The sequence below is a fragment of the Meles meles genome, chromosome 2, assembly GCF_922984935.1.
Source record: "Meles meles chromosome 2, mMelMel3.1 paternal haplotype, whole genome shotgun sequence".
NCBI classification, from domain to species: domain Eukaryota; kingdom Metazoa; phylum Chordata; class Mammalia; order Carnivora; family Mustelidae; genus Meles; species Meles meles.
Genome location: NC_060067.1, coordinates 114,732,270 through 114,876,448, shown reverse-complemented (window position 1 = coordinate 114,876,448; position 144,179 = coordinate 114,732,270). Strand labels below are relative to the sequence as shown.

At 36.2% G+C, this 144,179-nt stretch overlaps 2 protein-coding genes across 7 annotated transcripts; one reads left to right on the top strand and one right to left on the bottom strand.

Moving 5' to 3' along the window:
- Positions 1-34,551: 34,551 nt before the first annotated feature.
- SMARCAD1 (SWI/SNF-related, matrix-associated actin-dependent regulator of chromatin, subfamily a, containing DEAD/H box 1) lies at positions 34,552-108,630 on the top strand. 5 transcript variants are annotated; one of them, XM_045992629.1, is made up of 24 exons: positions 34,552-34,646; positions 35,262-35,500; positions 50,384-50,561; positions 57,051-57,222; positions 60,613-60,679; positions 66,168-66,271; positions 72,558-72,659; positions 73,712-73,793; positions 75,256-75,647; positions 83,990-84,189; positions 90,233-90,323; positions 92,732-92,831; positions 93,519-93,578; positions 93,678-93,753; positions 95,050-95,185; positions 95,681-95,818; positions 98,392-98,487; positions 98,583-98,700; positions 98,915-99,036; positions 100,678-100,866; positions 101,487-101,605; positions 102,749-102,931; positions 104,153-104,262; positions 108,169-108,630. In XM_045992629.1, exons 2-24 carry the CDS (start codon positions 35,311-35,313, stop codon positions 108,228-108,230), a joined length of 3,087 nt encoding a protein of 1,028 aa, XP_045848585.1. In that variant the 5' UTR covers positions 34,552-34,646; positions 35,262-35,310; the 3' UTR covers positions 108,231-108,630. The 5 variants fall into 5 exon arrangements, with proteins under 5 accessions (XP_045848585.1, XP_045848604.1, XP_045848596.1 ...); XM_045992648.1 differs by having other exon boundaries at positions 34,573-34,646; positions 35,292-35,500; XM_045992640.1 differs by lacking the exon at positions 34,552-34,646 and adding an exon at positions 34,806-34,983 and having other exon boundaries at positions 35,292-35,500.
- A 3,299-nt stretch (positions 108,631-111,929) lies between these two features.
- On the bottom strand, positions 111,930-141,897 carry HPGDS (hematopoietic prostaglandin D synthase). Of its 2 annotated transcripts, none has more exons than XM_045992667.1 (6): positions 141,674-141,894; positions 132,988-133,129; positions 124,758-124,850; positions 124,110-124,219; positions 117,558-117,656; positions 111,930-114,075 (listed from the first exon to the last, which is right to left on the bottom strand). In XM_045992667.1, the coding sequence occupies exons 2-6, from the start codon at positions 133,118-133,120 to the stop codon at positions 113,911-113,913; spliced, it is 600 nt and encodes a 199-aa protein (XP_045848623.1). In that variant the 5' UTR covers positions 133,121-133,129; positions 141,674-141,894; the 3' UTR covers positions 111,930-113,910. The 2 variants fall into 2 exon arrangements, with proteins under 2 accessions (XP_045848623.1, XP_045848632.1); XM_045992676.1 differs by having other exon boundaries at positions 113,960-114,075; positions 117,566-117,656; positions 141,674-141,897.
- Positions 141,898-144,179: the final 2,282 nt, after the last annotated feature.

The following is a 144,179-nucleotide window of genomic DNA, read 5'->3' as shown; positions in this document are numbered from 1 at the left end:
TAGACAGAGACAAAAAGATCATTTACAAATATTTTATTTGTTTTAAGAAGCATAAAATTGTTGAGTTATAAATAGCTTATGAGAAATAAGAAAGCAGTTCTGTAGATATGCAAAAAATAGAACACCAATATTCCCCCCCAAAAGCCACAATCATCTCTCATTAGTTCATTCAGTCCTATGTTATTATTCTTGTACTGCTCAGTCTTGGGTTAGTAGGCTCATGAACCCATCTGCTTTTTGACAGGAATTCTGGCAATCCGAACTCAGTCCACCAATATGCTCTCCAAGTTGTTTAAGTGATGTCCTCAGAAGCCTGCACCCAAAAATACCTGGCATCATCTTTTTCCCCAGAGCACTGAGACAGTCCTCTGTTGGAGATAAAGTATTCAAGGCTATCGTTGATTGTGAGAATTTTCAGGGAAGTATTAGAGAAAAATAAAATCTCTGTAGATGACAGATTTAAAATGACTATGGTCAAATTATTACTGATAGTTTTCCAAAGGGAAAGATCTGATGCGAGTTCTCAGCAAGAAGAGCACAACTGTGGGCGCCTGGGTGGCTCAGTGGGTTGAGCCTCTGCCTTCGGCTCAGGTCAGGATCTCAGGGTTCTGGGATCGAGCCCCGCATTGGGCTCTCTGCTCGGCGGGGAGCCTGCTTCCTCCTCTCTTTCTGCCTGCTTCTCTGCCTACTTGTGACCTCTGTCTGTCAAATAAATAAATAAAATCTTTAAAATAAAAAAAAAAGAAGAGCACAACTGACAAGGAAACTTATTTGCTTCCATTGTTTACAAGATAATCCAGTTAACAATAAAGAATTTTAGACAAAATATCTATAACCACAATAACTAATAGTTAACCTATTTTCAAAGAAGAATGAATGTTACATTTAATATATGACAATGACTAGCCATAATATTTACAGAGAAAAACTACAGATATAATATATGGTAATCATGAGACATGATATACCATGAATATACTAAGCATATAGTTAGAACGTAACAAGAATATATCAAGAATACCAAATAAAAGGATTCTATAAGTCTATATCATTTGTATGTTCATATAACACCATAAGTAAGTGATACGAATCCCCACTTGAAAACCACTTGCCTAGAAGGAGCTAGATTCGAATTAAAGAAGTAAAGTTCTGGCCAATATTTTTAAAAAATTACTGAAGTTATGATTGATAATACTGTGGTGTTATTGTCTATTACCAGGAAAAACAGCAGCCAAACTCTGATAAATAGAAATGTCTTGGACAGCAAAGGCATTGACAACTCTCTACACACATCCTATACAGCATAAAATTTCTAAAATATTTGTATTAATAACATTTTACTATACAAACATATACTATACAGATATAAATTTAATCTAAGGCAGATGAAACATTTCTTCTGATTTAGCAACTTCCCTTCCCCAGCCTCAAGTTCAATTCAACAACTAGGTGCCAGGAATAAATAAATTCTCTGGGGATTCAAAGATGAACAAGACACAGTCCCTGTCTCCAGATATCCTTGTTTTACAGTTAGTTCAGTGAGGAAAATATGCAGGTGAGAGTTACAGAAGCATAGACTAGCTGCTTTGTGTCCAGCTTGGGAGGAGTAAGGAGAGTGACAAAAGGGAGGGAGATGGAGGTGGGTTACCTGTGGCTTTTTGAGAAATGATGCCTAGACTCAGCGGTCTGAAGAGTAAACAGGACAAAAAGAAAGAGAATCTGTTTAGACTTCTTTTCAAAGAGCTTAATGGAGTGGATAGAAAAGTGATGAGAAGAGAAGGAACAAGATCTCTAAAAAGATAGAAATCAAGAGCAGCGATGAAGAAGACCAAAATGTAAGAGTATTCAAATTTAGATACAATGATAGGAAAATTCTTCCTTAATCAGTAAAATTTTCTCAATAGGGAAGTCCTCTTCTGAATATGATTCACTGTGATTCATACAAGAAGTAGAGCATTTGAAGATGGTTAAATATGTTTGAAATAGTTGCCAAAAACAGGAGGGAAAAACCGTCTAAAGACTATGCAAGGACTTTTCCATTGGCACTGCCTCCCCATACCTAATATTGAAGATAAAATATTTCTGTAGGTACCAAACAGCACAGCATGGGACCTTCTTTAAAAGGTCAAACAGTGGGCACCTGGGTGGCTCAGTGGATTAGAGCCTCTGCCTTCGGCTCAGGTCCTGATCCCCGGGTACTGGGATGGAACCCCACACTGGACTCTCTGCTCAGCAGGGAGCCTGCTTCCTCCTCTCTCTCTCTCTCTCTCTCTGCCTGCCTCTCTGCCTACTTGTAAACTCTGTCTGTCAAATAAATAAATAAAATCTTTAATAAATAAAGAAAGAAATAAAACAGCATTAGGTAAAGAAAGCAGATGGTGGCAGAGTATAGAAAGACATGAAATCTAGAGTGGACTCAAGGAACACAAAACTAGGTAGAAATAAAGGCAGTGGAGAACTCCGTGTGGTTAATAACAGGAGCTATGGGACAGACTGAAATAGCTGGAAGGATAGGACTACTCCAGCCCCTCATCTGAAACTAAACTATTATAAATAGGTGGTTGTATTCAGTTACTTAAATCTTCACATCAAGCTTGTAAGGTAAGGTGACATATTTTAGAAACCAAAGAATCCCAGATCTTGTAGAGAAAATATTCTTCCTAGAAAATTTAATTACCCAAACTCTTTTGAACCAACCCAGGATTCAACCAACCCAGAGGGTATTTTGGTAATCAATTGCTTTTATTTTATTCCCACAGTAAACTCCTTTAACCCTAAGGATTAGGGTAATTTACTCTAACACTTTAACAAGTTTAATCAATCCAGCAACTGATGGCTAAATAAAATGCAGTCTAAACAAACAGTAAGCATTATTTTGTGATAAAAAGGGATGAGTGTTGATACACTGCAGCGTGGATAAATGTTAAAAAACAAAACGAAACAAACAAACAAACAAAAAACAGTTTGCTAAATGAAAGAAGCCAGGCACAAAAAGCAATATATTGTATAGTTCCATTTACATGAAATATTCAGAATAGGTTATTTACACAAAATAAATTAGTGTTTGCCTTCAGGTGAAGGAAAGAGGGAGGGCAATATGAAATGATAGGTTACAGGGTGTCTTTTAGGGGAGAAGAAAATATTGTAAGATTAGATTGTGATAATGGTTACACAACCTTGTGAATATACTAAAAAATACTGAATTGCACACTTTAAATGTATAAATTATATGGCATGTGAATTTATATCAATAAAGCTTTTTAAAAATGTTATTCATTCAATGTTTAAGATCACTAAAATGTACTGATAATTCAAAAACATGATAGTTATTAACAACTTAATATATGCAATGAAATATTTCATAACCTATATCATCTATTAAAAATTATTATTATCATGCCATGAGGAAATAGTAAATCGATTACTTGCCTTATTGACTTAGGAAGATTACTTATTTAAAAAATAGTATGATACTTTGATATAATACAGGCTGTTTTTTTTTTCTTGAAAGCATGTTATCGCAGAGACTACCTTATAATTTTTATAGTACTCCTACTGCCATAATTTAAGTGATTTAAAACAAGTTGAACTAATTTTACTCTATACTAATATTTTAATGCTTTTGCCTCTGCTTGGGCCATAATTATAACATTTTGCAGCTATTGGTTATTTTAATTACAAAATACTGCTGAATGATTTCATCAAAGATTAACAAATATCTTCAACAAGGATTACTACACATTAATTTCAAGATGTCTCCTAGCCATTTAGACAGATCATCTCTTCATCTCCTCAGGGCTTTTTTTTTTTTTTTAAGATTTTATTTATTTATTTGACAGAGAGAGATCACAAGTAGGCAGAGAGGCAGGCAGAGAGAGAGAGAGAGAAGCAGACTCCCCGCTGAGCAGAGAGCCCGATGTGGGGCTCGATCCTGGAACCCTGGGATCATGACCTGAGCGGAAGGCAGAGGCTTTAACCCACTGAGCTACCCAGGTGCCCCCTCCCCAGGGCTTTTACCACCACACCCTGGGGCCAAAAATCAGGTTTCCAAATCAGCCTTACTTAATTCTTCTCAGCAACCTTTGTTTTTTATGTATTCATTCATTCAACAAATTTTTACTGAGCACCTCTTATGTACCAGGGCACCTCTTATGTACCAGGTATGGGAAATATGCAACAAATATGCTATCTCTAGAAGGTAAGAGTCTAGGAAAAATATATAATTTAATAAGTAACTGCAATAGTGTAGGCATTGTGGGAGCACAAAGCATTGAAACATCAACAGATATAGGTGTTAAACCAAGACATTCAAAGAAGGTGATGTCAATGTTGAGACTTGAAAAATGAACAGGAATTAGAAAAGCAACAATTAGAGTATTTCAAAGGAAAAAATATATTTGAAAAAATTGAGAAAAGAGTGACACCATGAAGCTTCCAAGGTAACTTTTCCACAGTTCGAATGGCTTAAGAATTGAGTGCAAAGGAGGAGATGTGGTTGGAGAGAACTGAACAGGTTTTGAAATGCTTAATGAGCTGTTCTATGGAATTTGGATCTTCTAAGGGCAGTGGAAGTCTTTGAAGAGTTTTAAGCTTTAAAACAACAAGATAAGACCTGTGTTTTTAGAAAGATAAGTAGGTACTTTTTCCCCTTTAAGGTACTTCTCAAAACGAGGCAACCTCCAAAATCCTTATAATCACGATTCCTATAAATTTCAGCAACTCATTTTAAATATTTGACCTTTTTTTCCACTTGAAAAAGAGCTATCACAGTGCAATAATCAGTCTCATCTGCTATCAAGCAATCAATATGCATGGGGACCTCTCTTGGCCAGCTTCTAGAAGCATTGGGACAAGGACCATGAGTAACAACAACTGATTCTAGAACTCTCTACCTTGTGGAATGTTCCCCTTTAAAGAAATAATGGTGGGGCACCTGGGTGGTTCAGTGGGTTAAAGCCTCTGCCTTCTGCTCAGGTCATGATCCCAGGGTCCTGGGATCAAGCCCTGCGTCAGGCTCTCTGCTCAGCTGGGAGCCTGCTTCCCCTCCTCTCTTTCTGCCTACCTCTCTGCCTACTTGTGATCTCTGTCTGTCAAATAAATAAATCTTAAAAAATAAAAAAGGCAAAAAAAAATAATGGGAATTTTATTTAAAAATAAAGTCTTAAAGAAATAATGGTGCATTTGCACCATGGAATATTATGCACTCATTAAAAATAACGAATGAGAGCTATTGACATGGGAAGGATTCCAGGAATAATTCTGGTAAGAAATGCAAAATGCAAAATCCATTTTTGTAAAACTATGACATCTCATCATATATGTATGTGTATATTAATATATGTATGTATATGTTTATATATGTTTGAGTATGATGACATGAGTCTTCATCACAGGATCTGAACTGAGTAAGTTCACTCCCACAAACAAATGAGTTGCCATTTCCTTTTGTTATATTTTTATGTAAGTACACATATGAATACACAAAACAAAGAGAATCAAGTAAAAAGAACCTCACCAAGCAACTCCCACCAGGAATCTCAGATTAGTCCTGATTTTTTTTAAAAAGATTTATTTATTTATTTTAGAGAGGGAGTGAGCATACAGGAGCCCATGGAGGAGCAGAGAGAGAAAGAGAGAGAGAGAGAGAGCACACTCCCCACTGAGCACAGAGCCCCATGCAGGTCTTGATCTCAAGACCCTGAGATAAGACCTGAATCAAAAATCAAGAGTCCAACGCTCAACTAACTGAGCCACCACCCAGGTGCCACAGGTTAGTCCTGATTTTTTAACAAATACGTGTATGTGCATTTATATATACGTGTATATCCCCTTAAATTATCAAATGACTCTAGTGCCTTATTTATTGCATTCTTTACAATTCTGGTCACCTAATTACTAAAAGTAAGGATCTAAGGTATTTCAGTTTGCCCATACATTCCAGAATTTTGACTTTTGTCAAAATCAAATGAATGTTTGTGATACATTTCCCTCCTTCTACAATTGCTATATATTTTAATATATTTTAATTATTTATGAGTTATTTTTGTTATACTTATAAATCCTGTTTATTAGAGAAAATGCCAATCATTTTTACATATATATCCATATATATGTATATAATGTTTTAGAAATGCCTTAATTGAATCATAAACTCACTTTTTCCCTTAATGTTTACTGCTTTATTTTTGTTTTTGTTGTCCTCACTACATCCCTCCTCCATTTTACGGCAGCAATCAAGGTTATAGAATAATAACTGCAAATAGAAAAATACATGCAAATAATAACTTACCATTATCAGAACTATTTAGAGTGCTTTATGCACATTACCTTATTTTACCTTTACAACAATCCCAGATGGTAGATCCTATTGTCCACAAGTAATAAATGAGGAAACTCAGGCACTGAAAGATAAAGCAATTTGGCCTAGGTCACATAGGTGGTAGGTGACAGGGACACTTTCAAACTCATAGTTCATACTCCTCAGGCCATGCTCTAACCACTATTCTAACCCCCCACCCTCAAATTAACACAGCCCATTTTTGTCTCCATGCTCATGTCATCATATGGAAACATATATAAACATGTACATACATATACTTACATACATACACATATATGAACAAGAAGGTATGGTTTTGCAAAAACGAGATTATGGAGACAGTTTCCTATATTTTTTATTTCTTGCATACAGTCATGTTACTTTTATTACTACAACATTCTTTTACAATGAGACCTTCATCCTGGCACTCTTTGTCCCCCTTAACTACTCTACTCTATTTTTTCCCATGAACTTATCACCTTCTAAGACATAATTTATTGTATTTATTATTATTGACCTTGACCACAATAATGTAAGCTCCATGAGGAAAGAGAACATTGCCTTATTTATTGAAGTATCCCCACTGCCTACAATGGTGTCTGCCACATGAAAGGCACTAAATAAATATGGGTTGAATAAACATACAAAAGTGAGAATCAATTATCTATCTAACTACTTACATATATCTAGTATAAAAATAATTAAAAAGCAAGCAATACAAATCCCTCTGGTCAAGAAATAAAGCATTACCAGCGCTCCTAAATATTCTTTATATGGCCACCCCAGTCACATTCTCCTCTGACATCATTCTTTACTTTTTTTCTTTCTTATCTTTTTTCCTTCAATGCATTCCTTTTTTTACGTAAAATTAATTTAATAATGTTTTCATCTTTTACATTAACTTTGGTTGATACACAACACTACATTAGTTTCAGGTATACAACACAGTGATTCCACAAGTTTATGCTATGCTATCCTCATCACAAGTATAGCTACCATCTGTCACCATAGAACAAATACTATTATATATCATTGACTAGGTTCCTTATGCTGTACCTTTTGTTCCCGTGACTTATTCATTTCATTACTGGAAAACTTCATCTCCTACTCCCCTTCACCCATTTTGCCCATCCCTTCACCCACCTGTCCTCTGGTAACCATCAGCTGGTTCTGTATTTATGAGTCTGTTCCTGGTTTTTGAGTTTGTTTATTGTGTCTTTTTAGGTTCTACATACAAGTGAAATCATATGGTATTTGTCTTTCTCTATTTTATTTCGCTTAGCATAATATCCTCTATATCCACCCCCTGTAACAAATGGCAAGATCTCATTCTATTTAGTAGCTGAGTAATATTCCATTGTATATATGTGCCATGTCTTTATCCATTCACCAATCAATGGAAACTCGAATTGCTCCCATATTTCGACCGTTGTAAATAATGCTGCAGTAAACCTCAGGGTGCCCGTAACTTTCAAATTAGTGTTTTCTTTTTCTTGGGTAAATACTCAGTAGTGGAATTTATAGATCACATGGTATTTCTATTTTTAATTTTTGCAGGGACATTCATACTGTTTTCCATAGTGACTGCACCAATTTATATTTCCACAACAGTGTAGAAGTAATCCTTTTCCCCAACATCCTTTCCAACACTTATTTCTAATCTTTTTGATTTTAGCCATTCTAACTAACGTGAAGTGATAGATATCTCATTGTGGTTTTCACTTACATTTCCCTGGTGATTAGTAATGTTGAGTATATTTTCATGTGTCTGTTGGCCAACTGTATGCCTTCTTTGGAAAAATGTCTATTCAAATTCTCTGCTCATTTTTAATCAGATTATTGTTTCTTTGGTGTTTAGTTGCATAATTTCTTTATATATTTTGGATTCTAGTCCTTTATCAGATATGTCATTTGCAAGCATCTTCTCCCATTCAGTAGGTTGTCCTTCAGTTTTATTGATTGTTTCTTTTGCTCTGCAGCTTTTTATTTTGATGTAGTTCCAATCGTTTATTTTTGCTTCTGTTTGCCTTGCTTTAGGAGACATATCCAGAAATATGTTGCCAATATCAAAGTTGTTACTGCTAGGAGTCTTCTTCCAGAAGTTTTATGGTTTCAGTTCTCACATTTTGGTCTTTAATCCATTCTGAGTTTATTTTTGTCTGTGGTGTAAGAAAGTGGTCCAGTTTTATTCCTTTGTACGTAGCTGTCCAGTTTTGCCAGCACCATTTATTGAAGAGACTGTCTTTTCCCCCATTGTATATCCTTGCTCCCAATATATTCTAATGCTTAAAAATTTTTAAATTAAAAAAAAAAAACTGGTGTATCCTATAAAGGTTAGATATAACACAGCTGTGAACTCACTTGACCTAGGTGACTTTTTTAATGCTGGAGTTTAAATCACCTTTCCAATCATTTTTCTGGTAATTGTTCTATTTCCGTGGTTCTCATACTTTAGCATGCTTGTATGTATTAATAAGCTCCATTCACAGAGTTTCTGATTTAGGGGGCCTGAGAATTTTACTTCTAACACGGTCCTGACGATGCTAATACTGCTGCTTGAGGGACCACATTTTAAGAAATATTTGTCTCCATAAATAAACTTTTTTTCCTAGGTGTTCAAATTTGTAGCCACGAAGTTTCACATAATGGTCTCATAATTCTTTTTCTACCTCTTAATCAGTGGTAATATCTCCTTGATCATGTCAGACCTTGTGTACCTTTGCTCTCTTCCATTTTCCCCTAGTCAGATTATAGTTGAATGCTTTATGAAAGAAAAGATTTTGGATTTTTTTTCCTCCTATCAAATATGTTTTGTTACTATTTCTTTAATTTCAGCCTTTTGTTTGTTTAATTTTTTTGTTTATTTCTTCAGAAGATTATAAAATCCCTTTATTTCTAATCTTTAGGACTATTTTTAAAACTTTTTTCAGGAGCCACGTGGGTGGCTCAGTTGGTTAAGGATCTGCCTTTGGCTTAGGTCATGATCCGAGAGTCCCAGGATCAAGTACCACATTGGGCTTCTTCCTCAGGTCTGCTTCTCCCTCTGCCTGCTGTTCCCCCTGCTTGTGCTTTCTCTCTCTCGCAAATTAAAAAAAAAAAAAAAAAAAGTTTTTTTCAGAAAATGTAATGCTGAGCATATCAGAGGTGTATTACAATCTTTCTATATAGGAAAGGCCAATTCAAAGATAGCCTCTTGGTAAAAACAGAAATATTTGCCTAAAAACACAAAAAATCATTTGGCATAAGGTCACATAAGTCAGATTTGAGTCTATGTCAGTATGTAGCTTGACTAGCAGTTAAATATACATCGTAGTAGCGAATGATCCAGGAGGGTCCCCAATGATCCCTACCTCTTGGTTTGCATATTCATGTATAGTTCTCTCCCACATTTTAACTAGGATTAGTTTGTGTGGCCAATGGAATACAGCAGAAGTGATGGCATGTCAGCAATGAGCTAAGATTATAAAAGATACTTCCATCACTCTCTTTTTAAGTCACTTAATCTGGAAGATGCTGGCTGTCATGGCCAGGCCCACTTGTGAGGAACCAAAGCCTGCGTATAACTACATGTGTGAATTTGGAAGTGGATTCATCAGCCCTACTTGAGTATTGAGAAAATTGTAGCCTCAGCTAAAAACTTGATTGCTATTTCGAGAGACCCTGAGCCAGAGTCACTGACCTAAGTCATTCCCAGATTCCTAATCCTCATAAATGGTGTGAAATAATAAATGTTTTGGAGGATTATTTGCTATGTAGCAATAGAAAACTAATACACATATTTTTAAAATTATTGTAGTATTTCTACAAAAGTTTCTGGGACTTAAGAAAGTATCATTTATACCAATCTAATTAGAAGAGAATGAAGAGTGGAAGGTTATTGGAATATTAGAACATTTAGGAATACTGTATGTTTTACTATGTTGGAATCTAGATGCTTATACAAGCAAAAGAATAATAAGATCGCTATAGAAACAATATTAATTATATATATTCTTTTTTTGTGTCCTCAACAAATATGGTTATGCTGGTTTAAACATTTCAGAACTTCTTTTCTTTCTTCTTTTATTTTTTCCAAATTAATATTCATGCAGAAACTCATCTGGTACTGACAGTCTGGATTCTAGTTTACAATTTATAGCAAGGCAGAACACTTACTTTTAATGATGCTGAATAATCTTTGGGGACAGGTCCTAACACATGTGCTGCAAATGTTTGTTTCCAAGACAATGATAACTATGTCAATTTCAAACAGGAATGTGTTAGAATGGGGCTGTGTGCCAGTATTTGTTGAAAAATTTAAAACAATCATGAATCAATGACCAAAAAAATAAGATTTAAAGAAAACTGGTCTGACAGAAAACTATTATCTTATATTATTACATATTTTTTCTTATATATGGTAGAATTTTGAGATTATGTTGTTTTATACAAATCAATATATTTAAAAAATTAATTTGTAATCCCCACATTATTAAAGTTAGACAACTTTGTAGATATCACAGGGAACATAAAAAGAAAAAATTCTTCAGCTACAAATAGAACTACAGTAACTTTATGAAACCTAAAGAACAAGGAGTTTACAAGAGAGCTCATTACCCTCAAAGTCCTAAAAGGGAACACATATCCTTTCAAGCACTAGGAATCATTCTACCTGATATTTTTATTTACAGATGTGAGCCCAAGTAATAATAATGGTAGATAGTATTTTACTGAAGGCTCATATATGTCAAACATATGCACCCACCAAATCACCCATCCCTACTTCTGATTTTCTCTATCTTATTATACCCTTTTCTTCCCAAAAGCAATTATCACTTTCTAATATACCACATAATTTACATATATATTAGACTAGTGTTAGGTTAAGTGATTTACCTACTTTCATACATCTTGAGCTGGGATTAGAATTTGGATTTTCTCATCTTCACTTGAGTCAATCCAGTAAACAAATATTTGAGAGCCTATCATGCATAATAGAAGCCATCCAACAGGTCAAATTGCTCCTTATTTTTTAGGAAATATACTTTTTTTTTAGAAAAGAAAAATGTTTTTAAAATGATTCTGAAAGTTCTTATTGCCTGAGAGCTTATCTAGAATATGAATGTATATTGTGAACTATTTTGTAACTTGAATACATCTTTTATTCTGACTCTCTTTCCTAAGTATACAGAAATGTGTGTAATGAAATGTCCCATACAGTATCAGTTCTTTTATCTTAAAATGTTGTCACATTTATAGTTTACTTTGTGATTAGGAACTGGAATTCAGGCACAGTAAAGACCTGTTTGGTTTGTGACTCATGGTGTATAGATTTTGGGTGGCTTGATGCCTCTGGCAGTTCAGACCTGTAATGACAAATCATTGCTAGAATAATGATTTTTTTCTCCTCATTTTGAAATCCTTCATCAAATGAATAAGTGTACTTAAATAGTTTAACTTAGGTAGGCTAAAACAGCAAAAATAGATTTGGGATTATGTTGTTAACACACCTTTCCCATAGTTTTTACTAAGAGCTCACGTTTAACCAACTACATTTTGATACTTATTTTTCCCTATAATTTAATCTTAAAATTCAACCCTAAATATCAAAGGTGTTTCTATGCCAAAGTGTTAAAGTACGTTTATATATTTCTTAATCATGTTTTATTTAATCCAGCTAAACTTGAGGAGTCTTAGTCTGAGCTCAAGTCATTGATTCCTTCATTCCCAAAATATTTATAGAGCACCTATTTAAAAAAGCACTTTAATAGGGGCACCTTGGTGGCTCAGTCGTTAAGTGCCTGCCTTTGGCTCAGGTCATGATCCCAGAGTCCTGGGATGGAGCCCAGCATCCGGCTCCCTGCTCAGTGGGAAGCCTTCTTCTCCCTTTCCTACTCCCCCAGCTTATGTTCCCTCTCTCACTGTCTCTCTCTCTGTCAAATAAATAAACAAATCTTAAAAAAAAACAAAAAGGCACTTCAATAGGCTCTGTCATGCAGCTTAGATTCCATGAGGGGTGACAGAGAATTATAAAAGCAATTATAATAAAATATGATAATGACATCTGGAAGGGAAGACCTGTATGATCTAAGAACACTGACAATAACTGAGGGAGAACATAGAAGACGGTCAGCTAAATGAAGTGGGTTAAGACATCACCAGAATGCAAGGAACAGTTTTTCAGGGCAAGAGAACAGTTTGTGTAAAGGCTAAGAAGGGAGAGAGAAAACAGTGCACTGGAGGAACCGAAAGTTCAGTGTGACTGAAGTAGGGTTACAAGAGACTGGAGAGGAACCCAGAGATCAAGGACCAGAACACCTAGAATTCTATGAACCAGGCTAAAGATTTTGTACCGAATCCTAGAGCTATAGAGAGTCACATAAGGGAGTAAAGTTGATGTGGTATCTTTACAGAATGGGTTAGAGATTTGCAGACCAGGTTGTGGAGGTTAAACCCAAAGAAAGAATTGAAGATATAAAGGGTATTATCCAATTTAGAGGAATAAGTGTGGCATTTGGAATGGTGTTGAAGACTCTAATGATTTTGCTAGGAAGAGATGGAAGTAGAAGAGATATTGCAGACAGAGAGAACATTTGGAATTTTTGAATTTAAGGCTAGTAGCCTTTACTTCCTTTACTAAATAGGAATCAAAATACTGTTGGGATAAATGGCAAAAACTGTTGATTGGCAACATAAGAGCATTCTTAATCCCCCTTTCTCTTTAGCACTTTCTGTAATAAATCCAGGAAAACCAGATTCTCATTTTCCTGGCCTCCCTTTGATCTCGGGGGTAGACACATGACCCAGTTCTAATGAACTGATAGCCCGAATCTTCTGCGTGGCTTTCTAATAAGGCATAAGGGGGATGGAAAAAGAGAGATCACTGCATTGCTCCTTCTCTCTCTTTGCCTTGAAGTGAATGTGATGTTTACAATTGTGCAGCCCTCTGTCAAACAATGTAAGACAAAAAATACGTGGATGAAAGGCCAAGGATACTGGAGAAGCTAAAAAATTCTGGATCCTTGATGACAGTCTGACCAATTCTGAGACCAACAACTGGTAGCCTTGTAAAGAAAACAAGATATGGCCTTATGGTTTAAACCACTGTTAGTTTTTCTGTTTCTTTCGGGAAAAGCATTTCTGAATAGGAAACCGAAACAGGAAATTAGTTGAGGGAAGAAAGACAGGAAGGAATAAACTGATACCAAATTAAGATTTCTGTGTCACACAGAAGTGGTCATAGGTGTGATTTCTGTAGAATGAAGAAATGGTCTCTAATTCCAGAACTATTTTCTCATCTATTTTTGATGCTTCAAGTTCAATTAACTTCCTTTTATTATGTAATTAAAGATCAAATTTAAGCTGCAAAGATATGTGGCAGAAATAGCCACTGAGAGACAGTGTTGCTGTATTATTTCATTAGTTCAGACACCCAGAAAATGATTCTTACAAGCCTGAGGTTGGGGAGCAAATGCATGAGGACTGGAATGTTGACCCTTTATTACATATACCTTGAACAGATAGATTTTATCCACACTTATCTTCACCCCCTGCTTTGCAGAAGACACAGAAACATTCATAACTTAGTGCCTATGTACAGGTATAGCTTTCAACCAGAAAGTCTTACCTCATCTCTTTGTCTTCTTTCAACTCTTCCTTTCAGGACTCAACTCAATAACCATAATCTTAAAGTGGGATATCTCCCAATATCCACAAAGCTAGTTGTATGTTTTCTGTGCCACCAAAGTATGTCACTTTTATCTTTGTAATAGCACTTACCCTGTGGTAATATTCTGTTGACAAGTTTGTCTCTACCATTTGATGATAAGATTTTTCTTTCCAGGGACTAGATTTTATTATCTCTGTGTCCCTAGCATCAAGCATTGCAACTAGCATATAAAACATAAAATGATTGGGACAGAAATCAAATCAGTGGATGGCAGGAACTGGGGAAGTGGGGGAAAAACTGGTACTAAAGAGATAAGATGGAACTTCCTAGGGTGATAAAAATGTTCTATATCTTAGTTGTGGTGTGTAAATAACCACATATGTTTGTCAAAAATCATCAAACTGTATATTATATTGTATATAAATTATATGTCAATATAAACATGTATTACAAAAGACTATGTAAGAATAAGGAAATAAACATGAATGAATGCAAAACACTGATATATTTACCTGAGATTTTTCTATGCTTAGTTTTTTTAAGCAACATCTAAAACCAAGGCAATGCTTAGCACAAATAAAACTTGAATGGTGGACATTTTAGATAAGCCAGTGAGATTTCTGAACAGAAGTACTTCTAGGAATTCTTAAATTAATTTTTCTATATAATTTGCTTAAGGAGAAAAGTGACCGGTCAATATGTATAGTTTAGAGACAACTTTAGTATTGATTCTAACATAGTACGAAGTAATCCTTTCTAGTACACTAACTCAAATGTAACTTTGCAGTCAGTCTTGGAAGTAGCTTATGTTGATATTAAGAGGAGAGAGCAAGTATACTATAGAAATTTCAAATGAAGCCAATCTCTGGACATGTAAAACTTACAAAATATTTAGTCTACACTGTATTTTATCACATTAGATTTCCTCTTCTCACATATGTTTTAAGATTATCCATGTGTCTAGAGAGTTACCCTTACACACTTTTAACATGAAGGTAATCTGACAACAAATTAAACTGATATTGAATTAGAGTTATGATAGATTACTAACCTACCGGGGGTACCTGGGTGGCTCAGTTGGTTAAGCATCTGCCTTGGGCTCAGGTCATGGTCTAGCTGTCCTAGGATGGAGCCATGCATAGGGCTCCCTGCTCAGTGGGAAGTCTGTTTCTTCCTTTCCCCCTACCCTCTTCCCCCAGCTTGTGCTTGTTCTCTCTCTCAAATAAATAAAATCTTTAAAAATTTTTTTTTAAAAATTACTGACCTACATTTCCTTTATAAAGACTTAAGCCTAGTTTCTCTTAGGACATAAATTTAAATGTTTACTACTTCTAATCACTGGAGAAAGGTGGTGTATGTCTATGCAGGTATGTATACACAGCACCCATCCCACCCCTCATGAATTTCAGTCTCTGCTCAGAAAAGGCATAATCCTAAAATTAAAAGTGAAACTTTAAACCTGTATAGAATGTTCCTGGAGCAATGTCTGAGATCACATAAAGTTCAGTTGTTTCATTACTTCTTGCTCAACTTTTTAAACTCTGCATTTTCTACAGCACCTGTGGGGTAGGTCTGGCCTATGTCTGTTTTCCAGTTCTGCTTCTTACCAGCTAAAACATGGGCTGAGTTATGACCATTTAATCTTTCCAAGAGTCCATCTCTTCATTTATAATATGTAAACATAACACCTTCATGACTATAATCAAGATTAAATGAAATGATATATGCCTTTTATAAACATCATATCTTCTACTATTTTTATCCTGGATTCCTATCTTAGGGCATGGACAAATCAATAACTTTGTTTTTTTATTAGTCGTAATACAAGCTTGTTTATTGTTGGACTGAAAAGTGAACATGGGGGCTGGAGTGGGGTGGTTCAGTTGGTTAAAATTCTGCCTTCTGCTTAGGTCATGATCCCAGGGTCCAGGGATCAAGTACTGCATTGGGCTCCTTCCTCAATGGGGAGTCTGCTTCTTCCTCTGTGTCTGCCTGCTGCTCCCCCTGCTCTGCAATCTGACAAATAAATTTTAAAAAACCTTAAAAAAATTAAGTAAACATGGGGAAATTTCAGAGATGTTGCATTTAATTCAACATATATTTATTAAGCACTCATTATATACATAGGTATTATAGTAGACACCTGGGACACAATACTTTCCTGAAGTTTATTATAATATGACTGAGTCTTTTGGGGGGGGGCATAAGTGAAGATTTGTGTATAGAAATGCAACAGATTTCTTCACATTGATTTTGTATCCTGCAGCCTTACTGAATTCATTTATGAGTTCCAGTAGTATCTTGGTGAAGTCTTTAGGGTTTTCTATATATAGCATGTCCTCTGAAATAGTATAAGTTTTACTTCTTTCTTACCAATTTGGATGCCTTTTATTCTGTTTACTTATCTGATTGCTGTTGCTAGAACTATGAGTACTATTTTGAATAAAAGTAGTGAGACTGGACATCTTTGTCTTTTCCTGACCTTATGGGGGAAAAAAAAGTTCACTTTTTCACCACTGAGTATGAGGTTAGCTGTGGGTTTTTCCACATATGGCTTTTTTCTTTTATTATGTTGAGGTAGTTCCCTCTAAACCTACCTTGTTGAGGGTTTTCATTATGAATGGATGTTGTACTCTATCAAATGTTTTTTCTGCATCTATTAAAATGATTATATTGTTTTTATCCTTTCTCTTATTGATGTGATATATTCCACTGATTGATTTGTGAATATTGAACCACCCTCGCATGCCAAGAATAAACCACTTGACAGTAGTGAATGATTTTTTTAATGTATTGTTGGGTTTCATCTGCTAATAGTTTTTTGAGGATTTGTATCTATTTTCATCAAAGATATCGGCCTGTAGTTTTCTTTTTTGTAGTGTCTTTATCTGGCTCTAGTATCAGGGTAATGCTGGCCTCAGAGAATGAATTTAGAGGTTTTCCTTCCTCTTCTACTTTTTGGGAATAGTTTGAGAAGAATAGGTATTATGTCTTCTTTAAATGTCTGGTGGATGGGGTGCTTGGGTGGCTCAGTTGGTTAAGTGTCTGCCCTTGGCTCAGATCATGCTCCCAGGGGCTTGGGATCAAGCCCACATCAGGCTCCCTGCTCAGTGGGGAGCCTGCTTCTCCCTCTGCCTGCCACTCCCCCTCTCTCTGGCAAATAAATAAATAAAATCTTTAAAATAAATAAATAAACAAATAAATAAGTAAATATCTGGTAGAATTCCCCTGTGAGGTCATCTGGTCTTGAACTTTTGTTTGTTGGCAGTCTTTTGACTACTAATTCAATTTCACTGATTCAATGACAATTAACCAACTGAGCACCCCAGGCACCCGATGGTCATGTAAGTTCTTTACTCTTCTCCCCCTGCTGGTAGCTGGTCTGCTCAAATTTTGTATCTCTTCCTGATTCAGTTTTGGTAAGTTAAAGAGGTCTAGGAATTTATCCCTTTTTTCTAGATTGTTAAATTTTCTGGCATAAAATTTTTCATAATATTCTCTGCCAATCTTTTGTATTTCTGTGCTATTGGTTGTTATTTCTCTTCTTTCGTTTCTGATTTTGTTTATTTGAGTCCTCCAGCTTCTGGTTTCATTGCTCTATTCTACTGTTTTTTAAATTTCTAAATCATTTATTTCTGCTATACTCTTTATTATTTCCTTCCCTCTACTGGTTTAGGGTCTTGTTTGCTCTTTTTCTAGCTCTTAAGCTGTAAGGTTAGGTTGTTTGCGATTTTTTCTTGCTTCTTGAGGTAGGCCTGTATAAACTTCTCTCTTAGATCCACTTTTGCTGCATCCAGAAGCTTTTGGACTGCTGTATTTTCATTTGCCTCCATGTATTTTCTTATTTATTTTTTTTGATTTCTTAGTTGCTTAGTAGCATTCATTGCTTAGTAGCATGTTGTTTAACCTCCATGGATTTGTGCTTTTTTCCAGATTTTTGCTTGTGGTTGATTTCTAGTTTCATAGCATTGCAGTCAGAAAAGATGCATGGTAGGACTTAGATCTTTTTGAATTTGTTGAGACTTGTTTTGTGGCCTAATATGTGAGCTATTCTGGAGAACATTCCATGTGTGCTTGAAAAGAATGTGTATTCTGCTGCTTTAGGATAGAATGTTCTGAATATATCTGTTAAATCCTTCTGGTCCACTCAAAGCAACTGTTTCCTTATTAATTTTCTGTTTGGATGATCTCTCCATTGATGTGAGTTGGGTGTTAAAGTCCTCTACTATTATATTACTATTCATTAGTTCCTTTATGTTTGTTATTAAGTGCTTTATATATTTGGCTACTCCCATGCTGGGTGCATAAATATTTATAATTATTTTATCTTCTTGTTAGATTATCCCCTTTATGATTATGTAGTGTCCTTCTTTGTTCCTCCTGACAGTCTTTATTTTAAAGTCTCTTTCACCTGGGGCTCCTGGGTAGCTCAGTCAGTTAAGTGTCTGACTCAGTTTCAGCTCAGGTCATGATCTTAGGGTTGTGAGATGGAGTCCTGCATAGGGCTCCGTGCTGGGCATGGAGCCTACTTAAGATTCTCTCTCTCCCTTTCTCTTTCCACACCCCCTCCAAAAAAATTTTTTTTAATTAAAAATTATAAAGTCTTTTTTGTCCAATACTGCTGACGTGGCTTTCTTTTTCATATCCATTTGCATGATAAATGCTTATCTACACCTTCACTTTCAAGGTGCGTGAATTTTAGGTCTGAAATGAGTCTCTTGTAGGTAGCACATAGAGGGCTCTTGCTTTTTTAAAAATCCATTCTGTCACCCTATGTTTTTTGATTGGAGTGTGTAGTCCATTTACATTCAAAGTATTGATAGATATATAGTCATTGCCAGTTACTTGTTTTATGGTTGTTGTTGTTATAATTCTTCTCTGTACCTTTCTTTCCTTGCTCTTTTCTCTCACAATTAGTTGGCTTTCTTTAGTGGTATACTTGTATTCCTTTCTCTGTATTTTTTGCATAGCTGTTATTGGTTTTTGATTTGTTATTGTTTGGTTTGTATATAACATCTTCTGCATACAGCAGTATATATTAAGTTGATGGTCATGTAAGTTTCTTTTTTTTTTTAAAGATTTTATTTATTTGTTTAACAGAGAGAGAGTGAGCAAGCAGGGGGAACAGCAGAGGGAGAGGGAGAAGCAGGCTCCCTGCTCAGCAGGGAGCCCTATATGGGACTTAATCCCAGGACCCCAGGGCCACTACCTGACTGAAGGCAGACACTTAACCAATTAAGCCACCCAGGTGCCCAATGGTCATGTAAGTTTCAACCCATTATGTAGATTCATCTTCCCCATGTCAGCTCCCTGGTGTGAGGTTCTGTTTCTCTCTCCTCACTACACCCTGGTGTCCCTCCCTCCAGCATACAGTCCAATTGTCTATTTAGTTCCCAACCATGTCTCTGCTCTTCCTATCCTCTTCAGTGTGACCTCTTCTCCACATTTAGTTGTAAAGTTTGTTCTGCCAGTTTTTGGATCATTTTCTAGGTTATTTACACCGACGTGAGTATTATTTAGTTGTATCCATAGGACAAGATGGGACTTGGGTTTTCCTACCCTGCCAAGGTTGGTTTCTTCTGCAGGCATCTTTCCTTGACTTGTATATGTCCATCTTTTTCCTGTCTTTTCATGGTCTTTCCTCTGAGTGAACCTGTGTGCTCATCTCCACTTCTTATAATAACAAGAGTTATATTAGATTAAGTTCACCCATGACTTCATTTTTTCTTTTTTTCCCATGTGACCTCATTTTATCTTGATTACTTCTTTAAAGATCCTATCTCCAAAACAGTCACATTCTGAGATACTGGGGGTTAGGATGTCAACATATGTATTTTGGAGAGATACAATCCAGCCCATAACAACTTCTTATTGCATGACATCAAGAGGCACATAAGGTCAAGTTCACAAGATCTTGCCATTCTAAGGATGCATATTTTGCTTTGTAATTAGTAAATCATCTGTGGGATGAAAACTTGAATATCCTATGATTATCCTGTTCCTTGCCATTTTTTCACCCATTCGTTTTACCATCATCCATTAATGATTCTTCTCTAAATTATTATTTGAAGAATGCATAGTAGTGATTTTCTAATTTCATTCCTCTGAATTAATTAGCTTGAAAGAAGCATTACTGAACCAAAGACATAGGCTTCAATAAAGAGTCATGGATGACATATTTATAGTTATCTATAAGGAGTACAATGAATTGGAGCACCTGGGTGGCTCAGTCCTTAAGAATCTGTCTTCAGCTCAGGTGGTTCAGTCCTTAAGCGTCTGTCTTTGGCTTAGGTCATGATCCCAGCGTCCTGGGATCAAGTCCCACATTGGGCTCCCTGCTCCGCGGGAAGCCTGCTTCTCCCTGTGTTGAAGAATAAATTCATTAAAATGAATTTATTACATTCTTTTGTAAAATAGACCTTTAGTCTTACTGTATGCCAATTCAGTGTTTATATAACAACAAAGTCTATAACTGCTTAAGAACCTTTAATCCTATCCTCTGCCATGAGGGTTAAGAACAAACTCCCTTACATGGCCTCCATAGGACTTCAGCCATTTCTATCCTTGTCCTAACTTTACCTCTCTGTTGGTTAATTTCTACTCCTTCCTTCAGAACTCAGCTGTCACTTTTTCCCTGGCTTCTTCCACCAAAATCATAAGAGCCCCTCTAACACCCTATACTTTCACTATTAAAGCACAATTTGTACTATTTGGTAATTTATGATTAAATGTCTCCCTGACAGAAATTAAGTCCTCTGAGGAAAGGAATCACATCAGCCTTGTTCATTCTTCTATCTCTCATCACATCTCATAGTCCTTGGCACAGCACAGGCACAGAATAATGATTAAGCACATTAACACAAGTTACATACGATACTAAATCTATTATGTACTCTGTAATTTATTATTGATTTACTGAATTTATGGGGGTAATTTTAATTAAAAGTAATTTTTCACATAATTTGCTTACTGGGAGTCTAACTCCTAAATGAGGTGAATTTCACTTTAAAAATCACAAATATTTACTTGCTATTAGTTCTATGCCAGGCCCTGCCCTAAATATGAATTATTTCAAATTTAATTCACAGAAGCCCTTTAGTATGGGTACTATTTTCCCTCCATTACAGATGAGGTAATTGAAAGAATATCACACCACTTGGGGCACCTAGGTGGCTCAGTGGGTTAAGCCTCTGCCTTCGGCTCAGGTCATGATCTCAGGGAGCCTGCTTCCCCCTCTCTCTCTGCCTGCCTCTCTGCCTACTTGTGATCTCTGTCTGTCAAATGAATAAATAAAATCTTAAAAAAAAAAAAAGAATATCACACCACTAATCAACAGAAGAGATGGGATAAGGTGTCTTTAATTTCAGAATGAGTTTCTAGTTTTTAAATTGCTTTCTTATGAAGAATTCATTGTACTCTTTTTTTAAAAAAAAGATTTTATTTATTTGACAGAGAGAGAGAGAGAGAAACAGTGAGAGAGGGAATACAAGCAGGGGGTAGCGCAGCGGGAGAAGCAGGCTTCCTGCGGAGCAGGGAGCCCAATTTGGGACTTGATCCCAGGGTGCTGGGATCATAACCTGAGCCAAAGACAGATACTTAATGACTGAGCCACCCAGGTGCCCCAATTCATTGTACTCTTTATAGATAACTATAAATGTCACCCATGACTCTTTATTGAAGCCTATGTCTTTGGTTCTGTAATGTTTCTACTTTCAAGAATACAGATATGAATAATGTAAAGCATTTATAATATTATCAAATAACTATGGAACAATCCACAAACAACATATATTGCACAAGAATGTAAAATGTAAAAATTGAATTTATCCCCCAAATTGTGTTTTAAGTCTAAATAGATATGGCAGTAAGAATGGCTGAAGGAAAAGAATAACTTATTTTACTTTGGAAAGTCTTGGTAAAGACCAATTCAAGAAGAAAAAATCTATATAAAGAACTGATTAGAATGATACAGTTTGAGTTAAATATATGGTGAAAAATGATATTTGCACAATGGCAGATATAAAAGGATAATTTCAAAGCAAGCATTACTACAAGAAAATGAGATGCCACAAGTACAGATGTGGAAAGTTTTGTTTTGATTTTTTTTTAGATTTTTATTTTTATTTTTTTGACAGAGATCACAAGTAGGCAGAGAGGCAGACAGAGAGAGGAGGAAGCAGGCTCCCTGCTGAGCAGAGAGCCCGATGCGGGGCTCGATCCCAGGACCCTGGGATCATGATCTGAGCTGAAGGCAGAGGCCTTAACCCACTGAGCCACCCAGGTGCCCCTAGATGTGGAAAGTTTTGACTGGATGTGTGAATTGAATGTTTCAAAGTATCAAGCACCATCTTGACATTGTGGGTGTAGAAAATGACAAAATGATGACCACACAGTATCATGAGGAAACTGTGTAAAGTCTTGTGTATTTGTGTGTGTGAACTCAAGTTTCTGGTTGAAAGTATCCTGACAATTTTAATACATAATTAACTAGAAAAAGAAAAAGAGAAAAAAATTAGGATGAAAAAAATCAAATAAGGAAAGATACAACATAAGATTTTTTTCTGTAATAGGAAGTTATTGAATATCAAGCATTATATATTTTTAATGAAATTAATTTTAAGATTTAATAAAATAAAACTCCATTCTAGATTTGAGAATAAAAATTTTCTGATTAAACTACTTTACTTCATGTTTGAATTTTATAGCATAGAATCTTTCTTTTAATTCCAAAAATTAATATTTGAAAGTTTTATCAGTTTTCCATAGGCCTTTCTTTTTTTTTTTTAATTTTACTTATTTACTTGACAGAGAGAGATCACAAGTAGATAGAGAAGCAGGCAGAGGGAGAGAGAGAGAGGGAAGCAGGCTCCCTGCCGTGCAGAGAGCCCAACGCCGGACTCGATCCCAGGACCCCGGGATCATGACCCAAGCCGAAGGCAGCGGCCTAACGCACTGAGCCACCCAGGCGCCCCAGGCCTTTCTTTTTTTCTTCCAAATTTTGTTTAAATTCTAGTTAGTTAACATGTAGTGTAATATTGGTTTCAGGAATAGACTTTAGTGATTTGTCACTTACATATAACACTCAGTGCTCATCATAACAAGTGCCCTCCTTAATAACTATCACCCATTTAGTCCATCCCCTACCCTCTCCTTCCATCAAACTTGAGTTTATTTTCTTTTTTTTTTTTTTTTTAAAGATTTTATTTATTTATTTGACAGAGAGAGATCACAAGTTGGCAGAGACGCAGGCAGAGAGAGAGGCAGAGAGAGAGGAGGAAGCAGGCTCCCCGCGGAGCAGAGAGCCCGATGCGGGGCTCGATCCCAGGACCCTGAGATCATGACCTGAGCCGAAGGCAGCGGCTTAATCCACTGAGCCACCCAGGCGCCCCATTGAGTTTATTTTCTATTATTGATTTCAATTTCAGTTCTCAAAAACTGAGAGCTTTTCTTCTACAGTCAGTAACAAGACAGGAATGTCCACTCTCACCATTGTTATTTTTTTTTTAAGATTTTATTTATTTATTTGACAGAGAGATCACAAGTAGGCAGAGAGGCAGGCAGAGAGAGAGAGGGGAAGGAAGCAGGATCCCTCTGAGCAGAGAGCCCCATATGGGGCTCGATCCCAGGACCCTGGGATCATGACCAGAGCCGAAGGCAGAGGCTTTAACCCACTGAGCCACCCAGGTGCCCCACACCATTTTTATTTAATATAGTACCAAAACTCCTAGGCACAGCAATCAGACAACAACAACAAAAGGCATCCAAACAGGCAAGAAAGAAATAAAACTTTTATTATTTGCAGATGACATGATATTTCATGTAGAAAACCTGAATGACTCCACCAAACAAACAAACAAACAAACAAACAAAACTGTTAGAACTGATAAACATATTCAGTAAAGTCGCAGGATACAAAATCAATATACAGAAGTTTGTTGTATTTCTATATACCAGTAATGAAGCAGCAGAGAAATTAAGGAATCAATCCCATTTACAATTACTCCCAAAACAATAAGATGTCCAGGAATAAACTAAACCAAAGAGATAAAAGACCTGTGCTCTGAAAACTACAAAATACTGATGAAAGAAATTGAAGATGACACAAAGAAACAGGAAAACATTCCGTGCTCTTGGATTGCAAGAACAAATATTGTTAAAATGTCTATACCCAAAGCAATCACACATTTAGTGTAATCCCCACAGCATTTTTTACAAAACTAAAACAAACAGTCCTAAAATTTGTATGGAACCACAAAACACCTGAATAGTCAAAGGAGCGTTGGTGGGGGTGGTGGGCGGGGTGGGGGTGGGGAGAAAGCAAAACTGGAAGCATCACAATTTCAGTCTTCAAGTTACATTACAAAGCTGTAGTGATCAAGACAGTATGGTACTGGCACAAGAAGAAACACGTAGATCAGTAGAACAGAATAGAAAACCCAGAAATGGATCCACAACTATATGGTCAATTAATCTTCAACAAAGATTAATTTCCAAAGCAGGAAAGAACACACAATGGGAAAAAGATAGTATCTTTAACTTGTGAAAACTGGACAGCAACATGCAAAAAAGAATGTAACTGGGCCACTTTCTTATACCATACACAAAAATAAATTCAAAATCAATTAAAGACCGAATTGGAGACATTTCTGAAACCATTTAAATCCTAGAGGAGAACACAGGCAGTAACCCCTTTGACATCAGCCACAGCAAATTCTTTCCAGATATGTCTCCTGAGGCAAGGGAAACAAAAGCAAAAATAAACTTACTGGAACCTCATCAAAATAAAAAACTTCCACACAGGAAGGAAACAATCAACAAAATGAAAAGGTGACTTTTGGAATGGGAGAAGATATTTGCGAATGACATATCTGATAAACGGTTAGTATCCAAAGTAAATAAAGAACTTATAAAACTCAACACCTAAAAAATGAATAATCCAATTAAGAAATGGACAAAAGATGTGAATAGACATGTTCCCAAAGAAGACATACAGATGGCCAACAGATATATGAAAAGATGCTCAACATCACTGATCATTAGGAAAATACAAATCAAAACTATAATGAGATATCACCTCACATCTGTCAGAATGGCTGAAATAAAAAATCTCAAACAACAAATGTTGGTGAGGATGTGGAGAAAAAGGAACCCTCTCGCACTGCTGGTGGAATTGCAAATGGGTACAGTCACTGTGGAAAACAGTATGAAGGTTCCTTAAAAAGTTAAAAATAGAACCACCTTATGATCCAGCAATTGCACTACTAAGTATTTACCCAAAGAATACAAAAGTACTAATTCAAACATACTATTTACAGCAGCATTATTTACAATAGCCAAATTATGGAAAGAGCCCAAGTGTCCATCAACTGATAAATGAATAAAGAAGAGGCACACACACACACACACACACACACACACGAATATTACTCAGCCATAAACAAGAATAAAATCTTGCCATTTGTAAAAATATGAATAGAGCTAGAGAATATTATACTAAATAAAATAAGTCAGAGAAAGACAAATACCATACGATTTCACTCATATGTGGAATTTATGGAACAAAACAAATGAGCAAAGGGAAAAGAGAGATAGAGACGCAAACCAAGAAATAGACTTTTAATTATTGAGAACCAGCTGATGGTTAACAGAGGGGAAGTGGGTGGGTGGATGGGTTAAATAGGTGATGGGGATTAAAGAGGGCACTTGTCAGGATGAGCATCAGATATTGTATGGCAGTGTTGAATCACTACATCGTTACACCTGAAACTAATATTACACTCTGTTAAATAACTGGAATTTAAATAAAAACTTAAAAAAAAAAAAAGGCGCCCATACAGGCATGGGATAATCATGAATTCCACCAGTTTTAAGGATTGAGGACCTCTTTGTCATAACTTCTCAATGTAAAAAAAAAAAAAAAATCCTCAAAGTGAATTTCACAGAGCACTAGGAGCTCCATGAACCTCCTGAAATTACGTATAGTCTATCACATTCATATGCAGGTTTTGGAAGGCATTCCATGGCTATTTATTTATTTATTTGTTTGTTTGAGAGACAGAGAGAAAGAGAGAGAGAGAGAAAGCATGTGTGCAAGCATGGAGGCGGCAGAAGGAGACAGACAATCTTAAACAGGCTCCCTGCCCAGCACAGAGCCCCATGCAGGGCTTGCTCTCAAGACTCTGAGATCACGCCCTGATCCGAAATCAAGAGTCAGATGCTTAACCAACTAAGCCACCCAGGTGCCCCTCCATGACTTTTTAAAGATCAGATTCTCAAGAGTTTCATGACCATCCCCTCTACCTCAAGAAATTAGGAATTACTACTCTGGGAAAGAAGTATTTGCTTACAAACTGGTAATATTTGTCTCAGTCTTGTTACTAAGGAAGGAAGATCTACTTAGTTTTATGACTTGGTATCTTGTCTTTTCCATTTTATATTTGTGTGTGGGAGGTAAGATTAGTATACACAAGTTTCCATTACCAACTAGGTGTGGTTCATATTTTTTATTTATTTAAAAAATTTTTTTTGTGGTTCATATTTTTTTTAATGATTTTTATTTATTTATTTGTCAGAGAGAGAGAGAGCAAGAGCGAGCACAGGCAGACAGAGTGGCAGGCAGAGATAGAGAGAGAAGCAGACTACCTGCCGAGCATAGAGCCCGATGTGGGACTCGATCCCAGGACGCTGGGATCACGACCCGAGCCGAAGGCAGCCACTCAACCAACTGAGCCACCCAGGCGTCCCTGTGGTTCATATTTTTAAGGTATCAAGTTAAGAAGGTATCCAGGTCTGCAAATCCCATTTTAATCTCTGTTGCTGTTTATTATTTTGTGTGGCTTTTTATTTAATTCAAATTGGAAGGATTTCCTTGAATTGGTTCATGATTTTATTTTGGTAAATATAAAGCAAAAAGAAATAAAAATAAAATTTCCACAAAGTCTTTCCTCCTATTTAATGAGGAAATTTGAGGCTTCTATAAAACATTTTCACTGGGGGGCACCTGGGTGGCTCAGTGGGTTAAGTCTCTGCCTTCAGCTCAGGTCATGATCTCAGGGTCCTGGGATCAAGCCCCACATCGGGCTCTCTGCTCAGTGGGGAGCCTGCTTCCTCCTCTCTCTCTGCCTGCCTCTCTGCTTACTCGTGATCTCTCTCTGTCAAAAAAATAAAATCTTAAAACAAAACATTTTCACTGGGCCTATTTCAAAGCTAACAAGTAATTAACAAGATTTTGGCAGCTGTATTAGTCAGGATCTATGGAGAAACAGAACTGGTAGGATATATGTAAGTATACAGAAAGAGATTTATTATGAGGAATTGACTTACTCAGCTTCAGAGGCTAAGAGTTCCCTCTACAAGCTGGAGATCCAGGGAAGCCGGTGGTGTACCTCCAGTCCAAGACCCAAATCTGAAGGCATGAGAACAAGCTCAAAGGCAAGAGAAGATGGATGTCCCAGGTCAAGCAGAGAGAGTGAATTTGCCCTTCTTCTACCTTTTTCTTCTATTCGAGCCTTAAAGAATGAGGTGATGTCCACCCACATTTGTGAGGGCAATCTTTAGTCAGTCTACCAATCCAAAGGCTCAACTCTTCCAAAAACACTCTCAGTGGACACATTTAGAAATGTGTTTTACCAGAAATCGATACATAAAACTAAAATCACAGCAACTGTACATAAATATTTATTTTAACTTAAAAGGTGAATTCTATCCCCATAGGGACGCTTGAAGCAATCATTTGTTTCTGAAATCTTAGTCACCACATTTGAGTAGTCCCACTGACAAAATTCTACTTTATAATCTGTTATTCTAGAAACTTTATCTTAATTACCACATTGAATCACCTTCTACAAATTAGAAATGATATGCTTTTTTGTGACCAAGTATATATTTCTAAAAAGAGGTGACTTTAATTTGTCCTACTGAGAAAGAGAAATTAGATACTATTGTGGGAAATAATTCTTTTGGCAAGGAAGACAGAAAGAAAGTATGAAGACACACTAAGTATTAAATGTTGATTTCTGGACTCAGCCACTCCAAACTTGAGGGGAACAGGAAATGAGCCTAAGATTTCCAGACAGTTTCTGAGTCTAGGTATTTGGAGACAGGAAAATAAGTAACATTTTACTTCTAACTGGAAGAATCAGTATACTTGAAACAAAAATATAGGAAAATATTTGTATATGTTCTAATTATTATCTATTACTGCACAACCAAATAACACCCAAATTTACTGGTGTAAAATAATAGCCACTTTATTGTATCTTAAGATTCTGTAGGTCAGAAAATTGGGCCACACTTGCTGGGTGATTCCAATTTTATCATTTCTTTCTTACTTACTAGTTGGGATACTTTTTTAAAATAATTTTTTAAAAGATTTTATTTATGTGACACAGAGAGAGAGATCACAAGTAGGCAGAGAGGCAGGAAGAGGGGGAGGGGAAAGCAGGCTCCCTGCTAAGCAGAGAGCCCCATGTAGAGCTGGATCCCAGGACCTGAGACCACAACAAGAGCCGAAGGCAGAGGCTCAACCCACTGAGCCACCCAGGTGCCCCTAGTTGGAATACTTTTATAAAGAAACATTTCCTTCATCTATTCTTTGATTACCTAGTAGAAAAATAAAGGCAATATAAAAGCTTGATTCTTTTCCCACACTTACCAGTTTTCATAATAATGAATTATCTTTTCCTTTCATTCTCCAAAAACAACCAGGCTTTTAAAAATACCATAAAAGAACTCATAAATTTAAACACATTTGATGGCTTTCAAATAACTGAAATTTTTAACCTTATTCAATTTCAAACTTCTCCATCAATGGCCAGTAGTAGGAGCCTCTTTGAGTTGACTCCTGAATCTTTTTGACATGATGTTAGTGGTCTTTGATAACTTTTTTGCTTTTGTATAGGAAGATATTCCAGGCTCATCCTGTACATTTCCTATCCTAGAATGGTGTCTATTCTTTTTCCGGGAAGGATGGGTGTGTGTGTGTGTGTGTGTGTGTGTGTGTGTGTGTGTGTGTGTATCAAACTTCATAGGTTCCTGCAGATATTTCCAATTCAAATGAAAGACCACTCTGCATTCTAGGATTTGTACTCTAACCTCTTTCTTTTTTAAAAAATTTTATTTACGTATCTGAGAGAGAGATTGAGTGAGAGAGAGCTCACGAGCAGGGGAAGAAGGTAGAGAGAGAAGCAGATTCCTCACTGAGCAGGGAGCCCAATGTGGGACACAATCCCAGGACTCGATCATGACCTGAGCTGAGGGCAGATGCTTAACTGATTGAGCCACCCAGATGGGGACACACTAACATCTTTCTATCACATCTGTACCTCCTTTATTCTACTTGAAAATCCTGGCTTCCAAAGAAATAGGATATAATGGAGTTATTTATTTGCTTTATTCAAAAATGTACACAGAAAAGTCTCAGAATAACAATACCAATATACTTATTCCAATACGATCACTGAAAAATTAAAAAAAATTTTCATATGTTCCTACCATTCACTTCCAATTTTAAAAGGTGTGCACTGACAGATCATATAATTAAACCTCTTACTGTCTTTGTTCTACAAATAACTATATAGCTAATATTCAATATCTGTCCTTTTGTGTCGTTAGTACAGATATTTTGGTTTTATGAAGTTCATTCTCTAATAAATTCTGTAGGAGTGCTCATGAGAATAATATCCACAGAGTTCTTGCATGATGTTGAGTTTGAAAAGCACTTTTGCTCAATATAAAATCCTTGTATCACATTTTATTTCTTTGAGCCTCCTATATACAATATTCCATTTTCTTTCAGCATAAAAGCTTGCTATTAAAACTATAATAATAATATAATTTTCTTTCTCTTATTTTTGTCTAAATGTTGAAGGAATTAAAAAAAAAAGTCTAAATTTTACTAGAACAGGGGTTGGTATTCGCCATCTTGGTTGATATTTTGGGGTAAATGATGTGCTCTTCCAATATATGGTTTCAAATCTTTGACATTTTCAGCGAATGGTTTTCGAATTATAATTTTTAGTTACTTCTTCCACATTTTTGCTCCTGTAATGATTCCTATTATAAATACGTTGGATCTTCTTTGCCTATCTTCAATATTTATTATTTTCTCTTGAAATCTATTTACCTTCCTTTTTTTATGCTTTTTTTTCCCCTTTTCACCCTTTCTCTTTAGGCATTATCTGTTATGTTTATTTAACCACATGTTACAACTTGTTTAATTTTCATCTCTGAAATATTTTTTTTCTTTCACTTTTCTTGCCTTCTTGAGTGGTATCATCTCTTTCCCGAGTTGTTTTGTTGTTGTTATTGTTAATTCTAATTCAAGGGGTGCCTGGATGACTTAGTTGGTGGAGCATGCAACTCTTGATCTTGTGATTTCAAGTCTGAGATTGGGTGTAGAGCTTACATAAAAAAACAACAAACAAAACATTTTAAAAACATTTTGGTTTACGTTATTCTTCCATGATGTAATATTTTGAAGATAATCAGCTTATTTTAAAATTTATTTGTGGTTATCTGTATGCTTAGGCATCTTATGTAGTTATTAATATCATCTATTCCATCAATACATATTTATTGAGCATGTATTATGTGCAGACAGGCATTGTAGCCCAAAGTTGAACCACCCTAGCTGATCAACATTATTGTTTTATACACCTAAAATTTTGTGGTTGTTATGCAATGAAATGTTGATGAATATACCATATTTATATTTATTAAGTCCTAATTTTATTGAGTTTCAACAGAATACTTCTATACCATGAATTCTGCATTCTTGACCCTGTCACCCAAATTTATGTTTTTTAGGAACAGTTTAACAAAGATGTATTTCAAGGAATTAAAAGTTTGCAATTTTTTTTAATCCATAAATGAATCATGTATACATAATCTAAAAAATGACTGAGTTACAATTTTTTCCCTCTAGATCTTTGTAGTTGTTTCATCATTACCTTCTGGTATTTAGTTTATTGAACAAGTTTTTTTTTTTTTTTAAGATTTTATTTATTTGACAGAAAGAGAATAAGCACAAGCAGGTTGAGCAGAAGAGGGAGAGGGAGAAGCAGGTGCCCTGCCAAGTAGGCAGCCCAACGTCGGGCTTGATCCTATGACCCTGGAATTGTGACCTGAGCTGAAGGCAGATGCTTAACCAACTGAGCCACACAGGCGTCCCTATTAAGCAACTTTTTTGACTGATTTTTTTTTTTTTTTGGTCTCTTTGTAGGCTGTTTTTTTCTGAAAAAAAAAATTACAATACATTTTTTAAATTCTTGAAATTAAAAAACATTCTTTAGGACATTTTTAGTGTCAACTTTTCCTTAATTGTTTTTGTCTTGAATATCATGAGCATTTTCAACTACAGACTAATGAGAGCTCAAGAAATTTTCCATTTTATATTTTAATTATTTATTCTGCTCATTTTGTGTGTATTCTGTTCTTTGATATTAATTCATCAAAGTTTGCTTCTCAGTCCTCTAAATCCTATATTTATCATCTCTTTAAATCTCATTGGTTCACCTCTTCATTCTAGGGGGAGAGGCGGTTTTCAAACTTCCTTCCTTTTATCAACAATTAAGTGTTTATAGTCACTTTAAAAAAATGTTAGGTTTATTGAGTTATAACTTACAAGCAGTAAGATTAAGCTTTTTAAGTCTAGAGTTGAGAATAAGATTTCACAAATATATTTAGTCACCACTATAATCAGTGCACTCTGGGCAAGAGGAGAATGAGATAAGCAGGACACCAAGGACTGAATTTTGGAAAATGATCATATTTATGGTCAAAGGGAAGAAAAATCAGAGGACTAGTTTTTAACCCCAATTCCTGCTATCATTCCAGAAGATTTTACATTCATATTGAGAATTCTTCCACCCTTTTGCCCCCCGTTATGTGCTGAATAGTGCTCCCCCAAATTCATATGCTGAAGTCCTAACCCCACCAGTATCTCAGAATGTGACTACACTTAGAAATAGGGCCTTCAGAAATGTAGTCAAATTAAAATGTAGTCTTTTAAATTGTGAAATTTATTCACAAGTACAGAGGGAAGATTACATAAAGACACAGAGAGAAGATGGCCAATGAGAGAGGCTTAAAGCAGATCCTTCCCTCATGGTCCTCAGAAACCAACCCTACCAAGACCTTGATATCAGACTTCCAGCCTTCAAAGCTATGAGAAAATTAAATTTCTCGTGGTTTTGTAAGCCATCCAATCTGCAGTACTTTGTAATGGCAGTCTGTGTACTTTGCTATACATTCTCTTAAACTTTTGATCCACAATCAAGCAAAATCCCAATCATGGAAAATTCTATTTCTCCCAGGTCAGTGAATGCTACAGACATCCCACCCTTAGAACTGGGCAAGAGCGGTGCCTGTACTTCACGCATTGCTTTACAGAACACAATTTGGCCCTTATCCTGCTATACCGAACCCTAAAGAGCAAGGAATCTGTGGGGCCAAAAAGATAGGTTCACTCAGAACCTATGTCTTCAATTTTAGACAATGCTTTTGAGTAGCCGCTCGTCTTTAAAATCTCTGCTCACACAGCTCCAAAAAGGCAAGGAGTGACCTTTCCCCAAGTCCTCCCAGCTAAGGGTCAACAGTGCTTCTAGTATCTAAATCCTTAGACCAAACGTGTAGTAAAAAACCCCCCAGGCCTAAGAGGTGCCTAAGTAGTGGTGTGGGAGTAGGCTTGCCAAGTAAAATACAGTATACCTGATTAAATTTGTATTTCAAATGGACAACAAGTAAGTTTTAGTACAAGCAAGTTCCAAATATTACATGGTACATACTGAAACTAAAAGGTATTGTTTATATAAAATCCAAATTTAATAAAATAGCCTTTTTTTTTTTTTTTAAGCAATATAGGAACCCTAGGTGGAGTCATAGTTCGGCATTTGAGCTGGGTGTCTGTATGCATGAGCACAATGCCCCTAAAGGTATCAAATGAGTAAGAGGACATGATACAGGGAAGGCAGGATACATGCACCAACCAATTCTCCTTCAATTATCCATTCGTCCAGCACAGGAATTCTAAATTGAACCTGGCTTTCCAGTCATTTTCAAAAATAGGACAACAAAACAAAATATATTTTTACATTTTGTTAATTGTATTTATGTTTAAATATTCAGACATATGATGTTTGGGTCTATATTTTCACTCTTGCTCCAACTGTACAAATGTCAAGGGGTTAATACTGTGTTGCAGAAAATTGCCTTAAGAGCTCAATGGTATCAAAAAAAAAAAAAAAGCTCAATGGTATCATCAACCACATTTAAAAGATGAGGAAGCTAAGGCTTAAAGACGTTAAATATAATTTACCCACAGTCATTGAGCTAGTGGAATCCATTTTCAATGTTAGATCTGTCTGAATATAAAGCAAATATTATTTTTTAAAATTACATGTAGTGAATGGTGACTACATTTAATACTGTATTGCATATTTGAAAGCTGCAACAAGTAGATCTGAGAGCAAATATTCTTTATCACCAACAATAATTTACTATGTATAAATTGACATACATTTTGATACCATCAATATACCTGGAGGCATAAAGCTGGTGAATTTCATGGGCTATCAAAAATAGGTATAACAAGGGGTGCCTGGGTGGCTCAGTGGGTTATAAGCTTCTGCCTTCGGCCCAGGTCATGATCCCAGGGTCCTGGGATGGAGTCCCACATCGGGCTCTCTGCTCAGCAGGGAGCCTGCTTCCCTTTCTCTCTCTCTGCCTGCCTCTCTGCCTACTTTTAATCTCTGCCTGTCAAATAAATAAATAAAATCTTTAAAAAAAAAAAAAGTAGCTATAATGAAATCACACTTGTTCAGGCTTTGATCCTGAATTTATGGGTCTAGACATTTAATTTTATAAGTGTACCCGCATTTGATAAAACTGGGTTCGTGTTATAATTATACAGTTCAAAACACTGATTTATAAAATAGAATGCCAATTTAAGTTACAATGACTAGCCTTTTTGGTAGAATAATGATTTGTAGTAGATTTCTCTTTAAGGGAAATGCCAACCAGAGAATCAAATTAAAACAGAAAACTGCCTGTTCAGCCTAATGTTAGAACAAAAAGGGTAAATATCCTTAAGATAGTATTTCCGTCAAGATAGGTGAATTGTCATATTCCACTCTAAGAATAATCCAGTCAACGGTGGAGAGGCAGTTCATAAGCTCTGAAGCTCAACACAACCCGGGTTTTTACTTCTTACTGTTTAACATTTGCAGGCCTCAGTTTTCTTATTATGTAAAAAAGGCTTCTTGTAAGGGTTGAGATTATTCATGTAAAACATCTAGCACACTATTGCCATCATACTATGTATACATTATACAAAATATTATATTGTTTCAAATGTCATGTTATTTATTATTATGTTATTGCTATTGTGCAATTTATCATTGTTCTATTTAACAACTCTTGCTAACCTGAAGAAACAGGCCAGAAGCGCGCTTCCCAGGCGTTGAGGCGGGTACGAGTTACCATGGCAACAGCGCGCGCCTAGACCTCTTCCGCTCGCGCGTCGCTGGAAAAGAAAAAAGCCTAAGCTGCGTGTTGCGTCATCACCGCGCGCTTGTTTGGGCTCTCCGTTTTGGAAGGTCCCGGCCCGGCTACCGTCGCCCCCCCGCCAGGAATTATTTTTTTCTTTCAACCTTTGTTACATCGCATCGAGCCTGCAGGACTGTAAGTACTATAGAAAGAAAGAGGGCGAGCGAGGGAGCATTAAAAAAGTGATGCCGCAGCACACTCCCCACCTCTGAACCCTCCCTATGTTTTCTTGATCCTATCAGCTTCCTCTCAGCTGGGATCGCGCCGCGTCAACTTCCGGGCGGGTGCCCGCCAGCACGGCCTCCGCCGCTCCCCTTCTTTGGCCCCTTTGTGTCCCCGCAGTATCGAGGCGCGGGCCCTGGCACGTCCTTTCTCGAGGCAGGGAGCACCGTAGTGCAGGGAGCCTCTCACTGTGGGCGGGCGCGCGGCCCGCAGGGGGGTTAGAGTGGGGAACGTGCCTGCGCGTGCTGGGGTAAGAGGAGGTTGCACGAGGGTCAGCGTGTGGTTCGAGGAAGGAGGGGCGGGACGGGGAGGGGGGAGACGAAGGGGAGTAGAAAGAGCAGTGGAAATTTTTAAAAAGATACTCTTGTCCACCTTCTGATTATTGTGGCCTAACAATGAGGCGCAGCCATAATAGTCATCCTGTGCCATGTTTTCGTGCTCTTAATTGCCTTGGGAATGAACTGCTAAGGCTTTGTATTTTATATTGTTTTCATGGCCTCTTTTTCTCTTTTTATTTTCTTCCTGCAGATAGTTCATTTAAAGCTCTTAATTCCACAGGGTGGTGGTTTCTGCCAATATGAATCTTTTCAACTTGGACCGTTTTCGCTTTGAGAAAAGGAGTAAGATTGAGGAAGTGCCCGAAGCAACCCCTCAACCCACCCAGCCTGGCCCTTCTTCACCAATTTCTCTTAGTGCTGAAGAGGAGAATGCTGAAGGGGAAGTTAGCAGGGCAGGCACACCTGATTCAGATATAACTGAAAAAACAGGTGAGTTACAATGTTGCAAAATGATGTAGCATCAAAAGGTATTTTTTGAGAGAAAGAAATTCTAATATTCTTGGTATAATACATATTAATACATTGTCCTCTACCTTGCCCTTTAAAATACCGCTTTGCTGCCAGAGGCACCATATACCTGCCATGAACTGAAAATCTGTGGCTTCTTCAGTTTTGTATGAAGTTCTTGGAATATGACCCAGTGATGGAAGTTGGTATCTGAATTTAGGTCATCCTTAGGTCAGAGTAGTTGCTTCTGGAAGAGAAACTAGGTGATTCAGACTAATGATGTAGACTTTGAGTCTGTTATTTGGCCAGGTATTTACATCTCAGTATTTTTCCAAGAAACACTGCTCACTTACTATGAACAAGACTTTAGACTCAGGGTGCTTGAAGACAACCTCTGGACAAATGAAGAGCAGATCTCATTCAGATTTTGCCAATATTTGACTTCCTGAAGATCCCCAGGGTGCGAATGAGTAATTTGTATTCTTCAAGGTGAAAGAACCATTTCTAACCTCTTCAGCAGATTGTCCCAGACAATGGGATTTGAGAGGAAGCCAAAAATTAGCATTGCCATCTTAGTCTGTGTTCTTTGAACAGTGAACAGGACATATTTGACCTCTTATGTTTTAGGCACTGTGCTATGTTTCATATTCTCTCATCTGATTTGTATGGCAGGCCTACAAGATGATACCCACATTTTGCAGAAATGAGACCCAGAGAGGTTAAGTTGTTAGGAATTTGATAAACCTGGAACTCAAATCCAGTCAGTCTAGTTCCTGAGCATAAACTTTTTAATTGTTTACACTGCAGTTTCTTATGAAGGGTGGAAGGAATATTAGAAGTTTTCTTTTAATGTTTATTTTAGTGATACCTTTTTTAATGCAAAACTCAATATTTCCCAAGTAGCTTTTATGCTGATGTGGCCCTGACAAGATTGGTAATAAGTATGCCATTATTGTTGGTGTTTTATTTTATTTGCTAGTCTTCTGTTTAATTGTACCAGTGATGGCAGACTCCCTACACATTATCATTTGAATGACATTTAAAAATCTTTGGGTGTAATTGGAACATGCTGGAATGATTTGGTGGGTTGAATTGTGTGGTAATGGGGAGTCCTAATTTTGAAAGGCTTTGTTGTATAAAGGGTTCTGAACTCATCCAGATTCTGTGGGGAACCACTGAAGCTTAGGAGTGCTGTCTCTTTGTTCATTCTTTCAATAGGTGTTTACTTTGCATAACATGCTGTAGTTAATGTGTAGATATCCAGGTACTTTAATATTCCAATAATAAATATGATTCTGTGTCTTAAGGAGTTAGAGAGGGCTGGGAAGGCCAGCATGTAGGCATGGATTTTGAATCCTTAGAAGTCTCTACTGCTTCATTTCAGTTAAATGGGATATTGGACAAATTAAAATCTGAGATTAACATTTTTTCATCTTTAGGATAAAAAGCACTTTGTAAACTGGAACACAGTGGGAATATTTTATTTATCATTATAAATAATGTGAAATTCTTAATTGTTTCTTCTAATCAGGAGATGCTGCTGTACTTTTTTTTTTCCCCCGTTTAAGGAGATTTCATTCATCTTTATTGTGATTTTTTTTTTCCTCATGTGTAAATTTCTCTTATAAACTGAGGTTACATTTAGGATTAGTCTTAATAACATTGGGAAATACGAAAATTAAGTTTGTTCTGGAAATGGTGAGAATTCATCCTACTATGAATAGAGAGCTCTAAGAAAAGATGATTGTAGTTGCTATTGTAAAATTGAGAGAATCTTAAAACCAAAGGCTAGGTTTTGGTTTTACATTGTAGGTACAAGAGATCCATTAAAGCCTTCACAGATAGAAGGGTAAAATGATGAAAGTTGTTTTGTTAAAAAAAAATCAGTCTAGCAGCCCTGAGTACCATACTTTGTTAGAAGGTAAGTTTTGAAGGGAGATAATTCATTTTGGAAGTAGAAATAACAGTAGGAGTGGAGAAAAAAGAGAGATGAGAGATTTCAAAGAAAGAAAGGGCAAAGTTTTAGAACCAAATCTATGGGAAGAATGAGATAAATAAGAATTTTAGTTCAGGGTCACCTGGGAGGCTCAGTCGGTTAAGGATCTGCCTTCTGCTCAGGTCATGATCCCAGGGTCCTGGAATCTATTCCCGTGTTGGGTTCCCTGCTCAGCAGGAAGCCTGCTTCTCCCTCACCTACTGCCCCTGCTTGTGTGTGTGTATGTGTGCTCTCGCTCTTTCCCTCTGTCAAATAAATAAAATCTTTAAAAAATCTAATTAAGAAAATGGTAGTTTTGTACATCAGAATAGGTGTAAAGTACCCATTCTGACCCATTGGGCATGCCTTTAAAAATTCAAATAAAAAATGTCCTGTCCCCAGTTTAGCATGTTGGACGAGACCTAAAGCAACTTAGCATAGAGGTGGGGAATTCTCAATTGAGTGTTGGAGCTTGAGCCTGTATAAAGGACAAAATACTGAAGCTGGTTTAGGCTCCTGACTAGAGATTAGGGAATCATTGGTGGGATATGGTTTTTGACCTTATTTCCTTTATCATCATATGCTAACTTCTTATTTTGCTGTTGTGTGTAATGCTATATTTGCTTATTTACAATAGAGTGTTAGGGTCTAAATCAGGTCTAAATCACCTATTTCTTAAATAGAGTGGAAATTGTAGAAATTACCTATCAACGACATTTTTAGCTAGCTCTTTTAATTTTACCAATATAAATTAAGATTTTATTTCCTACCACTCTCTCTCAGTTACTGTGCCACAGCCACACCTTTTCTTAAATATGCCAAGGATAGTGCAGTCTTTCCTTCTTCGTCTTCGCTCTTCTTCGTCCAAGACCCTGCCTGCTGATAAGTGCATATGACTCTGGGCTTAGTGATGAATTTACTGTCTTTAGAAGCCCTTCCCTTGATCACACTCTCTGAAATAGCAATACCTTCCCCGCCCTCAGCTTTACTCTTCTGTGTTTTTCTGGGTAGTATTTTATTTCTACCTAACATGATTCTATATATTTGTGTCTCCCTTCTTAGAATATAAGATGCATGTGAGCAGAGACTTTTTTCTGTTCACCATTGCTTAGAGCAGTGACTGGTGCATAGTAAGCTCTTAGTCAATATGTATTGAAGGAGGGAGTATTGGGTGATAAGTGGGCAATACTAGTACTTTGTACAAATTTTTAGAAGTATCCTTCCTCTTTATGATCTTGAAACAGCCCCTAGCCATCAGGCTTCTTCATCCATGCTAACTTGAAACTGCTTTTGACGCAGGATAGTCTTCCTTCACCTAGCCTTTGGATATGAGGGCATACACTTAACTTGTGGGCACCTCTCCCTCTCGTGTTTATTTTGCCCTCATGGTGTCACATTATTAATGGTTATTGCTTGCTTCCACATTTTTTTCTTTTGACCTTTTTGAGAGCACAGTGGGTTTCAAGGGAATAAAATAAAGGTACGTGAGTGAGAGAGGAGAGAACTTACTATGTTTTATGCATAAAGAGTAAAAATAAGAGCAAAGCTTGATCTCAAGGAACACCAGGAGGAAGGGACATATAAGTATATATAGTAAAATAGTACAGTGTAATAACTCGGGAAAATATTAAACAGTGTAGAATCACAATCTAACTCAGAAATGATTATCTTTTCCTGGAGAGGGTCAGGAAAAGTCACAGAGAGGTAACTTTGAGTGAACCCTAAACAATGAATCAGTGCTTTTTTCGTGAACAGGTAAAGAAAATATACATTGTTTAGGAGAGTGATACGTCTGTGAGAAGGGAGGTTATCTGTGGAAGAGGCAGTTTAGGTAGGTATAGATGAAACTGAGAAGATAGACGTGTAAACCGCTGGGTTGTAAGGGGCCTTTATATGCTATGCCAGGAAGGATGGACTTTTTTTGGTACACACCAGAGAGCATTTCAGCATGGAAGACTGTTGATGAAGCTGTTGAATTAATTGAAGCCTAAATGTAGGAAAATGATAGTAGGATAAAGGAGGCATTTTAGAGAAGTTTTATATTTCAGTATTTGATAGTATTTGGTGATCAGTTAAATGTAGAGGGTTTGAAGTAACTCATATTTCTTGCTTAGACAGCTGGGTGATGGGCACTATTAACTGAATTAGGCAGTGCATTTAGGAGAAAGATACTTAAACATGTTGAGTTCAGGTCACCTGTTTCAGAAATGAGGTCTAGTGGAGGATTGAACATTAGGTTTGTAGCTCGAAGATGGTTGGAACCTTCCAAATCAACTTTGGAAGGGTCATCATTGTGGCAGTTAACAAAAAATATCCCCAAGCAAGGCATATAGTGAAAAATTTCAACATGTAGTGGTGAACAAATGAAGACAGAACAATGAAGATAATAAAGGATGACTTGAATAGTCATAGAAAATGATAGTACTCCGAAAGCTAAAGAAAGACAAGTTTCCAGTTTTGTGTATAGTGAACACTATCAGATACTGTAGATAAGTCAACTTGGATGTGGACTGATGAGAGACCACTTTCCTTGGAAATTAAATGTTATTGTTGACCTTTAACAGACAGTTTCAGTAGAAAGGTGGGGAAGTGAAGGCTAGTCTTTAAAGAAGGAAAAGAGAAAAACAGCTTGACAGTACAGTGGTGTCAAAAGAAGATGTTTCAGGAGTATTGAAAGTTCAGCATATTTATTGGCCCAGGGGAAGAAGCCAATGGAGAGGGAAAGGATGAAGGGAGGGGAGGTATCTGAAGACAGGCATCTAGGGCATGGGAACAGATGCACAGCTAGACTATTTAATGTTGCAAAGAAATAGAGACACATTTTACCTGGAGAGAAAAAGTGATAAAAGTAAATGGGTTAATCAGTTATTTTGTGGTTGGAATGGAGGAAAGTTATAGTAAATTCTTGATTAATTTCTTTCCCTAGTGAAATACATTCAGTATTCTAAAATGATTACCATTTCAGTGTGGTGGTCATGTGGAAAGTAACAGTTGTTTAATAAGAAAAAAAATTTTTTTTAATATTTTATTTATTTGACAGAGAGAAATCACAACTAGGCAGAGAGGCAGGCAGAGAGAGAGGAGGAAGCAGGCTCCCCGCGGAGCAGAGAGCCCGATGTGGGGCTCGATCCCAGGACTCTGGGATCATGACCTGAGCTGAAGGCAGAGGCTTTAACCCACTGAGCCACCCAGGTGCCCCTTAATAAGAAAATTTTAAAATTATTCCAGTTAATCAAAAAGATTATTCCAGTTAATAAAAAAAAAAAGAAAGAAAGAAAGCTTTCCAGAGAGCACTGTTCTGTCATATAGGTTGTGTGATCTCAGGTAAGACATTAACATTTTTGGACTCAATTTCCTTTGCCTAGATGTTCTCTGAAGTCCCTGCAAGCAGTAAAACGGTTATGATCCTTTGAATAATGGAGCCAGATGTATCATTTTAGCATCATGATTCTGTAACCATTGGGTGATACTCAGGTTTTTTTTTTAAGTGTGTGTGACCAAAATGGGAATCATCCCTGTATCTTTGGATAGTTACTGTGGTTTCTTAATGTCTGCGAGTGTTAGTTGACAAGCAGTACTTGGTAGAAGGCTAAGTGCTAAATAATTCTAATAGAAGAAAGTACAATGAGTACTCACACTTAAGTAAAAATCTTAAGTACATTTGAAGTGTATACTTTTTTTTTTTTAAAGATTTTATTATTTGACAAACAGAAATCACAAGTAGGCAGAGAGGCAGGCAGAGAGAGAGAGGGAGAAGCAGGCTCCTTGCTGAGCAGAGAGCCCAAGGCGGGGTGGATCCCAGGACCCTGAGCTGATGACCTGAGCCAAAGGCAGAGGTTTAATCCACTGAGCCACCCAGGCACCTCTGAAGTGCATACTTTTATCTATGTTTTCCCTTCTCTACCTTTTTACTCTCCATGCTTAGCTATTTTCTTCAAAATAAAATGTTATATGTAAAATATGTGGTATTGTATAATGAAGAATATTCTATAGTCTTTATTTTCAGTGTTCATATTTGTATTTTTTTTCTGCCTGAATCTATACCAAGTTTTTGTTTTTATTTATATTATATATATAATATTTACTTATGCTTACCTCTTTTTTTTTTTTTAATGACTACAGTGTCTTATATAGATACAATTCGTGTAGTTTCCTTAATGTACATCTGTTGGTTGGGTTTTTTCTTCTTTTTTTTTTTAGCTTGTGTACAATCTGAAGAAAAATTCTTGGAAATGGAATTGTCAGATTAAAGTGAATATTAGTAATATTTTAATAAGTGCCAAGTTACCATACACAGTTTTACCACTTTGCGCCAGACTACAGCTTGGTGTTTAGATGTCTGCTTTTTCATACTAGGCTAAAATTTTACAAACCTTTCTTATATTTACCAGGGAATTTAATTGCTTTACTTTTATTCTTTAAGGTTAATTGTGTTTTCGTAAAGGTATTAGTCTTCTGGACTTTTTCTGTGTTCCGTTTTTTTTTTCTGATAAATGATTTGTAAGTTTTTTATTCTTTTTATTCCTTGTTTGTCACTAAGAAATTTTACATTTTCATGTGGTCAGTTTGTTCATTCATTTCTTTGATGGCTTCTAGGATTTAGGTCTTGATCAGACAGGCATTCCTTAATATCACATTATAAATATTTTCATGTGTATTTTGTTCTAGCACATCTATGTTAATTTTATTTTTAATTGTAAAATATACATAACATGAAATTTACCATCTTAACTATTAATTATACAAATCATGACAGTGTTAGGTACATTTACATTATTGTTTAGTTGATCTTCAGAACTCCTTTTATCTTGCAGAAATGAAACTGTACCCATTAAACACTTCCCTCCTATCCCCAGCCTGTAGTAACCATAACCACCCTTGTACTTTCTGTCTCTGAATTTGACTACTCTAGGTACATAAAAAAGTGGAGTCATGCAGGATTTGTCTTTCTTTAACGGGTTTCCCTTTGCATAAGGTCTTTAAGATTCATTCATGTTGTAGCATGTATCAGAATTTCCTTTTTAAGGCCAAAAGCATTCTATTGTATGTATATACTGCATTTTGTTTATCCATTCATCTGTGGATGGATACTTGGGTTGCTTCTACCTTTTGGTTATTATGTTTATTACTGCCATGAAATGTGTGTACAAATACCTCTTTGGACCTTGCTGTCGCTTCTTTAGGGTATATACCTGGAAATGGAATTGATAGATCATACAAGAAATCATCACATGTTTTCCATTAATACCTGAACCATTTTACTTTTCCACAAGCAGTGCACAAGGGTTCCAGTTTCTCCACATCCTTGCTAACACTTGTTACCTTCTTTTTTGTTTTTTTTGTTTATTTGTTTTGATAGCCAAACGAATGGATCTGAGTTAGGTTTTGTGTTGATTTTTATTTTACTCTTAAATCTCATCTAGAATTTATATTATAAAGACTAAAGAAAGGATGGTACAGACATCAATATAGTCTAAATTCTCATGTATATTTGCATCTTATAGGCCATTAATCTACTACTTCAGCTTAGTTTTTTTTTTAAAGATTTTATTTATTTATTTGACAGAGATTACAAGCAGGCAGAGAGGCAGGCCGGGGGGGGGGGGGGGAGCAGGCTCCCAGCTGAGGAGAGAGCCCAATGTGGGGCTTGATCCCAGAACCCTGAGACAAAGGCAGAGGCTTAACCACCTGAGCCACCCAGGCACCCCTACTTCTTTAGTTTAATATTTGTTTACCCATTACTTTAACTCTTGTAGTTTAAAGGTGTTGTTTTTTTTCTTCTTCTTTGACTTGAAAGTTCAAAGAAGTGGTTTCTATGGCTTTTTTTTTCTTAAATTTCCAAGTGGCTGAAATTTTGCTTCAGTGTTTTTATTAACATTTGCTCCTAATTATACTCTTTTACAACTGGAGAATGTGGTCTACAGTATTTCTGTTTTGGTTAGTTAATCTACTGAAATTTTCTTTGTGGCCTAATTTGCCATTAATTTTGCAAAAGTACTGAGACTACTTGAAAAGGTGACATAATCTAAGTATAGATTAATTATATACCAAATAACAGATGAATTTTATTTATATAATTTTATTCAAGCTGTAGATGACAAATATTGTGTCAGAGTCAATTTCTTGGATCTTGACTAATTACCTGTAGCTGTTTTTTAGTGGAGTAGAATAAATAGAAAATTATCAAATATCACCGATAGCCTCTGAAAGTTTTATTTCAGTTATATATGTTTAATAATCATGTTTTGGGTCACAATCTAAAATGGGTCTCTTACAGTGGGTCCCAATCAGAAATGTTTGGAAAGCATTATTGTAGGTTTTATTATTTTTGTGCAGTCTGTTAAGAGCTTGGAGAAGAGAGTTAAAGCCTTATATTTGTCTCTTGACTTTTTGCCTTATGTATCCTGTAGCGTTTACGTCTTTCATCATTAGTATGCAGTTAAGATATATGTTAGTTATGTTTTTTGTTGTAGATCTAAATTCTCTTATTAAAAAAAGTGTCTCTCAAGTTAGATGCTTTTGTCTGTCCAGTAACAATAGCATGGCTTTGTTTTTCTTTACATTTTTCCCATTTATCTTTTCTTTTGGCTTACGCCTGAGATGTTTCTTCTCTTATTTCATCTTAGAATGATGTCAGAAACTACTCTTCAGTCTTGTATTTATTATTGTATTTTGTCTTTTTTAGAGCTTGCATCAGAGAAATAGTTTGATTTATCTTTGAGGAGATGTTTATGGTATTTCTCTTCTATTATGACACTGAAATTAAGGCTGCTCAGATTTTACCATCTATTATTTTGGTTACATTTTAAAATGGTAAATCAGGAGCGCCTGGGTGGCTCAGTGGGTCAAAGCCTCTGCCTTCTGCTCAGGTCATGATCCCAGGGTCCTGGGATCGAGCCCCCGCATCAGGTTCTCTGCTCGAGAGGGAGCCTGCTTCCTCCTCTCTCTCTGCCTGCTTCTCTGCCTACTTGTACTCTCTGTCTGTCAAATAAATAAATAAAATCTTTAAAAAAAATAAATAAAAACAAATAATAAAATGGTAAATCGGTGATGTATTTTACTTGGTATTCAAAGGAATTGCCTTGAAAGCTAGTTGCCATATTAAAGAATTGAACCATGTAGAGCAACACAACTAGATGATCAGAAGTGGCACAGTTTTCTAAGTCTTCAGGACAGATATAAAGGTTTATGTATTTTTCATTCTACTTTGGAAGATAACTTCTATTTATGGGCTATCAAATTAATTTGGACTACTTTAGTGTGAACTCATAATCTCCTAGTAGTGATTTTTGTTTGTTTTTGAGTGGCCCTTGATCTTGGACCCTTTGGAAAGGTGAAACCAGAGTCAGACTTAAAGGCTTCTTTTGTTTTATGGTAGACTTAGATATGAGAATGGGTACAAGCGCACTGGAAAAATTTGGGGCGTAAGATTGCCTTCTCTTGAGCATACTGTTGGTGTGGAATTTAGTTTGGAAAAACTCCCTGGAACCTTGGAGTGTTCTTGCATATGCTAATGATGTAGGTTCCCATTACCTTTTGGTAATGAGAGAATAATCATCTTCTATCTCTAAAATACAATAGATTTCTTTATGATCTGTGTATGAAAGGATAGGCTGTTTTCACTCATGTTCCTGTAGCATTTTGTTTATTCCTTTCTCATGGCACAAATCATATTTCATAACAGTTACTTGAGTGCATGGCTACTTAGCTCTTACTTGTTTCATTAGGGCAAGTTAAACTTAATAATCCCTACCTCTTGGTACAGTGCCTTATGCGCAAAAGGCAGTCAGCAAATGTCAGAATTTAATAGTAGCTGATGCCTTCATGATTGTTTCAGTGTTTCACCATTCTTTCATATGTATTTTTCTGTTTTCTGTCTCTTGCGCTGCTGCTTCAAAGTGCTTGTTTGGCTTGGGTCAAAAACCATCACTGCATCGTTATGGCCATTGCCTCTTAGCTATTTTTGCTTTTGCTTACTTCCAGAAATAGTCCATATAAGCAAATCTAAGCATTAAGCATTATTTTAATTCTAAATTATTGACTATATTGGAAGGTTGCTATTTTTATATAAATAAACTCTTACTGTATCCCATCAGTTTTCAAAGTGTGGTATGTGAACCTTTAGGATCCCTAAAGATAAACTACTTTCATAATAATGCTAAGGTAGTACTTGCCTTTTTACTATGTTGATGGTACAAAGGCAGTGGTAGGTAAAATTGCTGGTGCCAGGCACCTGAGTGGCTCAGTCAGTTAAGCGGCTGCCTTCGGCTTAGGTCACTATCTGATTCCACCATCTTGGGATCAAGCTCCACATCAGGCTCCTTGCTCAGCAGGCAGCCTGCTTCGCTGCCTGCCATACCCCATGCTTGTGCTTGCGCACACGCTCTCTGTCTCTCTCTCACTCTCACTCACTCACTGTGTCGAATAAATAAATAAAATCTTAACAAACAAAAACAAGGGGCGCCTGGGTGGCTCAGGCTCAGTGGTTAAGCCTCTGCCTTTGGCTCTGGTCATGGTCTCGGGGTCCTGGGATCAAGCTCGGCAGGGAGCCTGCTTCCCCCTCTCTCTCTGCCTGCCTCTCTGCCTACGTGGGATCTCTCTCTCTCTCTGTCAAATAAATAAAAATGAATTCTTAAAAAAAAAAAACACAAAATACAAAAAAACTGCTAGTGTCTTAGCACAAATCATGGCCAAGACTCCAAACTGTTCTAGTAGTCATTGTCAGTTTCACTTAAGAATTTGTTTTTTAAAGATTTTATTTATTTACTTGACAGAGATCACAAGTGGACAGAGAGGCAGGCAGAGAGAGAGGAGGAAGCAGGCTCCCGGTTGAGTAGAGAGCCCAATGCGGGGCTCGATCCCAGGACCCTGCGATCATGACCTGAGCTGAAGGCAGAGGCTTTAACCCACTGAGCCACCCAGGCACCCCAAGAATGTTTTTGATAAGGCAATAAAAATTATTAATTTGGGTAAATCTCAACTAAGCAATAGATGTCTTTTTAATATTCTTGTGAAACAAAATGTGAACCAGCCTTTGTTGTATACTGAAGTGTGTACGGTGGTTGTTTCAAGGGAAAGCATTTGAACAGTTGGTTTCAGTTCTGATTTGAACTTGTCATTTTTTCATTTTTACTTAAAAGAATGACTGACAAACTATAGTTAGGCAGACTTAGGTGTGGACATTTTCTTAAAAATGGACAGTGATACCAAGGAAATAATTGGCAGCATTTACTCTGTTTTCAAAGGAAAGTTCGGATTTTGGACTGTGAGTTTGACAGTCTCAGATATTTCAAGATCAGTGGTGATACTAATAAGTCTGATTTTTTAAATAAAATACCATGAAATATGTCAGTATTTGGAAGATCTACATTAATCAGCAAGTGAACCAGTATTTTTCAAATGACCAGTGCACACCATGTTACAAAATAATTCATGGTTTAAAGGTCCATTAAAGTGCAAGATAGACCAGTGGGTTTAAATGTAATAGAACGCAAAAGTTTATTCATATGGTACCAGATTACACATTGCAACTAACCATTAAAAAAAACTACCACCTGTCAAATTTGGGTTTAGTATCAAAGAAGAATATCCATAGTATTGTAAAAAAAAGTTATGAAAATACTCTTCCTAACTGTATAACTGTGTGAGGCATGATTTTCTTTATAAACCTAAACAAAAACAGTATAATAGATGAATTGCAGAAGCAGGATAATTTAGCTGTCTTATCTTAAACCAAAGATTTTTACAAATATAAAACAGTGCCACTCTTCTCTTTAGTTTCAGAGGAGAGGGATGGAATGAGAGGATATAGTTTTCATAAAAATATTTGTTACTGTGTAAACAGTTTTATAAAGTTTCTCAGTTTCTGCTTTATAATATGATGATATCGTAGATATAACCAACATAAGCAACATAAGCAAAAGCTCTTTAGGGTGTTCAGCTTTTAAGAATGCAAAGGGTTCTGAGTTTGAGAAATGCTGTTGTACTGTAACCTTCCTTTATCCTCCATATTGTCAAACTACTTCCTCTGTTAGTCACTTACCATTTGGGCTATGGGGATGTCACTTGGCTCAGAGTTGTGTACATGTTTAAGGTATATTTTAGGTAGAGATATATAGGCATATATAATGTATATTACATATAGTATAAAATATAATATGTATAATATATAATACAAAACATAATATATAATATGCAAAATAATACATTAAATGCATACAGTATATATATGTAATGTATATCTTTTGATGGTGTGTATTATACTACCAGTAAAAGCTCTGAGTAATTGAGTACATGATGGAGAGTATGCCAAACTTCTTAATTTTTTTTCCTGTCTCATTAACTAAGCACATTAATTATGCGTTTTAAAAATTGGTATGCCTTCATTGTATATTTTGTATTATCTGTATAAAATAAGAGGAAAAATGAGAGAAAATCAAAGATGAATATGTAATCAAGTTCAAGAAACTCTAGTTCTAATGTTCATTAACACATCTTTTAGGACTCCTCCAGGCATTTAGGCGTTTAAGTAGCTAACTTTAAAAAGATTATCATTCAAAAATAAATAAAAATAAAAGTTTATTGTTCATTTTGAATAAAGAGACTTCAAAGAAAAGCAGACAGTCCAAATCATTTTGCCTTAGCCCTTTGAAAATATAAGAAAATAGGACACTACTTAACATGTTTAACTGATACACAGTAGCTTTAGGTGAGATTTTTGCTACAGTGAACATCTAGTTTTGAATTTTATGGATGCTTTGTGATGTATCAGGAACACTTTGTAAAAGCAAAAACCATATTACCCTCATACTTTATAGGAGTTGGACTGTAATCTTGTTATTCATATAACTATCCAGAATTTGTAAGTATCATCATGTTTATGGCAGTTAATAGAGCTGTGATTTGTTCCAATGCAGAGTTCTTCATCCAGGTTCTTCACTCAGCACTTACAGGATTTTCTGTTGGAAAAAATGTGGTTTTTTTTTGGTAGTGTTTAGGTTGTGTTGATAGGACTTGTTTGTAGGAAGAAATACAGTTTTAGTGCCCTCCAGGTGAATAGTAGTTATGTAGGCCATGGTTAATCTTAATTACAAATATGGCTTCAAGAGCTTCTTTATAGTGATTGCTATCATTTTGTGACAGGTATTGGGGATGGTCTAAGAGTTTTAGAGTATGAGGATTTAGACCTTTACACATGGATTTCAAATTTGTTACCCCCCATCCCACATGACTTTGGACAAGTTGCTTTCTCTAAACCTAGTTTATCTATAAACTGGCCATATAATGTGTACCCTCAGGATTATTGTGAGGATTAAAAATGTGTATCACTTGAGGACTTGATTCTGACTTAGAAAGTAGTTAATGGAAGTGATAATTTTTTACACTGACACCTTTGAACTAAAGATTCATTTGGTCATTGCTTTTTATTTATTTATTTTTAAGATTTTATTTATTTATTTGACAGATAGAGATCACAAGTAGGCAGAGAGGCAAGCAGAGAGAGAGAGGGGGAAGCAGGCTCCCTGCTGAGCAGAGAGCCCCATGTGGGGCTCGATCCCCAGACCCTGGGATCATGACCCAAGCCGAAGGCAGAGGCTTTAACCCACTGAGCCACCCAGATGCCCCTGGTCATTGCTCTTTAAAATACATTCATTAGGGTGCCTGGGTGGCTCAGTGGGTTAAGCCACTGCCTTAGGCTCAGGTCATGATCTCAGGGTCCTGGGATTGAGTCCCACATCGGGCTCTCTGCTCGGTGGGGAGCCTGCTTCCTCCTCTCTCTCTGCCTGCCTCTCTGCCTGCTTGCGATCTTTCTCTGTCAAATAAATAAATAAAATCTTAAAAAAAAAATACATTCATTAGACCAAGGCATTGACTACTTTAATATGAATTTCTTAAATGTGGTCTTTTCGTTCTCATGTGTGTAAGGGAGAATGGTGGTTTTGCTGGGATAATAATGTTGGAACTCCACTATTGAAGAGAAGAGACCTTGGTAAGATATCTTATTCACCTGTTTTGAATGAGCCAAAATTTTTAGCTTGTGAGGACTGCCATAACAAAATACAGTACTGGGTGGCTTAAACACACCTTTATTTTGTTAATGTCTGGAGGCTGGAAACCTAGGATTGATTGTTTCTGAGGACTTCCTCCATAGCTTGCAGATGGCCACGTTTTCACTGTGTCCTCACATGGCCTTCCCTTCATGTGCACATCTTTTGTCTCTCTTCTTATGATATCACTCATACTGGATTAGGACCTCCACCAAAGCAGTCTCCTCTTTGAAGACCTTATCTCTAAATATGTTAAATTCTAAGGTCCTGGGGGTTGAAACTCAAGAATTTTGGAGGGATATAATTCAGTCCACAACACTCACATTTGTGTAAGAGGTAATGTGTATTGAATATGGGCTATGTTCCAGTGTCTAACTAAATGCTTATATATGTCTTCTGATTTTATGTTCACATGAGCCCTGTGATTATTAACATCTCTATTTTACATGTGAGGACATTGAGGTTTAGAGTGATTATACAGGTTGGCTAAGAGACAGGATTGGAGTACAGGTCTTTTGGGCTGTAGTGTCCATGTTCTTTTAGGCCAGAATTGAGTAGTAGGAAATAATAGCACAGAGAGAAAAAGATGAAATATAAAGCACAACTTCTCTTTTACAGTTTCTGCTAGGGTCTTGAAAGTAAATTAACCTCTAAAGTGGAAGATCATTTAACATCAGCCCTGGTTTGACTATTAATTTTTTCTTTAAAAACTGGTGGGAATTTTTGGTTTTAGAATGGAAACAGTGATGAAATTAGAGATTTTTAGCATATGATTGCAATTATCAAAAACAGATTTATTTCCAAGTTGCTGAAAATGCCTTTCTCCTTCTTTTTCTTTTGCAGAAGATTCTAGTGTTCCAGAAACTACAGAAAATGAAAGAAAAGCTAGCATATCATATTTCAAGAATCAAAGAGGAATACAATATATTGATTTGTCTTCTGATAGTGAAGACATCGTTTCCCCAAATTGCTCCAGTACAGTTCAGGAAAAAAAATTCAACAAAGACACGGTGATTATAGTGTAAGCAGCTTAATAGATTTTATTCATTACATTTGCCTATGTAAGAGGTTTTTCAAGACAAAGTTACTTAATGTGAAAAATAGTTTGGTGACTTCTCTCTTTTTTTTTCTTTCTTTTCTGCCTTTTTCCTATTGCATCTTGGTTATTTTTTTCCCTTACAACTGTAGAGAGGTATTGTATGTGTGCATGTGTGCATTTCTGGGTAACACTGATTTTCAATAAAAAGTTAATGAGAACAGATAATTTAATTTTTTAACCCTCCATCAACACGGAAGCTGTTTTAACATGTACTTTTCTTTGATCACCTGTAATTGCTTTATGATCTATTCTTGAGTCCCAGAGTCAAATCATTTTAATATTTTTTTAGACACATTCTGTGAAGTGACACAGAGCTTGTATTATAGGTAGAAAGGCAGTAAACAAATAATGTAGTATGCCAAATAATAAATATTATGACCAAAAGGGAAGGAAAATAATGGAGTTCAGGGCCAGGTGTAGGGGGTGTGCTTTCTAACGAGTACAGTTGGAAAAAAGCTTCATTGAGAAAATGATGCTTGAATAGAGATCTGAAGGAGTAAGAAAGTGTGAACCATATGGATATGAGGGTGTGGGGCAGGAGTGGAGTATTCTGGTCATTGGAAATAACTTGTTCAGTGACCAGGAATAGTTATTATACCTGATGTTTCTAAGGAAAGTAGGGGGCAGATGAAATCAGAGAGAAACACCTAAGGTCACAAGGTAACCAGTGGGGTAGAAGAGGGATTTAATTATAAGCCCATAGGCTATTTGGCTTTTACTGTGAATGAGATAGGAAGTTAGTGAATGGAGTGTATTGAGCAGAGGAATAAATTATTTCACTCACATGTTAAAAAGTTTCTCAGCCCCTTTTGTTTGTTTGGTTTTTTTCCTAAAGATTTTATTTATTTATTTATTTGACAGACAGATCACAAATAGGCAGAGAGGCAGGCAGAGAGAGAGGAGGGGAAGCAGGCTCCCTGCTGAGCAGAGAGCCCCATGCAGGGCTCAATCCCAGGATCCTGAGATCACGACCTGAATCTCAGCTTCTTTTTGTTTCTCATATCATTGGCCTTTGAAGATTAAGAGGCCATTTTTAAAAATTTTTATTAACATATAATGAATTATTAGCTCCAGGGGTACAGGTCTGTGAATCGTCAGGTTTACACACTTCATAGCACTCACCATAGCACATACCCTCCCCAGTGTCCATAACCCAACCACCCTCGCTCTACCTCCCTCCTCACCCCCCAACCCTCAGTTTGTTTTGTGAGATTAAGAGTCTTATGGTTTGTCTCTGTCCCGATCCCATCTCGTTTCATTTTTTCCTTCCCTAACTCACAAACCCCCCACTTTGCCTCTCAGATTCTAAGAGGCCATTTTTTTTAAGGAGGTTTCTCAATTGTACTTAACTGATTTTCTTCATGAATAAATTTGGGTTAAGTGGTAGGAATGGTATATAAATGATTTTGTGTCCTCAGTGTGTCATGTTACAAGGCACACTGATAGCAATTTTTCTCTGTGAAGGGAACTTGGGTCACTCAGAAACCTGCCCGCTTTCTCCCATAGAGTTACTATTTTATACCCATTTGTAGTGATTAATCTATTGGCAGATACTTTGAGACCAAGTGATGATCTTATTCCTTAGCAGACTTTCACTCAGTAGTTTTAGTATTTATTGATGATTCTTACCTGAATCAGTTACCAAATGAAGGTTGTGAATTGCTGGTATTTTAACTAGCATTTCAGATCTTATACTTCAATTATTTGGTATTCTAATGTAAAGAAGGGTTTTCTATTTCTCCCCATTTATTTATATAGTATAAGTAAATATCAAAGTGGAATCTTAGATATTTATATTTTCAGTGGGTTGTAATTCATTTACTGTCATTATGCATTTTAGTGCTAAAATTGCTAAATTTTGACAGTTTAGGGCCCTTTTAGTCAGGCTCTGACTTTGAGAGGTTCCTATCGTTTTTTGAGCCTTTCCCTTCTGGCAAAAGATGGTCCAGACTTAACACTATTCCTGTCATAGGCCTGAATTTAGAATTAGCCATTTCTCCAAGAAACACTAGTTCCTTTTATATTTTTTCATTTTTTTATTTTTTATTTTTTGCACTGGTTCCTTTTAATAGAGAATGGTATTTGGAAATCTGGGGACTAGGAGTGTTCTTTCTTTGCTGTTGGGCGAGGTAGGGGTTATGTCATTGCCCTTTTCAGCTGTACAGACTAGGAAATATGAGGGGAATGTGTGTGTGTTGTTTTTTTTGTGCGTTTTTAAATCACGAGTTTTTAATGATAACTTTTAATTCTAATCTATCCCTATAGGGCTTTTCCTTGGCTCTTCTATATCTCCTTTTCTGACATTGAGAATTCTGGCTTCTTGCAACATTAGTTTCTTGTTCAGTTATCCAGTATTGATAAAATAGTTTCAGAATTGCTGTGATCATACCATTTGACCATTAAGCGTACTAAATAGAGTTCAGAATTTGTTTATAGGTTTGTTTTGTCTTTAGACTGAAGGTATTTGGTCAAAGTATTTGTATTATTTAATGTTTTCTCTGTTTGAAATATAGTTCAGTTCATTAATTTCTGTTTGTATTCCTTTTAAGGTTTTTTCCTTATCCCTCTTTTAAATTTTACTTTGGAATATTTAAAATATTAAGAAGATTTCAGAAATCAAAACTCTAAATAGAATGTGCTTAGAAAATTATTATATCTCTCCCTTTTCTTGTAATACCTACTGTCTTTCACCTCAGAACTAACCAGTTTACTTTTTCATCATATTTTTTCTTTCATGTATATTTTTCTTCTTTCTTTCTTACTTTCTTCCTTTCTTTCCTTCCTCTTCCCTTCCCTTCCCCTTCCTTTTTTTTTTAAGAGAGAGAGTGCACATCCATGTGGGGTAGAGGAGGGACAGAAGTAGAAAAGAGAATCTTAAGCAGGCTCCATGCTCAGTGCAGAGCCTGACTCGGGGCTCAATCTCATGACCCTGAGATCATGACCTGAGCTGAAATCAAGAGTCAGAGTGTTGGACACTTAACTGATTGAGCCACCCAGGTGCCCCTCTTTTTCTTGTTTCTTACACAAAAGATAGCACCCCACATAAATGCGTATATATGTATATACATATATATATATACACACACACATACACATACTCATTTGGTCTTTGTTTTATTCACTTAGGTATATATCCTAGAAATAGTATCAGTTTATAGAAACCTATATTCTTTTTCATACTCTGTAGTATTGCACTGTGTGAATGTTACATGGTTATAATCAGTACTCATGAACGGGCCATTTTGGTTATCATCATTTCTTAATCTTGAAGTTGACAGGGGCAGATAATTCTTTGACAAGCTTCTTTTCTGCACATTGCAGGATGTTTTGCAGAATCTCTGATCCCTACTCACTAGATGCTAGTAGTACCTCCTTAGAACAAGCAAAAATGTCTCCCGGCATTGCCAGGTGTTCTCTTGGGGCAAAATCACCCCCCCCTTTTGTCAATAATAGAAACTGGCAGTTGATGAAATCTTTTAAGAATTATTAATAGACAAGAAGGAGCTGAAGGTAGAATCCTAGGAAACACCAGCAATTCACAAATGTGAACAAGGAAGAAAAGCCTTCTTTAGACATTAAGGACAGGCAGGTGGAGAGGTAAAGGAAAATTTGAGGTACTAATGTTGCAAAACTCATGGGGTGAGGATAGGTGTGGAGCCAGATTTTCAGAGATTTGTAGCAGTGTATGGGACTACGGAAGAGTAGAAAACCAATGAAGGTTTTTATTATATTTGACATTTTAGAAGATATTATTGCCTGGGTAAGAACAATTTCACTGAAATGGATGTGGCAAAAGGTAATAAAACATTGAGAGGAGAACTGTATAGGAAATGAGCAAGTAGATAATTGGTTTTATAAAATTTGTGAAGGAGAGGAGGATTTGCTTATTTCAGTGCTTGTTTCCACAGTTCCTAGAGTTCCTGGCACATTGAACTTGTTAATGCAGTCTTGAGCCCATTGTAGGCTTGGAAAGAAAAGCTCAGGGAGAGAGAGGAGATTGGGGAGAGAACATAGTAGATAGTTGAAACAGGGTCCTGTAAGAACCAGAAAGGGCAGGAATCCCTTAGCAGTAAGAGGGGACTTTACCTTCAACAAAAAGGAAGAACTTTATCTGAGACCAGATAAAAAAACACAAAGTAGTCAACTTTTGTTTTTGTAGATTTTTTTCTTTTATTTTTAAATCTGTAGGCATACAAGAAAACAAGATAATAGACAATGAACATCCATTTATGTACCACCTAGACTTAACATTTGTTAATATTTTTCCTTGTTTGTTTCATTGTTTCATCTATTATTATTATTATTATTATTATTATTATTGGCCTGGAGTACTTTAAATTATGGACATTCCAACATTTCTACCGGTAATACTTGGTGATACGTCTTTCTCCTCCCCAGAACCCAGTACCACTCAATGAACAGTTCTCTAATATCATGTAATTCCCCTTTTATATTCATTTTTTTAAAATAGATTTTATTTATTAGAAAGAGAATGAACACAATTAGGGGAAGGAACATAGGGAGAGGGACATGCAGTCTTGGCCCTGAGTGTGGAGCCTGATGTGGGGCTTGATCCTATGACCTTGAGATCATGACCTGAGCCAAAACCAAGAGTTGGACGTTTAACTGACTAAGCCACCCACGTGCTACTGCATTCATGTGTTTTATGGCTGCTTTTTCAAACCAAGATCCAAACAAGAAGCATCCACTGCATTCACATGTTAAAGCTTCTAACTTCTTTTGATCTTAAAGAGTCCTCTCCTCTCCCTTTTTTTTAAGGACTTTAACTTACTAAAGAAGTAGAAGCTTTTCTTCATGAAAATAGTTTTTTCTTATTGTTTCCTCATGATGGTATTGAATTTATTCCTCTCTCACTTGTATTTCCTGCAGACTGGTCAGTATAAGTACTACAGCATGAGGCACATGAGTTTGTCCCACCAGATGGTCATGAATCTGATGGTTAGGTTAAGGTGATGGCTAGCAGAGTAAAGAACCTTTGGAAGTGGTTTTCTAGGGCAAAAATTGTGAGAAGATTCCAACCTGAATGCATTCATTTTCTCAGTGAACTTGGTACAAAATCAGGAATGTGACCAGAGTGAAGTAGAATAAGAATTCAGAGTTAAGGACATGAAGAATGAGAGACCTGGGTGTAATGGAAAGGAAGATGCATGTAATCACCTTCATATATTGAAGGACATTCCTTCTATAAAGGAAGCGATTTACCTCGTTATTTCAGAGCATTTTCTCAAAGCAGGGTTCAAGAAGTCAACCTAGAAGTCTGTTAAAATATATATTCCTGGGTGCCTGGGTGGCTCAGTGGGTTAAGCCGCTGCCTTCAGCTCAGGTCATGATCTCAGGGTCCTGGGATCGAGTCCCGCATCAGGCTCTCTGCTCAGCAGGGAGCCTGCTTCCCTCTCCCTCTCTCTGCCTGCCTCTCTGTCTACTTGTGATCTCTCTCTGTCAAATAAATAAAAATCTTTAAAAAAAAAATATATATATATATATATTCCTGGTCCTTGGGGATCTGTCTGCTTTTAAATATTTTGGGGGATTCTCAGGTAAAACTAATGCCCTGACCAGTACAACTGAACTAACATGAATAGATACAGTGAAGTTATTAAAATACAGATTCTGGATATGTTTCCCAAAATAGAATTAGCTGTATAGCAAAGTCCGCATGGAACGTACTTAATTAAATTCCCACCTTTCTTTCTCTGATCTTTGTAACTTCTATCCATTTGTTATACTTCTGTTTTCTGATCTCTAGAATGGCTACCACGGTTGAAAACCAAAATTTCAAAATGAGATTTTTGTTTGTTTGGGAGATGATTAAAATTTGGCCCCAAATGTCTTTTATAGGATTAACATATAAATTGAGATGGACTCATTAAAGTTGTAGGATAAAACCTCACATGGAATCAGAACTCTTTGCTGGAGAGTGTTTGTTTCTTGGCAGAGATTCTGGTACTCACTGGAACCATTCTGATTTTAACATTTAGATTCTGATCATCTAGGTAGACCATGAAAATTCTTTTATATTTGTATTAGTGTAGGCGTTACAATTTCTCAAGAGCAACCTGACATACTCATCTGATATATAGAGTATAGGTGAAAAGGGAAAAGGAGAGAGGAAGTGGGCATGCAGTATATGTGTGTATCTTAAAATAAATGCCAGGTATTTTATTGTTCTTCTCCATCCCAGCCCAGATAATGAGTTATTTTCGAAGTATGCTGCCTCTGGGAATGTAGATTTATATATATAACCATATTGAAGTGAAAAAAATTGTCTTAATCTTTGACAAAGATCCTGTTTTTATTGAAAAGTACTGCTATATTACATATGTATATTATTCTAATAAAATAACAGTAATACATAAAATATTGTTTTTTTTTCTCTGAAAATATTTTTAGTTCTGAGCCATCTGAAGATGAAGAGTCCCAGGGCCTTCCTACAATGGCAGGTAGAAATACTGATAATATTTCGGAATTGGAAGACCTTTCGGAATTGGAAGACCTTAAAGATGCTAAACTTCAGACCTTGAAGGAACTTTTCCCACAGAGAAGTGACAGTGATTTACTTAAGGTTATATACTTTTTTAGTAATTGGTTATTGTAGCTGTAATGATGTTTAAATTTTCCCTTGTATCTAGTACTGTATTTAGGGATAGTCATTTTTCTAAAGATACCTTGTGCTTTGAGGTAGCTGACTTATTTTACATAATAATACAAGTAAATGCCAGAGATTTACTTGTTGCGAGTCTTAACTTTTTAAATAGGTATGGTTATTAGCCTATAAATAATATAACAATATATAATATTTCCCTTAATAGCTCACATAGGTTGTGAAAAATTTTTTTGTGCTTAAATAGTTTGAAAATAGAGACTTTCTGGTTTCTCACTAGAAACTCAGAAATGTCACAAGGCTTTTTTTTTTCCCCTTTGGTCTTCATAATGACAAAGCATTGCTATTGATATTTAATGCCAAGGGGCCAGGGACTCTAAAAGCCCTGCAGTACTGGGGGTGGTCTTGCGTAACAAAGAATTATCCTGTCAATGGCACTCTTGCTGAGAACCATTGATTGAACTATGTAGAAACAAAATAAGTGACTGTATTTGGACTGTATTAGTTATCTTTATAAGAGCACATAAAAATGACCAGTTAAATTTCAGGTAGAGAATAAATCTCTGAAGATTACTAATAAATAGGTTATTTCTAGCTCTGTCACTTATTAGTTGAATGACTCTAGGAGGATCATTTAATTGCGGGTTTGTTTTTCACCTTTATATCTGTCATGACCACCACCATCTCCAATTTGAACCTTAGGAGGTACCATATCTATATGCGGTAGGCAGGTAACTTTGGAGTGATGGACACTGGCATATTGTAGAGTATATGTTCTTTCTGAAATGGGTAGCTGCTCCCTAGTGCCAGCAGGATATGGCCATGTCATATCAATGGTAGCCTGTTTTTATTAGGTTTGAATTTCCAAATAAAGTGAAAAGATGGCTATTTACTGTTGATCATTTAAGCTTCCTTACCTACTTGAAGTGTATAATTTAGTGGTTTTTAATATATTTACAGAGTTGTGCAATTATTCCCATAATCTAATTTTAGAACATTTTAATCTTTCCAAAAAGAAACTTAAAAAAAAAAAAAAGATGTTATTAATTTTGTTTGTCAGAGAGTAAGACAGTGCATGCACAAGCAGGGGGAGGGGCAGGCAGAGGGAGAAGCAGGCTCCCTGCTGAGCAAGGAGCCATGTGGGACTGGATCCAAGGATCCTAGGATCAATCATGACCTGAACCAAAGGCAGAGACTTAACTGACTGAGCTACCCAGGCATCCCCAGAAAGAAACTTTGTATTCATTAACAGTCATTTCTGCATTTCCGTCCTCTTGCTCTAGGCAGCCACCAATCTCTCTCTCTATAAATTTGCCTATTCACATTTTATATAAATGGTAGTATATAATATGTGGCCTTTTATGATCTGGCTTGTGAATTGGCGTCATTTAGCAAAAGGGTGTCAGGTTTGTCCATGTTAAATCAGTACCTCATTAACTTTTTATGATTAGCTAATTTTTTAAAGATTTTATTTGTTTGTGAGAGAACATGATAAGGGGATAGGGAGGCTGAGGGAAAAGCAGACACCCCACTGAAGAGAAGGGCCCAGTCCCAGGACTCTAGGATCATGACATGAGCCCAAGGCAGACACTTAAGCTTAGCCAGCTGAGCCACCCAGTTGCCCCTGTGGTAACTAAAGAAAGAAGTACTATTCAACCCCAATAGCTTGTCTGAACTGAAGATGGTCCTGGGCCTGCTCCTTTAAACTCTGTAGAATAAATTGTTACTATTCTCTATTACTTACAACATGTATCTTTTTTCTCCCAAATCATTTTGATACCTTCTTTTATTTATTTATTTATTTATTTTTAAATTTCTTTTCAGCGTAACAGTATTCATTGTTTTTGCACCACACCCAGTGCTCCATGTAATATGTGCCCTCCCTAATACCCACGCCTCCCACTCCCTGCCCCTTCAAAACCCTCAGGTTGTTTTCCAGAGTTCATAGTCTCTCATGGTTCACCTCCCCTTCCAATTTCCTTCAACTCCCTTCTTACTGTTAGCTAAGTGAAACTTCAGTGGATCTTGAGTCTGCACCCTACTAGCAGTGTTATTTTCCTCTGGATATAATTTTTTTCTAGAATAAGAAGACAATAAATGTAGCAACTAATAGCTACAGGGGCTGCTTACAGTGTTGGAAATAGCTTCCAACAGAATGAACATGATGGAGTATTAAATATTCAGAGGAATAAATCTCAGTTTAAAAATACTTTAGTCTGGGGCGCCTGGGTGGCTCAGTGGTTTAAGCCTCTGCCTTCGGCTCAGGTCATGATCTCAGGGTCCTGGGATCGAGCCCCGCATCGGGCTCTCTGCTCAGTGGGGAGCCTGTTTCTCCCTCTCTCTCTGCCTGCATCTCTGCCTACTTGTGACCCCTCTCTCTGTCAAATAAATAAATAAAATTAAAAAAAAAATACTTTAGTCTGATTGTTAATTGTTCACGTAGTTGAAGGGTATTTTTCTTCTGTAAGAATATTTATCTCTAATTTGTAATTACAGTGGCAAAATAGGATCGATACACAGAATTTGATGCATGTTTCGTTAGTCAGTATTTGAAATTTAGGGAATTTAGTGTTTCAGTCCAAAGCAGAGTCCCTATCATTTCAAGAGATTTGAAGGTTACATTTATAAGTACTCCGCAAAGGCTCTTACACCCATTTAACACCCATATAGAAGAATTCAAGAAGCTGTAAAATATAAATTTAGTCCTGGACTTGATAAGAATATGCTTTGATTATTTTGAAAATGAAGAGGGGCATACAAGGTATTAAAGGATGCAAGATTAGGAAAACTAGTAGAAGAGACCATTCTTACTATATAGCAAGGGAAAATTAGGGGATGTTTAGCTTCGTTTGAAATGCAGAATGTTATAGATCAGTATAAAAATTATATATTGAAGTTATTAATTATACAAATAGTATATGAATATGTTCTTGAATAAATTGAGGCAACTCAGAAATAGAGGGAAAATCAAAAAGAACTTTTTGTCCCACTCGTCTTAAGAAGTATTAGATTTAAGAATATGATTGCAGAATTGTGGTTTATTTTTTCATATTCTAAAAAGAATAGTACAAATGTCTACCAGTGTCCCCCCTCCTTCCTTCTCTATTTGTCTCTCTTTCTCACACACTGCCTGGACACGTAAGCACGTAAGTAGGGAGTTTTTAAGGCTTTAATGCAGAACTTTGTAATTAAAAAATTAAAATAAAACCTTGAATATACTGTATATATTTCACTACATAGGGATGATGAGTAAGTCTAGTAACATTTTAAGATGTGCTTATGTTGTGCAGACTTTGGTGAAATAATTCTTAAAGTGTTATTTTTTAAAACAATCTCTTCTCATTCTGTTAGTTGATTGAATCAACAAGCACTATGGATGGAGCAATTGCTGCCGCCTTGCTGATGTTTGGTGATGCAGGTAGGCCTGACTTCATTTCTAGCCATTTGATTATTAGTTTTATAATAATAAGTATCTTCACATTTTTAATAGTTGCTCTACAGATTACTAAGCACCTTCATGAATTCTTACAGGAACCTTATTAGTTATTAATGGCTTCAGTTTTTTTAAATGAAGAAACTGAATCTTAAGAAGGTTAAGTGACGTACCTGAGGTCATACAGCTATTTGGGAACCAAATTTTCTAGATTGATTTTCTTTTTTTCCCCCCTAGGGAGGGGGCAGGTTTTCATTGGTAATTTTGCTTGTTTTCTACAGGTCAAATCTCGTAACAGTGAAGTTTTGGAAGGTATATTTTCTTTCTTAAGTGTCCTTTCTAATTGCATTGTGGTTTTATTTACAGGTCTGCAAATCTGAGTCAGTAGGAACATAATGTCTTGTGGAAAGTCCTAGCTGGTAATCAGGATTCCTTCATTTAGTAAATATTTATGCTCTGTTCCAGGCTTGGGATACAAAAATAAATGCATTTGAAGGACCTTGCAATATAAAAGCTAAAAGCACCTCCAGTTTTTTTTTTCTTAGCAAATACTGTCTTGGTCTTTTTTTTCCCCCTAACTCGTATATACCAAACAAGTAAAAATAACCTATAATCCCACTACCAAAAAAGCATTTAAGGAATGAAAGCAAACTCACACTCCATTAACCACTCTTAACTTTGTTTTGTATCATTTTCAACTTTTCCTGTGCTCAAACCTACCATTACACAACACATGCACACACATTTAATTAGGAAATGCAATAATCATATTGGTTGCATTTAAAAAAAAAAATCACTTGATGATTTATGATAGATAACTCATCAGAACAATCAGATTTATCCAATTTTGAAATATTGCCTATAACATTCCTCTGTAACTACTGATATGGTTCATTTATTAACTATTTCTTTGTTAATTAGCCTTTTTATTTCCATTATTTTGTTATTACAGTACAAAAGTAAATAACCTTATAAGGAAAGCTTTATATTATTATCTCTGCAGGCTAAATTTCAAACTAGGATGCTGAATCAAAGGATATACATATTTAAAAGTTTAATATGTACTTCCATGTTACCTTTTTAAAGGTTGTACTGATTTATTTTTTCATCAACATTGTGTGAATTAATGCCCATTTCCCTAAGTGGATCTTTTTAGCTTTTAAAAATTTTTTGAAACGTTAAAATACGTATGGAAAAATAGAAGATAGTGTAGTATGTTCCCATGGGCCTATCATCCCTCTTCAACAAATACCTATCTCACTTGTACCTCCAAACAAGTAGATTCTAATGGAGTGCATTCCAAAGATGAAATTGTTTCATCCCTATGAAATACTTTGAATCTTTCATTTCTTCAGTTTGAGTCAGGGAATAGTATTGTGTTGCGTGGGTGCTACCTACACAGAATATTAAGCTTCTTTCTCTTCTTCCACTTACTAGCTGTGTGACCTTGGGCAGTGTTGCCTAACTCTTCCATGTCTCAGTTTCCTTAGCAGCAAAATAGTGTAATAATAGTATTGAACTCATAGATTGTTGTGAAGAAGTGATAAAGTTAATAAAAATTTCTTACTGTAGTGTGTGGTACATAATAAGTATGCTAACATAGTAAATGTTAGCAGTCATTTGTTCTCACAAGCTATCTGATGATAGAAATGCTGTAGGAGAAGGTTGACTTATATTTCCCTCATTACCATAGCCCTAGCACTTATTGTAAAAGTTCCTGAAAAATGGTAGACTCATTGAACATTTGTTGAGTTGCAAAATGGTTTGGGAAATTTTACATATATTTTCTTGTTCTTATAATATCTCAATATTCCATAATCTTTCCAGATTTCTAGAAAAAGTTTTATAATAGTGTATAATTTTTTTTTCTCTTGAGCAACTTAGATCATTCAGCTTATATATTAATTTAACAAATCTTTATTGTGCATCTACTACTAGGTGCCAGATGCTATTTTAGGCATTAAGGATGCATAAGGAAACAAAATGGACAAAACCTTTGCTTTCATGGAGTTCACAATCCTCAAAAAATTTGAACTTCATCTGAGTTTTTTTCTTCTTTTCATTCTTGCACTGTACACCGATACTATTTCTTATTAAAAAAAAAAGTGTTTTGGGGGCACCTGGGTAGCTCAGTCGGTTAAGTGTCGACTCTTGACCTCAGCTCAGTCTTGATCTCAGGGTTGTGAGTTCAAGCCCTCTATTAGGCTCCATGGCAGTATTAATAATGATAATAATAATAAATATTTTCAAGTGGAAAGTTATAAGGAAAGAAGAAATCAGGGTTTTCTTGTTGTTGTTGTTGTTTTTTTTAAAAGATTATTTATTTATTTATTTATTTGACAGAGAGAGAGATCACAAGTAGACAGAGAGGCAGGCAGAGAGAGAGAGAGGGAAGCAGGCCTGCCGCTGAGCAGAAAGCCCGATGCGGGACTCGATCCCAGGACCCCGAGATCATGACCTGAGCCGAAGGCAGCGGCTCAACCCACTGAGCCACCCAGGCGCCCAGGGTTTTCTTGTTTTTAAAGTAGACTTCTATGCTTCATCTTAGAATAAACTAGACCGTCGTATTAGTCATCTTCATCTTTAGTACATTACACTTCTGAGGTGATGTATAGAAGAATGACAGCTTTGCCTTACCAACATAGGATAGCTTTCAATATACAGTATCATTAGGGTAAGAAACTATTTTGGATATATTAGGATCGTTTTCCCAAAAAAGGCCTTTTAAAGTATCTGTAAGTTATTTTGGACAGTTCTACACATCATGATGTTGGATTGGTTTTAGCACAAATTGTAATCTCTTATAGATAATATTTCATATGTTAAACAATAGGATACCTTTTATGCATTGCTTTCTGAAAGTTTTTTCTTTTAAGAATACTAGGTTACAAAAACAAAAAATAATGTGTATGTGTCCGAAGTTTTTACCCTGTATTAAAAAGTCATAATACAAATTTACTAATGTTGTCAGGAGTCTCTAGCTATTTCTTCCACTTCTCTGTGTTTGTATAAAAATAAGCAAAGCATTTTTAGGTGATTGTGTCCCTTTTATGTTTCTCCTTTTCATTTATTATAGAGACATCTTTCCATGTACATCTTTAAAAGTCTACCCGATTCACAACAGTGGGATTTATGTGTGTATTCTAATTTGTTTAACATCTTGGGCATTTAGACAGAATTCTTGTATGTATACTTAAGCACAGATTTCCATCAGTTCTGTTGAATAAATTCTTAGAAAAGGAATTGTTGGACTAAAAGATGTCAAGAATTCCAAGATGTATTATTTACATTGCCTTCCAAAAAGGGTATAACAGTGCATAATGTTTAAAAGTGCCTTTTGCCTGTGGTCCGCTAGGACTGTCTATTTACTACTCTTTTTTAATGGACGAAAAATTGTTCTATTTTATTTTTTTATTTTACCTGTTTTTAATTACTAAGGAAGGTAAGCATCTTTTCATTTTTTTTTCCTGTTGAACTGCCTTTATGTGTTTTTTGTCTGTTTTCTTTTTACAGTTTCATGTTTTATTTATTTATTTTTTTGGTTAAATACTGAATTTAGATGAAATTTATTTTTATCTAGGGTATGAGGTAAAATTTTAACTTTTTTTCCTGAAATTGATGGATGCTTCCAATAAAAGGTGGACATTTATGAAACACAATTTGGAAGTTCTATTTAGTGTAAAATACTAATTTGTTTTCTTTGGATATATAAAAAAATTCTTTTATTGAAGTGTAGCTAACACAGTGTTTCATGAGTTTCAGGTGTACAACAGTGATTCAACAACTATGCCTTATGCTGCACTCATCACACATGAGCACATCTCACAGCACAGGGAATATAGTCAGTGATACTGTAATAGCATTGTATGGTGACAAACAGTAGCTACACTTGAGGTGAGCACAGCATAACATATAGATACTTACAGAATTTTTAATTAATTGTAAATAGAGTAGATTTAGATGTAGGCAACATTCTGTGTTGTTATGTAACCTTCTCATACTAAAATTTTAGATTTGCATTTTCTCTCCCATATTTTGCAAATTTTTTTGCCTGTAGCCACTTTAAATACATGTAAGTATTTGATGTCATAATATTAACAAAAAGGGAAGATGTTTAAACAGATAATTAAGGTTGAAGAATCCTTTATTGACAAAACAAAGTTCTTGTTCTTTTAGGAAAGAAACATGTTTAGGTCACATGGCATAAGTCATCAGATGTGAATTTTTTTTCAGACTTAGACTGTGGACTAACAGTGCTCACCCTACTCCAGTAAATATATGGGTAAAAATCCCTTTTTAAAGTGGATAATGGGAATTCATTGCTATCTGCAGAATGCACATCTACTTTGTGAAATAAATTAGAAGATACTAACCACACTTACATGAAATTATACTTTAAAACATTAATAACATTGACTTACTTTGTTAAAACTATATTACACAATTTATAGGCTTTCAACTTAAAAGCTGTCATGTTGATGTTTAGTTTGAATATTGTACTTCTACAAGTTTTTAATTTCTAACAGCATAGTCAGGGTACTGATTTAATTACTACTACTGCACTTTTGTAAGCTTTAGCAGATGGTTTCATATTAGCACAGCAGTATGTCTGAGTAATTTTTTCTCTGATATATAAGAAATAGATAAATGTATTCAAAGTACAAATATGTAATATAGCTTCCCTCTTTTGTTTTTTAAGATCTTATTTTTAAGTAACCTCTACACCCAAAATGGGGTTGAATTTACAACCCCGAGATTGAGTCATGTGGTCTGTCTACTGAGCCAGCTATGTACTCCTGTAATACAGCTTCTTAAGATCATGTAGATTGAGTTTTTCTTTCAGTTATGACAATATGTAAATTTTCTATCACTGTTAGAGCCTGTATGTTATATTCTCTTGGTTTTAGGTGTAGAGCATTAATTGCTTTAGCTATTAATTAAATAATTAATTATTTCACATGCTCCTTATTTGTTTAATGAGAGAGACTGTTAACTACTTTGTAAGTTTATTGTGGAAGGTAAATGAAACAAGAGTTAGTAAAAGCCCTTTGCACAGCCTGATACATAGTAAACAATTACTGTTATCAGTGATGGTATTCAAATAAGCTGCACTGGTAGCGCTCAACTTTTTTTCACTCTTCCTTCACAGGGAGAACCCTTTCCTTTCAGTATTGCTCTGTAGAATTACCTGTCAGTTTAGTGATATATGTTATTATTAAATAACATGATGGTTTACAAATAACATGATTACAGTGATTTCTAAAACTTTTGAAAGACTGGTAAGTGTTTCTGTTTTTCCTTTAATTCAGTTGACATTTACTGAGTATAAGTGATATGTAGAAAAAAATACATTGGGCCTGATGTCAAGAGAACTGTCTGCATAAGTATTCATTATAATAACATTTTGCCTTCATTTTGCATTAATGCTACTTATAATAACTGTGCAGACTTTGATTGTTCTTCTCTGTTTTAGAAGGTGGTGGACCCAGGAAAAGAAAATTATCTTCATCTTCAGAGCCATATGAGGAAGATGAATTTAATGATGATCAGTCTATAAAAAAGAAAAGACTGGATCATGTAAGTTACATTTGAATTGTAATATCAAAATCAGCTGTTAGGCATAGAATATCTTGAATCTGTGGATATTAGACCTACATGAATCACTCCTTTTTCACAGCCAAATCAGAATGTGTTTGCATTTCATTTATGACCTTTTGCTTTCTTTTTAATTTATCTGGTATTAATTGCTTATCTCTGAGTTATAAAATGAATTATTAAAAATATCCTAATGGCATGATAAAGTAACTTTGGGAAAATACACTTTTAATATATAGTTGAACACTTAGGAAAAACAGCTGTTATCACCACGAGCACCATTTCCTCCTCAGTGCAGCTATTTATAATCCTTCTAGATGACATCTTTGATATTTTACTGCTTATCTAAAAATAATTACGGTTATGCTTTTATTGGATTACTCTATAGTTTTCCATTAACTTTCACTTTATGCATGGAACTACTGAGAGGCCTCCCAGTGAAACCACACATAGTCCTCCCTGCCTGCATTCAAGACAACACATTTTCTTTTGGTAACCAAAACCAAAATCAGTTATCCCAACTAGTATAGTAACTTTTTTTTTTAATCCGTGGTTTGATGGTATAAGAAGTCCAGAGTAGCCAGGTGGCAATCTCTACCCTAACTTAATGAGATATTTGTTATGTCCCTATGTGGAAGCATTTTTTCCTTAAGAACTAATAGTGATGGGGCTCCTGGGTGGCTCAGTGGTTTAAGCCGCTGCCTTCGGCTCAGGTCATGATCTCAGATTCCTGGGATCGAGTCCCACATCGGGCTCTCTGCTCGGCAGGGAGCCTGCTTCCCTCTCACTCTCTCTGCCTGCCTCTCTGCCTACTTATGATCTCTCTCTGTCAAATAAATAAATAAAATCTTTAAAAAAAAAAAAGAACTAATAGTGATGGGAAGTAAAAATTGTGTGACTGGGTTTTTTAGGCATAAGGAGCAGTTGTAGTATAAGAGACTAGGCCCACATTTTAGTTCACAGATCTCTGTATAATGGCTGTGGGGAAAATAGCATCATATTGATTGCTGATTGAAAGCATTTACTTTCTTTGTACATCCTGTTGAATAACACATCAGACTTGGGTGTTCTCTTCAAGTTCATTTGCTGAATTTTCACTAAGTGGTACCACTGTTACATAAGCCTGCTGCTTCTAAGTGTTGAGGAACATGGTTTCACTAGTGGTTCTTTAGTGGTTTCAAACAGTGCTGCAAATTCCTATGCCCATCAACTGTCACACAAAGCGATGAGTGCAGATGTGAAAGCTGCAAAAGAATTTTCCAGGTATGTTACAGAAGTAAAGTAAAGGAAGCAACTGTACATTAAATTAAACTCTCAGTTTTGGTGAAACAGGTATCTGTTCCCAGCACCTGCCTTACAGGTCCCAAGTCTGAAAGACAGAAAACAGGAATTAGGGCTTTGAAGGACAGCATTACTGTGATGTTCAGCCCTAGTGCCAGGTAGAAACTTAGAGCTAAAACCATTAGTAATTGATTACTAACCAAACTGAGCTGAGCCTTTTAAAAGAAAGTCAGACTTAGAGTTCACTACAGGTATAGGAAAAATGGATGGATTGCTCAAATCTGCATTGATATTTTCCCTTAATTCTTGTCTGTTATAAGAGAATTATTATAAAAATAAAAACAAATGGAAAAACTTTAATTAAAAACTCTTAAAATGCATCAGCTTGCCTATTTACAAAAACTGAACTCAACCACATTTTTTCCCCTTCTTTTTGCTTCAGAAAGCCACCTTTCTGAGATAGCCCTGTGTTAAAAGCATTTATGGCTTACTGTTTAAAGTGAGCATTTAAGATACTAATTACTATTACTGAAAAAATGCGGATGTGATTATAGAATTTAGGAATAGACTTATCATCAGAATGTTCATTGCTACTAATGTAAAAGCTTGGAGTAATAAAAGAGTGTTTGCATTATGTGTGGTGGGAAACTCTCCTTGACTTAATTGTGATTATGGAAAATTTTGATTCTCTAGAGAAGTTTTTTCAATTTAGAACAAGCTGTGTTGATTTAGGAAAGCAGGTTGGATTTGAAGAATAGAAACTGGAGATGTTGAAGAGCTAGGGTCCCACTCTGATGATCTAACCACAGACCTCTTGCAGTAATTTGCTGCTGCTGGCCATGTGGATGCAGAAGGTGATGATAACAATGATGGTGAGGACTGGAAGGCTACACCATGACCGCTTAACACATCAAGTTAGCAGGTGTTCTAAGTGTTACTGAAACAGTTGTGCTGGTTGGAAAATAGTGGCTTTAATGCTGAATGTAGTATGAGTCACGCATAGATTCAGTTGAATTTAGAACCATACAGACAGGGACTCTTGGGTGGCTCAGTTAGATAAGCATCCAACTCTTAATTTCAGCTCAGATCATGATCTCAGGGTTGTGAGTTCAAGGCCCATGTTGGGCTCCGCACTTAGTGCAGAGTCTGCTTAAGATTCTCTGCCTCTCCCTCTGCTCCTTTATGGCTCGCAACCATGCTCTCTATATCTTGCTCAAATAAATAAGTTAAAAAAAATATATAGACAGCATTAGTATGAAAGGAGGGGCTAGCAAAGGAGCAGAAATATATATTTATTTATTTTATAATTTCTTATTTATATTTTCAGCCAGTACAGCAGCGATAACACAAGTACAGTGAGCCATGCCATCCCATAGCGATGTTAACAAATTTGTTCATTTTTAGATACCCCTTCTACTACTTCGCAGTAACTCATAAGCTACCATCCTTCTAGTGGTAACACTCACTCCCCAAGCAGACTTCAGTTCATATTTTTTATAGTATTTATGTATTTCTTAACCATTTAATTTACGTGAAATTGTGCTACCCTATTTTGAGAATCCTTTCTCTTTTTTTTAATGTGTCACTGATGGAGTTTTTGAAAGTTGTGCCTCTAAAATGGTTTTTCTTAAATACTGTTACAGTTATTTTCATGATTTTGCACAGTGCAGTAATTTTGGAAGTGCATATATCATGTTGTAGTAGAACAGATTGTAGTTTTCTGCAGAAGGACACCAGACCTTGCTTCAAAAGCTTATGGGTCTCTGCTGTGATTTTTCCTATTAGGGCTTCCTAGAGATACCATATAGAGCATCCCTGTTAGCAACAGATTCTTTGAGAACATTGCTTCTGCTTTTTGGTTATGAAGCCCAAGTAGCAGAGCACCTTGTACCGTATCCTGGACCTGCTACAGAGCCTTCTCTTAATGTGGGCACATTTATAATTGTGACAGTGTTAAGAGTTAGTTTGTAAACAAATTAAGTAGCACCCACCACTTTGCATCTAGTATCAAAGAAGGCGACTAAATGTTGTGCTTCTTTCGTAGAATTAAATGATATGCACCCTTTTTCTCCCCCCCCCTTTTTTTTTGGAATGGCATTTGCAACATGCCCAGATTGGATCCCCCATAAAATTTATGAAAGTCGTGGCCCCCAGAAGTTGGGGGGTTATTTCCCACTCTTTGGCATGCATGTATCTTACTGACATAAGGTATTGCTTCCTGCCTACCAAGTTCAGTCAGTGTGATTCTTCAGAGTAGATGATTAAAGTGAATTCTGTGGACTGTGCAAAACTATCAGTCATAGACTACTACATGAAGAAAGAGTGGGAGAATTACCATAGCCTTAAAGACAGCGAAGGTGTATCTATCACTGACCCTGCCCATATGAAAACAAATTGCTTTGACTTGTCCTTTCTAATTGGCATGGAGGCAATGGGGGAAGAAGCATTTGACAGATTGATAACTGCATAGTTTTATTGATTTGCTCTAGTAAAAATAACCATATCTGATATAGTAGTTAAAATTGGGGTCATCACCTGTTTGTTTATGATAACCTGAAATAATCCCCCAAAACCCCTCATCCAGCTTTTGTATAGGCCAAGGAGTCCCCATTTAATTGGGATGGGATGATGATATCAGTTCCTTCAAGAATATGGTATTGCTACTGCTGCTTCTGCTTGTACTTCTCCTCTTCCCCTTCCTCCCCCCTTTCCTCTGTCCCCTCCTCAGTTTTAGGAACTTGGATTTGTTGTTTTTTTTTTTTTTCTCTAATAATGGTCCTTACTTCATGGGCCAAGGAGCTAATATGGGATTGCTGCCAGTCCTAAATATGTCTGGTCCAGCTCTGCATTCTGGAATGGGAAAAATAACCACAAGATTAATTCATAACCTTATAGCCCACTGAGACAGATCTAGGCCTGAACTCTGTATCTCCTGTCTTCTGTAAAGCTCTAGTGTAACCACCGGATTGCATAGGTATTTTAAGTCACCCGGGATTAGCAGAGCTGGCAGAAGTATTAAATCTGAGAGCAGACAGCAAATGAGAGGTATACTCTCTACTGAATGTTTAATTAGTGCTATCATATATTTGATTCCCAAAAGATATTTTACTGCTTTCCAAATGTCAAACTTTCTTTATTAAGGTAAAATTCACATAGCATAAAATTAACCATTTTAGAATGAACCGTTCATTGCCAGTCTACCACCCCTGTCTAGTTTCAAAATCTTTTTATCATCCCGTAATAGCATGCCATCCCATTTAAATCATTTCTCTCCATTCTCTACTTCTCCCAGCCCTGGGGCAGCCACCAGTCTTCTTTCTGTCTGTGGATGTGTACCTATTCTGGATATTTCATGTAAATAGAAGTAATACAGTATGTTACCTTTTGTGTCTAGCTTTCACTTAGCATAATGTTTTTGGAGGTTCATCCACATTGTAGCCAGTATCAGCACTTCTTTTTTAAGACTGAATAATACATCATTTTGTGTATATGCTACAGTTTGTTTACTCATTTATTCTTTGATGGACATTTAATATATTTAAAACCAGGAATGTGCTACCTGAATTACTAGGGTTTAGCAAACATTTACATAGTAGAAAAACACCAGTGTATAGTTAGATACCTAAGTTTCTCTTCCTGCCTCAGATAATTATTATCTATGACCTCTAAAAGGTTTGTTCTTGGAGTTTCAGTGTCTTCAGCTGTTAAAGGAGGGGTGGCAGTATGAATTTCTGAGGGCTTTGAAATGCTTTCTTCACATATTAGTGTTTTATTCCCCAGCTCAAAATCCTTTGCTTTCTTAATAAAGGCTGACCTCAATTTAACACTCCAGGCCAAATGCAGTATTAGCTCTTGATACAGTTTTTCAGCCTTGAAGCTTACCCATGGTCTCTGTGCTTCAACCCATATGGGCCATTCACTGTTATAAAAACACATGCAGTTTTCTTCTTCCTACTCCAAACTTCCATAGTATTTTATTTACATCTGTTTTGTGGAACACCATTTTATACCTTTGTGCAGCAGAGATTTCACTCGATTTAGTATTGCTACTTTGGTAGGGAAAGAAAAATAACATGTTGGATAAGAAAGGAGGTAGAAAAGAAAACATGAGGCTGTATTTTTCTATATCTTGATTATATGGCACGTGGTATAGTTTCTAAGCAGAGTTAAATAAATGTTTTTTGATCTAAATGCAAAAATTTTTCTTATGCATGAACCCAAGAATTTTTTTAAAGATATATTCATTTATTTTGAGAGGGAGAAGGAGAATCTCAAGCAGACTCCCCACTGAGCCTGTCACGAAGCATGATCCCATGACCCTGGGATCGTGACCTAAACAGTAACCAAAGTTGGGCGCTTAACTGACTGAGCCACCCAGATGCCCCTGAAATATGGAATTTTAATCAGTTTCTTTAAATCAAGTGACAAAGAAGGAGGAGATTGTCTAAGTAGCTATAATTATTCCCAGATTAATGTTTTGGTTTCACGTAAATTCTTTATCATTGTGTCACTTTTATGTTGTGGCTGAACAATTAATACTTAAGCCATTCTGTAAATCAGCACCAAACAAAAAGTAAACTTTTTTCTCTCAGTATTCGAAATTTGTAGGGAGGTATAAAATTGTGAGCATAGATGAGATATTTGAATCTTTTTTATTTGCCATTAGTAAATATACTTAAATATACCTGAATTATTTAGAGTAATTTGAGGAACATGCTAGTCTTTTAGTAGATTTATTTTATTTTGAGTGCTTTATGAATGAAGTGTGAGTTACTGGATAGGCGGTCAGGGTCGTTTTGTGATCGTAAAGCGCAATATTTTTTATCCTTAAAGATAGAATTTGTCAGTTTTCACAAGAAACAGAAAGAAGCGTTTTTGGATTCTTAATGTGCTAACTTCCAAATCAAGTCAAATATAAATGTAATTGTCTTAAGACTGTTAGCATTATAGATGATCTCCCTAATTGGTTCTTTTTTCTTTTCTTTAGGGAGAAGAATCCAATGAGTCTGCAGAATCTAGTAATAATTGGGAAAAGCAAGAAAGTATTGTATTGAAATTGCAGAAGGAATTTCCCAATTTTGATAAACAGGTAGGTGATCGTGGACAGAAATTTAATCAGTGTTGCTAAATATTTGGAACAAAATAGTGTTTGAGATAAACTGGAAAAGCTTAGGGTGTGTTTTGCATTTTTCTAATTAAATATACTCTTATTAATATTATAAAATACCTTTATACTGCTTGTTAATTCTTTACATTGTTTACTTACCTTAATTGCTAACTATATCAACATAATGACCATAATCATAACAAACACAGCAGTTGGAACTCATTTATGAAATGTGAGTATGTAGAAAGCCAAATCAGCTGTTTTAGCTTTTTTTGTATTCTTGTCCTTTACATTTTTCATTAAGAATTTTAAAGTGTTAGGGGTGCCTGGTTGACTCAGAAAAGCATGACTCTCGATGTCAGGATTGTGGGTTCAGGCCTCACACTGGGTGTCGAGATTACCAAAAAATAAACTTAGAAGAAATAAAGAATTTTGAAGTATAATACTGCATTTCAGTACTTTAGTATTCCATAACGTTTGTTCTACTTGCTAAGTAGTAAGAATACTCAGTCTATATATTCATGCCAAGCTTGCTTTGCTTCTATCACCTGATTGTATGTAGAAGCACATTATTTAACATTTGGAATACATTCACACGTGCATTGATTTATTCAGGTATATGCACAGGTAGTACATCTGCTGAATTCTCACAAGGTAAATGCAAAATCTTGTTGTTATGTTGGTTCTTTATATGTGTTGAAACTGTTTGTTTTGAAGTTGGCAGTTTGTAAAAGCCTAGCTACCCGGTGAGGTTTAATTGAACAAACATTTTTGATCCTTATATATTCAGAGCACTTTATAGAGAGAGTAGAAATGCAGAGAAAGTCTAGCTTCCTTTCCTTTGGAGACTTAAAATTCATGGAGGTGAAATTTTATGTACACCATGTAAAACCATTTGTAAAGCAGCATATAAACAAATGTGAAATAATCAGATATGAATTTTCAAATGATTTACTTACTTTTAAAAGAGTGTAAAAGTTTATTGCAAGTTGCTTATTTTAGATTTTTAACAAAGATCAATGACTTATTTCTAGGAACTAAGGGAAGTACTGAAGGAACATGAATGGATGTACACAGAAGCATTAGAATCTTTAAAAGTGTTTGCAGAAGACCAAGGTAATTAGCTCTTCTGTCCTAGAAAACACATACTTCCCATTATGTTCTTATTTTGGTATATAAGAAAATCTAAACCTATTAGAGAATGGGATTGCAAAAGATCTTGGAAATAATGATGTAAAAAATTTTTAAATGAGCAGTTTCAAAATGTTTTGGCCTGTTCTTTAATGGCAGTGTAATATGAAATAGTAAATATATTTTTCCAATTGGCTAGCCTTTTTTTTTTTTTCTTTTTTTTGGATAGTTAAGGCTACTTTTAAATTACCATTGTTTTATTGAATATAAAAGCAACATTTTTTATATTTTAACAGCTTGCAGGATGGATCTTAGGATTGCTGGTGGTTTATAATCACTGCAGTATAGGTGTCCTAGCCTGCTCTTACATGAATATCAGAAGCACCAGTATCAGAAACCTTTAAGATGAATATCATTGGCACGGGAGAAGTTCCTTAAACTTGTATTGGAGTACTTTTAACTTTCAGAACCAAATGTTAGAGGAGAAGTAGTGGAGAAGAGTTGAATCATACATGTTTAGTAACATCCTTATGAAGAGCTGATCTAATTGATGCCTGCTTGATTGCAAAACCAGCTTAAAAAGCCCAGTACAGTGGTTTTAGTTTTTTGTTTTGTTTTGTTTTTTAATAAATTCTTTGAAGAAATACCTTAGTACCAGTGCTCTTGATGGCACAGAGAATGATATTGTGTGGAAAAAAGACACCACCAATATCATCAGTTCTGCGTCTGAAAAATGATTCACAAGAGATAGATTATGAATGTGAAGAATTTGAGGACTGCTTTATCTCATTTTTCTCTTTTATATATGCACAAGAATGAATGTATGGTAATCAGCATGTAAGTCTAAAAGCTCTTTGAATAAGCAAAACAAACATACTAAATAGTAAAGTATTGTGTTATTGATTAACTGGTAAGAAATAACAGAATTAGCTTCAGTCATAGGCATCTTAGAAATCTATGGAATCTGATAGGCTAACCAGTGATAAAGTAGCAATGTTATTTTAGTAATAATATATTTCAACAGATGTACATGGTGATGGAACATTAATATAATAGGAATGGTTTTAATTTAGGGTGAACATGTTTTTGCTGTACCTGTCAGTGTTGGCATGGAGATGGGGCGCTAAGTAGCATCTGGGATATCTTACAGAAATGCAGCTGCCATTTATAATCTCAGGACCTTTGTTAGAAAATGGGGGTATTTATTCATTTTTTAAAAGGTATCACCTGTTTTTGAAACTTTCTCAACTCCTGTACAACTTCAAATTCCATTTTAGTATTTCTCTTTAAAGCATATCAAGATTTAACAAATTATAGTTGAATTCTATATTCAGAAGGAAAATAACACATTTAGGTAATTTTGTTTATCTTATTTGAGGGCTTATATCTTTATATTTATATTTAATTTATATTTTTCTAACAGTTATTTTTTTTTCTTTTTACACAGATATGCAATATGCTTCACAAAGTGAATTTCCAAATGGAAAAGATGCTTCTTCAAGAAGTCAGAATTACCCTAAAAATGCAGCTAAAACAAAACTAAAACAGAAATGTTCCATGAAACCACAAAATGGTTTTAACAAGAAACGTAAAAAAAATGTATTTAATCCTAAGAGAGTTATTGAAGACTCTGAATACGATTCAGGCTCTGATGTGGGTAGTTCACTAGATGAGGACTACAGTAGTGGTGAAGAAGTGATGGAGGATGGCTATAAGGGTAAAATTCTTCACTTTCTTCAAGACGCTTCAATTGGTGAACTTACTTTGATTCCTCAGTGTTCTCAGAAGAAGGCTCAGAAGATTACAGAACTCCGGCCCTTTAATAGTTGGGAAGCTCTGGTAAGGCTACATTATTTTTTTTTCCCCTGTGTGTGTGTGTGTGTATGTGTGTGTGTGTGTTTAGCTCACAGTACCGTTTATAGTCAAGGTGTCTTCAGCCCAGGGAAGCATAGATGGGTGGCCTTATCCTGTGTAGAGGCAAACATTACTTTCATTGTAAGCCAATAGTATTTCAAATAGTGTCATATGACCTAATTTTGAATGAATTAAGGGGTGATTTTCCTGAAAAAACCCAAGCTGATTGGCTGGGCATACTGTCACTCATTCTTTTGCATAGAAACTTGGTTCATTTCACTGCAGAAGAAGAAATTAGAGCTTACATTTAAGAAGGAGTTGTTTGCTAGCCTGTTCTGATCTGTTACTGCTGAGACATCATGCAGAAAGCAAGAATGTGGCAGAAATTTTACTACAACTTACTTGAAGAGCAATAGCAACGTCCAGGGGAGCTCCATGATTCAAAATGCCAGCCTAAGTGTTTTATGCTTCACCACAAAAGAAGCAAGTGTTTATTTTCTTTTTCTTTTAAAAATGACAGCTCAATCTCTAACGTGTTTTTCTTGGTTAAACAACACGGCCATTTTATGGAGTGTAGCAGGCTGCAGCGTTTTTAATTGGAAAAGATAGAAAAATGTTTGAAGCCTAGAATTCAAGCGTTAGGTGAAGGGAATGCATAAGTAACTGGTAAGTACACTTTGCATGATCATTTTATGGAATTGGATTTCCTATAAACAAGTGTTATCCAAAATACTTGTATTTTGAATTTTATAAATGTCAGCAGTGAGCAAATTGTATTCATACAGAAAAAGATAAGAACTCTGTCTTTTAAATTTTGCCTTGACTTTTGTGAGAATGTGGGCTTTTATAGCATGAATTATATATAGGCCCCGCTGTGAAAGCAATATGGATTTTTTTTTACAGCTTTAGAAGATGAAGTGCCTCTTGAAACTAGAAATTTTAAGGAAGTTTTATTCCCTATCTTAGGGAATAAAGTTGTTTTGTGGTTAATTTTATACTTGTGACAAATCTGTAAAAGCACAAGTCCCCTTAATAAGTGTCTTTAAAGTGGCAGGATCGTAGGGTTTCTGAACAGTGGTTCTAAAAAGCATTTTTTAAAAATTAAGATATTTGAAAAATAAAGAAACAACATTACTAGTATTTTGTAACTTAAATAAAATAAATAAAGCCATTCGTTTTGCCTAAAGCCTTTGCTTTTCTAGAGAACATCTGTCAAAGCAGGTCCTTTCAAAACTTGTTCGGCTTTGCCTGAGTGATTTATTTGTTAAAGTATTTGCTGAAGGGCTTTCTTGTTCTTCTTTTCTTCCTTTTCTTCTTTCTTTTAATCTTTAATGGTCTCCTATGTTATTGCAGAGTCGGTTGCTCAGGCTTGTTGGGATTCTAATTTATTTAATAAGGAATGCAATTATCTACACCACTGTATTTAGTAACTGTAACTACTTGCCCAAATATCTTGTAGTAAAAGTAAATTATACCAGACTTATATCTGCCAGATGCTTTTAAAAATATTCAACTTAACATGTAGAAATCATATTTTCCCTACTAATTAATTGGCATAGTGTAGTCTCAACATGAAATTTTTGTAGGTTATGTATTACCTGCGTAAATCCCCTATTGTATCTTGCCCCCCTCTCTAAAAATTAAACACAAAGGTGATATTTTTTCTTGCTATTTATTTAAATGTTGGTTATTTTATGTAAGAGTTAAAAAGTAAACTTGCTACTTAAGCAAAAACAGGGTTTTTGGTAAAATGGAGTTAAATGAAGAGTTTTTGAAAATGAAGTTAACATTGGCACATCTGTGTATATAAGCTTTGAATTTTAATTTGTGTAGAACTTTAAGCTTCTACTTTCAATCACTTTAGAATTTTCAGTGTGGCTGATTTAGAGAGCAATTTCATCTTCAAATCATCAAAGGTAAAGTTAATATTATGTACATTCTAGTATATGGCTGTATATGACATACTTTTTTCCTATTATTCAGCAAGGTTTAATAATGTACCTATAAACTTCAGAAAGAAACAAAAGAAAAAAACATTTAGTTTTGTTTTCATAGCTACTGTTTTTAGAAATTCCTATGAAAATTAGTTGAAATTTTAATTATAATATTCAGTCATACTTTAATGAAAATTGTATGGCAATGTATATTAAGAACAGCATGTAAGAGTCTAGTAAAGTGTTAACATTGTTGAAGCATATTTGTCTTATGGATTGGGGAATTTGTCAGAACTTTAAAAGTCATTTATAAATGCATACTGAGCCAACAAATCAAGTACACATACATTTTAGTTAGGATTTTTGTTAAAACTGAAGTTTGTAACATTGGTAGGTTAAATGTAGTCATTAGTATTTCATCACCTTATAAAAACAGTTTATGAAAATTATGTTTGCAGTACCTTTTAAAACAATTTGAGAAGTACCTCAGTTATGCCTTTCATTGTCAGAGAATTACACTTTTTAAACATTAAATGCTGTAAGATACTGATATTCTAGTCGCCTTTATTTTACGAGTAAAATTTGTTTATTTAACAGAAGTGCATTGTGTATGAGTGTTTATGTTTGAAGCTTTACACCTATTTTCTTTGAATCAGAGCTTAAATACTGTTCGTGAAATTTTTTTCATAATTTTACATCTTATTTTTCTGCTTAATAGTAGTGATGTATGTATCTACTGTAAGAAACCACAACTTCAAATCCCGTAGACTTTGGAAATACAGCAAACCAGTATGTCGGTTTAACATGTACTATTAATGTGGTAAAATTAAGATTTTAATTGCCAAATTTCACGCATTTGATGGCATCAGTTCACCAACCACTTACTGAGTATTTGTCTAGCCTTGTGCAAATTAGGGTGGGGATGCTGTTACATCTGTGATAATCTTATGATGTTGCATCTTTATACTTTAATCAGGGTGTAATGTCTGCTGACCAAAGCAAGAGTTACTTGTTCATGGATATAACTCAACCTAAAATCTTGTCATATATGCATCTACTTTCTTAACATTCAGGTCAGTGTAGGTGTAGTTTTCCTTGACTGTTAACCATGCAATCCAGATTTTTGTTTATGCCAAAGCACTCTGTGCCCCTCATTGTGCTGTTTCCCTCTACTAGTAACTCAGACCACAGGGTGTTTTGTTTTTTTTTTTTGCTTTGTTTTCCCAGTTGTTATTATAAAATGTGTGCTTAAACTTGTCACTTAAAGCATTGTGATGCCTGTTACTTCCTTCCTGATGGGATGATTTTCAGTAAATTCAGCATTTTATTTTAATTTGTATAAATTTGATAAACATTTATAAGAAAATTATAAATGTATTCTGAGCACTTCGTCAGCTGCTGCCAGGTATTTATGTCTTCTGAGGACGCGATCCTCAAAAATGTTACTTGTTAGGTGGTGGTTAAATCTGGTTTTAAACAATCCCCCCACTTCCTGTCGAAATAAAAAAATACTTGTAAGAGTGACACACTGTGGTGGGAGAGAGGTACTTCAATTTGTGACTCTTTAATAAAAGAAAGTGATACTTCAGTTTTTAATCAGAGTGATCGTAATCAGGGCCATACTTATACTCTTTTTTTTTTCCAGGCAGTTATCCAACAAGTAAGAATTGCTTTTTTTCCTTTCACCCGAAAAAAAATGGCTTTATCACTTTTTTGAGGAATGATTTTCCTTTGTCTAAAATAAAACAGTACCTGCAATAGCAAAGAAGAAAACGAAAATTCTTCCAGATACCTACCACCTAAGACTGTATTGAGTATCCATTTGTACATTTCATTTTATATAAATAGGACCATATTTTCTAGCTCATCAGTAACTTTAAATTTTTTTTTTTTTTTTTTTTAATTTGACAGAGAGGGATCGCAAGTAGGCAGAGAGGCAGGCAGAGAGAGTGAGAGCAGAGAGAGTGAGAGGGAAGCAGGCTCCCTTAGCAGATCCTGCATTTATAGAGTATTTGCATTTCTTAAATCCTTTTTTGGTGAGGCTAAGTAATTTGTAGGATTCCTCCGTGCATTTTGTCTTCAGAAAACAGTAACAACAGTAGAGTGTTCTTACATATTTCTTTAAAGTGCTGGCCTGTCTGTCTCTCTCTCTCTTTTACGTACACACAAACACACACCACTAATGAAGATACTGTAGAATTACATATTGAGATTTATCTGAGTTTTGATTTTTATCCATAGATTGAGATTAACAAGTTAAATAATTGTACATGCTTGTTCCCTCCAAAAATCCATATCCAACCCCTTCTCCAGCCTGTTTCCCACACTGCCAGTAACTGCTCTCACTTCTTTTGTCTGATTCTTACCACTTCCATATCTCTAGGTAATATAAGCTTAAAGCTATTTTTAATTTTTGTTTTAGGTCTTACTTTTTGATATGACATTATAACACTATGGTGAGATTAACTCCCATTGTCAGTCTTATATCCCATACCCACATCCTGTTCCTCAGTCTTACTAATTGAAGTTAATAGGATAATTTTGAAGATAATTTTTTAGTTATCTGCATTATTGTCACTATATAAATGCCTTTGCTAGCTTAGCCATGTAGGTAGTGTAATATTGCTTAGCAATTTTGTTGCTTAGCAACAAAATGCTTAGCATTTTGTTTTCTCTAGGTATTAGTTGACTTGGTTTTTCTGTTTGCTTAGTTTTCTATATATTTATTAGTTCAACTCTAAAATTTTTCTCAGTTGTCTAGATTTCCTCTCAGTTTTTAGAAACTTCAGGTATTCCATCAGTTTCATCTTCCTAAGAAACTATCTTTGAGTAAATCTAAATGACCTGCTCTGGTTTATACTGGTTGGATTATGGGCCTGCTATTCATCTGTGACCTTGGGCTCTCACTTCCCTGACATTCTCAGGAATCCTTGTTGTCTGTCTTGTGTAGGATCTCTTCTTTCTGAATTTCATGCATGCCTGTTTATTCCCTTGGTCGTATGAGTACATACTAAGAGGCAGAGGTGGGTGAATTATACAGTGGAACTAGATGACCTGGCTTTGAATCCCAGTTCTGACATTTCCAGCAGTGTATCTGACTTTCAGCAAGTTCTTATTCTCCATTTCTTCATCTATTAGTAGGACATAGTTATGATACTGACCGTTGGGACTTCTAAGTGTAAAATAATAAACGTCTATTTAGTTGGCCAGTTCTTAGCTATAGATGTCCACAATATTTTGTATTGGAAGTGCTGTATATGTTACTGGTGAAATGCTAAGAAACTGGTGTTTTCTGCTTATCCCCCTTTCAGTTATAGCCATATTGAGTGGAACTTTTTTGGATCAGTTTTTCTTTATCCTAAAACTCCTTCTGGACTTTTTTTTTTTTTTTTAATAATTTATTTATGGTACAAGTAGGCAGAGAGGCAGGCAGAGAGAGAGAGAGGAGGAAGCAGGCTCCCCGCTGAGCAGAAAGCCCTCCTTCTGGACTTCTAACAGATTTATGACTTGTTACATTACCCACAGTACATTAAGACAACATTTTCAACCTTCCTTGTTAGGTAATTTGGCAAAGTTCTGTCCAGTGGGATGTAAGCAGAAGTATATTAGGACTTTTGGAAACTGTCCTTAATAGGCTCACTTTTTCCTGTTGATTGAGAGGTCATTATGGTGGCAGGAACTCCACATATGGAGGATACGAAGCAACAAGGTAGAAAACTCTTTGACTTAGGAACCATCACACCAAATCTGAGGTGCTTCTGCAACTCTTTGTTTTATTTAAACCCCTTATTTGTGTTTACTGTTACTCTTAACTGAACCTAATCCTAACAACTTTGTCTTGCAGTGAAACTTTATCCTTGAAAATCTGTGTTTTACATTCATGGACACTGTATTACTATTAGACAAATTTAAATTCTAAACTAGCAACAATAAATTACATCATCTCTAATGTCATTTGGCTTATATGGGAGGAAGGGTCGGGACAATAGGAAGCCCCAGGGAGATAAATTTTGACTTAGGAAATAACCAAAATGTCAGGTTCATTTAAAAATCTTAGCTAAGGGGTGCCTGGGTGGCTCAGTGGGTTAAAGCTTCTGCCTTCAGCTCAGGTCATGATCTCAGGGTCCTGGGATCAAGCCCCGCATTGGGCTCTCTGCTCAGCAGGGAGCCTGCTTCCTCCTCCTCTCTCTCTCTGTCTGCCTCTCTGCCTACTTGTGATCTCTGTCAAATAAATAAATAAAAATTAAAAAAAAAAAATCTTAGCCAAAACTAATGCAGTATCCTGAAATAAGAGTTACCTTTTGTACTCTCCTTTATTTCCCCTACAAGAATTTCAAACATAAAATTAGAATAGTATAGTGAAACTCAGTGTCTTCGTCAGCAGCTTCAGTTCCTGGCTGTTGTATATTTATCCTCATCCACTTCTTTCCTTCTCATATTATTTTGAAGCAAATCTCAGAGCTCATCTTATCCATGAAAATTTAAATATATATATCTGCCTTAGGCTCAGATTATGATCCCGGGTTCCTGGGATCAAGTCCCAGCATCAGCCTGGCATTGGACTCCGTGTTCAGTGGGGAGTCTCCTTCTCCCTCTCCCTCTGCTCATCCCCCCTTTCTCATATTCTTTCTCTCAAAATAAATATTTTTTAAAAAGTTCTAACGTAACCTGAAGATCTTCAAGGCACTGATTCTTACATATCCTGGTGTTTATACATCTTTCCCCTAGAAAGCACAAAAGGGGGAGGTCACATTGTGATCGTTAATGTTGCTCTTGTGAAAATGTAAAGTCATGTGCAAATAACTCTGTATTTCACAGTGTCATTTTGTGAAGTGCTAATTCGTTTTTTAATCCTGCAATTTAATAATAACATGGCTTTGTAATAGATTGGAAATTTCATTGTTTTCCAACTTTTTCTAGATCAAGTATGAAAGAAGTATATTATTATAAATGTATTTTTGATGAAATTATCTTTATATATCCTGTAAGTGTTGAATTTGTATTATTTGAACTCTGTGAATTTAGATAGACTGTGATCACAAAGATTATTTAGAGTTGTTAATGTGATTCTTGTTGTAACTTGAAAGAATATGCTAAATAAGATGACAAATTAGAATTGTGTAGTTTTATCTTAACAAGTGATTTTATTCTAGTTTCTTTTGTTCATTTCTGGATTATGGGATCTCTCTTTCTGCCCAGCAAGGTTTTCAGAAAAGTGTTTTTTTATAAGGTTCTTCAGGATTTTTTTTTCTAGCTCTCTGTATATAAAAATTCTAATTCTTTTATAGCTTTTACATGAGTAAGTATTCGTGTCTTTTTTTTATTTATTTATTTGACAGAGAGAGACAGTGAGAGAGGGAACACAAGCAATGGGAGAGGGAGAAGCAGGCTCCCCACTGAGTAGGAAGCCCAATGTGGGGCTCAGTCCCAGGATCCTGGGATCATGACCCGAGCCGAAGGCAGATGCTTAACAACTGAGTCACCCAGGCGCCCCTTTAGTGTCTTTTTTTAAAGGTTATTTATTTTAGAGAGTGCACAGGAGTGGGGGGGAGGAACAGAGGCAGAAGAAGAGAGAGAATCTCAAGCAGCCTCTACGCTGAACATGGAACTGACAGTGGGGCTCGATCCCAGGACCCCAAGATCATGACCCAAGCCAAAACCAAGAGTCAGACACTCAACCAACTGAGCCATCCAGTTGCTCCTCAATGTCTTAAATACAGATATGTTGTTGAAAAAAATTCTCTGAGGTTTCACAAAAAAACCATTTATATAAGTGTTGTATTGAAATTGACTTTTTATAAAACTTGTATCAAGTTATTTAGTTGGTCATAGTTAACTTTTGATTCATGCAGTATCTTTCCAAATAATGGTCTTAGTTTAAGAGCAAAATTTAAGTGGCAAATAATAATTGAGGGTTTGAAAACTCAAGAGGTGGTCCTTTATGTTTCAAAAAATTAATCATATAGTAGTATGTCATAGTCATGGGAAGTGATGAAAATGGAGCAAGATTTCAGGTATACAATTACTACATTTGGTTCTATTCCTTTGGTGATAAAGGTGAATATGAGATTTTGAAAATAAAACTTCATAGAAGACATTAATAATCATTTGAGAGTATCTCCAATCAGAGAACCCCTACTAGGGACAAAGTAACTAGCTTGAGATTGAGATTGTGCATTTTGGTGAGAAAGATATGTTTTATTTCAATATGGGGAATTGGATTTATCAAGAGAAACATGGAAATTCAAGTGTAGGCATGAAGAAACAGGTTCTCTTAGCACTTGATTTAAGGTCATTAGTAAAAGTATAATTAAATTTTTTCCCTCTCAAAGAAATTGATACTAGATTTTTATTTACTAGATCTGAACTATTATTTTTCTTCTTATGTCATAGTTCACAAAGATGTCCAAAACTAATGGCTTATCAGAAGATTTGATATGGCATTGTAAAACACTGATCCAAGAAAGGGATGTAGTTATAAGACTTATGAACAAATGTGAAGACATTTCAAATAAATTGACAAAACAAGTTACCATGCTCACTGGAAATGGAGGTGGATGGAACATAGAACAACCCTCCATATTGAACCAGAGGTAATATTTATTGTACTTACCTATTTCTTACTTTATCTTAGCCATATAAAAATTGTGAACTTATTTCTGTATTGTGCCTAGGGAACTTAAATGTGGAAGTCATAATGAGAACTAATGTTAGAAGGGAACCCCAGGGTTTCCTGTAATGACACAGAAGTGATACAGGAATTTTTTTTTTTTTACCAATACCCCCCACCCTGCCAAGGGTATTTTATTCCCTTTTATCATTATAAATTAGAAGGAGCAAATGTTGTGATCTTATATAACTGTGTTTTCCTTGTCCGATGACAGATAATCTCATATATAATCACAAAAATGGAAAAGCTCGTTTTAGCTACCCCTTTAACTGTACAGTGCTTCAGAAAGTCAGGAGCTTAAATTGCATCAATGAAAAAAATTTCTTAGTTCAATTTCTTTTTAGTCATAAGTAAGATGAAATGAATGAAATATCCTGTATCTGTGATTTAATGTTTTAAGTGCTTTAAAGAGCCCATATTCTTAAGTCTCTTTTTGGAGTAGAAACACATCAAAAATGAAAAGGACACTTATTAAATAGTTTACATAAGGAAAAATTTTAAAAAGTGTATTTCCCAAAACTGCTACTGTTGGTAAAATGCCTGTCAGAATCCTTACAAAAAATAGACACTAAATTATTTTTAATAAGAAACTCATACAACAGCCAGTACATATGAAAAGGGCATTTTATAATTATGAACACCCCCATTTTGCATGGTGTTGGGATATTGGGATGGGGAGATTGTTTTGAACTTCCTTTAAAAGTGGTTTGGGGACTCAGAACTATTTAGAATATCTTAAGAAATGTATAAAATTGTTTACTATGGTGATATTTAAAGTTACAAAAACTTGGAAACAATCCAATTTCCTAAAATCAGAATAGTTAGAATGAATTATGGTATATCCATGCTGTATAGTGTTATGCAACGTTAAAAATGAGCTACATCTGTTCAGAATATTTCTAATAGGTATTTAATAAGATTAGCATTAGGGCCTCATTAAAATTAATTATCTTAGCTGGTGATTTTATTTACTTCTTTTAGCATTTTTCTAGTTAATGATCAAAGCATATTTGCTGATCATTGGTTAATTAAAAGTCAAGGTATGGTTACTGGCCTTTAATAGTAAGCTACAATCTTTTCTGTGCCCTTCTAGGGTGCTATGGGATGGTGTAGGGAAACGTCATGCAGTTCCCACAAAGAAGCTCTTTTCTCTGTTGCATAGAAAGAACTATGGCCATGTCAGCAAATTCATCTCCTAAAAGTGTAGTTGGAGCTGCTCCTTCTTGTTCTACAGCATTGGATATGGGGAGTTCTTCACTCTACAAGACTTACCCAGTTGAGTCTACTTTATAATAATTTGGATTTTAAAAAATCAAGTGCTTTATTGCATCACTTAAAAAATTTCTCTCTTAAACCCACATCCACAAAGTCCTGTTACTTGTAAATAGTATGATCAGGTAATAAATTATCCTTTCCATCAGGCTGAGGAATTTTTTGATGAAATATATAATGAGAAAAATAGCTCTTTTTTTCAAAGTGCTCTAGCCCAAAATATAACTTCTAATCACCTGTGTGATAGTTTACTTAGAGTTTATTTAAATGCACTTTTAGGGGGTGAAATTTGTTGTCTTGGTTTTTATTTTTAGCCAAGGTAAGAGATGCAAGCTGTTATACTTGGTATAGTGGCCAGGCATCCTTGCTGCTTAACTTAGAGATATGCAGAGTAGTTTCCTTGCCTTGGGAAAGGATTTATTAGCATGGAGGAAAATGTTGAATTATCCTGATGACTAAGCTATCCTGCTTTCCTTAACAGAACTGATTCTTTTTAGCAAAATTATGTTAACTGTTCATTTTCTTATTACAAATTTATGTGAATTATAACAGAAAAGAAATACCTGTTAGCGGTTAAGGACATTTAGATATACCAATATCCTTAATATATTAAGTTTTTGCAGAGGAAAATAAAATGTCTCTTATCAATCTCAAAACCATTGCATTCATCATTTTTATTTTAAAATGTCAAAACTAAAGATGCCTAAAGTTAAAATATGGTACAGTGAAGGAAAAGGAAAAATAAATCAGTATTTCTCGCCTTTCCTACCATTAATGTAGCCATCTCTCAAACTTTAGCTTTTTATCTAAAATTTATTGGGTTTAAATTGTTTTAACTGAAAAGATTTCTCAGATGTTCATTATAAAGTATATTTAATTATATGTGTCCTGTCTTTTCTGGGCTAAATTTACTTGAGGTTTTTCTGATTTTGTCTGTCCTCAACTTGATGGGATGGTTTTCTGTCCTGTTTTAAACAGTTGCTATGAAGCCGTTTGACAGTGATGTGATCGCACATCAATACTGCAGATGCTATTTGACCAACTCAAAGTACTATGATGGAAATACTTCAGTAGTTTGGATAAACTAATATATATATATATAGTTAGTATAAACTAATGTTGTTATAGTATTGTTAGTACAAACTAATGTTGTGATAGTATTTTCAGCAACTGTGTTAGACTTATAGGACGTACAACTTTCGGTCAGCTGGTATCCCTAAACTTGTTTCATATGAACTACTTGCAACAAGTCTCCCTAGACTATTTCCGCACTTTAAACTCAAAGTTAGCATATTGTATGGACTCATGTTGTTTCCATTTCAGGCTTTCTCACCTTTCAAAATAATTTTGATGCTAGTTTCTATGGCAGGAGATTTAAACCCACTTTAATTTTCACTCTGAAAAGAAATAACTGTCTGAAAGGATTTTTTTTTCTTCTCCTAACAAAACAAGTACCTTGAAAATAACATGCCTCATTTTCTTTCAAGATCTCAGAAAACTTAAAATCATAAAATCGTTTTTTTCCTTAGTGGTAAGAAAACCTTCAGTTTAAAGGTATTTATAGTCTGTTAATGAGAAGAGAGCACTTAACTAATTCAGAAGGCCTGGGCCTTCTTGCCATTTGGGTAACCCCGAACAGATTACATTCTTACCTGTAAACTGGTGGTTGGGGTTCATATGTAGTCATGAAAATTCTTAGAAAACTATAGAATGTCAAAATAAATTGAATAAATGGAAGGTACATCTGTACAACATCTAAATATTAGATCCTGCTAGAGAAAGAATACAACTGCCCTGTTTGAAAAATTTGTTATAACAAGTGAATTGGATTTCAAACATCTTTGTCAAAATTGTGTTTTCATTGATCTTTTGCATTCTGAAGAAAGGATCTGTTGATGGACAGCACCATGTTGGGATACTAAGCAACAAAAAGTTACTTAGATAAATCCAGTAGAGAGCACATACACACACAAATATATATATGTATATAGATGTAAACAAGCACATTCACACATAAATACTTGTGTATTTACAATATAATTACAATATAGCAAAGCTATTTAATGTCCTGATCAAAAACCACAACCAGAGCTGTTTTGTGATTATGGATGAAACAGTTTTATTTGATCGAAAAATTCTGTATAGTACATGCCTCTCAAAATTCCTTCATCACTTTTTAAAGTTGTATGCATTATTGAAGAATATATTAACAGTTATACTAGCTTTTCAGTATTTCTTGGCTGCTTGTGAAAGATTGATGTTGGGATAGGATACTGGCCCTTGATGCATTAGTAAATGGTGTGCTGTGCCTACCTTATCAGGTTTTATCCTTTTCATGAAATGGGAATTTAAGTGTGTGGGATGAATAATGCCTTGAGAAGGACTCAAAAATAATAACTCAGTTTTAACCATAGAGTGTGGGTGGGTCAGAGAGATAGAGAACTTTTTCATGTTTTGCTGTTTAAGGGATGAGCTCTGGATCAGAGTTGGATTGGGTACTGTCTCTGCCACTGCAGACATGGATTTAGATAGTTATGTGACGTTGGACAAATTACTTACCTTCTCTGAGTTCCACAGTCTCATCTGTAAAATGGGGATAATAGTCCTACTTGCTTGATAATGTAGACTAAATGAAGAAATAATGCATGTCAAGCCCATAGCATTGTGTCTGGTCTATAATAGTAAGTATTCCAGTATTAGCATTTCCTTTCACCATTATTGTAGTAGAAGGAATTAACTTGGATCTGGAAATTAAAATATCTATGATAATATATTTTATTTATTATTACTTTCATAATGGTAGTAGAAATTATATTGGCCAAGAAGGCAAAGACATTTTAAAAAATGAACTACAAAGACTTCAATACTGCTGATTTTTTTTTTTAAAGATTTTATTTATTTATTTGACAGAGATCACAAGTAAGCAGAGAGGCAGGCAGAGAGAGAGGGGGAAGTGGGGCTCTACCCCAGGACTCTGAGATCATGACCTAACCTGAGCCGAAGGCAGAGGCTTAACCCATTGAGCCACCCAGGCGCCTCTAATTTTTTTTTTTTTTAACGCGAAATGTGTAGATTGCTTACCTCATCAGTTGAAGCATAGATTCTGATTTAAGATGGAAATCTTTATACCCCAGCTCTTTTACCTCTGTTCTAATTAAGATATATTGATTTTAAAATTTGGCCCTTTAACTGTTTTCTTATACCACAGTTATGTCCAGACCCCGTCCCTATGTTGCTTCTCAACTTCCTCATATCAGGGAGATCATATGATAGTTGTCTTTCTCCGATTGACTTATTTCCCTAAGCATAGTACCTCTAGTTCCATTCACATCATCTCAAATTGCAAGATTTCATTTTTTTGATGGCTGCATAGTATTCCATTGTATACATACACACCACATCTTCTTTATCCATTCATCTGTTGATGGACATCTAGGTTCTTTCCATAGTTTGGCTGTTGTGGACATGGCAGCTATAAACATTCAGGTGCACGTGCCCTTTCAGATCACTGTGTTTGTATCTTTAGAGTTGCTCTATTTTCAACTTTTTGAGGAACTTCCATGCTGTTTTCCAGAGTGGTTGCACCAGCTTGCATTCCCACCAACAGCATGGGAGGGTTCCCCTTTTTTTGCATCCTTGCCACTAGCTTTCCATCTTAATACGGGCTATATGTTTATGTAGGGAGTATGAGACTATATTTCCAAATGAAATAGACTTCCTTATTTAAATCTTAGCCTTCCAGAAAACACTTTGTAGCTATTAAACCTCAGGCAAATTACTTAGCCTCAGGCAAAATTTTCATCTGTTTAAAATAATGGTAATAGGCAATCTTTACAGGATATTAAAAGATTAAATGAGGCAGTGCTTGAAAATGATATTTGTGTCTGTCTACATATGTGTGTGTGTGTGTGTGTGTATAATATATATATATATATATATATATATATATATTTGGTAATGACTGTTAATACTTTTTAACCACTTGGAACTTTTAGGGAAAAGAATACTGTTTTCATCCATTATAACCTTCCATGTTACCTTCCAGACAAGTTATTTCCAAATTATGTGTTTACAGATTAAATGAGATTTTGACACTGGCTTGCTTCTTTCTACTCCCTGATGCTTATTAATGTCTAGCAAGTTTCCATTTGTACATAGTTCAAACACAAATTTACACATACGTACGCCTTCTAGAATTACACATTCCACTGATACTGGGGTGATTGACATTCATTTCGTCATCCCGGCAAAGGCAAATTAAGCTTGTGTTGTTGTCCTAATATTTGAAGTTCCTTAATGTGGTAAAATTCAAATCCATACAATACCATTATCTAGTATAAATATTAGGTTAGTAATATGTCATATTAATATAATAATTCTGATCATTTATGGAATTAATTTGGTGGCATTACATTATGACTGAATATGGAAATGTTTTTTTATAATTCTTACAGCCAGAAAAAATAAATCAATACAAAATAAAATTTGAGAAAATTGAAAAAAAAAATATCGTGTTTTGGGCTGATTTTCTTAACTAAGTATAAATAGCTTGTATAACATAAGGTAAAAGGTAAGACTAGACATAGGTATTTCAGGTTTTGTGTGCACTGTAAACTTAACCTTCATGTCAGAAAACTAGTAAAGAAAACTAATAGAAGTGCAAATCCATAATATTTGATAACTCTCTTTACCAGTTTATCACTCAAGCCCTATCAGAAGGTTGGTTTGAATTGGCTGGCATTGGTACATAAACATGGACTTAATGGCATTTTGGCAGATGAAATGGTAAGTAGTACTGTATTTCTAGGATTTGTCATTAAAAGGTGTTCTTGCTCTTACTTAAAAAATAGAGCAGTTTACTGCTCTCACTTTAGTATTTTAATACCCCAATTACCCCTTTTAATTTTTATTGCTTCTCTTAGCTCTAGCCTCCTCATTGCACCCCAAAATGAAAATGGACTTGTTTTCTTTCTGATTATCAAATTAATAAATATATGTGTTTTAAAAAATTAGACTATATAAAAGTACAAAAAAAATCAAGATCATTCATATTCCTACCACTTTGAAATAAGTATTACTTGATGTGTATCTTTTCAGATTATTTTCTTCTGCAGGTGTTTGTGTATGTACACATACACATATATACATATGTATATATGAGATTTTGTTATATGTGTTTTCTGTAGTTACAGCTACTTTTAAATTTTATAGATATATATAAGTAAATCCACACATTTATTAGCAGCATCATTTCAGCCATTTTACTTTTGTTAAATGTCTCAGAGTTTCTGTTTTTTTCCCAAATCACATTTGCTTGAAACTAAGCTTAGGAAATCCATTACAACCTAGTTCAGGTATTGTCACATAGACACTGACCTTTCATCTAACCTAATGTCCTTCCTCCTTTAAAAGTTTATTAAAAATAAGTCCTGTTTAGTGGAGAAAATGTTTATTAGATACACATACGTTACATTGTATATTACATTATTAAAATAAAAATTGCATAGTGATCTTTATTCTGTAGTTAGCTTCCAGTAGTGTTTTGTATGTAAGACTACTCCCACACATACATCATACTATCATAACAGAGATGCTATTTATCTAATAGAAAACTAAATAATATGTGCAGGATTTCAAAATATTTATAGAATTAGATACAGAATATTACAGTTGTGGAAAGCTGGACTTGAGATTCATATCTGGGTTTGGGGCCCCAACTTTGCTTTTCATGGATCCTTACCAAATGAGGTATAATATATAAAACTCTTTGTGACCTTTAGAGCACTATCAGTTAGTGTCTTGCTTGGTCTACAAGGACTCGCATAATGAAAGACCAAAGACTGGGTGGCTTAAACAACAGAAATTTATTTCTCATAGCTGTGGAGCCTGGAGGTCTAAGAACAAGGGGTTGGCCAGTTTGGTTTCTCCCAAGGCCTCTCTCCTTCATTTGCAGATGGCCACCTCCTCCCCATGTATCACATGTCTTTCTCTCTGCACACACATCCCTGATGTCTTTTTCTCTTAAGATGGGGATTGGATCCCCATCCTTGTGATCTTATTTAACCTTAATTACATTGTTAAAGGCTCTGTCTCCAAATATAGTCACATTGTGGGATAGAGCTTCAACACATGAATTGGGTAGTGAGGGCAGTTCAGTTCTTAACAGTTGGTAATGTTTGGTTCCTCCCCAGTACCCTTTAAAAACAAAAGAACAAGACAGAAAAACTCTTCATTGATGTATAATTTACTTGTAGTAAATGCACAAATGTTAGCTTGGTGATTTTTTAACATATATGTGCACCTGTGTGACCACCCTCTCCAGATCAACATTTCTATCATCCCAGAACGTTCCCTCATGCTCCTTTTCAGTCATTGCCACTACCACTCTTTGGACACCTATAACTATAGATTTTTTTTTTCAGATTTTGAACTTTATATTAATAGAGCCATATAGTATATACTCTTTGTTTCTGGTTCATTTGGTGCATGATAAAGTTACTGAGTCTCATCCGTATTCTTACATGTATCAGTAGTTTGGTGTTTTATTGACATGCCATAGTCCCTAGTATAAATATGCTACAACTTAATTTATCCATTCTCCTGTTGAAGATTTAAGTTATTTCCAGTGTTTGGCTAGCTACTGACAGTAACTACTGTCAACATTCTTACTCAAGTCTCTTCAAGGACATATGTTCTTATATCTCTTGAATATACTCTGAGAAGTGAAATTGGTGGATAATAGGATAGGCATATGTTCAAATCCAATTAGTTATTGGAACATGGTTCTTAATCTATCCAGTATGTATAAAATACTTCTTATGTATAAAACAGTGACCAAGATTATGTCCTTTGTATACATTGCAAAGCTCTTTCATGTCTTTCATATTTTAACTAGAAGTTAGGATACATCCTGCTCATTAAGTTATAGTATATAACTAGTATGTATAACTAGTATAGTATAGTATATAGGATATATAGTTTAACTCATTAAACCAAGTTGTAGTATCATTTGGAGATTATCTGTTTTATCTGTCACTGAGAACTAAGAACAGGATAGAATTCTCATAAGGTTGCATTTTGGGGAATCAAAAAAAAATAAAACCAGAAGAAATATTATTTTTCCTTTTTTGTTTTCTAGTATTTTTTGTTTGTTTTTAAATTTCATATATTGTCTTTTAAACATTCAATTTTAGGGTCTAGGAAAAACTATTCAAGCCATTGCATTCCTGGCATACCTCTATCAGGAGGGTAATAAAGGTCCTCATTTGATCGTTGTTCCAGCGTCAACTATAGGTTTGTAATACTGTGAACAACAGTACTTGACTGTTTAGTGTTTTATATAGGGAGAAGAAAAACTGTCTATGTGTGATTTCTTAGTTTGTGGAGGTGAATATTAATTCTGTGGTTCCCTTATACTTTTCCCCCCTTTGTGTATGTGTTTGTATGTGTATTTGATTGTACTGGACATCTTTTAAAAGAAAATATCTCAAATACAAGTCAGTTATTCAGCTTTTAAATTATTATGCCTCAAGGACCATCGATCAGATCATTTGTTTTTGTAATACTTTTAAAAAGTTGTTTTAATGAAAAAAATTGTTTCAATGAGTACCTAATTTAAGAGAAACAAGTGTTTTTAAATTTATAATTAAGCATTTATTGAATCAAAGTATACATTTAATCCCCACTGAAAGTACTTAATTGATTGGATGTGGACTAGAATAAGTGACTGTACATATGAACGTAATCCAAAAAAACCTTTAAATTGGAATTTAATCATCCTATAAATATAATGATTGGTCCTCTGCCTTTTGTTTTATATCTCAAAATTATTTTAAACATCAGGAGTAAAATTGTGAAGGGTCTGTGTTTTTTAAAGATCTTGTATTATTTCGTAAAAGAAAAATTTCTGGATAGAACTCATTTCACTGTATACACCTAACCTATTTAGCAGATGCAAGTAATACCTCTCTTGTTACCTAGATAACTGGTTAAGAGAAGTTAATTTATGGTGCCCCACTTTAAAGGTGCTGTGTTACTATGGTAAGAATGTCATTTTGCTTTAATTGGAAATTTATTTAAAATCCTAACATAATCACAGAGTACATTCAATAAATCAACATGTGTGTTTTTAAACTATAGGCTCTCAAGAAGAACGTAAACAGATTAGATATAACATCCATAGTAAATATGAAGAATATAATGTAATTGTGACCACGTAAGTATTGAGAAAAAAAATATTGGGGGGGAGATATTGTGTAACCCTTTATTTTAAAAAGTATATTTAAAATATGTTAATAGTAATAGGAAAAAAGTTCAGGCTAAGGACCATGCAACAAAAGTAATGGAATGACTTATGTTGAGTATTCAGGCATGTTTCAGTTTTTTACTAGTACAACAGGTGACTGATACTGGTTATAGAAAGGTTTTGTCCACGTGATTGAAAGCATAGTTTTATAGAATTGTTTCTGTTAAACTTCAAGTGAAATTGAAGATATGCCACCAAAATGATTTGTATTCTTTGTAACTTATAAATGTTAATTATTAATAATTAAGTATTAAATACACTGGAATCTCACTCTAAATGAAAAAATTGAATTAAAATAGAAGGATGGAACATAGAACTTTGAATAAGTTAATCATTACTTGGTATAACCATTTAGCATAAATATCTAACAGAGAACTCAATGCTGTCATGTTGCACTTTTAAATATAGCTTATGTCAAGTTCATATTAACTGTCAGTATTTAGTTACTATTTCCATCTACTGACTTCTGTAGGAGGCCATAATTAAAAGATGAATCCAAAATTCATCTTTCCTACATAAGATGGACTCCTTTTTTTTATATAGTCCAGTACTACTAGCTACTATTAACTGTTTTTTCTTGGATGTACTCTACTAGTTTAATAGAGTACCATTATGTTCTTAACAAATGTCTTCATTTTATGTTCTTTTTTTCCCCCTGCTTTTTTTTTTAATATTTGATTTAACAGAGAGAGAGGTCACAAGTAGGCAGAGAGGCAGGCAGAGAGAGAGGGAGAAACAGGCTTCTCACTGAGCAGAGAGCCTGATGCGGGGCTCGATCCCAGGACCCTGAGATCATGACCTGAGCCAAAGGCAGAGGCTTAAACCACTGAGCCACCCAGGCGCCCCTCCCCCTGCTTTTGTTCTGAAAATGTAACAGTTCCCAAAGCAAAGTGTGTAGCAGCTGCAGATAACATACAAATTTTACCCAAATTGGTTTCTTCTTAGTTCTATAGAAGTTGTCTAATTATAACATTAAAATTTCCTTTACCTACATATTGCAGCTTTTATAACATGGTTACATGTACATAAATAGTTATTGTATACAAGTGGGCCAGGATTTATTTGAACACCAACTATGTCCAGTGGTATCTTTCAGATACTGGCTACTAGAAATGTATAAATAAAAATAATTTTAGAAAACATAAAGTCTCACTATGGTCCAGGCTTTTGAAGGTATAACCTTAGAGAATTTTTTTTTCGTGACAGGTATAATTGTGCAATCAGCAGTTCTGATGATCGTAGTCTGTTTCGACGGCTGAAACTTAATTATGCGATTTTTGATGAGGGCCATATGCTAAAGAATATGGGCTCCATCCGCTACCAGCACCTTATGACAATTAATGTAAGAGTATTTTGTGAATGTTTCCAATTATAATGAAGTTATGTGTTGTTTTAATGTATTTAGTATTTTATATCAGGGGTCAGCGAACTTTCTCTGTAAAGATCCAAGTAATAAGTATTTCATGCCTTGTGGGCCTTCTTCTGTGACTTATTCTTTGCTTTTGTTTTGTTTTGTTTTTCATAATCCTTTAAAAATATAAAACCCATTTTTATTAGCTCATGAGCCTCAACTTACCAACCCCTATTCTATGTGATAAACTTTATGAATATCAAATACAATCAAGTTACCCACTTATAAAATGAAACCATTAGTTTTATTCTTTCTATCTTAAAATACAATAGATGATGATTTTTCTAAATTACTAGTCTTTCATCTCAGAATGTTACATTATTATTAATAAATGTTTTAATTTTTTTTCTTCCCTACTGAAGAGTATAGAGAGAAAGGACTTGGCTCTTTAAAAAAGAAAAGCTAATCTAAATTTTACTTTCACAGGCAAATAACCGTTTGCTGCTCACAGGCACACCTGTACAGAATAATCTGTTAGAACTCATGTCACTGTTGAATTTTGTTATGCCACACATGTTTAGTAGTAGCACCAGTGAAATACGAAGAATGTTCTCTTCTAAAACAGTAAGCATAAATTTATATTTTCTCCCAAATATATTACTTTGTGTTTTTTGTGTTTTTTTTTAAAGATTTTTATTCATTCATTTATTTGACAGAAAGAGAGATCACAAGCAGGCAGAGAGGCAGGTGGGGGGGTTGGGGGTGGGAAGCAGGCTCCCTGCAGAGCAGAGAGTCCAATGTGAGGTTCGATCCCAGGACCCTGAGATCATGACCTGAGCCAAAGGCAGAGGCTTAACCCACTGAGCCACCCAGGCGCCCCACTTTGTATTTTACATAGGCAACTCTTCTTTTTTTCTTGTTCTCATAGTGTATACATGATACTAAGTTTAAGTAGTTGCTACCCCTAATACCAGGATGACTTGGAAAGTCTGCCAAAATACCATGGGAAATAAATTGGTGACTTATGTAATTGATACCCAAAAGTTTTGGTTTTAATATCCTAATTTTCTGAAATGACAATTCTAAATTACTGGAGTGTTCAGATATAGAATATGTGGGGAAGGTTTGGTCATTGCATTTACCTTACTAAAATTTGGTAAATTAGTAACATATCTTTATAGGTAAACTGTAGAACTGGACAAAAGTAGATTATCCAGAGCACTCCTATACTGGGAAAAATGTTTTGAAATAAAAGTCCATAAATTCAGAAGTAACAGCTTTTTAAAAATTTTCATTTATTTTGGAGAGAGAGAGTGGTGGGGGTGGGGATGGAATGGTGGGGAGTGGAAAGGTGAGGGGCATGGAGAGGGAGAGGTAGGATCTCAAGCAGACTCCTGGCTGAGCCCATGACCCAGAAGGCCAGAACCTGAGTCAAAACCTGCAGTCAGGGGGCGCCTGGGTGGCTCAGCGGGTTAAAGCCTCTGCATTCGGCTCAGGTCATGATCCCAGGGTCCTGGGATCGAGTCCCGCATCGGCCTCTCTGCTTGGCTGGGAGCCTGCTTCCTCCTCTCTCTCTCTCTGCCTGCCTCTCTGCCTACTTGTAATCTATCTGTCAAAAAAAATAAATCTTAAAAAAAAAAAAACCTGCAGTCAGATGCTCAACCTACTGTGCCATCCAGGTACCCCCATTTTTAGTATATGTGCTGCCGAAGCGAGCACACCATCCAGGTACCCCAAAGTAATAATTTCTTACATTACACAAAGAAATTCTATATATAAGAAAATCTGGTTAATTTTCTCCATGTTGCTTAGGAAAAGTACAGTATAGGGATGCCTGGATAGCTCAGCTGGTTAAGTATCTAACTCTTGATTTCAGCTCAGGTCATGATCTCGGAGTCATGAGATCGAGCCCCACATCAGGCTCTGCACTCAGTTTGGAATGCAAGTCTGCTTGAGATTGTTTCTCTCCCTCTCCTTCTGCCCCTCCCCCTGCTCACCTATGCACACGTGCTCCCGCTCAATGAAAGAAAGAAAGGAACACAGGAAAAAGAAAAAAAAGATCTTTTTTTTTAAATTTTTTAAAGATTTTATTTATTTGATAGAGATCACAAGTAGGCAGAGAGTCAGGCAGAGACAGAGCAGGGGAAGCAGGCTCCCTGCTGAGCAGAGAGCTCCGATGCAATGCGGGGCTCCATCCCAGGACCCTGGGATCACGACCTGAGCCGAAGGCAGAGGCTTATTAACCCACTGAGCCACCAAAAAAAGATCTTTTAATAAAGAAAAGTACAGTATCGTCTTCAGGAACTCCTGCTAAACTCTCCAGTACAGCAGTGTTTATTTAGATTCTTAATTCTTTCCCATTACATATATTTTGCAAAAATTCTCTATGATATTCTTCCACTGTAAATTAACTGCCTTCTAAACTTTCAGTAATATATTCACTCCCACTTGATGGTCTAATAGATTATAGAATATAGGACTTCTTCACATCTTAGAATTCCACTATAATTCAAAATTAAGAGGGCTTGACTAGGAACCATCTATGTCTTTTAGAAGACATGGTGCACATCACCTGTACTAGCTTTCTTTTGGGGTCGTTTTTCTAGATAGAAGTACAAATTTTCTACTTACCTCTCTTTCTCTTTCCCTTCTCTTCTCCCCACCCTGTTAAACACACACACTTTCATGAGAGCTATCTGGTAATTTAGTTATGACTCACTAGTTCTGACTTAAACTTCTGAACACCATCGTAGTTCAATTTTATTAGCTCAGCAGAGTACATGAGACCTCAAAGTACATATGGAGCTTGAAGAAGTAGGTTAATAGCCCAGAGGTGAAATGTGGAATTCCATCTAGAATGAAGTGAGTTTCTATGGAAAATAACTCAGATTGTGGTGAGGATGATTTTCATATTCTATAATCTTGCTAACTGTGGTCATTTAAATGAGTAATTTTTAGGGATGCCTGGGTGGCTCAGTTAGTCAAGCAACTGCCTTCAGCTCAGGTCATGATGTTGGAATTCCTGGATCGAATCCCACATTGGACTCTCTGCTCAGTGGGGAGTCTGCTTCTTCCTCTCATGTCTCCCCTCTCGTGTTCTCTCTCTCTGTCTCTCTCTCTCAAATAAGTAAGTAAAACCTTAAATAAGTAAATAAATAATTTCTAAATGGATGTGTTCTTTTTTTTTTTTTATTTAGAAATCAGCAGATGAGCAAAGTATATATGAAAAGGAGAGAATAGCACACGCGAAACAAATTATAAAACCATTTATTCTCAGAAGGGTAAAAGAAGAGGTAACTTACCTGCATATTTATTGTGATGATTGTTTTTTAGAAATCTGTTTTCTTCTTTATTTGAAAGATCTGCTTAAACTGTTTTCCTTTCTCAGGTTCTCAAGCAGCTACCTCCCAAGAAAGATCGAATTGAATTGTGTGCAATGTCAGAGAAACAGGAGCAGCTCTATTTGGGTCTTTTCAACAGATTGAAAAAGTCTATCAATAACATGGGTATAATCTGATTTTCCCAATTGCACGTAAAAAGTATTGGTCCTACATTTTGTTTTGTCATGTTACAGTGGGATTTGCTCATTTTTAAAAACTACTTAGAATTTGAAGAAATAATTTTAAACTTTTTGTTTGCACTGAGATGTATTTCAGCAGACAGCTGTAAACTTGTTTTTTTTTTTTTTTTTTTTTTTAATGTGTGCTCTTTGGATAACAGAAAAAAACACAGAAATGTGCAATGTCATGATGCAATTAAGAAAAATGGCCAATCATCCTTTATTACATCGCCAATATTACACAGCTGAAAAGCTCAAGGAAATGTCTCAGCTTATGCTAAAGGTAAGGATTTCATATTATGTTAACATTGACCTTTATTAACACTGTTAAACATAAGGTTAAATTGTCAGGCTACCTAAAGATGAGTCAAGCCTAATAAGTGTATTGATCCATTAACCCCGTATTTAAGAAACGCATTTTTTGTTAAAGATTTTATATATTTATTGACAGAGACACAGTGAGAGAGGGAACACAAGCAGGGGGAGTGGGAGAGGGAGAAGCAGACTTCCCACTGAACAGGGAGCCGGATGTGGGGCTTGATCCCAGGATCCTGGGATCATGACTTGAGCCAAAGGCAGGTGCTTAACGACTAAGCCACCAGGCTCCTCCCAAAAAACGTTTTTAAGACAAAGTTCAAGATAATTTAGGGGAACATAAGAGCTGAGAGGGCTAACAGTCTGTATTAGGAGTCAGCAAACTATGGCCTTGGGGCCAAATATGACAGTGGCTATTTTTATAAATAAAGTTTTATTTTAACACAGCCACGTCTTTCTGTTTTTTGTGACCTCTTTTTCAGTACAGACATACCTGGGAGAGCAGGTTTGGCTCCAGACCACTGCAGGAGAGTCAAATGAATTTTTTGTTTCCCTGTGCATATATAAAAGTTATGTTTACACTGTACTGTAATCAATTAAGTGTGCAGTAGGATTATGTCCAAAAAAGTGTACATACTTAAATTAAAAAATGCTAAAAAAGAATGTTGCTGTCATCTGAGCTTTCAGCAAGTTGTAATCACTGATCACCATAACAAATATAGTAGTAATGAAAAAGCTTGAAATATTTTAAGATTTACCAGAGACACAAAATGAGCAATATTGTTGGCAAAATGACACCAATTGACTTGGTCAACACAGGGTTGCCACAGACCTTCAATTTGTAAAAAGTACATTTTCTGTGAAACCCATACACAGAATGGTGAAGCAAGGTATCCCTCTATAAGGGCAGAGTTGAGGAGTTGCAAAATAGATCATTGTGCCCACAGAACCTACCCAAGATATTTACTATGTGGCTCTTTACAGAAAGTTTGCCAATTCCTGATTGAGATTGCCATAATGCTCTTCTTTCTCACTCAGATTTTATGTCCAGGGCAGTGAGTTGTTTTCTCCATTTTTTTATTATATTTTGTCTACAGTTTTATTAATCTTTATTTTTGCCTCATTCTCCATAGCACCCACCCTTAGTTCTCCCTTACAGATCTTCGTGTTAAAAGCAATTATTTGCTTTTTAAATGTTTTTATATTATTTTAAATTTATTATGGAAAATTTCAAACGTGTAAGTAGAGAGAATTGTATAATGAAATCCTCTGCCCATGTAAGCTTCACCCATTTTTTTTTTTTTTTTTACAGTTATTATCTAGAATGACACTACTCTTGTTTCATCCTTCCCCGGGATTATTGTGAGCCAAATTCTAGATATTACTTCATCTGTGAATATTTCAGGATGTTGTCTAAAACAATAAGGACTTTTCCCCCTTTATTGTACCTAAAATAGTGAATATTACTTTCCTTTGTTAAATTGTACCATGTAACGTGCTGTTTAGCTACTTAATATTTTATCAGATGTGAATAGTTTTATTCAAGCATTCTGGTCATATTATAAATTATCTTCATTTTGATGTGTGTATTGTTCTGTTTTGTTTTAAGGAACCTACACATTGTGAGGCTAACCCTGACTTGATCTTTGAAGATATGGAAGTTATGACAGACTTTGAATTACATGTACTTTGTAAACAGTATCGACATATTAATAACTTCCAGTTAGACATGGACTTGATTTTAGATTCTGGAAAATTCCGAGTTTTAGGATGCATCTTGTCTGAATTGAAACAGAAGGTAATAAAGAAGAATGCTGCTCTTCTTGTATTTTTCCAATTAGTTAAACTTCTTTAAAATAATTGTGGCATGATTTGACTTTCTTGAAGCTTTAGCCTATATCTGTTATACGTATTTCTAGAAGTTAATGCTTTGAGCATTTAGGGGATATATTTGGGGACATGTTTTCCTGATTATTTTTCCTCTTTTGAGTCTGAAAAAGGAGAATAGAAGTTAGTAGAATACATCTGTATTGATGTTTTTAAAAAATAATCTTAAATGTCATTATTTCATGAGTGACAATCTATGATTGCCTCAAAATTAGTATTTTGAGGATACCATGTTATTTAAATACTACTACTACTATTTATATGTGAAACAGCTTAAATTTGTAAGATCATAATCCAAATAGTACTTTTGTAGCTATTTTCATTAACTGTCCTTGAAAATCAAAACAGAATTAAATTTTAGGTCTGAAGTTCAGAAATTAAGGTAGTTTTATTTATATAAAACTTGTTACATCTATAACAAGAAATTTACCTTTGCTGTGGTCACTTGATTTTTATTAAAGAAGCAGTTGATCATTAGATACTTATAATTTTATTTTTCCGTGTATCTAATCCATGTATGTATTTTCACAGGGTGATAGAGTTGTATTATTTAGCCAATTTACCATGATGCTGGATATTTTAGAGGTTCTCTTAAAACATCATCAGCATAGGTACCTCAGATTAGATGGGAAGACTCAGATTTCTGAAAGGTAGGTATACTTCATTTTAGTTTCAGAAAATCTCCACCTCACCTCCAAGTAAGAGTTAGTGTTGGAATTTTAAATATGTATCAGGCATTTGATTGAATTTTATTACTTTTGAGTCTTTTGTGTGGTTATTTCAAATCATTGATTGTCCTAAGATAAGGAAAATTTTCTAAGTTTTTGATCTGAATTGCATAGAAATCTGTTTCTATATTTAATTAGAATGTTTTCTCCTTTAAGACTCATTCAGACCCTTGAAGCACCTTACCTTTAAACCAAGATTGTTTAAAAAGCAAAAACCAAGATTGTTTTAAAATCTTGGGCTTTTCGTATTTTAAGAGTGATGGAATAAGTTTGATTTGTTTATTTTTTTAATTACCAAATATTAAAAGATTGTCTTAAAAAAAAAGGAATACTTTTTCTAGTGTGTTTAAACTGCATTTTATCTTTTGGTTTATTTTTTATCAGCCAAAATGCATTTTTTTTTCCTGCATTAAAGATAGAAGTTATGCTAAAAGAGAACATACTGTTCTAGTTTGATCTTAAGATCTTTAGTTCATCTGGTATCAAGAGCAGCTGCTAATAGGCTTCTGAGAATGCTAAAGATTGAAAAGTGATATCCAAAATTTAGATAAGCCAGAAGTCATTAAACAGAGGAGAAAATAACTCTTTGGCATTACTCAAACCTGAATAGTTGAATTAAAGTGAGAATTAGTAGAAAGAGAAATGGTATAGAAGAGAAATGTTATAGAAAAGAAGTTGGGGGGGGTGCCTGGGTGGCTCAGTGGGTTAAGCTTTGCCTTCAGCTCAGGTCATGATCTCAGGGTCCTGGTATCGAGCCTTGCATCGGGCTCTCTGCTCAGCAAGGAGCCTGCTTCCCTCTCTCTCTCTGCCTGGCTCTCTGCTTACTTGTGATCTCTGTCTGTCAAATAAATAAATAAAATCTTTAAAAAAAAAAAAAGAAAAAGAAAAGAAAAGAAGTTGGTGAATTGGGAAGGTCTTCCAGTAAAGTAACAGCAGGAAAGGTAATTATATTACTAAGGGCGTGTATTTACATCTTTGAAGGTTTGTTTTCGATGTAGTGTGATTGTTTTCAGTTTTAGCTATATACATTCTAGTGAAATTTAGCCTGATATATTTATCTTACAGGATTCACCTAATTGATGAGTTTAATACCGATATGGATATCTTTGTGTTTCTGCTGTCAACAAAAGCTGGTGGCTTAGGAATAAACCTCACTTCAGCGAATGTTGTTATACTTCATGATATTGACTGTAACCCATATAATGACAAACAAGCAGAAGACAGATGCCACAGAGTAGGCCAGACTAAGTAAGTGTTTTGAGTTGAAATTTATTTTTAACCAAATGCCAATTTAATTTGTATAGAATAGTAGAATATGGTCTGTCAGTGTCCTGCTTCATTTTTGTATTTTCAGCAGAGCTTGGCTGCTGATATATTTCATACCATCAGTGCTCCTATGTAACCTATTCATTTTCTAGTAGTTGAAGGAAAACAACCTCCCACCTCACCCCAATTAGTTCTGCAGCTGATGAAAACAAAATATACCAATGGTTCAGCTCCTTTGAAAAATATTAGTAGTTAAAAAGGCTTGTTAAGGGGCGCCTGGGTGGCTCAGTGGTTTAAGCTGCTGCCTTCGGCTCAGGTCATGATCTCAAGAGTCCTGGGATCAAGTCCCTCATCGGGCTCTCTGCTCGGCAGGGAGCCTGCTTCCCTCTCATTCTGTCTGCCTGCCTCTCTGCCTACTTGTGATCTCTCTCTGTCAAATAAATAAATAAAATCTTTAAAAAAAAAAATATATATATATATATATATATATAAAAAGGCTTGTTAAACCACTGAAAAGCCAGATAGACAGTAATAAGTATACTATTGCTACCCTATTATCCTTTAGGAAATACATTATTTGAGTTGTAGATACTTTAGTTGAAGGGTCATTTTGACATTGGATCTTAAGGAGGTGCCAATACCTATAATTCAACTCTACTTTCACATACAAGTAGTGAATAATCAATGTTTTCTGTTTGGAGTGTGTTACTATATTTCCAAAAGATCTTGATAAGTTCATTTATGAACCAGATATTTATCTCTACCTATTATGGGATTAAAACTGCCTATGTAATCTTTGCACTTCACTATACTTTCTTACTTTTTATACTGAATTATTTAGTGGAACCTGACAAGTAAAGCATGTTCCTTTTTATTTTTATTTATTTATTTGTTTTTGTTTTTGTTTAACATGTTCCATTTTAAGATGAATACTTATCTGAACTCAGACTGTTTGTTATATTAAGTTTTACCACTAATTGTTGGATTGCAGATATCTTGGATTAATAAGAAACATCATGTAAAAGTTAACATGCTCAGAAAACAACAATCCCAAGTTTGAATAAAAGGGAATTTAAAGTTAAGGATATATTTGTTAAATAGTTTTCAAATTATTCTTATTGAACTCAGATGTTTTTATAGCTTATATGTATCCAAATAATTTTATATTAAGTAACCAATGGACATATCTTCTATTTACTTTAGAGAAGTACTAGTTATAAAATTAATAAGCCAAGGGACAATTGAAGAATCCATGCTAAAAATTAACCAACAGAAATTGAAACTTGAGCAAGATATGACCACAGTCGATGAAGGTAAGTTGTTTGTAAACAGAAACATCAATATTTATATGAAAAGGCATCAAAGTAGCACTAGCAAGGGATTAACAAAAATTGCCCAAATCCTTCACTGGCATACTGTATAGAAAAACCATGCTTATTTCAAAAGTACTACAGTAACGAAGATTATTTAGCCAGAATTGATACACACACTTGATTTTGGATAATTCTGTCTCTCCTATCCCTTATCTCATGACACCAAAACCTGTTCTCCTTTAGCGCTGCTGCCACCCACCCAGGTATATAGATTTTATTCTAACAGTAAGTCTTTAAATAGAACCATCATTGTTACTAGTTAATTGGGGTTTTAGCAGTTTGATTTTTGGACTCCCCACTGTGTTTAACTATATAGGCTGCTGCTTATGGACTGGTTTCCCTGAGAACATATTCACCCAATCTTTTGTGAAATGAGGATGGTGGGAGATAGAGTATAAACCTATTGACTGCGTTACTAGAGCTAAAGAAAAGCAGGGGAGGAGAGAGGGCTGTTGTCATATTTATATAGTTAATTTTCCTGTTCTAATATAGCTTCACTGTCTTCTACTATGCCCATATTCAGTTAAAACTTTTCAAAGAATTAACCTTTTTTTTTTTTTTAAGATTTTATTTATTTATTTGACAGAAATAGTGAGAGAGGGAACACAAGCTAGGGGAGTGAGAGGGAGAAGCAGGCTTCCTGCTGAGAGGGATCTGATGTGGGCTCGAACCCAGGACCCCGGGATCATGCCCTGAGCTGAAGGCAGATGATTAACCGACTAAGCCACCCAGGTGCCCCAGTAAACTTTATTTGTTTTTCTGGGGTAAATGGCTGGCTCTCTTGGGCAGGCTTTAGATATTCTACTCTTCTGTTTTAGCTCTGTATATTCCTCATCCTTTGGGAGCCGGGCATTACCTCCGTGTCTTGAGTTTATGGTGGGGGGGGTTGGTTTAGATTCATAGTATGAAGTAACCTCCTTCCATTTTCTACCTTTGTTCACTTAAGTTTTTGCTTTGTCTGTTCTGCAAAAGTCAGCTTCCATTCTTCTGTTTGCTTTTCATCTCCCAAAATTTGTTGACAGCTCTCTCTTCACTATTGTCTTTTTCTTCTTTCTCTTTTGTATAGTGCCCCTAATTTCTTTTTTCCATGGCATTTTAATGGTATTTCAGACAAGCCCAGTATGTGTCCATATCTGGTCATAATTCATGTAAATTATTTGTGTTTATGTAAAGTTGGTTAAAGTTTTACCTGTTATGTTCTTATCAAGTATCTGTTAAAATAGCAGTTTATTTCAGCTGTGCTTTTAGACCGTTACCTCTAAAGCGTTTAGTTATAAAGAATCATTGATTCTCCTATTTAGTACTCTTTTTTTTTTTTCTGTAGGAAATTTTCCTCTGTCTTGTTAAAGCTATTTGTATCATTTTTTTCTGATGTTTTATTTGGTAGGCTAAGGATACAATAATGTATTTTTTAACTATAATGATTTTGTCATCTTTGCTTTTGGTTTCATTTAAATGATTAGGCACTGACCTAATGAGAGTACATGTACCCTGTTCATTTCTCACAGCGAAGTTCTTTTCCACTGTAAACAAAAAGTATATATTTTTAATTGAGTATATCTGTGCTTTATGTTAACGATCTTGCCCCCCACTTTCACGATACTATGAAAGAAAAGTGCATGATTGCTCTCAGAAATGCTTGTTAGATTTTTGTGTTTCTAGAGCTTGCCTTAGTGGTTCTCAAAGTGCAGTCCCTGGACCAACAGCAACAACATTACCTGGGAAATTGCCTTGAGATGCAAATTCCCAAGCCCAGCTCCATCCCTGTTCAGTCAGAAATTGGGAATGGAACTTGATAATGAGCCACTGCTTTAGAATAAAGATTGGGGCATCTGGGTGGCTCAGTGGTTAAAGCCTCTGCCTTTGGCTCGGGTCATGATCCCAGGGTCCTAGAATCGAGCCCCACATTGGGCTCTCTGCTCAAAAGGGAGCCTGCGCTCTGCCTGCCTCTCTGCCTACTTGTGATCTCTCCCTCTGTCAAATAAAGCAATAAAATCTTAATAAATAAATAAATAAGGATTGTGGTTTGGGCATGTGTTATTTTTCTTTAATCTCTTAATGTGATTATATTAATAGATTTTCTACCTTTTAAAACTTTTAATCATGGAAATTTTCATGCAGAGATGTTGAAAGCATAATATAAGTGAATTTAGCAGCTCTAAACATTTTGCTTCATCTACCTTTTTTTCCTCAGCCATTTCAGTCATAGACATGACATGTCATTCTGAATATTTATCATTCCCTTTAATTTGCTACAATACCATCATTACACCCAAGAAAATTAACAATAATTTCCAAATATTACATTTTCCCAATTATCCCTTAATGTCTTTTATAGCTTCAAAAAAAAAATCCAGATTTCACACACTGCATTTTATTGCATTTTATCTTTAGCATCTTCAAACTTAGAAGAATCTCCTCACCCCTTTTTCCTTCTTTCCACTTCTCCCTCCATTCCCAGAATACTGAATCTTGTACAGTCTTATTGTCTTATACTTTTGCATTCTTGTCTTACTGTCTTCTGAAGGACAAGTTTCAAGTTAGATTTCACGGGCTATTAAGTCTGTATGAACCTCAAGACAAGGGTGTCTGCAAACTTGAGAGTTTATGGAATAGTCTGTGTTTCTGTGCACATGTTTTTAAATGAAAGAAGAGTAGATAAAAGTACTCGTAATTTTAGATTATAATTGGGGTGTGTATGTATGACAGGGGAAAGTTGTTAGTTTGGTTGTATTTTAGCCACATCTAATTATAAAATTACTCATTGCTATTAATGTGTAAATATTTATGAATTGTCAACTATACCATTGTCACTATAAACTAATATATCAGCTCATCTCTAAACAGTCTTGAGTGATTAATTGACACAAGGTGTTTTCCCACTTTAGAAAAATCCTTGGGGCACCTGGGTGGCTCAGTCGGTTGAACATCCGGCTCTTGGTTTCAGCTCAGGTCATGATCTCATGGGTCGTGGGATTGAGCCCCGTGTTGGAGTGCATGCTCAGTGGGGAGTCTGCTTGAGAGTCTCTCTCCCTTCACTTGGGAGTGCATGCTCTCTGTCTCAGATAAACAAATCTTAAAAAATAAAAAAAAATCCGGAATGCTTCTTGCATAAGTGTCCAGATACTGGACGGGGCAAACCTTGGGAGAAGGTTATTTACAGTGGGCACTTTAATCTTCAACTGGTATGCTTTACTCATAATCTTGTTTAGATGTGCCAATTAAGTCTAAGTTAGTGATTGTATCTTTGGATTGAAAGTAAGGGCGTAGATGAATGATTTCTGTTTGGTTGTCTTTGTTTTCGCTATTCAGTTTGTTGCATAAATGTTTTTATCGAGTAAACGTGAGTAGTAAATACTGTGTGCTATATGAATAGAATATGATCCAAACTAATATGTGCCTGTCTTTATATATTTCTGTCAGTTCAGAAACCTAGCCTCTAGAGTACTGTGCTGGCAATATGAACATAAGCACAGAGGAAATAGCCCTAAACATATGTAGGGAATTGCAGTGGTTGTTTTGTTTTGTTTTAGATTTATTTAGAGAGAGCGAGCATGCACAGTGGGGAGAGGCAGAGAGAGAGGGAATCTTAAGCAGATTCCGATCTGAGTGCAGAGCCCCTCAAAGGGCTCAGTGTCAAGACCCTGAGATTTGGACCTGAGGCAGAACCCAGAGTTAGGCGCTTAACGAACTGCACCACCCAGGCACCCCTCACGAAGGTTTTTAACAAGGAGTGATGTTGAAAACTGGACTTTGAAAGATGATTTAGGAATTCACCAAAGTTAGAGAAAATATATTTCATAAAATATTTTTATTAAACTTTTAATGCCCCTTTCTGACCTGCAGGTGACGAAGGGAGTATGCCAGCAGATATAGCCACATTACTAAAAACGTCAATGGGCCTGTGAAATTAAGAATTGTGAATTCCTAATTGATGAGGAAATATCAACTTGGTGCACTCAAGGACATTTACATTATGATGACCATGGGGTTTATGAACATTTATAACTTTTTATAATTTCCATATTACATTTCTCATAGTATGGACAACTTTTTTGCCACTAACTGAATTCTCCAGATGCTCACATGTGAAATTTCAAAAAAAAACAAAACAAAAAAAAGACCAAAAAAAAAAAAACCCACACAAATATGTAGTCCTGAAGATGTTGAATAATCATTTTACAAAACAGTTTTCTGAATGGGGATTAGTTGGTGATTGTTTGTAACAAATATGCTAATGCTTTAGAAATGTCAGTATTTTTGTAATTATTTCTACCTCCAAATATATATATATTGTCTTTCACTGGATAATGTGTGTAGATTTTTACATGTGCCTTATTTGACAATGCTTATGTCTTGTTTTTCCTTGTCTCATTTGAAATTCTTGTTTTGTTAGTTTAAAGGATGCAGCTGTATAGATTATATAGCTTTCATTTTAGTGCTATTTGAAGCAGATGTTCACCACTGTCAACAAGAACTCAACCTGAATTTAAAGGTGGCATTCCATTTACTAACACCCCCAGGTCCTTCCAAGTACTTCTGTTAAAACAAATTTGTTTGGCTAGGCACTAAGTTGTTTTCCAGTGATAGTAACGAAGAAGCCCTTATCTTGCTCCATGGATTAATTCCTTCTGTTCATTTCCCCACTGCACTAATTGTGCTTATTACTCTGCCTATTCTTGTGCATGTTTTCATTGATTTCCCTCTCCTGGCTTTTGCTTCTCTTGAAACTGTTGCCCAGTCACTTCTGCTCCAGTTCTCTTTACTCTCTAAATAGTAGTTTATTCTTGCCACGTATCAGCACAATGTGGGTAACATTTGTCTAGCCTGGCAGAACAGGTTAACAGGCAATTTCATGTCAAAGCAGACTGAATGTGACTTCGTATTAAGGCAGCGTTAGGTACTGCATGGAAATAGGTCATTAACTTTAAACACTTCTCAAAATATAATTTATCAGTTTCCACAATTTCCAGTACAGGACCTCCTGAAGAGAGAGCCATTGTTCAGTTCAATTCAGTGTGGGTGACAAAGTGAAATTTAGAAGAAGTAAAGTGTCTATTTGATATTTAACTCTTTATTAAATCTTTCTTTAAATTTTTGCCTGTCAGTCTATCTTGCTGTTTTTATTATACATGAGTTTCTTTGTATAACTTGTGAGTTTCATGTGTTTTGTTTTTATTATGTAAATATCATTATAAATAAACTTATTTATAAATCATAGACTTGTTAATTTCAGAGATTGTACTTTCAAGGCATCCTGACTTGCTAAGATGCTAAGGTCATATAATCCTCTGGAATTAGAAGAGTAATGACGCTCTCAGAGCAATCTTCAGATATTATAAACTCTGAACATGATTCAGTAGATTTGCCCAATCTTGAGGGTATATTGGATATAATGGATATATTTTAGTATAATGGGGCTAGAAGGAATCTACAAATATTACTACCTCCTCCTACATCACAGGACCCAAATCTCTTGGATTGTTGGATATACTACCTTTCAAAATCTCGTAACTTTTCTGTAATAATGTGTCTTTAGGGATAGGCTGTTCTTTTGTTGTTATTAAGTCCATATTATCTTTAATGAGATGTAGTTGCGTTCTCCCTGTAATGCTCTATTATGTCTTGGGCTTAATAAAAATATTTGTCATCATAAGTTGTATTTTCACACCCTTTTTAATAGTTTCTAACTCTCCTAAATACAATATTGAGCTCAAATGAGATCATTTGTGCTTAATATTGTCTGTTTCTCAAACTGGAATTTATTACTTAGGATATATTCCCATTAGTCCTTTCACTGGACTCATGTTCGTGTGAACATCATAATCCATTACAGTGGTAAAGAGCATGTGAAGCCATAGTTGGAATATCATCTTGACCAACTGAAGCAACTTTTATTTTTTAATATAACTTACAAGGAGGTAGAAGACATTGGTCGTATGTGTTTCATAACTATATTCCTGACCCCATAGACGTGTAGCTTTATACCAATAGATACTTATATTGCAACTTGAACTACTCTTGTTTCTAACTCTTGGTGTTATTGTATAGAGGTTAGATAGGAGTATTAGATTTGGTTAACATTTGTGTGGCCCTAAGCAAGACACTTAAATTGTCCGTAAAATTAAGCAATTCTTTTAACTCTTTCTTTCCAGATTGTGTGTTTTCTGATTACAGTCTGCAACTCTGATTCATGCATGTTCTCTCTTGCTCACTCATCAAGGAGCCGTTTATTTTGGGTACAGGATGGGATAATGGAATGTGTTGTCCCTTAGTAAAAAAAGATGGCCTAAACGTTGATGATGATGCTATGATTGAAATGAAATACTTCCTTATGAAACCTGCCGTGATTGCATTTTATATTTGAATTACGATTTGTGTAAACAACCAGGACTGATGTTGTGAATTTTCATGTTAGATAAGCATTGTAGTTCTCACTTTCACTAAATTCCATTTTCATTAAAACTTGTCAGAATGTAATTTTATGGCAGAAAATGAACATGGTAAGAGGAAAGAAAAGTTACTACCTTCGTTACCTGGAGTATTACTTGAATTTCTTTTGTGAAAGATAATTTTTTTCTTTAAATTGCCTTGATAACGATACAGTATTTTGCAGTGAGATTCAGTTATAACCTATTATCATTTATTAACCTCCACTAGCGATAAAAAAATGTGATCCAAGGAAGCAAGTCTTTGGGAAATATAGTTTGTTTTTTTAAAGATTTTGTTTATTTATTTGTCAGAGAGTGGGGGAGAGAGAGCACAGGCAGGCAGAGTGGCAGCAGAGGCAGAAGGAGAAGCAGGCTCCCAGCTAAGCAAGGAGCCTAATGTGGGACTCGATCCCAGGACACTGGGATCATGACCTGAGCCGAAGGCAGCAGGTGAAGCAGCTGAGCCACCGGCGACCCTATAGTTTCTTTTTATGTATAATCCTTAATGATGTATAATGTATTTAACATCTTTTCTCCTATTTCATAGAACATCGGTGAGATGAAAGAAGCGCCTTAAACAAAATCATACTTAGTCCAGCTTTCCTTTTTTTTTTTCTTTCTTCCCCTACACCTTCTCCCCATTTCTGGCTTCTTAACCATGTTCTCCTTCCTCTGTCCTGCATTTCAAGTATATGTCATCTACTACATTATTCTGTTTCTGTATATAACATGACCTACCAAGATTAGACAACCCAGTATTAATATTAACATGCAAATTGAACTAAAATATATTCCAGTGCTACAATTATGGTTCAAAACAGGTTGAGGGATAATCTGTAGTTACTTGGAAGATTTCTATTTAAATGGTTTGTTTATATGGGCAGCTCTTGCTTTCCATGGTAGTGTGGGACCATAAAAATGACTGCAGGTTGAAATTGTGCAAAATAATCTTGGTCATTGGAGAAGATGTTCTATGACGTTTAAATTATTTTCTCAACACATTAAAAACGTTGTAAATGAAAAAAGTAGTAAAATTAATTTTAGTAAAAGAAACTGATAATGTGTGTTACTTTGGTAAAGAATGTATTAAGAATAGTTTTAATAATACCTTCATGTATGATTGCAAGTGAGCATTCTTTTTATACCTTGGCAAATCATCATCATTCTAAGCTTGGATCACCTTCCAGCACTTTATTGCATTTCCAGTGTCATGAAGTATCCCTGCTTTTTTCTTTTTTAATAGACTATTTTTTGGAGTTGTTTTGGGTTCACAGCAAAATTGAGCAGAAAGTGAATTCCCATATGTCCCTGCCACCACACAATTTCACCCTCCCTCACTCCCTATCAGCAACTCCATTCCAGAGTGGTACATTTGTTACAGTCAGTGAAGCTGCACTGACACATAATAATCACCCAAAGTCTGTAGTTTGCATTAGGGTTTGCTATTTGTCTTGTACATTCTGTGGGTTTAACAAATCTATTACAGTATGCAAAGTAGTTTTACTGCCTAAAAATTATCTATACTCAACCTGTTCAACCCTCCTTCCCGATTCACCCCTCACAACTGCTGGTTGTCTCACTGTCTCCATAGTTTTGCCTTTTCCAGAGTGTTCTGTAGCTGAAATCACAGTTTGTAACTTTTTCAGATTGGCTTCTTTCATTTAGTAATCTGCATTTGTCTTTCCTCTATGTCTTTTCATGGCTTGATAGCTCATTTCTTTTAAGTGCTTAATAATATTCCCTTATTTGTAACACCACGGTTTGCTTAACCAACTCACTGTAGAAGGAAGGGCATCTTGCTTGCTTCTAAGTTTTGGCAGTTATCAATAAAGTTGCCACAAACATCCATGTGCAGATTTTTGTGTGGCTTTAAGTTCTCACCTCCTTTGGGTAAGTACTAACGAGCATAATTAGTGGATCATATGGTAAGAGTGGGTTTAGTTTTATAAGAAACTACCAAACTCTCCCAAGGCGTCTTTATCATCTCCCATTCCTGTCAGCAGTGAATAAAAGTTCATTTTGTTTCACATCCTTACCAGCATTTGGTGGTGTCAGTGTTTTGAAATTTTGCTATTCTTTATAGGTATGTAATGGTAACTCACTTTTATTTGCATTTGCCTGGTGACACGATGTTCAGCATCTTTTCACATGCTTTTTTACCGTGTGTATATCTTCAGTGAGGTGTCTGTTCAGATCTTTGGTCTGTTTTGTAATTGGGTTCATTTTGTTGGATTCTGAGAGTTCTTTGTCTGTTTGGGGTATAGTCCTATATCAGATACGTCTTTGCAAATATTTTCTGTGGTTTGGCTTCTCATTCTTTTGATCTCTGTTCTCTTAACGTGAAACTCTTTGGCAGCTCACTTCCTCTGGAACATCATTTCTGTCACAGCCATTTTCCTCATTTCTGTCAATACATTTGCCAAGTTCTTCCAGCTACATCTCTGGGGCCCCTTGACCTGCAGCTGTGCGCTCTTGCCATTTATGTGTGGTTTGAGTTTGGCTCCAGCATGGTCACTTTTCACTTCTCTATTGTACTTTACTCTTCGTTGATGAGTTCCTGTTTCAATGATCCACTTCGTAAAAAGTTCTGAGTGGGTTTATCACTGAGAAGCAATCGGGCAAGGCAGTTACACACTGCTGCTGCTGAGTAACAGATGTGTGGTGACCAATCCCTAAGAGACTTTCAAAGAAGTGATGTGATTGGTCACTGGTCATGACGGGCATCTATTATTTACATAGAGATTTGTGGACCACGGAGCAAGCAGTAAAGTTAATACTTTGCAATTATAGCTTAAGTCCAAAGCATTTTGGGGGGAAATGTGTATGTTCCTTAACAATTGTGACCGAAATCTATGCATCTCAAAGCCCATGAAATGTGAGCCCTGCCTGTATTGTAAACTTTTTCCTCAGTTGTAAATGATGTGAAATTATTCTAAGGGGAAGGGGGGGAAATAGGATGCTTGAAACTAAATGCTCTTCACCCCGCTCTTTTTCCTTTTTTTTTTTTTTTTTTTTTAAAGCAGAATATGGCAAAAGTGAGAGACTTGGTGGGGCTGGGGAGGGGAATTTGTAGATTACATGGCAGGCTGATGTAGCTTCTCATCAGATGGAAGCCATGCTGTGAAGAACAATAAAGCTTAGAGGTAGCTCGCATCACCTAGAGTTTGGTTTGCGGCCTTCGTTGTATCCAGTCAGCAATGGCAGGAATGGCTTGAACTTTCTTCCGTAATGTTACCAACCTGGGATGGATGTCCAGCAAGTCAGGTTTAAAGACCAAAAGTGTGGTACTGCAAATTTCCCAGTAGAAATCTGCCCAAGTTACCTAGTTTAAAGGAAACAAAAATTGCCATTTGAACATAAAAGTCTAGCATAATTTTTAAATCAAGGATACTTTCTTTTTAATTCAAAATTACCCGTTAATACGAAAGTGGAATGTGTATATGATAGAAAATTACAGATCATACCATGCTCCCAACACCCAAAGGTTGCTATATTAACACCTATGTATAATGGTATTGTGTTTGTGTGTGTGTGTATGTGTGTGTGTCCGTGAGCGCTAAGATGAGATCTTACATACTCATGTAACTTGACTCAATCTCTGCCTCTCCGTGACAATACATTGTTATCTAATACCTAGTCAATACTTTTTCATCTGTTCCAAAGATGTCCTTTAGAGGACAAAGCAGAATCCATTCCAGAACATGGATTTCGTCTGGTTACACCCTTTAACTCCCTTTTACTAAAGATCTCACGCTAGTCCTGAAGAACGTCCTGTCTTCAGGATTTGTGTATTTCATATTATTTACCTTTTTCCTTTCTTTTGCAGAGTGTAAAGGGATAGAGTGCAAGTTATCCCGAGAGAGTTCATAATTATAAGTTAAATATTCTTGACTAACACATTATATTGCATCACCTTGGAAGACATGGGGTCTGAGCATTAGTGGATTCCCAGTGTGATGACAGCCTGGTCTTACCCTTGTACGCTTTTCTTTATACACTTGTTTTCTTCCTTTGTGACTAGAAACTAATCCGGCTGACATTACTTTGACTCCAGATGATGAATACCCATCAAAGAGTGGAGTTATTCGTAATTTTATTTTTGTATGGAACTTAATAATGCTAATTGCTAGTGATTTATGAACCTGCATACTAAACACCTGTCAACCAGGAGAATTTATGGGTTCGAGGATTCAGAGTACAGTCAGCACAAATTTATGGTGTACCTGTGGTGTGCAATATGCAGGTCTAGGTGCTGGGCTGGACTGGAGAGCAAGATGGGACACGGGCCCTTTGCTGGGTGCACCTTTGTTTTAGAAGCAGGAGACAAACATTTGTAAACTGGTAGGGATGATGAAGAAAAAGTGAAGTGATGGGAAGGACTCTCAGGTGGTCATAGAGGGAAGACCCCTAACATATGACATTTAAACCAAAGCTTAAATGAGAACAGGATCCAGACAGGCAATGGTCTGCAAATGAAGCCTTCTAGGCAGAGGGAACAGCAAGTATAAAGGCGCTTTAGTGGGAGCAAGACGTGTGTCAGAGGAACAAACAAAACACCAGTGTGTGGAACACTGAGGAAGGGAGAGAGTGCTAAGGGATGGGGTCAGGAGGTAGTTTACCAAATAATCTTTATGGAAAACAAGGGGGGAAATTTTTAAGTCCTTAGAAACTGTCCACTCAATAGGGAAGGGAGAGGAACATTTTAGGAAAGTCTATTTTGGGGAATCAATGGGAGGAAATGAAGAGGCATGTGATGAGATTGAAAGTCGAGAATAGAGATGTGATAAGTAAGCATCCGTGTCACCCAGAAGGACTCAACAGACCGTGAAGAGAGTAAGTCACAAGAGTGCTGCCCAAAGCAGTCTGTGTCTTGTCTCCCAAGAATGCAGCTCCTTGAAGGCACAGACGCTAACCTACCACAGCATCTGAGTCATGTTTAGATGTGAGTATTTGTCAGGACTCCATGGGTGTAAGTGTGCTCCTCTCTCGGCACCAGGGCTGTAATAGCTGGTTGTCTTGTTTTTTGTGATATTAACAATTACTAATCAATGCCTCAGTCTGTTCCAACCATCAGGGGTTGGAAAATGGTGATAGTTGATTTAAATGTCCCCACTTACTAACTGGAATACTTATATGAAGAGGAACTTTGCCCTTCAGTTTGTATCTTGAGATACAATGGGCATAAATCAGAAAGGCGAGATAAATTCTTCACTCCAACCTCGCAACTTTCTAAAAAATTTTTCAGAGTAATAAGTTGCTCCATGTCATCTTCCAAAAGTAAGCAATGAAGTTCTGTTTTGTTTGGGGTTTTGCATGTATGTGTTTGTGTTTGATTGTGGTGATAGAAGGGGACACCATAAACTCATGGATTCATTCATTTTGATTTGTTTAAATCCACTGCTGTTAATATTCTTAGCGAAGCTTGAATTGTCCCATATTTAACCAGTGGAAGCCTCTTCAAGTTGACTTTTGAGTCCCCAGTTCAGTTGTCTTTGATAATTTATTTGCTTTCGTATGATAAGGTATTTCCAGCTCATCTCCTTGATTTCCTGTCCCAAATTGAAAACAAGATATTTCTCCAAGAAGCCCTGGTTCCTTTTAATATTTAGAGGCCAGATTCTGAGTCCTAGGGGTACCCAGGACAACAGGGTTGGTCATTGTTTCAGAAAAAGAGATACAAGGTACTTTTTTCTTTATCTCAATACATCATGACCTTAATTATATATAATGAGAGACAGAGACAGAAAGAGTGTTCATGTTCAGGAATAGGGTGTTTACTTAACCTCACTGACCTTATATCTCTATCTTCTTTCTCTCATTTGGAAGATCCTGCTTCTCAGTGACATCTACATATTTTCTTACTGATTTGCCCCATTATACTAATATCAGAAATACTAATAAAGCAATATGACCGTACCCAGTACCACCGAGAATAGAATTACCAGAATACTCGGTTTATTCACTTCGCTTTATTGCACGTCGCAGATGCTGCATCTTTTACAAATGCTTGTGGCAACCCTGTGTTGAGCAAATCTGTCGGCTCTATTTTTCCAACAGCATTTGCTCACTTTGTGTCTCTGTGTCACATTTTTGCAACTCTTGGAATATTTCAAACTTTCATTATGGTAATCTATAATCAGTGATTACAACTCTGAAAGCTCAGATGATGATTAACATTTTTTAGCAATAAAGTTTTTAAATCAAGATATGTACTTTGTTTTTTTAGACATAATGCCATTGCACATTTGACAGATCACAGTATCATGTAAACATAACTTTTATATATACTGAGAAACCAAAAAATCCATTTCATGTGATACTTTATTGCTGTGGTCTGAAACAGAACCCACAATCTCTCTCCGATGTATGCCTCTACTAAAAATGGTGTAAGTTTTCTATTTTTTGGTTCTGAGAGAATATTTATAAGATGTATAGGCAAATTACTGTGTTTTAAGATGATTTTCTTAAAACGGTTCCCCTCACTAATTGGGTAATAGGTACTTCTCTACACACTTCATACATCAGTTTTAACATAGGTTCATTTGCTTCACTTTGCAGTGTTAGCTTTTCAAAATACTTTTGTTGTTGCTCTTATGTAATTATATAAACTATTTTAGTTCATAATTCCAAAATTATTCAGTCCACCAAAACAGGTTTATTCAAAGAGGTTTAGGTTTTATCCCTGCTATCTAATCCTTCCTTGTGTGTAACTTTTTTTTCCTCCATGAGTCTTTGTAAGTTTTTGGTTATATGTACATGTATGTGTGTATACTTGTATTTTTTTAAGATGTAAAACATACTCACAGAGTTACCAACAAGCCACTCCTTTTCCCCTAAGTATGCATCCAAATCTTGCAGCAGATGAGGTCCATCATATGTAAGTAGCTCATTAAACATCTGATTCTAGGAGAGGAAGAAGAAAAAGATCACTTTAAGGATACTAGGAAAAATAAATAAATAACACTATTTGAAAAGGAAATGGAGGACTGAGTGGCTCAGTTGGCTAAGCGTCTGCCTTCCACTCAGATCATGATCTCAGGGTCCTGGGAATGAGCCCCACATTCCAGCTCCCTGCTAAACCAGGAGCCTGCTTCTCCCTGTACCTGCTATTGCCCCTGCTTGTGCTCTCTCTCTCTCTCTTTCTCTGACAAATAAATAAAATTTTATAAAATAGAATTCTCACTAAAAAAAAAAAAGGAAGTAGATTTTTCCATCTTTATTTAAACTCCTACATGGTTTCAGATAGAAGTAGCTATGTGTTCTTGGTTGTTGTTTTTTTTTTCTGAAATGTATGTTATTGTGGAGATTGAGATCTGATTCTTTATACTTAGTCACCTGTGTGTTGCTCATGGATGAAAAAATTTTTGTGACCACTGCTTACAATTTCTTTATGTATAATGGCCAAATATTTCACCCACAAAATCTTTTCATGATTTCTATCTTAATGTTTATTAAGAAAAAATGATTCCATTATGTTTTTACATTTCCAAAATTATCCTCACTCTCTTTGAATTGAAATAATATAACTGAGGGTAAAGAAATTAATTTTACTTTGTAAGGATAGGCTCCTTCAGTTTGGCAGTCTTTTACCGTACTATCGCACTTAACAGAAGTCATCTATGTAATGACTCCTTATGCTCTCAGGCTTTATGGATCTTTCCTTGTTGGCTTGACATTGTGCCTTCATATGAGGTTTGTCTGCCTTGAGTATCATCTACAAAAACCATCAACTAGGTCCCTCTTTTGATTATGTAAGGTAACATAAGCCAAATACCCTTAGAAGGGAAAAATTAACAGATACATCCACTTTTTAAAAATTGTGTTTTTCCTCAAATCTCTGAAAGACAATTTATTCATGACCTCTTTCTTTGTAAGAACTGTTTGTTTATATATGAAAATTCTGGCTGGTGTGTGTCTTGGATATGAAATGTAAGCCAAACTGAAAAATATCATAAAATATGTGTATATATATTGTTTATTAGTAATGAGAAATGACCTATAATAAAACCCAGACTTTATTAAGGCAAGGTGAGTAGTGGACAGTTCCCTCACCAATATGCTTATTTACTTTCTGTTATTACTATAACCTAGCTAGGTAATAGAGATTACTGCCACATAATGCCTGGTTTATAAAACAGAGTTTACAAAAAAAATCATTACATATTTACATACATTTGCCTGATTTTACACACTGAGACTTGGGAAGCTTGTCATTATTTTGATTTATATTCTTTCCACTGTTCTATACCACCTACATTCATAAGGTCCTTTTTCTATGTTTAATATGTTCATAGTTTAAAACAAAACAGTGTGAGTTCTTACACATAATTTGTGAGCAGAGAGGCAGTGGGCCCGGATCTACGTGGCACTTCCCACAGCCCAGCTCAGCTTGGCCTCAGGGGGGAAGGTGAAGGCCAGTTTGGTTCCTCTAGACAAGCTAGAAATGGAACGGAGTTGAATGGAACAGGATGTAGCTGCTGGACAGATTCCCAAAACATTTGTGTGCTCACCTGTATATTTTATTACTTCTTCTAATGTGCATTTCCACCGCTTAAGGTACACGTACACAGATGCTTGTGCATACCCAATGCCAAATAAAAATCTTTTCTCTGTATTGATTTCTGTAGCCCAGGTTCTCTATATGTTTGGTGAATCATCCCAGTGATTCATCTCATCTAATGATGTGTGAATAACTAACCAACGTAATTATTATTATTTAAGAGTCATTGTAAAGAGTACTCACCAAAATAACATAAAGAAGATGAAATTTGATTATACATCCTTGTTTCCAGATATGTACTTTTAAAAACTGCATTTCTTGATAAATCTTAGCTCTTACCACTCTTACACTCGGTAGACTCAGAAATTTCCTCCCTCTTCCTCCGGAGAGCTGTAAGTCAGGAGGTTTTTCAACCTGAGAAGTCATTGTTACAGTATCCTATCAAATGACTTTCAGAGAAATTATATTTCTCCAAAGCACCATTTTTAAATTCATACTACCAAAATCATTTAGTATTGAAAATGTGTCACTGGCATTTCTTTGATCCTGCTCATCCATCATCCTCCTGCCCCAGTCTTCAGATGGGGAAACTGAAACAGGTTGAATAACCAGAGAATCACTAGTGGTAAATTCAAGGATTATCAGGGTGACCAGTGTCCAAAAACATACTTTGCCTTCTAAATTAATTTTAATTTTTTTAAATTGGAAATGGAATTCCTAGCAACCGATACTGAAATATTTATAATTACGTGTATTTGGTAGATTTTTAGGGCACGTATAATAAGAAGACTATGTTCACCATCCATCTTCACTGTTACCAATATTCTGCATTTAAAAATTTGATCTGACCACAAGGTGGCAGCAACGTGACTCACTACAGGGAGCCTGGGTGAAGAAATGTACTAAAATTATGGAGGTTTTCGTTGTATACTAGCCAGGTCCTCCTTATTAATCAGATAGTATGTAGCCAACTGCACTATTTCTGCAACGTGTTCTCCCTTCATATGATTTATTTATAAGCTTGGATTATGTCCTGTGATTTTTTTTTTCCCCAAAATGGGCATGTAAGAACAGTGTTACTCTAATACAAAAGTAGAGTGTTACTGGTATCATAAGCATTCAAAGAGTATTTTCCGCTTTGAATGAAGGTAGCTTTGAAGGAGGTAGCTTCTATTATAGGAGGCTCACCCACAGAAGGGTACAAAATAGCAAAACGCAATCCCATAAATTGATAGACTGCCAATCAGTGGGGTCTTTGGCATGTGAAACAAAAAGCTTTAGATCCGTTTTTCTAAATTGGACATTATGTCTCTACTTGTTTCTGCATTTATAAGGTTGTGTAAAATACAAATGCCATGTCTGACAAAAGGAAAAACAATGAGCAGTGAACTATATAATAACACTATTAATTATATATGAGTAGTTATTAACATATTAGATAATTATAATATCTAATATTTGTTGAACACTTTCCACCTAGTCATAGGTACTCATGCTAACATTTAATCCTCCCAACATACTTCAAAGTAGATTCTATGGTATCTCTACTTTACAGACAAAGAATCTGAACTGTTGGTGGGTAGTTATGTGACAACTAGTAAGAAGGGAATCAGAATTCAAGCTTGGCAGTGTGACTCCAGAGCCCGAATATATTGCCATATCAAAGCTGAGCTTTTATCTTAGACTTCGCTCTGATTAGTCATATATTTGTGTGTGTGTGTGTGTGTGTGAGAGAGAGAGAGAGACACCCCTTACATTCAGTAAATGTTAATACTTTTCTGTTCCAAGTATCTCTATTGAAATCAGAAGTTCCTAATAAACGAGTAGTATTTAGCATAAATGTATTTTAGCAAATTGATAAGACTGCCATTCGTTCTGTGCTGTAACTTTCGACTGTCGGCCTTAAGCTACACCACATACATACGTATTCACCAGCTGTTGGCACTGTGGCCTTACAACAAGTGGTTGAGAGAATGAGACTGAGTAAGAGTGGCTGGGATTCAGATTCCTTGCGTACCACTTCCTAGCTGAATAACCTTCGACAGGTTTCTTCTAATACATGAACCTCAATTTCCCCATCTGGGAAAAGAAAGGTAATAGTTTCTCCCTAAAAGATGCTCTGGGTATTAGTCACTAATTTAAAAGGAAGTATGCGGAAGTGATGAGGCCATGGGTCTGGGCAACTCCATAACCTCTCTGAGTCTCAGTTTCTTCATCTGCAAAGTAAGCATGATGATAGAAAGCGCGTATCTAGTGAAGGGATTGGGGGACTGGCTGAGGCCACGGGTGTAAAGGGGCCGGAGCGGCATCTGTACGTGCTGTTGGAGAAATCAGCTCTTGCTGCCTGCCATTCAACATGTAGTGTCTGCGGTGTGAAAGGCACAGAGGTGGGTGTGGGGACATGAGTGAGCAGTACAGACATAATTACTACCCTCACGACACGTTCTCCTGGAGGAGAAGTAAATGTATTTTAAAATACAGATTGTGATGCATGCCCCCAGGACACCACTAGGGGGTGGTAATGGAGCATAACCTACAAGGTCTATTTAGAATTCTGGATAAAAATGATGGATTTGGCACACATATGTGATTTTTTCATCCCCAAACCACAGTAAATAGATATTTTTGAAAAGAAAGAACCCACAAAGAGGTGGAAAACAGGAGAGGAGACAAGAGAAAACAAAAGTCGAAGTTATAAAGCAAATGGATGACTGGTATCTGCAAAGGGAAAGCTGAAAACCAACACTGTCTGCCCCATAAAACCCTCAAATGTTTCAGGAAAAGGCAGCATGTATCTAGAGTTGGGAGTAAGGAGGTAAGGGAGAGGATAACGTGAGGACTGGCAGAAGGCTGAGGAAGAGGTAGTTTTAGCATAAGATTTCTCTCTTCATTTTACACTGCTTGACACATGCCTCTTCCCCACCGGTAGCAGAAGGCTGGAGAGGGGGAAATTGATGGTCTGTGTGTTGGGAGCTGACATTCATAATGTTTTCAAAATAGGGGAGTAAATGAATATATGCATACTGAGCACTAAGTGCTGAGACTTATAGCCCTCTCTTTGCTGATCGTTTCCCAGAACACTGGCAGACACACCTTTCTTTCCAGGCAAAAGGTCGGAAGTCTTCTGAAGATACTCTTTCTAGTAAAGAGTCTAGTAAAGATAGTGATATGGGAAAACATTCCACAAATGGCCTAGCGCTGCTCAAAATCAACATACCCTGTCCCTCTGCTGAGAGCGTTGGGTAAGCTTCTTAATTTTCCTATTCTTTATCATGGATTCTAAAGGATGGTTTGACTCCTGGAGAAAGACGGAGACCAAACCAAAGAGGAATAATATGAGGGGCACCTGGGTGGCTCAGTCATTGGGTGGCTGCCTTCAACTCAGGTTGTGATCCCAGAGTCCTGGGATCAAGCTCCGCATCAGGCTTCCTGCTGGGCGGCAGTCTGGCTTCTTCCTCTCCCACTCCCCCTGCTTGTGTTCCCTCTCTAACTATGTCCTTCTCTGTCAAATAAATTTAAAAAAATATTTTTTTAAAAAAGAAAAAAATATGGAAATAAAGACTACAGGATAATGACGGTGCACCAGGTTTTTAGGGTGACCAAACCAGACTGAAGCAGTGTACACTCAAGACAGACACAGCAGTGTTGTCCGTCATCATTACACCTCTTGTCATCAAGCCTTCATTTTAACTGTGGGACTCCTGGAGGACAAAGAAGTAAGCAAGGACAGAGGATGGCATCCAGGAAATAGGACCCCAACTCAAGAGAAGGACATTCCTGGGATGGCAGTGAAGGCAAGTCCAGTGGGGACAGCTCTGCAAAAAAGAGGAGATCTTGGCCAGATCTCTCCAAGAAAATAGTGGACGTAATGGGTAATCTGATACCACTGACCTTGTGGAAAGCTGTATTGGCGGTCTACTGGATGGTGTGGGAGGGTTCAGCAATAAACGGAAAAACAAGCAAATGAAGGAAAGGCAATTACTAATTTTGAGGAGATAGAGTGAGCAGGAAATGAAATCAAAGTATACTACAACTGACAGTTCTGTATGATATTTGCCTAGCATACTAATGTAACATTATATCGATTTGGCCAAAACATTTTAATATCATTATATTAAGAGTTTGGGAGAAGGGGGGCACCTGGGTGGCTCAGTGGTTTGGGCCTCTGCCTTCGGCTCAGGTCATGATCTCAGGGTCCTGGGATCGAGCCCCGCGTTGGGCTCTCTGCTCAGTGGGGAGCCTGTTTCTCCCTCTCTCTGCCTGCCTCTCTGCCTACTTGTGACCTCTCTCTCTCTGTCAAATAAATAAATAAAATATTAAAAAAAAAAAAAAAAAAAAAGAGTTTGGGAGAAGGGGAGCAGAAACAATGACTACGTAAGAGAAAAATTCTTACTACTATAATAATAAGTCCAGAGAAACTAAAATTAGTGAATCAAAGAAAACCAGATTTACATGTCCTAAAGAAATAGTTAAAAGTGTTAATAAAAAGTATTAAAAAGTGTCTGAGGAGGGGTTAATGTAAGAGGTAGAGCAGGGAATCACCTTATTTTATTCTAAATTTTTAAATATAATTTGATATTTTAAAACTATAGGTATGTCTTACTTTGATAAAAAGAAACCTTTTCTGTAAAAGATTTTTTATTGGAGAGAGCAAGCAAATATGAATGGGAGGAGGGACAGAGAAAGAGGGAGAAGCAGACTTCCCAGTGAACAGGGAGCCCAATGCAGGGCTGGATCCCTGGGCTGAAGGTCGATGCTCAACTGACTGAGCCCCCAGACGCCCGATAAAAAGAAACTTTGAAGCACCCCACAAGTAGATATGATTAATAGTAGTAATAACAAACTGATCACATTACTTTTATATCTTGTTTTTTCTCTGCCCAAGGAAAACGTGACATGAAATCGTCCAATGTGTCCACAATTGCATCAACTTGACATTGTTCCAATTCTGTTTTTCCAGCCAAATCTATAAAATAGAGACCATTTTATGCCCAGACATACACTGGATTTAATTTACTATATTAAAATGTTTGCTTTTTAAAAGATAATATATTCTTATGGTTCAAAAATTCAGAACAATATAAAACTGTATCCAGTGAAGACCAACTTCCATCCCTGCCCAACCAATCTCATTGGGCTCCTTAATCTACCTACCATATTGGTAACCACTCTATTAGAGTTTTTTTTGTAGTCTTCCATTATTTCTTCATGAAAATAAAACTATGTATCCCACTCCATACACTACACATCCCCCATATATCCTACAGATCTTTCCCTATAAGTTTATTAAGGGCATCTCTGCTCTTTTTTCAGCTACATGGGATTCTGTAAGAAGAAGCGCCACAATCCATTTAGCTAGCCTCAGCTGATTAGGTTTGTTTCCTTGCTATCTTTTGTTTCATTCTTTATACTATATTGTTCAATAATAAAGTTATTTAATAAATAGTGAATATAAGTTATGTGTTCTCAGTTATCACAGCTCTTCAACACAATAAACATATTACCTGTGTTTTTGGCCAAGTATCGTGCTATGGCTAGGCTCTGGTGAAGGTTAAGTCCATCGACTTCCAAAATGGGGATTTTACCAAACGGAAGAGCTTAAAATAAAATAAGCAAAAAAATCAACTTCCATAGCAAAATCAAGTAATACTATTTCCCATTTTTACAGATAATTATGGAAACAAAGCATGATTTTAAAGTTATGGTATTCCTGAATATTTGTTCTAAAAGAGACAATAGGCACCGTCTAGTGGAATCTTTATAGGTCTTTTAGAAGAAGGGTTGTAGAAGACCTTGTACAGAGTTCATGGCAGCACCGGGTCTAAAAGGGTTTGTTAGTGATACTGCATATTGTACTGTGTGTTACCTCATAGACTTACATATACTCACTACTTACCTTTTAAATAAAGCTTTTTTTTAAAGCTTCATTAATTTTTGTGGTCTCAATCAGCTATAACATTGATTGTTCTTTAAAACCATAGGCCGGGGTACCTGAGTGGCTCAGTGGGCTAAGCGTCTGCCTTCAGCTCAGGTCATGATCCCAGGGTCCTGGGATTGAGCCCTGCTCAACAGGGAGCCTGCTTCTCCCTCACTCTGTGCTCCTCCCCCCTACTTGTGCTCTCTCTCTCTCAAATAAATAAATAATCTTAATAATAAAAACTTAAAAAATAAATTAAAAAATTTAAAAAGAAATAAAATAAATAAACTTTTTAAAGATGAAGAAATGGACACAATAGCCAAACTATGGAAAGAACCTAGATGTCCACCAACAGATGAATGGATAAAGAAGATGTGGTGTAAATATACAATGGAATACTATGCAGCCATCAAAACATGAAACCTTGCCATTTGCAATGACATGGATGAAAGTAGAGGGTATTGTGCTGAGTGAAATAAGTCAATCAGAAAAAGACAATTATTATATGATCTCTCTGATATGAGGAATTTGAGAGGCAGGGCAGGAAGTCATGGGGGGTTGGGTGGGAAGGAAAAAATGAAACAAGATGGCATTGGGAGGGAGACAAACCATAAGAGACACTTAATCTCACAAAACAAACAGGGTTGCTGGGGAGTTGGGGGAAGTAGGGAGGGGGTGGTTAGTTTATGGACATTGGGAGAGTATGTGCTATGATGAGTGCTGTGAATTATATAAGACTGATGATTCACTGACCTGTACCCTGGGGCAAATAATACATTATATGTCAATTAAAAAAAAAGATTAGAGGGGCGCCTGGGTGGCTCAGTGGGTTAAGCCTCTGCCTTCGGCTCAGGTCATGATCTCAGGGTCCTGGGATCAAGTCCCGCATCGGGCTCCCTGCTCAGCGGGGAGCCTGCTTCCTCCTCTCTCTCTCTCTCTCTCTCTCACTCTCTCTGCCTGCCTCTCTGCCTACTTGTGATCTCCCCTGTGTGTCAGGTAAATAAAATCTTAAAAAAAAAAAAAAAGGATGAGAAAATGGAGAGTTTGATTTATACATTGAGCTATGGTAAGGAATTTAGCCAAATTGTTATTTTGATGAGGGACCATGTGAAGTATATAGTAAGACGGCAAGCAATTTGTACAATACAGGGCAGCCTCACTGCAGATGTAATAACATTTTGTCTGTAGACGCTACTTTGTTTTCTTATCTAAACTTACCACATTTTTGTCATAGGGCAATATATGTTTTTATAGGAAAATTCTAACTTGAAGATAAATAAAAATTCTACCACATTTGAATACTTTAATTAATTTCTCATATATATTTAAAAACAGCATCCTGAAGTATTTGTAAACCATTTTTTTATTTGATAACATCTTTTTGAAATCTTTCCAAATCAGTGAAACATCACCTTTTTAATGACTACATTATATTTCGTTATATGTATTGATCACAATTTTCCAACCAGTGCTTTACTTTGGGAAATATAATTATTTTGGGAAGAGAGAAAAGAACAAAGTGCCACTACACAGTCCCATTTCTTCTAGAGCAACTACCAGAATCAACCTCCAAGTGTCTTTCGTATGTACGTTAACTAAGTACAAGATGAACTACAGTTCACATCAGGAATAAAACCATCTCTGAGTACTTACCAATAAGTATGCCGAGTACTAGTCTACACTGCAGTGAGCAAACAGAATTCCAAAGACAGCTGACACAAATTGTGATGTCTCATGATTGGGAACTAACATTTAACATTTTGAGGGAGGCCTCCTTTATGCTAGGCAATGTACTAAATATTTAAAGTACCCACTGGGTTTTCTAGTACTTACAACAACCCTATGATGTAGGCATCAACCCTTATCTCATTTTACAGATGAGAAAGTGAGGTGAAGAGAGGTTACATAACTAGTCCAGGTCACATCCCTGGTAGAGGTGAGACTCAAACTGAGTTCAGTTGGAAATTTTGCTCAGCTGTTTTGATAGTTCTAAGAGCCATGTTTTAAGAATACATTGAAAAATCAGAGCAGGGTGCCTGGGTGGCTCAGTAGGTTAAGGCTCTGCCTTCGGCTCAGGTCATGGTCTCAGGGTCCTGGGATCGAGCCCCGCATAGGGCTCTCTGCTCTGCAGGGAGCCTGCTTCCTCCTCTCTCTCTGCCTGCCTACTTGTGATCTCTCTCTGTCAAATAAATAAATAAAATCTTTAAAAAAACAAAATCACAGGATGGGGCGCCTGGGTGGCTCAGTGGTTTAAGCCGCTGCCTTCGGCTCAGGTCATGATCTCAGGGTCCTGGGATCGAGTCCACATCGTGCTCTCTGCTCGGCAGGGAGCCTGCTTCCTCCTCTCTCTCTGCCTGCCTCTCTGCCTGCTTGTGATCTCTCTCTGTCAAATGAATAAATAAAATCTTAAAAAAAAACCAGAGCAAACCCAGAGGTTAGTATCCAAGTTAAAGAAGGGTCTGAAAACTACATTTTATAAGCATCAGCTGAAGAACTTGGCATTCTTTCTTGGGGGAGGCAAAACAAAGACAAAATAAACGTAATACCCATCTTCAAGTATGGTACAGCTATCAAATGGATGAAAAATTTGACTTATTCTGACTATCTCTAAAGTGCAAAACAACAATTAAAAGATACTTTAAAGGGGGCAGATATTAACTCAAGATGAAGACTAATTTTTTAATGTTGGAACCATTGACGACAAGAATGTGTTTTCCTGTGAGATGGTAAGCTTTCAGCTACTGGCAGCATTTGATAATTGTTGGGCTAATTGCCAACAGCTGGAATATGGGGCATCTAACAAGAAGAAATTGAAGAACGCAAATGCCAATCCTTCATTTTGTTCCAGAAAACATAACTTTGGGGTTGTTGGAGATGTGACCAAACAGGAGCACCTGTCAAACAGCTTTAAGGAATTTAGTGATGCCGAATGTAAGGCTGTGCGATGCGGCTGCCAAAATAACCACAGTGACCTTGGTGAAATGGCTTTGGATGGTATGTGGACCTAGGCTAGGAGTGGTATTCCCACCATGCACTGCGTCGTTCCCATGCCTGGAACATTGCAATTCCCCAGACACCACACATTACATGGCAGACATAAGTGGAACAGGAGCGTGTCCTTCTTGGGCGATGAGGAAATCCAAACCAACGGATATAAATGGATCACTCAAGGAAGAGAAGAGAGTCGTCCCTTGGACCTACCTTGCAGATCGGATATAGTCCATGAGAAACAGTATCTAAATCAAGAAGTAGAGCCAGGACTGACAAGTTTGGGCTGATAATCACAAGGATCTTCAGAGAAAGAAGCAAGTTCTAAAACTTGATAGCCAGAGGGATGGATGCATGAGTTAACAGGGTCAGTTCTGTATTCAGCCCATGAACTTTATCTTCCCTCAGGGTATTATCATTGAACTGTCTACACAGCAGTGGCTTTTTCTCTATGTCTGAAAGATACTAAAGTGCTTCAAAGAACTGGAGGTGAAAGAAGGAATAATCTGTTTCCTATGGATTAAAATGATATGTCCAGGACTAGTATATGAAAGTCACTGAAGAGATACATTTCAATTTTATGTAAGGAAGAGTCTTTTAAAAGTTTTCCTCCTTTCTTCCCAGAATTTCGTTGAGACATTGGACATCCTAAGCTTACTGAGACTCAATTTTTCTAATCCCTTTTCTCTTATTTCTTATTTCTTTTTCTTATTGTACTTTCTGGAGGAGTTCCTTATTTTTGATCATTTTTTAAATTTCATTTGTTTTGTCTGTATCAAATTGTTAATTTTCAAAACCTTTTTGTCTCTAAACATTCTTTTTTACAGCATACTAGTTCGGAATGTATAGAATTTTTCTTTCTGAGGGTCTTATATTTTTAAAGTTTTTTTCTTCCTACATCACCCTGTTGCCCTCAGATGATTTTTTTTCTCCCTCCGCTTCTTTGTTTATGTCTGTTTCACATTAGAGGCCTTCTCACAGATATCTATTAATTTTTGGTTTGCCCTTCCTGTTTTAAATAAGCAAAAGGAATAGAAGCTAATTGGACTCTCGGTGTACATGGGCTGTGACTGGGCCATGTCACTGACACTCCCTCCAGTTTAGTGTCTATTAGGCATTCCTCTGGGACTGATCAGTTCCCGAAAGAACCCTTCCTGCCCAGGGGATACTTGTCTGGTTGTAGCATTCTGATTGTGGAGCAGAGGATAAGGGCTCTGGTTCTCTCGCTTTAGTTTGTAGCCTTCCACTGAGTCCCACCTATAGTACTGTGTGCTCAGAAATGCCTGCTGTCCTACAGTCCTCTGGTCCATCCTCTGTTGAGATAATCTCCATACTTCTCCCAGGGCAGTCATGCCGCTGCTTCACATGCTAAGTCAGCCCTCTGTGGGTTCGGCTTTTAGAGTTCAATGGCACTACCGATTCCTGAGCCTTGGGAATCGGTACTCCCTGGAGTGATTCAGCTTGACTTCTACTCTACCAGGCTTATATTTGGGCATCCCTTGCCTACTTCATCACCTTACCATTCTTGGACCTGTTTTCCAGCTTTGAGAATTTGGGGCTTATTCAAGCTTGAGGTCTTTGTCCTTGTAGAGCTTTGCCATTTTTTTTTTTAAAGAAGTACTTTAATGTTATTTGAAAAGAGAAAAAAATGTTAATACCTGTGCACATTCCACCAGGTTTGACCTGGAAGAACTTTTTTAAAAAAGATTTTATTTATTTATTTGAGAGAGAGAGAGAGAGCATGTGCATGCTCAAGTAGGGGGAGGGGCAGAGGGAGAGAGAGAAGCAGGCTCCCCGCTGAGCAGGGAGCCTGATGAGAGGATGAGGGGCTTGATCCCAGAACCCTGGGTTCATGACCTGAGCCATCGGCAGATACTTAACAGACTGAGCCACCCAGGTGCCTAGAAGAACTTTTTAATAGAAATATCCAGTGATATTCTAGGTTATCACAGAGGGCAAGTCATAGAAGGTTTCAAATACCAGAGAGCACTCCTAAATCAGATAAGAGATGAGGCCAGCTAAAACTTGTAATAAACTATTTTTAACATTTATTTTTTCCTTTCTTCTCAAAGCAATAAAGTCAGCACTTCCTGGCTTCCCTTGCAGTAGTGTGTGAAGAAGTTCTTGCCAAGGGGCTATAAGCAGAAGTGAGGTATAAAACTCTCTGGTCATGCGGTTGCAAGAAAGAGATGTGCCTCTTTCCCTCTCACACTTCCTGTGAGCTGGAATGTGGAAGGAGACGGGACCATCTTACTCAATGTAAATAAGCCAACCAACTCGGGGTTGCGGATCAACAGAAAGAAGGGACCTAATCTTTGACAACTCTGTAGTGCAGAACTGCCATATCAGCTTGCGATTATAGAAAAGAAATAAATTTCTATCCTCTTTAGTTCATTTTTGTGTTGTGTGTCTGGTCTTTGTTTTTGTTTCCTTTTTAATTTAAATTCTAGTTAGTTGACCTACAGTTCAGTATTGGTTCAGGAGTAGTGTTCAGTGGTTCATCGTTTACATACAGCACCCAGTGCTCATCATCACAAGTGCCCTCCTTAATCGCCCATCGCCCGTCTAGCCCATCCCCTGCCCACGTCCCTCCATCAACCCTCAAATCTTCTCTGTCATGAAGAGGCTCTCACCATTTGTTTCCCACTCTTTCTTTCCTGTTTATCCCCTTCCAAATGTCCATTTTGTTTCTTAAATTCCACTTATGTTGGGTGTCTGTTAAAGCATTGGAGATATAGATATATATATATAGCATTGGATATATATGCATGTATGTATATGTGTGTGTATGTGTCTATATATATATATATATATATATATATATATATATATATATATCTCCTAACCATTGTGAACTTTTTTTTTAAAGATTTTATTTATTTATTTGACAGAGAGAGAGATCACAAGTAGGCAGAGAGGCAGGCAGAGAGAGAGGAGGAAGCAGGCTCCCTGCGGAGCAGAGAGCCCGATGTGGGGCTCGATTCCAGGACCCTGAGATCATGACCTGAGCCGAAGGCAGCGGCTTAATCCACTGAGCCACCCAGGCGCCCCACCATTGTGAACTTTAAGATCCCTTCCTACTCTAAGAATCTATGAAAATATGAAGAAAATACAGCAATTCCATTTTCAATAACATAATTAAAAGTCAAGATAGAATAGGGTATGAGGCACTCAAAGAATCTATATCTAAAAACTAGAAGGTAGAATTTGTTATATGTACCATCTTTTCAGCTTGTTATCCATCTTAATTAATGGATAAAATTAAATTTCACCTACTTTATATCGACAGAATTAAAAATCCTATGTACAAATTCTGATAGCAGGGTTTGGAAAGTTTGGATATTAATAAGAAAGTTTCATGAGAACAGGAAATAAGATATTCTAGCCCACCATGGAAGAGTTCTCTAATAAGCAAGAGTGGATATAGGGCAAATGATTTTTAAGGAACTCATTCTTCCAAAAAGCGTGTGGCAATATGTATTGTTAATATGCCACTTATCATGGTGTTATTGGTATTATCTAGTGTAAATAACTTCAGTAACTGTATGAAATTGACCTGTGTTTGAAAAATATTTCTACCTTGCCAGGACTGTGAACCTGGAAAAATTACACAAATTCTCTGTGCTATAGTTAACCCAACTATAAAATAGATACAATAATATATCTCAGGAAGCCATGCTGGAGAAATTAAACGAAATCCACCAGCCCAAAGTCTTCAGAGACTCAATAGTTGTTTTCTTCAGCTTTATCTTTATGCAAATCTGTAATAATCCCAACACAAATATGTGACTTTTAGACAAATAATTAATATTTAGTTAGTATTTCTAGGCAGACATGATGGACAAAGAATTAGCTCATCTATTCTTTCTTCGTTCTAAAAAAGATAAGAAACTAACATCTAGAGGATGACTTAGAACTTACTGAGAGCCACACACTTTTTAACATAATAATATTTCTAATCCTTCCCCTCTGTCCTGAGTGCTAACTAGCATGTTTTTATTGGATCAAACATCCCAGTTTTGTTCACATATTCACCCTTCTTTTGGACAGTCATTTACTTTATGAAAAGTGATTCCAAACCCAACTTCTGAGGTAGAATAGATGGTTCAAGGTTCTTCCTATTTGCTTGGTCAGTGACTGGTTCAGAAATGGACATGTGAATCAGTGAAACATGACAAGTTTGCCAAGGTCTTCTGGGAGTTGTTGTTGTTTTTTTTTTTTTCTTTTTTTTTTTTTTCATTCTTCTGGAAACACTTAAGGAAGCAGTGCTCTTTCTCTCTTTCTCATATACCTCTTGATGTTACTGTTCAAGGCTGTTGGGCAGAAATTGCTGCAAACTTATTGCTACTAGTCTCATGTGCTACCAACACGCAGAGGAGGAAAAATGAATAAAGTCATTTCTTGAAATCTGTCCTCTTTCTGGATTTTTGGTTAAATGATACAATTTTCTTGTTATTTAAGCCACTTTGAGTTTGGTTTTCTGTTAGAACAGCATATCTGATCCCTTGTCAGAAGGCTGTAGATATCTGTAGTAAGCCCATCCATTTGAGTTGTCAAGAATACTCAATTTAGTATTCTCTCTTTCAGCTCTTATGACAAAACTTATTTTTTATCTCTCTATAGTTCTTCTGTGAGGTTTGTGTTTTCACCTTGAATAGGAAAATTGGGGGTGCATAGCATTTATTTAACTTGTCTGAACTGCTGCTTCTCAATGTAAAGCAACATGGGATTTAAAAACCTCGATTTTTTCATTTCCCTGAGAAAAAAACAGAAAGTTTTAGAGACATATTTTTCCTACATTTCCATAAACTGTTACTTGTGACACTTACTTGATTTGACTTCAGGCCAATCAGCTTGTTCTATTCTGTGGTCTTCATATTTTATGTCCAAATAAGCAAATATGTAACGGATAATTTCCGCTCTCCCCCTCATATTAAAATAAATGAGTTTGTAGTTTGGCATGGTGTGATTCTGGAAAAGGAAAAATTGGAAGATTATTTTAACAGTCCTCTAGAGATGTTTCATCAACATTTTCCTTTGGGGACTTTTTCAAAACTTCATGGCATCTTTTTTTCTTTTAAGATTTAAAATTTTTTTTTAAATCTTAATTTAAGATTTTTTTTCTTTTAAGATCCTTGCCAAGCAGGGAGCCTGATGAGGGGCTCAATCCCAGGACCCTGGCATCATGACCTGAGCCAAAGGCAGACACTTAACTGACTGAGACACCCAGGCGCCCCATTCATGCCATCTTTTGAGGTAACTGGAAATAGTAGAGAATATTTCAAGACCTGAATCCTAATAACATATGGGAAACTTGACAGAAATAAGATCATGACTCTCTCTTTAAGAACTAGTTGAATGGGGCACCTGGGTGGCTCAATCTGTGTCTGCCTTTGGTTCAGGTCATGATCTTGGAGTCCTGGGATTAAGTCCCACATCAGGCTCCCTGTTCAATGGGGAGTCTGCTTCTCCCTCTCCCTCTGTCCCTTCCCCCCATAGGTCCTGCTCTTTTTCTCTCTCAAATAAATAAATAAAATCTCTTTTTTTAAATTTTTTTTTATTTTTTATTTGACAGACAGAGATCACAGGTAGGCAGAGAGGCAGCCAGAGAGAGGAAGGGAAGCAGGGTCCCTGCTGAGCAGAGAGCCCCATGCGGGGCTCGATCCCAGGACCCTGAGATCATGACCTGAGCTGGTGCCCCAAATAAATAAAATCTTAAAAAAAAAAAAAAAAGAACTAGCTGGAACATTCCAGTGAAATAACCAGACTCAAATTTTACTTATGAAAGAATTCATACTGAGACGCTATCTATACACCAACCGTCAGAGGATGTGTCCAAAACTTTCCATTTTAAGCTGTTTTTACCCTGCCTTTACTCACTTGTAATTTGGCATTTGGTTTATTGTTTGCTTTGGTGACACAGCTGAGTTTGTGAGGACAGCTGGATAAAGATTTCAAGAACAGGGTATGTGCAAGGGGAATGTGAGCCAGCTTTGCCAACCTGAGCTGGCTGTCCCCTCTCTTCTCTCATCCCTGGCATTTACCTCTGGGAATCAAAGACTTAGGGAAACATTGCGCTCTCTCTCTCTCTCTCAATCTCTCTCTACCTCCATGCTGCTGGTTTCTATCAGGTTGCTAACACCATACAAACAGAGCCCATCTGGGTGACCTTTGCTGGGAGGGGCCAATGGTAAGTCTGTGTCTCTATTTCTTCTGTGGGGGAGCAAGGAAGAAAGAAAGCAACTTCTCTTAAATTTCAGAGAGTTTGCTAATAGTGGTTACACTGGGTAGCTGTAGGTTGTTATAATCTTTTGAATTTTCTGTGATTTGTTTCATCTCATGTTCATAGTTTATAAACACTTAAAGATTTTAAGCAATAGTAGTAGCATGTATTGTAATTTTATAATGATCCGGCAACTGAGAAAGAAACATTTTCATTTGAAATTCAGCTCTTCCACTTAGTTGCTCTGTATCTTTGGCTAATGAACAAAATCTCTCTGAATTTCAAAGTTCACTTCTTGTAAATAGAGATACTAATATGGATTTGGAGACTTAATGAGGTAATACACGTAAAGCATTTAACACAATGCTAACCACTTAATAATTATTAGCTATCGACAATAATAACTTTGGATTCATTCTATGAAGAATAAACACTGTGAATACAGTACACCAGAAATAAAAAATAACTGTAGTAATTACATGAATAGAAGTCATACGGCATTATTAAGTAGTAAGTATAAATAGTTCATTCTCTGCTAAGGAAGTCTTTCAAAGATATGAAAGGAATATTAGAAGAAAAGTTGAGCTGAAGTTTCAAAATTCTATCTGAAAGCACATCACAGGGATGCCTGGGTGTCTCAGTCAGTTAAACTTCTGCCTTCAGCTCAGGTCATGATCCCAGGGTCCTGGGATCGAGCCCCACATCAGGCTCCCTGCTCAGCAGGGAGTCTGCTTCTCTTCCTCTCCCCTGGCTCGTGCACTCTCATTTTCTCTCTCAAATAAATAAATAAAATCTTTTTTTTTAAATTTATTTGACAGACAAAGATCACAAGCATGCAGAGAGGCAGGCAGAGAGAGAGAGAGGTGGAAGCAGGATTCCCTGCTGAGCACAGAGCCCGATGCGGGGCTGGATCCTAGGACCCTGGGATCATGACCTGAACCGAAGGCAGAGGCTTTAACCCACTGAGCCATCCAGGTGCCTCTAAATAAATAAAATCTTAAAAAATATATATTTGAAAGCACATCACATAAAAAGTCAAGCACAAACCACAAAAACCTAGATTGCCAAGTTTGCACATTCACGGTGTCCATCTATGGTAGGATAACTGCAAAGATCTGTCCAGTTGCCTCTCTAGACCCCCTCAAGATCCAAGAAATGATGATGATGGTGATTGCGGAGGAATACACTTCTCTGGGCCTTGGTTTTCCCTGTCTAGATGCTGTGGGTGGAGGTAGTGTTTCCCCTTGCTAGAAACAGAGTCACTCTGAACTTCCCAAGCCCTGTCCCACTCCTGTTAGCCACTCTGTCTGCACCTAAGTGACACGTGCCACCTGCCACCCACTTCACTATGTGAGGGAGTGCTCTCTGGAGAGGGAGCTAACAAAAATTCCAAGATTTACAGCCCCAACCTTTGGGGGAGAAATATGCACAGAAGGAATTCAAATTTGGGGTTAGGACCAAATAGAGCTTAGAAATAGTGGGGAAAATAGGAGCATACAAAAATAGCCAATAAAAAATGTAAAGTAATAAGCTCCTTCTGAAAAAAAAAGGCAATATTTATGTAATCACAATAAAGGGAACATTCTTATCTAGGAAATAAAGAACATGGTGGTTACAATTCCGTGATCTACCTGTTATAAATCTCAAAAGAACAAAAAAAGTCCTTCAGAGTGGAAAAAGTATCATTCTTGGTTGCAGTTTTCATTTGAAGAACATTTTACACAACTTTTATTTGTTCCTTTTCTTTTTTTTTTAAGACTTTATTCATTTATTTGATGGGGGGAGGAACACAAGCAGGGGGAGTAGGAGTGGGAGAAGCAGGCTCCCCAGGTGCCAGGCTCAATCCCGGACCCTGGGATCACGACCTGAGCCGAAGGCAGATGCTCAACCACTCAGCCACCCTGGTGCCCTACACAGCCTTTCTTTACTGATTTTTGCTGTCATAGGTCAGTTTTTCCTCAGCAACAAAGAAATGATATGTATTTTCCTTACAAACATTATATGAATGTGTAGATTTATATATCTCCATTATGATCAATATTAAAAATTAAACATAACTTTTTCTCATTTGATCAAATGCCATGTGAATGTGTCTGCCTCCTAATTCTGCATGAAAACACAGGGATTGTTTGTTGTTGTTCATTTGCAAAAACGTGCTATTTTATATTGTGTTTCACTCAAGTAAAGAAGACATTAAAAAACCTTAGTGTAAGTTGGCAGCTATCTATAGTTCTCTGCAAATATATCTTTAAATCTAAGATTTGGCACAGGTCCGTGACCATCTGATGAATGCTTATCTTTCCTTCCAGAACATCCTTTCAACAGTCATAACTGATTAATGAAGCTGTGCTTGCACAACACATTCCTGTAGTTATTTGCATAATTATATTTTCTACTGAGCTCAAGTCTGGTTTCTGATTTATATAGTTATAAATTTTTTTAAGATTATTTATTTATTTACTTATGTATTTATTTGACACAGAGAGAGAGATCACAAGTAGGCAGAGAGACGGGCAGAGAGAGGGGGGAAGCAGTCTCCCGCCAAGCAGAGAGCCCGATTCAGGGCTCGATCCTAGGACCCTGAGATCATGATCCGAGCTGAAGGCAGAGGCTTTAACCCACTGAGCCACCCAGGTGCCCCCGAACTTTTGTTTTTAGGGTTTTTTTGGTTTCTTTGTTTTTTAGGGTAAATGAGCACATTTTTATAACATGAAAAATTAGTAAATGTAAATGCAATTGGAAACAGTTACGGATTCTTCAAATCCTTCTTATATTTTATAAACACTTTGCATAAAAACTAGCAAAAGAGGGGAGCCTGGGCAGCTCAGTGGGATAATCATCTGCCTTCAGCTCAGGTCATGATCTCAGGGTCCTGGGATCAAGCTCTACATTGGGCTCCCTGCTCAGTGGGAAGTCTGCTTCTCCCCCTGCTTGGGCTCTCTCACTAGTACTATCTCCCTCAAATAAATAAATAAAAATCTTAAAATAAAAAAACTAACAGAAGAAATTCCAGGTAAATGTATGGTGAAAATTGATAAGGAAATTTACAATGTAAGCTAATGATCACCAAAGGGGACAGTGTCTAGAAAAACTTTCCCTTTTACTGCATTCAGCAGTATATTTCTGTTACAATAATCTCACTTTGTTAAAGCCTTTTTTTTCCATAAAGATGATGGGTTAAAAGAATGAAGGTAAGACATATCCCGCTCCCACCGAGAGAGGAGCAGGCTCAAGGGCAGAGCAGGTCGGTGGCAAAGGGAACGTGTGATTTTGGGGTCACCCGTGCCACTATCTGAATGGCCTTGGGCAAGTCACCTGTCCCTAGCTTTAGTTTCCTCACCTGTAAAGTGGTAAAACAGGACCCTGAATTCTGAAAGGCAGTGGCATCCATGAGGGTAGCTCCTTCAGAAAAAAGGAAAATAAAATCCCCTCACAAGTGGGAGACTGTGTAGAGATGCACTGCTTGAAACTAGGGCCTGCCCCCTTTTGTATACAACCTTTAAAAGGTCAAATTATGAACTTCTAGTAAAACTGATAAAGAAAATGTGCAAAAAGTCACAAAAATTAATATTATACACAAAAGAGGTCATAACAGCAGATGAAATAGATCGTTCAAAATCATAAGCTAACAGGCAAATAACTTTATGTCCCTGAATCAGAACACTTAAAATGAAAAAATTTTGAGAAATATGTAAACTAACACAGTCAAATTAAAAACAAAAACAAAAAACCTGAAGGCCTGCATTTAACACTAACCAGCAAAGAAACTGAATTAGTAGTTAGTTACACTCATGAAAGACACCAGGCCCCCCAAAAAACAGTCTCTACAAAAAAAACCTAGAGCAAACATCATACATCATGGGGAGCCAATAGAAGTATTCTGTTTAACGTCAGGAATAAGAGACCCTAGTATTAGCCTTACTATTCAACATAGTCCTGGGTGGCCCAGCTAACTCAGTTACGACAACAATAAACAACATATGTAAGAAATGAAATGGAAACTGCCCTTATTTGTAATCAAAGTCTGTGTTTGTATTTAAAATTGTTTGTATTTGTATTCAAAATTCAAGACAGTATGTGGCTAAACCTGAGCTTAAACTTCAAATGGAAATGCTGGGGACCAAAATAGCCAAGACAAATTAAGAGAAGAGGAGGAGAGGACTTGACCCGCCAGATTGCAAGACTTATATTAAAAACCCTGTAATGAGGGTAATGGGATCTTCATCCAGGACCAGACATCTAGAGGTGTGCAAAGTCTGGAAACAGAACCACAGACGTATAACAGACACGTCATTTCGGTGGGGATCTAACAGGACCAGACTGAGACAAAGAAGAAGACTATACAGAACTAGATCCCAGCTTCCCATAAATCATAGAACTAACACCCAGCTGCCCGACAGACCGAAGTATGCTTTGCCTGGCCTAGGTAAGTTCCAGGGTCCTGCTGTTCACTGTGAGCTTCATTTCTGAGCCCACTGTCACTCTGTGTTAAGAATCCCATTTAGGGGGGCGCCTGGGTGGCTCAGCGGGTTAAAGCCTCTGCCTTCGGCTCAGGTCATGGTCCCAGGGTCCTGGGATTGAGCCCCCCATCAGGCTCTCTGCTTAGCAGGGAGCCTGCTTCCTCCTCTCTCTCTCTCTGCCTGCCTCTCTGCCTACTTGTGATCTCTATCTGTCAAATAAATAAATCTTAAAAAAAAAAAAAAAACAGAATCCCATGTAGGGAATACTGCAAAATGTTTCCTGAAATGATATAGGACAAGAAATAAAAAGGTAAGCTGATTGTGCTTCATGCTTTCCTTTACAACTAAAACTAACCACTGGCTTCTTTCCACTCTGAAGAAAATCATTTAAAGTTTCTGATTCAAGGGGCCTGGGTGGCTTAGTCAGTCAAGCCTCGGCCTTTGGCTCAGATTTTGGTCTCGGAGTTCTGGGTTAGAGCCCCACATTGGGTTCCCTGCTCAACAGGAGAATCTGCTTCTCCCTCTCCCTCTGCCCCTCCTTCTGCTCTTGCCATCTCTCTTTCTCTCAATAAAATAAAATAAAAATCTTTAAAATAAAGTTCCTGATTCATCAGATAAATTAAAAACCCACTTAGAATTGTGTTTGAAAATAAGATAGTTTCTCAAAGAAGATATGAAAGATGACTCCTAAAACCCCTGCATAGACATTTTCACCTGTGAACTCAGACAGATGGAGCCACTAAAGGCAAAAAGATTTAGTTTTTAATGGTTAATATTTAATGTTTGTTAAATAGCCAGTTAATTAATTAAATTACTTCACTATTAATAAAATTAATAAATAATTAAATTGTTTAATTAATTGAGTTTTAATATTTACATGGAAAGTAATAGTGTTTTTTGGGAAAGTTCTATCTTGGGGAGCTCCTTTCTTTCTCCTGGTTTGTGGTTCTTTTTCATTAATGTAACACTGGTACATTTTAATTGATTAACAAACACAGGAACATTCAATCCCAGAGGCAATTTGAATGCAGTCATTGATAAAATACAAGCTATAATAAAACCATATTAATAAAACCATGATGTTCTAATCTGTATGGTGCTGCAGGCACACAGTAAAACAGTATAAAAAATGCTAATGTCTGTGCCAGAAAGGAGATAAGCATCCAAAATCAGCTCCGGCAAAGAAGGCCAATATTCACTTACTATGGTACATACCTTCAAGATTTCAGCATGCAACTGAAAAAAGGAATTGAATTTTGGGGGTAGTTTTGATGGATAGAAAAACTTACAAATAAGGAATTAAGTATTAACTGCTTAACAATTCACTGCAAAACCTAAATACTATTTATCTTTATTTTACTTATAGAAGTGTTGATCTATAGGAGCTCTTATTTTTAAATAAAAGGAACATCAAACATATTCAAGAACTCCAGATACGGTGTTAGATATGCCTAGTAGTAATCCAATAACCTACGAATCTGAAGTATAAAAACAAAGATTACTTGTGAATTTGCTCACAGTTCTTTGCTAGATCTCAACCTGACCGGTATGTAAACCCATACAAAAGGTACCAGCATAGAGTGCCATGTCTGTGATCCCATCATCTGGACTGTAGTGTTTTGAAATATAAAAAGTGGATTTAGAGAACAATCACATGAGCTACTATTGTCTACAGAAGAACTTCTTGCACATTGTGACGTTAAACAGCAGCACTGCCTTTCCCGCTAACAGTTGGTGGTAAAGCATGTTGATTTCCCTTCTTCACGGGGTCCCTGGGTCTGTCTAGTTGGATTCTGGAAAAGTTGCCAGGTTGGAGTTAAATTGTAGGACAATAAAGAAATATAAATATTTTTGTTAACTGAGTAAAATATTGATTTCAGTCAAATCCTGAATGTGTAATTTTGCATTGGCAAGCCAGGATTTTTCTTTTCTCACCAAAGACCAACTAAATATCATTTTAAATGGTTGTCTCCCGTTAAAGCCAAAGCAAGACGGATAACTGAAATATCCTATGGGAGCTGAGAGCTCAAATTCTTAGCCTGGGGTAAATGCCTTAAATTATCTGTAAAACCAAATGATGATAGAATGCAATTCTTGGCAAAACATGGATACTTTAACAAAATGAGCCTCAAAGTGATAGAAAATATTACAAAGAAAATACCTAGGAAGGAAGGAAGGTAGGAAGGAAGGGAGAGAAAAAGAAAAAGAGAGAGAATGAGAGAGGAAGGAAGGAAAGAAAGAAGGGAGGGAAGGAAAGGAAGAAAGAAAGAGAGAAGAACTTCCCTACTGCTTCACACATTGAAAACAGTGGGGAAAATTCCGAGAAAGAATTTTTCCTCCAGTACTGACTGCCTTTTTAATGTTGATGTCTACTTAAAGGGTCTTTTAAAATCTCTTAAAATCCTTCAAAATTTCCAGTACCTATATTTCTCTTAGAAACTAGTGTTTGATTTTGGGGCACCTGGGTGGCTCAATCAATTAATCGTCCAACTCTTGGTTTCGGCTCAGGTCATGATCTCAGCGTTGTGAGATTGAGCCCTACACTGGGCCCAGCAGGGAGCCTGCTTAAGATTCTCTGTCTCCCTCTCCCTCTGCCCCTCCACCTACCCTCAAAAAAGAAAAACAAACAAAAAAAAAAGAAGAAAGAAAAAAGAAACTACTGTTTGATTTATACCTGACCACTAACAGAGAGGCTCTGAATGAGAGAGGAATGAATAACACGGTGAAAATAGGTATCAGTTGCTCAGTCAGAACATCACAGTAACAAAAATAAACACTGAGATGAAGAAAGAACACGATCTCATTTCCTATCTTTGTAGAGTTCAGTCTTACCACTTCCTTGTGCTATGTCTCCGTGGAGTCTCTAGTATCTTCTATGCTCTCATCAGGGATGGCATCTTGGGTTTATATGATGAGTAAGTAACAGTCACAAGCCAATGAGAGACGAAATGACTTACTTCCACCTAAGTCTCTTCCTTCATTTCTTAGATGAACTATGTCTGCCAAACAGTCCAATCCTGCGAAGAATTCTGGTTCTTCTTGGCATTTTATAGGATCTCTTGTGTAAATAACCTAACAGATTTGTATTCTGTTGGTAAAATCAAAGTTACGGGAGCTGACCTGTGCCTATTGCCACATGCTCACCATCTGTGTTTAAAACCTTACATCATAGGCTCCCAGAGAATGAGAGAAAGTAAACACAAGTCAGCCTTCTTTTCAGATCTGTACATGGCTGGCTTCCTCAATTCATTACGTCTCCTTGGAGAACGCTTGGCTGACCACATCCTCACCGGCCCCCTCCTCCAACAGTCCCATCCTTCACCTGTGGGGTGTTTCTTCATTACTGTGTCTGACAACATAGTGTATTTCCTTGGTTTGTTTTCGCCCTCCCCCAGCAGAATGTGAGCTCCAAAAGAGCAGGTGTTTCATTGTTGAGTTTACTGCCGTACCCTCATTATGGAAAGGAATGCCACGCACATCATAGGCACTAACGTATCTTTGCTGAATGAATGATCCCGATTTATATTTCCCCACCAATCACATTTTTACAAGGACTTCTTAAGTTCTTATTGCTGCTAGTATATTTTATTTACATTCCTTTTCTCAGAAGAGCCATATTGTTTAAAGCAAACCTGGAGAGCAAGATTCTAACACACCTTGTTGATAATCCTTATACAGATTAGTAACAAATGCCTAATTGTTTTAGAATTTTTTTTTCACTCCAGCTAATTCCAGCTACAATTTTGGGACAGCTCAGTGAAAAGACCCAGCAAAATACCTACCTGTGCATTATTGGACCAATAGATTGTCCATGAAACATTTTGATGACAGCCTGGCTTTCAGCTTCCAAACAATCACACTCACAGGCAGCAACAGCAATCTATCAACATGTAATAGTTCCTGTTTAAAAGCACTTTAAACTCTGCAAAATGTGTTTACATCTGTTAATTGTAAGCATAAGAAATGAAAAAATATATGAATATCAGTCTGTGAAAAGTTTACAGTATGTTGTTCACCAAAAAAATTTATGTAAGTCAAAATTAAGTGCAAATGAAACAGGAGCTCTACAAAATAGCATATTATTTGTTCTCTTTCACTGAGTTTTAACTTACACTTTAAAAAAACTTTTTTTTCCTTACCTCAATCACTTTTAACCCCTATTTTATAGATGAGGAAACAGACATAGAGAAATGAGATAAATTGTCTAGGAATTTGGGACAGGACAACCAAGGATCAACACTTATGCCTTCTGAGGACACATTTAATATTTTCTCCCTATATTAGATATGCTTCAGTTAAAAAAAATCAAATATGCAAGAAATAACACTTTCCTCATTTTCTATAACAATGCTCTGCTTTACAACCCATTTTTCTTGGTTGGAGGAAGACAAAGCAAGCAGTTATCAATTAGGGGAGGGGTGGCCCTTTGATTCTCCATCATCCATCAATACCAGCTGTCCTACACGTGACCCACTGCCCCTGTGTGCATGGCTCTCTGCTGCTTCTGTGGTATCCTCATCCTGCCACTCTCTTGCCTAAATGTGGCAGTTTTGTCACTTATAATGCTGTCTAAAGTTCCAACTGCACAGCACCCAACACGGTCATTTCTTCCAAGTGGAATCTCACTGGCGACACAGTATGGTCCCAGGCCCCTCTGCTCTCAGGAACCACACATCCCCCCTCCTCTTGCTTCTCCCTTCCCCGGCCCAGGTGGGGATGCTTTAAATTCTCCCAGTCTATCACCGGCTATGGGACTTTGGGCAGGTTATTAACTTCTCTGTGCCTCAGTTCCTCCACCTTTAGATGGGAATTTATTCTACAATAAATATTTAGTGAGTACCTAATATTTGCCAGGTACTATTCTGGATAATAGAGGTAAAGCAGTAAACAAAAACAGGAAAAAAAAAAATCCTTGCCCTCATGGAACATTCTTTTCTCTTTCTTTTTTTTCTTAAGGTTTTATTTATGTATTTGAGAGAGACAGAGAGAGCGAGAAGAGCACAGGTGGGGAGGAGAGGGAGAAGCAGGGACCTCACCCTGGTCCAATCCCGGGTCCTGGAGACCATGACCCTAGCCCCTGAGCCACCCAGGCGTCCCCCTCATGCAGCATTTTTAACAATATTAGTAACAACAACCTTATAAGGTTTTGAGAGTATTAAATGAGTGCATACAGGTGTGCTTAAAAAGACTTGTGCATCACCTCCATGCTGACGAGGCGGATGAGCGTTAGTGAGGGTTTATTAACGCTGTTAAACTATTGGTCTGTAGGGAGGGTGGTTTCCTTTCCCCAGTGTCTGCCGAAGAGTCCTTGTGCTGTCCCTGGTTAGGCCGTGGAACT

Coding starts and splice junctions, on each gene's coding strand:
- HPGDS (XM_045992667.1), bottom strand. CDS start 133,120: ATGCCAAACTACAAACTCATTTATTTTAATATGAGGGGGAGAGCGGAA. Junction 124,220..124,757: donor ATACTTGGCCAAAAACACAG/GTAATATGTTTA, acceptor TCTATTTTATAG/ATTTGGCTGGAAAAACAGAA. Junction 117,657..124,109: donor AGAAAAAACAAGATATAAAA/GTAATGTGATCA, acceptor TTCCTCTCCTAG/AATCAGATGTTTAATGAGCT.
- SMARCAD1 (XM_045992629.1), top strand. CDS start 35,311: ATGAATCTTTTCAACTTGGACCGTTTTCGCTTTGAGAAAAGGAGTAAG. Junction 98,488..98,582: donor TCAGAAGGGTAAAAGAAGAG/GTAACTTACCTG, acceptor TTCCTTTCTCAG/GTTCTCAAGCAGCTACCTCC. Junction 98,701..98,914: donor AAAGTCTATCAATAACATGG/GTATAATCTGAT, acceptor TTTGGATAACAG/AAAAAAACACAGAAATGTGC.